Consider the following 126,106-nt stretch of genomic DNA (forward strand, 5'->3'; position numbering starts at 1 on the left):
CTTTCCATCTGCTTTATTTACATGTTATTCTCCAAACAGTAAGGTACCATATACGGTTTTAACTCTTTCCTTTTCTTTTTATCCCTGTAACAATCCTGAGAAGCAGGTCAGACTGAGGGTGTTGAAGGTCACCTAGTGACTCTCATGGCTGAGCAGGAACTGTGAATGGAGCTCTCCAGAATCCTAGTGTTCTATCCATTACTAGAGGTCCACTTGGTCCACTACATTAGAGTCAACTTGGTCTTTAAGACTACAACTCCCATAAACTCCCATAATTCCTCATCACTGGCTATACTGTACTTCAAAAACAATCTATTATCTCAGAATGTAACTGAGCATATAGTCGATGAGATTCTAGTCATCACACACTATCTCCTCTATGCTTTTTATCTTTGCAAATACATGTGTATAATGCATGTATGTAGCATTTGGGTTTGCCCATTTTACATATAAAACTGGTAGGTGAGGCTATTCTTTCCATAGGAAGAGAGGAAAATGCTTTAAGTTGTGAAACTTAGCAAGGGAAGTTTTTCTCCCTTTCCTCTTATGCTCCTTCTTGTTTAAAAATATAACATTCACAGTTGGTATATGAACAGGAGGGAACAAAATAGTATACAACATCCATATAATTGCCTCACATATCTAACTTGGCCCTGTATCTTTTTGAAGAATTTTTACATGTGAGAAGTGGGCTACTGGTCCTTCTCTCATTTTTAGAAATAAGCACGTTCAGGTAACCTTCTCATCATGTTTAGATGACTGTTTTTTCCCTAAAAGAAAAATAGGTGCAAAAGGCAGCAGTAATTCATATAAAAAGCAACTAAAGCAGTTTTGTGCAGGAGCAAATACTGCATGCAGGAACAAATATTTAAGTTGCTGGATTTATATCCCATGTTTTCTCCAGAAGCTCAAGGCAACTTACATGGTGTTCTTCTTTTGTTTTATCCTGATAACAACTCTCCTGTGAGACAGGTTGGGCAGACAGAGAGGAAGATGCTAAAAATTATCTTGTGAGTTTCCATGAGTGACTTGAACCTTGGTCTCCCTGACCCTGGCATAACACTTTAACCATCACATCACACTGGCTCTTTATAGTGCTACACCAGTGTTCAGAACTACCCCAACTGATAGGTCACAAGGATCAGAGAGAGGCGGCAAGAAGCTCTTTCATCCCACACCCCTCCCCTGGGGCTGTGCCTTGTCAGTCAAGTAACAGGTATGGTGCAGGGGTGTGGGATGAAGTGGAAGGGTGCAACTGATGAGTCCTGCAAGGGAATGGCGGGAATGGCAGTGGATGGCTATGGCCAGCAGCACCAGGAAGTAGCCCAAAATTTTGGGTATCCAAAATGACATCCCAAAACGTAATAAAAAGACTAAAAGATATGGCCATGTGAAACTCCTTGTTGGCGGAAGCCATTGAAAACCTGTAATGTGCTCATTTGGGACAGAATCAGCAACATACAGCTAGTAGGATCCATCTCCCTTATCTGGTTAAAATTGACTTTCTACGCACACAAGACTAATGCTCTGGTGCTCTTTCAAAAGGGCATGAAACTCATGTTTAAAAAGCATGAGTCCCAAGTTCCTTCAGAAGACTGTTAAACTTACATATATATGGAATTTGTGTAATGCTTGACCAGGGAGATTCTTCTGTGGATGCTAGGTATCTGGTCCTTTCTCTAGTCTAAGCCAAAGAGGTTGTGGAGGCCCATGCTCAGCAGTCAGATGGCAGAGGGCATGCCCACAGCAGCCTGAAATGGCCAATGGGAGCTAGGCAGATCCCAGCCCCCAATAGCATCATTAACTGCATCCCTGAGGAAGCCTCATAAATTGTGTCAGGAGGAGAAAATACTATCGGAGAACAAAAAAAGCTAAATAGAACTTTAAGTTGCCTTCCAAATGAGTTGGGGATGAGATGAAGGCCACATCATAAGGCTATGCCATATAAAGATGTTTTCCAGGATATCTTTCTGTCATAGTTAGAGACAGCAGGCACCTACGAAGGAAGGGGGCAAGGGGGGCAACTAACAAAACTGTGTGCATCATGTCATGACCCAAATCTGTGACTGACATACTTGTCTCCAACATGGGGATGCATGCACAAAAAGGAGTGGTTTGCATTGTGACACATGCACGTTTTCATTTTCTCATCACTGTGGCTAATGCTCAGGTTTGATGATAAGTCATTAGTGGGTTAAAGACCAAAAATTACACAACATTTTAAGAAATGTGGGTGGGGAGTTTTTATCCCTTTCTCACCACATTAGAACTCCAGACCATACACTGAAGTCAACTGATTCAAGAGCAGTAAAATGGCCTGAACAAATGTAAGGCAGCTTCCTTATTCTTATTCTGATGTAAAAGGAGAGTCTGAGATTGCACAAATTATGAACTGATGATCTGAGGCACAACCTGGGTCATTAGTATTTTAATTATTAATCCAGTCCAGTTTAGAATCCAAATAAATAAATCTTGGACTCCACCAGCATGTAATTTAGCAACCCCGAAATGGGGGAGGTGGCTAAAAGACAGGCCTAAACCCTAGCTCTGAAGGGCTCTCCATAACTGCAGTGCTAACAGAAACACCCCAGCAGTAATACAGTCATTTATTTCATGTAACTGAAGAATCTCCAGAATAAGTAAAATTACTTCACTACACATTCCCATTCTGGAGGTCAATCCCCTAAACCATTCACAAGGGAAAACCAGGAACTGCTTGGATCCATGCAGTTCCTACTTTGGAATAACGTTCAGTGACCAATTTATATGTGGAAATAGTCCATCTTTTAAGTAATCAAATCCCCAGGTTCAAGTGTCACAACACTGTGCAGCTTTTAAACACACAGCAGTCTTCTTGCTCCTGGAAACCGCATCTGCCCATTTGTAAGACATGATGAGTAGGTTTACACTGTAGTCCTAAGTGATGGTTTGCTCAGCCATAAACTTGAAGTAGGTGAGGCAGCAAGCAGTAGCCTCCACTTTGTTGAATACTCTCCCCACAAAAGTATATACATCCCCACTTTACTGATATTTCAGAAACATCTTAAAGCAGTTTTATCTCAACAAGCCTTTGGCCCCATGTGGCTGGTTGGGATCTTGAATTTACTTTTGGTTTCTAATGTTTTTATTATGATGTTGGGCTTTTTGCTTTTGTTTGGTTTATATATATATACTGCTGAACGCCATCCAGAGTCCTCTGGGATTGGGGCAAGTTATAAAAATAGTATTAAATATTTCTTTTAGAAACCAATCAAATCATATATTGGCTTAACATGTGATATGGATCAGGTGTATACAGCATAGGTCTTTGATGATGATTTCTCAGAAACCTCAACCAAAGGTTGAAATAGAAATCTTAGCATCTGCACTTAGTGGCTTCCTCTTACTTCCTATGCATAACTGAAGACTGTGACCTACAAAGTCCTAAAAATGTATCAAGTCACACGTACAAGAGTCACCATGTCCCCAACATTCCATCATTAATTTTAAGGACAACCTAACAATTCTTCCCATCGTCTACATTCAATTTATAGTCAGGAATAACTCTTGAACTGTATTCTTGTTAGCAGCTCCATTTAAGAATGGAACGAGGTTCTAAAGGGTGACTTTCTATAAACCACTTTTATGAGGCATGTTTTACCTTCTTCATTTCTTGGTTTTTAAACAGTCTGAAGGAGAGGCTAGGGACTTTGACCTGCAGATTTTATTTCAGTCATAAAAGTTTCACAGTATATTGTGTTTGCACACCAATTCCAGAACTTCTGACCTGCTTATATGCCATGGAGGTAAGCATAGAAGTTACCTTTATCTTATGCTAATCAATGACTTATTTTAACAATGATTTGTTGAACAAGTCATAATCACCTGGTTCATATATCATGCTAAACCATTCTCCAGGTTTGACTAAAACCAAACTATATTATGCCTTAGCACTCATGTGAACTCAGACATTATGGGGTAACAAAGAAGTCCCCAAACTTAGGGGCCAACAGGCACATTTGGAGTTTTGAGAGCCTGTTATGGATACAAACAAAATGGTTTCCAGAATGGCTTGTAATTTCTAAGCCACTGGCTGTCCAAATTTATGTATTATTCTAAGTCATAAAATTGTGTCTTTGTCTCTGGTTTGGCATGCTGGCCTAGCTATTTTGGTTTGTAAACTATGGTTTATAGTCTTATGGCAGGGTTAGGCAATATTTGGCTCACCGGAGGCCTCATTCATCCATTGTTTTGGAGTGGGAGGGCTGAAGTGGGGAAAGTAGGTGGTACCATATGATGTATGTGAGCAAAGCCAGGACTTCTATAGTCCTCTACAATTGGACCATTTTTCTGTGATGGTGTATCTTTTTAAATAAACTAAGTTAACCTCTAGAAGAGGCTTAAATTATACTGATTTTCTTGCCTCAAATTGGGGTCTATTTTCAGCCATTAAGATCATTAGGGAAGTTCTGGGGCCACTAGAAAGAGGTTTGGGGTGGTGCATCCAGGCTCGATATCTGAGGTTGCCCAATCCTGGCTGAGATATTGTCTGAACTAGACTATGGCTTGTTCAACAAATCAAGACCAGTACAAACCATGATTTCTAGCATTATGTGGAACTATTTCTGGATTAGTGTTAAGAAATACTGTACACAACCCTAGTTATTTACATCCCTGTGAGGTAGGTTGGATTGAGAGAGTAATTGGCCCAAAGTCATCCAGTGAGTTTCCACACCAAAGGAGGGACTATGACCCCGCTTTCCCCATGCTAGTACAACACCTGAACTATTACACATATTGACTTTAACCCTGCCTCCCTTCACAGAATCTCTTGCTATCCTACCTGAATATTAACTGAAAAGATCTTCATAGTTGTATTTCAGGAAAAATGTTTTCCTGTAAGTATCTAAAAAACATTATAGAAACTCTACAGGAAAGTATGTTCTTTTAAAATTATGCCTTCTAAACTTTCCTTTGGCATTACAAATCCAGAGCATGCAAAAAGTGGGATATAATCCTTTTTTTTCTCCGATTAAAAAATATTAGGCAAGGCACAGAGACAAGTCACCACATCCTCCCGAGGGCAAACCACGCCCGAGGTTGTTCGGTCAATGCAGGCGAACGGCCCGCCTCCAAAAGGCTTGAGGTACCGCCCCCTCAATTGTCCACCTCCGATTGGCCACGTCCGCTGCCGGGCAAGTGGGGTGACCCGCGGGATGTAGCTTGCTGAGAGGAAGCGAAGCTGTGAACTCTGCTGGGATCCGCCCTCGAATCGGGCGGAGATACGCCTCAGCACATAGGGTGATCTAGCGCCCCCGTTCTCCTCCAGAGGTGCAAAGGTTTGATGTGAAAGGGAGGGCAAGGGTTATTGCTCTCGCCTCCAGGAGCCCAGCAAGGCTACAGCAAACAAGGGGCGACAGTGAAGCAACCGGCTTCCTGGGGATGGGAGTCAGGTCACACATATGCGTGCGTCCCGCACATCCACGCCCTTGTACACATCTTGCTCCCAATACAATCCCGTCCTGTCTTCGATCCTCCCACATTTTTTTAGCGTCATGTCTCGGCAGGCGCTCGGTTTTCTCATACCAAGTAGGGTTTTGCAGCCGGATTTGTTTCCCGCGCTGGGCTTGCAAGACGCCTCTTTGCCAGCTCTGGCTGCGTTCACACAACACGCTTCACCTATTTGCTTATTCCTTCCTGGGTTTGCACAGTGTACTGATCCAGAAGTTAGGCAAATGGGCTGGATTGACACAATAAATACATTTTTAAAAATCCTAAAAAACCAAGGTTAACACTAAGTTGGCTTGGCACGTGATGCAAGCGTATCTATCAGATTCATATGCAGGACTCTGAACTGCTGGCGCTGATTCGCGCTTATCACTTTGCCCTCCGTGCGAATAGCCGACTTCGTTACGGCTGAAACCTTTAGACTGCGATCCCAACAGCCATCAACTTGCAGCCGTAGCGCTGAACTATGACACTTCAACGACCGCTACCGCCTAAGGATAGATAAGGGTACAATCTTTTAGATATCCCTAACTCTGCAGAAGACGACAGCTTTACTTATGAGTAAATCCTCTGATTTTTGTGAGCACCCCACCCCCCAGAACCAATGTAGTGCAGCGCTTGCGAACCAGGCTCAAGAGTTTTTCTTTGATCTTTTCTTCCTTCCCGGACTTCCCATTGTCTTTCAAGTACCCCCTTCTCCTCCTCGCGCCACATCGGCATGACGTCATAAGTCCCCCCTTGATCCCTTCCCATTTGCCTCCAGCCAGCCTTGCTACGTCACAGCCAGCCCACAATTTAGCCGGAGATCGCGCTCTCCTCTCCTTCCCCTTCTTTCCGTCCTCGAGCGGTGCTTGAGCCCGCAATTTGGACCCGCCCCTTCGTCCTTCCCCGCCTGCCTCTGCAGCGTGACTGAGCTGCCGCCGCTCTCTCTCCACCTTCTTTGCTGCCGGGATCCATCGCTCGCTCCCTTAAGTTGCCCACGGCTGCTGAGGACGCGAGGAAGGAGAAGCGTGGGTCCGGACAAGTCCTTTGCGCAGGATCCAGGCCAGGTGGGCCCCCCCTTGCCTCCGAGGTGGGGATAGCTGGGTGGGGTGGGCGCGCAGCTGTTGATTTCCAGGGCGGATGCTCCCGGCTTCGGGTCTTCCTCGTAGGGAAGGGAAAAGCCGGGCGGAGGGAGCCAGGGCGCGCGCTTCTTAATCGGGGCCGCCGCGCCGGCTAGTTTAGGGCACGACCCCTGGCGAGCAGAGCATCTGAAGGTAGGAAGTAGCGGCTCCTCGAGAGCGGCCGGCTTCCCCACATCCTGGCATCAGGAGCAGCGGCCGATGGTTGGCTGAAACCCGCTCACAGACATCGAGGGCTACTCCGAGAGGCGCCGGCCGGGGCGGGGATGGAAGAAGCGGATGGTTCTGGCAGCGTTTGTGCAAATGGGAGGGAGCCCCTTTTGTCTGTGGGCTCGGTTCTTCCTCCCCCAAAAGACCTTTCAGGACGCGCTGCACGTGCATCCGCCCTTCTCTCGCTTTACCGTTATTGCTCTGGGCGGTAAAAGGAAAAGGCGAAGAGAAGGTGAGGCGGCCTATCGCGAGTTTTAACGAAAGGCTGCAAACCAGTTGCTCCTTGTTTTCCTTGCAGGAGCGCAAAGAATTGCAACAAGTGCTGCAGCGCGGTGCTCCGCAAATCTTTGCCGCTTCTGGAGGAGATCATGCCGGCTGGCACTTTGCACCCGAGCTGGTTGTACTGTAGCAGGGAAAGGCGATCTAATGCTTTGGAACTACAGTTCCCAGAACCCTTTGCCGTTGGTCATGCTGGCTAGGGCTGATGGGAGTTGCAACCCAAAACATCTGGAGGGCACCAGGTTGCCTCTTTTGCATTAGAAAATGACGGACAGAACATAGGTGAATGCATTTCAGTCTAAGAGTCTTGCTCCTTTGAAGCAACTCCCTATGAAAACTGTATGCTTCTCTCATTGTTATGTGCGATGAATATGCACTTTGGTGTGGGTTTGAGCAGGTAAGTCTTGTATTGGCAGCGACTACCGTAATGGGACTCTTCTGTAATAAAGTCTTTCTCTAGTTAGAACTGAGTTGGGGTTTGCAATTAAAAGATGATTGAATATGGCTTTCTGCTCTAGATCCCAGTCCAACATTGATGATAGCCTATAGTATTCAGTATAAGAATGTAGTCCTGTAAGTCTGTATGATCTTTACAGTTGTCTGCAGCTATTCAGCCCCTCCACTCCTTATGCAATTCATTGAGCAAACTCTTCCAGGATTTATATACATGATGATTTTTCTTGACTCTGGCACATATCCCTTGTCAACTAACACATTTAGACTGCAATACTATCCACATTTTCTTGGGTGTATGCCCCAGTGATTGAAAAGAAATAGCATTTAAGTAAACATACATCTGGTTGCTTTTTAAACTCTAAAAATATATTTCATTACTTTACTACACAGTTACAGACTGGATAATGCCTCATGTTCAGTTTTTATTGAAGCGTCCAGGAAGCAATATTCTTTGAGCAACACACTTGTAAAACTTGTTAATTCTTCTTAGCTCAGATTGCACTCACCCATCAATCAGAAAATGTGAAAGGTACAGTGTATTCCATAAGATGTACTATGGAAATACAAATGCAAACTTAAGAAGGATCAGCCAATCAGTGTTGTGTGGCTCAGATGAAGGCAAATATCCTCCCTTTTCTTTTCAGCAAAGAATTCTTGATTGCATCAAGGAGGGTAATCTCATTAGACTGCATTGGAAAGCAAATGTTGTCTATCCCTTCCCCAAGGCTGAATTTCTGTGTTTTGTAGGACTACTATGGTTCTACTTAATTGCGTAATTATATTGATCAGGAAGCAGGGAAATGTTAGAAGTAACAGCGACATAATTATTTTCAAGTTGGCAGAATTGTTGTATAATACCTTGGTATCTTGGAGTAGGTGTGTGGTGCAGATACATCATCACATTAGTGACTGTGTCTTAAGGTTTTATGTTTAATTGAGGGATTATGATTTGATGTGGTCTATAAAATATCTTAATTCCCTTTCTTTGATATTACAAAAATAGACTGCACAAAAGGGTAGTATGGCTTATTAAATACTATGTTGCTCTTGTTAGATGAAAAGGTAGAAATCTCCATCTTCAGAGCTTAATTGCACCTGGACTCTTGCAGTACAAAAAGTTCTGCACTGCATGAGTTTTGTAGATTTGAAAGGTAACACCATTGCTTAGTCAGCAAGAAAGCTTGGTCTCATGATATAAGATCTGTCCTGACTCCTCTGAGTGAAATCTGCTGATTGTGGAATGTTTCTTGCAATGAAAGAAGAGACCAGTAAGATAATATATTATAGTCCTGAGAGCTAATCTTAGGGTCCTGTTACACCAGGATCACAGTATTGCCTGTAGTGGTTACTACAGCACTAAGGTAGGAAAAAGACAAGAACTGTTGTAACGATGACACAAAATGGTGATAACAGTAGACATTCTAGAGTCTTGTTCCTGGCAGTTCTAAAAACACCCATGAGTCATGATATGCATGGATGGCTCCCACATTTTGTGGCTGGAAAATGCCAGTAACATACTGTGATAGCACAAGGACTATGGCTGTCACCTTATCTCAAAAGTGTGCATCCTGTAACCTGGGGACCATGTGCACCCACCAGAGATTCAGATGCAGAACCCATCTTCCCAGATACTCTTGATCACCAGTAACACACCAACATCCTCTGCCTCATTCTATCACTCTTGGGTGTGTATTTGCTTTGTGCACTTGTTACTTACCTTGCTCACATTCATTTATTTTTAACCTGGTAATCAATTCATGTATACATGTCAAGTCTTCAAGGTTGTCCAGATCAAGAAACAGACTCCACAAGAAGACTAGAACTAAGCTTTATTGAGATAGGCTATTGCAACAGAATCTTGCAACTCTGATTTTGTCTTTCCTCCCCTCCCTCTTATACCCCCATTGAGTTAGGGAGGAGCCAGCCTGAGTCTCTTCCTAATATGACTTCCTTTCCCAGGGCTCAAGTAATGCTTGTGCCCTTTTTTGTTTTTGTAACGGCTTCTGAATATTTCCTCAAGGTCATCTCCATAGTCTCTACAACAAAGGGAGAGGGTTATTTTTGAGTTTATGGGTATGTGAAAAATAGAAGTTAATAATTGCAATAATATTAATATTTTATCAATTCCATCTTTGTCTCCATAACCCTTTAAAGCATTTTATGTGGCCACACCCTTTTTTATAATGCAGTTCCCAGCATGATGTGGCCCTCAGCTCAGGAAAATTTACATACTTCTGACCTACTTAGTGACTTCTTCAAGGATCCAGATGATTCTATAACATGCGGCATAGAAGAACCATGGGTGGTTTCTCTGTCAAAGGAATTTATTCCATTTCTGCCTGTCATTCTCCGAAGAAAAGGCATAGGGTTGCCTTGCAGCCACCTCTGCTTTTCTGTTTCCTATCTCAGTGCACTTGCTGGTTGGTAGCAAACTTTAAGATATGTATTTGGAGTATTTTAGCTATTGAGGATAAATGATATAATCCCAAGATAACTACTATTTACATAAAAAGTTCATAGAAGTTCAGAGGGAAATAGTGTTTTTACTCCAGTTAATTGCCAGCTTCTCTTGCTTTGCAGGTATATAATCCCTCGGTTAGAAATAGATCTGGCTGCATTTCTCTGAGTCTGTGTTTGGAACAAAAATGAGTAATAAAGTGCTATATGGCACAAAACACTTAGCTGGTGGTAGTTTTGTAGTGCCATTCTTCTTATTGGAAAGAATTACACTGTTAACATGTACTTATCAGATAGGCTAAATAAATCATAACATTGGATATGAAGCGAAAGGTCCCCTGTGCAAGCACCAAGTCATGCCTGACCCTTTGGGGGGATGCCACTTTCGCGACATTTTCTTGGCAGACTATAGCTGGGTTGTTTGCCATTGCCCTCCCCAGTCATAATTACCTTTCCCCCAGCAAGCTGGGTGCTCCTTTTACCGACCTTGGAAGGATGGAAGGCTGAGTCGACCTGAGCCAGCTACCCGAGACTCCAGCTTCCGCTGGGATCGAACTCGGGCTGTGGGGAGAGTTTTCGGTTGCAATACTGTCGCCTACCACTCTGCGCCATACAATGCTCTCAACATTGGATATAAGTACTATAATTTATTGGAAGAAATCTTTATGGCGTATAGATCATATAGATAATTTAATTTGTTGCATTCAATTTAAATTGGTGCAACTTTAGTTCTTTATTCTCCTTGGGCACTAAGGACCTACTTTAGGGTTCTGTGTGATGAGCTAATACTTACTTACTTACTTACTTACTAATCAATCAAATTTATCACCGCCCATCTCCCAAAAGGGACTCTGGGCAATTTACAATACTTACTTGTTACATGTTTTCTTTCTATATGAATGGCATCAGAACTTTTTAAAGAGGTCTGCTGTCTTCCTGTAGTTCACACAGAATAAAAAATCAAGATGAGGCATTTGAAATACAAATTAATATTCTGGCCTACCTGAATTTGATAGAAAGGATCTGGGTAGTTTTCTTCCACCTATGGAAGGAGTCAGAATGGGGAGACCGTTTTGTGATTCCCTTCACGCTTGCATTGACATCAAATAAAATCTAGAGCAGGATTGGTGGGATGTGAGGGCTGCAAGGAAGAGAAGTGCTAAAACTCAGCTGAGGGTTGAACTGTACTCTCTTTTTATACAAATCAAAGTTGCTTTAAGCCTTTGAATTTCTGCCAAGGAATAGTGAGTGTAGAATTTAAAATGTGATCCTTTCTAGTGCCTAAGCTTATCCGGAGCTGCCAATAGCATGGCCCAGATATCCTAAATTGCTTTGTAATGCATTGGGTATAAATAATAATATTGACTTGACCAGAATTGAGAGCCAGATGTCAATCATTTTGGAAATCTAGATTTGATTCAGATTTGTGCTTCATAGTTCGGAGATGAGAAGGATCCTATGGGGGAATGAAAACAGAAGTGAAAGGAGGAAATAGGAGGGGGAAGAAAAGTGAAAGACTTAACTGGCGTTAGAAACGGTAAGTGCTGTAAAGGCTTGCATGAAGTAATTTTGAAAAAGCAGGCTTCTCTTCACTACTTTTTCATGCCAGGATTTCCCAAGCAGTTTGATAGCAGAAGCAGAACATCCAGATGGTTCTTTTTGCGTAATAGTAAAAATGTGATTCACCATTTGCTGTCTTCTTAATGGAACCCCATTAATAGCTGTTTCTCCCTTTGCAATGGTAAGATGTATAATAGACAAAGAGACTTCATCCTTCAGGGCAGTAACTACGGATTCAGAATGGGCTTATGCTTTTAAGGGTCTTTAAGAGAGCTCTTGGTGGTGCAGGGGGTTCTTTCTTAGCTTATTGGTAGATGACAATTATGGTCTGTGCGGGCCTTCTATTGCCTCCTGACAATTACATTGAAACACACAAACTTGGGAAGCAGGGAAAGGTTTTAGGTCTGGGTGGAGGAGAGAAGAAGCTATACAATTCAAATAGAAAAGACATTGTCCAAGCAGATGACTTGTCACATTTTTTCAAACAGAGTTTGAACCAAGAGTGAAGTGTTCTTAAAGAACTATTGGATGTGCTACTATGGAACAGTCAGGTAGAAAGCCCTGAAATTCTGAGAAAGTAATGTTTGTTGCATAAGAATACAAGCAATACTTGCTGAGGAGACTTCTATTCTGAGGAATGTTATTCAGGCAATTATGAACTCTCACGCTGGTGTTATTGGAAGGAGAAAATCATCTTTACCATATCTCTTTCTTTACACAAAAGCTTTGCATATTGTGCTAAAATATATCTTCCATGTTTTTTTTTAGTGTAGCATGTTGTATGCTGTATGAACGCAGCCACTGTAATTTTAAGCCATGGTTTTGGGACTTGTGCAGTGTGTGGCTGGCTAAGTATTATGTGCTGAATTGTAGCATATTCAAGAAATCATGGTTAAACCAAACCATGTCATGCTGTGTTATGTGAACCAGGTCAAGGGTTCTATCAAAGTTTGAGAAAATGTATTCCTGTTATCTTGCCAGCAATACTAAATTCTTCACTTTTAACCTAAGCTGTAATGTCATTGGTTTGGTATTGTTTTAGTATGTTGTGTTTGTAAAGCATGGTTTATTACTGAACTAGCAAATTGTGATTTACTTAGATTATGATTAAACTAACCATAGTTCAATGTTGGATCCAGCAGGATAGGACCTGTGACATACATCCCTAGATGGCATTTACTGACCTCTGGGATTTTAAAATAAGAACTTTTAAAAAGGTGGAAACTTGAAATATTGGCTTCTTTCTGGAAAATGTCACTCAGTACCTGTTTAGTTGATATGTGAATAATGTGTAAATGCAAGACTTCTTTTTTAAACGTTGTCTGGTAACTGAGTATTCAGATCACACATTTTCCTGCTCTAAACAGTCCTTTAGCTGGAATTCCACCTCCTTGTGACAGCCTGTCTTACGGGTAGGAGTTTGTTTTCTGTTTTGAAGCTACCATGTACAATTTCCAATTTCCCACTTGTTTTAAAGCTGCAGGAAAGGGTAGGTCTCACCATCTCATGATAGCACGTCAAGGTTGCTCTTACGTCTTACGTAGCTAAGAAAGCTGACTTTCATGATCTTGTCTTCACATTTTCTTTTTGTTTTAACAATAAATTGTAAGTTTTTACTTCTTAATTGTGCCTCTGTGATGTGAATATTGTATTTGATATGTCTACCCTTCTCTTTTAAATAACAGCATGCACTGTCTTCACTATAGCTATAATAAACTGGCTACTCAGTAGGTGTCACAGGAATCCTTGATGTTTTGCTGCAATTCAGTAATATATCTGCACGTCTGAAAATTATAGCGCACACCAGTGTTGCAGTTGAGTAAATTAGTTGCAGAGAATTGAGTTATTCCTACACCAATCCTTAGCAGACTATGCAGCACTTCAGATTCAGTTCCAAAAAGGTGCTTCAGAGCACGTGGGGTCACAAATAGCAGCATCCATCTACTGCACAGCTCGTTAAAGCGGCTGTGTCTTTTCCCAGGATCATGCAGCTATTCACAGGACCATTTAGGGCAGGGGTTCCTAAACTGTCTGCCATCATACCTCCCTTTGTTGTAATGTTAATGTACACACTTCCCCTTAGAATCCAATTGCCAAAATAAATGCAAATGAACAATGAGAACAATACAATGAAACTTTGAGAAAGGTGGATTTATTGTAACAGTGTAAGTAAAAGGTTCTTCATGCCTTCCCTGGACTCTGTCCACACCTTCCCAAGGGAGGTATACCTCACAGTGTGGGAAAACCTGTTTTAGGGGTTTAAAGGTCAGTATGGACACCTTAACTTGCCCTGTAAGCAACAGTGAGTGCAGATCTTTTGATACAGACATTCCTGTGATCTCTATACCTTGCACTGGTTAATAGCTGGGCTGCCACATTTGCTTCTGGGCACTTTCAAGGACAGCATGGACAGCATGTTGCAGTTTCCAAGATAGGAAGAAACCAAGGTATCACCAAATCCAACTGGCTCAGGAAGTGTCAGAGTTCTCTTTCATAATTAATGCCACATCTATGGAAGGATGCTCCTCACCATAACTCCAGGGATAGCTGAGGACCAAGGAGCACTTCAGAGAGCATGCTTGTTCTTTCCAGGAGAAAAGATAAGTTATGCCTCAGTCTGTTGAAGTCTGAAACATTGAAAGGAAGCCAGTTGCCTCTCTCTTCTTTAAGTAAACGATGTCTACAACAGTGTATCTCAGCCTCACTGACTTTAAGACGTGTGGACTTCAACTCCCAGAATTCCCCAGCCAAGCCAGCATGAGGTTGGGAAACACTGGTCTGCTAGGTCATCCCTATTCACTTGCTTCTTGGCAGCCTGAAAGGTTAGGGAGACAGGCCTTGCTTATGAAGAAATGTTGCCCATCTTCAGGAGCTTTTTAAGAACCTGACTTTGGGTTAGATGGATGGATAGTCTCTGGGAGTTGTGAGGAATTTGGACAGGGGATTTTGCTCCCTGAATGGATGCTGTTTTTATTGCAGGAGTCATGTTTGCATTTATAGTTGCTTTAATTTTATAAAACTGCCCAGGGTCATCTGGAATTAGGTGGCCTACAAGTTCAATAAATCTAAAATAATAAATAAATAAATAAATAAGTAAGTAAGTAAGTAAGTAAGTAAGTCTTGGTTTTTCTTCAGAAAAACTTGTTCCTAGCTTATGCAAAGATTTTTTCAATCCCCCATTACCATAGATGAGGGCCAGAAAATACCCTCAGCGTGAGTCATCCTTTTTTGTCCACAGACTCAGACACTTAGAAACGAATGCTGGTTTAGTTATTAATTTAGTCATTCATTTTGTATGCTGCCTATTCCCAAAGGCTTTGGGCAGCTAACAGTGTCAACATATTAAAAATTTCCCAATCCCAAATACGTATAAAAATAAAAAGATAAAACAGATATAGTAAACCTGTAAAATACAAACACCATTTTCCCATGAACCCCACCTTCCATTACAGCATGCCCTGTGCAAGACAAAACAGGTAGGTCTTTACAGTGTTCCTAAAGCCTAAGAGTTGGCCAAATCCCTGCCATGAGGGAGTTCTAAAGAGTGGATCAGCAATTGGGGGGAGATGGGCGGTGGCAAAATTTGATCAATAAATAAATTGAAAGTGCCTGATCTGGAGGCTCCGTCAGATGACAATTCCATAGGGATGGGACTTGGAGGGACTTGACTCTATTTAATCTGGTGGACAGGCAGATGAATAAAGGAGAAAGTGATTCCTCAGATAACCAGGAGATATATAGGACCTTAAAGGTGACAGCCAACACCTTAAATTGCACCTGGAAGCTGAGTGGCAACCAGTGCAGCTCCTAAAGCAGTGGGGTCTTCTGAGTATACATAGCAGACGGAGTAACCTTGAAGTACAGGAGGAAGAGCTGCTACCAAGGCAGCTGTCAGATAAAAGGGGCTTGCCCAGGTCAAGAAAGTAACTTGAGAAAATATCTCAGATAAGCCCCTCCCTAGTTCAAAAGAAGATGGAGGGAGGGAGGGTGAAGCACATTCAGACCTGTGAGACTGTTACTATAGCTGTTACAATAAAAGTACTGCATGGCATTGGTTTCTTGAGTCTGGTCTACCTCGAAAGGCTGACAGCGTATCATGACACACCAATCATTGCTTGGGCAGCCATATTCTGTATCACCTGTAGTTTCCAAAGGTTCAAGAGTAGCCCCATGTAGAACACGTTACAGTAGTTCAAACAGAAAGTGACTAGGGCATGAGCACAGCTTCAGTGTAGTATCCAAGTTACCTCTTGTACACTACTTCAGTCAGTCAGAAGTAGTGTACAAGATGTAACTATGCAAAAACCCTCCTAGTCATACCTGCCACCTGCTTTTCAAGCAGGAGCTGTGAGTCTTGCTATAAATTGGGGACCACCTCTGAGCGGGGGATATAATTCATCCAGAATCAGAGATGGAATTTCCCAGGAATACTTAGGCCCACAAACTGATTGCCAGTACTTTTTGGAAGGATTTATTTGGTCTGTTCCTCCCCATTTAGTCCCTGGCAGCCTCCAGGCACTGGTCAGCACTACACTCCATCACCTTTTTAGTCCAGGGATGAGATATATGGAGTATCATCAACATATTGATGATACTGAACCCTTTGTCTGTGGATGACTTTTATGCAGATGTTCAAAGACAAAGGCACTTCACAGAGTAGACATCTTCAGGTAAATCTCTCTCACCATCACCAGCTGGAACCACCCCTTCAAGAAGGAGTAGTAACTACTACAGAACCATTTCCCCCATTCCAGTCACTCAGAGATAGTTCAGCAAGATACCCTGGTTGATGGTTTTAAAGCTGCTGAGAGATCAAGGAGAACCAGGCACTCTTTTGATCCAGTCTCTAAACATACACAAATGCAACCTATGCTGTTTCATGCTGTATCCTGGCCTGAACCCTGAGTGCCAACGGTTGAAATAATAGGCTTCCTTAGAGTCCTTTGTAGTTGTAGGGTCACCACTTTCTCAATGACCTTTCCTAGAAAAGAAAGGTTGGAGACAGGTCTGAAGTTGTCCAAGACTTCTTGAGCATAGGGCACATTACAGTTTCCTTCAGAACTTACTACTGCTCTGATCCAACCTCCTGAGGCCATGGGAGGCCTTAATCAGCCATGGGGGGCAGGAATCCAACTGAGAAGTAGTCAAACTAAGAGAACAGAGGGCCCTATTCAGTTCCTTTGGACTCACACACTCCAATTGATCCCAGATCACATCACAAGACAAGATCCCAGTCATTCTTATTGGCACTGCCCAGATGGAATCTAATTCCTCTTGAACCTGAGCAGTTTTGCTTGCCTAATGCTACAAGAAGTCTTCATTTTAGATGGTTTTGGTGATCATCCTCTGAAAAAGGAACAAGTTGCCTTGAAAAGGGCCATCAGGTGGTAATTGATTGATGCAATAAGGGCAGTGAAATCTTCCTTCCTTCCTTCCTTCCTTCCTTCCTTCCTTCCTTCCGCCACTGTGTAGGCGTGAAAATCAGATTGTACCAGGTTCTGGTCAGACTTCTCCCAACAGCACTCTAGGCATTTCTTCTACCACTTCATCTCTCTGAAATCCTCACTGAATTGATAGGCTGCAGAGGATCTGTGAGCAGAGAGAGCCACTCCAGTGAATTCTGGCCCAGAGCCCTGGATGACCCTTTATTCCAGTGGGCAACCAGAATATCAGCAGCCCACCAGTTCCTTGGGAAACTGCTCAAGAACCCTCTGCAGGATCCATCAGGAGCCTTGGGTAGATGGAGCTAATATATCCTTCCTCACTGTAGATGGGGATCACCGCACAAAACACTATAGCAATCAGTAAGTTTCTATGATGAGGCGACATTCAGTGCCCCACTTTCAAATCACATTGTGTTGACCCCAAGATAAAAACCAGATCTAGTGTGCGACCTCTTGTGTGTATTGGACCCTCAATATATTGCGGTAGGGTCTTAGTGGTCATGGACTCCTGGTCCACTCCAGTCTCCTTGCCAAGGGAAGGTAGGTAAATGCCCCAGCACTACTAGTCAGAAGAACTCAATCACTATCTCAGCAAACTGGTTGAACAGGGATGCGACTGCAGCAAGAGAAATGATACACAACCAGTAAATCCAACTGGTCCCTCTGCCCAGCCACATAAACAATTCTGGGTATCTGCAGAATAGCATCTCTTAATGAAAACAAAGTCTTGTGGATGGCAACAGCTCCACCACCACCACTCTGGTGCCAAATCTGAAACCCCTGCGAGCCAGTTTCCAAGAGAGGAACTCCCTCCTGCTTCATCCAGGTTTTGGTAATACAAGCCAGGTCTGCTTTCTCATCCATGATCAGATGATGGCCGAGGAAGGTCTTCAAATAGATGGGCTGGTATTTAATAGCAGCAGCCAGAGCCCCTGGGCTTCAAGGGTCTGGAATCCTGAGAGGCAGAAGGGGGGTCAAAGATATCAAGCCTGCCTTCTGTGAGTCTGGCCCACTCCCCCTCCCACCATATCTCCCGTTGCCTATCACAACTAAGATCTTGTTTCCCCATGACCCCCCCCCCCAAGCAATCCCTCTCCAGGAAGATGCACAATCATCTGACAAAAATACAGTGAGATTTACCATTTGTTCACTCACCTAGATGTACCCTCCCACTCAGTGTCCAGCTGGACAGACTAAGTGTGAGTCCCAGAAGAACCAAGTTAGGAAGCTAAGAGAAAGCTTGTTTTGCATGATAAATCCCAAGGACTACAGTTCCAATACATTTTTATCCTTTCCAACAAAGCTTGACCAGTCCATCAAAGCTTGGCCAGGCCTGCTTGACACTTTTCTCACACCTCTTGGTACTTCTTCACCAGAGTGCTACCGTTTCATCTAGATCACATAGCAACCATTTCTTGTTTTGGGAACCAGAACTTCTTGGGTTTTCTTTGAAATCTTCATTCTGATGCTTTTCTACATACTGTGGATTCAGTTACAGGCAGTCCTTGGTTAACGACCACTCATTCAGTGACTGAAGTTAACTTATGACCAGTCCTTGAAGTTCCAGCCACCCCAGCACCCCCATGGTCATGTGATCATGATCTGGGCACTTGACAACTGCCTCACACCTATGACGTCTGCAGTGTCCTGCGATCACGTGATCAACATTTGCGACTTTCCTTGCTGGCTTCTCACAAACAAAGTCAATGGGGAAGCTGGCAGGGAAGGTCACAAGTCGCTCTGATAAGTCTCCCATACCGGGCAGCAGCCACCCCTGGTCCAGCTGTGCTCATGCTGCACCTGCACACCCTCCCTGCCCCAGTAGCAGCCTCGCCTGGCCACACATGCCACACCTCGCTGGCCACCCCACACCTTCCCCCACCAGGCAGCAGCCACTTACCTGTCTGTCGGCCTGCTTGTGAGCCACTTGGGACTTGCAACTTCCTGCCAGCTTCCCCACTGACTTTGCTTGTTGGAAGCTGCCAGGAAGTTGCAAGGAGGTCCTCACTTGATGACCCATGATCCTCGCTTGACGACGGCAACAGGACAGCCAGGATTGCTATCGCTAAGCGATGCAGTCACCTGATATGACACGTTCCAATTTCATTGCTTAGCAACGGAAATTCTGATCCCAATTACCTTCATTAAATGAGGACTACCTGTATTAAATAATTTATTGGGAGTACACATTCAGCTGACCTTATTTTAAAAAAATAAAATGGGATTGCATTGGTTACATTCTAAACTATTAAGTGTAGAGAGCAAAAATGGTTTCTTCCCCTGTACGTAGTTGTTATATCTTCTGTTCTTAATAAAGTTTTGTTGGAATTAATGATGCCTCTTGTATAATGCTTGAGCGTAACATTCCTCTGTATTAGGGTTATGAAATTCCTGGGATTTTCTGCTAATCTGTGTAAACTTTTAAATGTCACGGAGTACAACAAAGCAACAAAGTACATAAATAGGAATGGTGCACAGATGTGCCACTGCAATAAGCCTTGTGTCGATCAGTTACAGTCTCTGTCAATTAACTGCTTTCTCTACCCCAAAATCAAACTGGACTCAAGTTTGAAGAACCAAGATTTCATTTTCATTAGTTTTGGTATAGGAAAGAAAGACCTCATAGCCAGGCTTCCTAAGCCACATACATGGGCCTTTTCTGTGTAGTATAGTTCTGTCCTAGAGATATTGTTGAGTGCCTAATAGAGCGTCTTGGCACTATTGCATCACTGGAGATGTACAAGTGGGATTTGCTCTGACTGCACAGTTTATGCAAAGGTCCTACACTGGAGCCTGTACTGTAAGGATAGAGGCATTTTGTTGCCTTGTGAGCTAGTAGCCTGTGAATAATTTTTTAGATTTCATGCCTTCCTTATATTGCTCGAGTCCCAAGAACCCCTTGAGACCAGAGGGGAGTGGGAAGGGATGGAGGTAGAGAGGAGGAGGTCAGGAAAAATGGAAAAACTTATGGGAATTTATCCAGTCTAAATGTAATCCATGAAATGCTACATGCATCGGTACAGGGATTGGAGTTGTGGTGCACCTCAGTAGTATGTATCACATATCTCTCTTGGTACTTGCCAGAGTCTATTCTCCCTGGCTTTGTTAAAATATTCTTTTAATTAAAATACATTTAAAAAAAATAGGAAACTGGCAGGCTGCAAAGGAAAATGCTAGCCTCTAATAGCACATTTATTGTAGAAATGCAGATGGTTGTTGAACTGGCTGGAGGTTTGTTCCAGTGGAAAAAAAGTTTACTGGGATGACAGAGTGCATCCCAGATGATTAAGTCCACTTTTTGATAAATGGGTATCTCAAAACTGATCATGCTTCTCTGGCAGACGTTAGTGCAAAAGAGGGCATTCTCTGTTCCAGGATCTCCTGCTAGGCACATCACCAAATTTCTGCAGTATAATTCCCCAGAATTGGTAGCGCTGCCTGCTTGCTTGCTTATATATCCATCCATCTTTCTGGGTGGTGAACAGAATGAAAACACAGTACACTAAAAACAAAAAGAGGATGTAGTCCTAAAGAAAAGGCTTAACACAATTTTTTAAAAGTCCAGCTCCCTCAACACCCTCCCCTCTCACAAAGCCTCTTAAAAGTCCTAGTCCTTCCCAAGTAGGCAATATCATCCCCTAAGAAACCTTTTAAGTGGACTTTCTGGCTATCAGAAGGTTGCCTACACTTTCATAAGAGTATAAAAGAATCACACTGGATAAAAGCCAGGCTCTGTTTAAACTAACACTTCGTTTAAAATGATCAAGCAAATGCCACTGGAAAATTGATGAGCAGAAGGCAAAGTTAATCCTCTTCTCTTGAGCTCTGTCCAGGAAGTATCCTGTATTCAAAAATGTGCCACCAGTTCAACTGAGCTGTAATATTAATTTAGGAGCTAATGTCACATGTACAAAACTGTCCAAAGAACTAATATTTAAAAGGGAGTGAGTTACAAGCCATCTACATTACTGAACTTTGCCCTGTCTTGTGGCTATAATATTTATACATTGAATAAAGTGGAGTTTTCAGCATTACTTCAGGTTTGTGTGGGGTGGGAGGCAAAGCACCAGTTCAAATAATTGTGTTGTAGCTATCCGGGCTTCCTGGGCAGTTGGCGACACATCTTTCTTAGCAATGCAAACATTTTCAGATCCTGAGCAGCAGAAGATTCAAGGGCAAGGTAAGTTGCTTTTATTGCAGAGATGAAGGATGTTCTTTTGATGATGAAGATCCGCTACTCCATGAATCTAACCATAGTTATATGTCAGTTCCAGAGTTTAAACCCTGCATCTCTTCTCCGTAGTTTGCATGGTAACAGACCTTTTGCTGTCCATTTCTCAGACATGGACGTTGAGAGCACTTTCACAGTGTGTATCTTTACTTCTGCCCTTGCCAGCTTCAGCCCTCACAGTAACAAATACAAAGGTAAAGAGGTGGCAGTTCCTGGAAAGGGAATTTTTTTGGATATTCATGGTGGTCAGTCCCTGATTGTATTAATGTGTAATTTTCTCTGTAATCTAGTAGTTTGTGGCTATAAAAACGCATTCTGACAGTCATAGCAATTTATTAACTTGAAAGTTAATGGACAGATTTCATTATTTTGTTCCAGGCACCTGATGTTCAGAGACAGTGTAATTCTGAACAGTGTATTTGATCCGTTTACAACCGTGGTTAATAAGAAGGACTTCGTTTGACTGATCTAAAGAGTTCTGGGTAGATGGAACTGGGAAGTAGTGTGACTGAAGTGGTTTGACTGAGTGGATAGGACTTAAGAGGTACAAACCATCCTAGCTGGCTTGCACCCCCTTGTCTTTCAGGTTTATGAAATTATTATGAAAGCAGATGTTAAAAGGCAAATTAAATGTAGATCTGATTGGCCTTACAAGCCAGCCCTGGCTTATTGACTAGCATTACAAGTCAACTCTGGCACAGCTGCTTACCCTTCTGATAGAAGTTCCTTTTCATTTGAAGTTTGTATTGCTATTGCGTGCCTGGCATCAAGCATTTCACTAAGCCATAATATAGTTTGTTGGAATTATGGCTTAACATGTATGAATCCAACCAATTTCAGTTGATTCAGCAAAGCACAGTTAAAGTAACCATGAGCTTCCACGATCTGTGCAGAAGAACTTTTTGTTTACTCTTGTGTTGCTGAATAAGCTGTAATTTACTGGGCTTACATCAAACTCTTAAGCAGTTGTTTGCAGCCCCAGTAGCTTTGGTTCACACAATATGCTAATCCTGGAATACAGTGTATCATTGGCAACCAGGAGTTAGGTTCCAACAAGTGAATGGAATCAGGAAACTAAATGGAATCTTTCCTTACATTTAGTTAGAATTACATACTGTTCTGTGATTAGTTTCTAGTCAGGTATTTAAGAAGTTTCCCCTTCTTCACACTGAACATTACAATTTTTATAACTTTTGGACGTATGGAGGGATGTTAATCAAGAACTTTTGGGGGTGGCATGGACCCTGACCCAGGGAGCTCAGATTATTTGTATATCAAAAATTTGACAATTCTCTTGAGTCAAGCTAGATTCCTTGTGACTACCTAGATAGCTCCATGCAGTTTTCTTTGGCAATATATGGAGCTAGTTTACCATTGCTACCGTCTTGGATTTTTTTTAACTTCCCAGTCTAGCCTACAGTATTGGGATTGATTGTCTCCATCTATGTACTAACCAGAGGAATTTCATCACTAGGATCCAAGAGTTGCCCTCTGCTGGTTTAGGTTAACGCTAAAAATTATATTTGCTGCAACACATTCTAGAAAGGAAATTTAATCAAAGAGAACCAAAAGAATTTCTACCTGGAGACCATATGTCTAGGATCTGCACTTGGGGCAATTGGAAATGGCCAGGTCCATTGGCTGGGAAACACCATCATTCACATTCCTAAATTGTAAATGAATTTTAAGAGAAGTACCAACACTTATAAAGGAGGCTTGAATATGGATTAGCAGTCAGTTAATGTTTTAGAAATTGGAAGAGGTTATAGAATCGCAGGGATGGGAATTCTTCAAATGTTGAGCTGTTATATTTAGAAGCCCGAAGATTCATATTCCCTGATTTGATTCAGGAAATCTACAACTACAGCATTTTTGATAAGTAGACATCAGACTCTTTGTAAAAACCTCAAAAGAGAATTGGAATCTCCTGAGGTAAGTTATTCTGCTATTGAACATCGTAAAGTTGTTTCTTATTTTAGTCAAACTCTTTTTTGAAATTTGGATGTTTTGATATCTGAGTCAGTCAAAAGTAGTTACTAGTTTATGAAGTATCTGTTTCTAAGACATCCTGAGAGAAGTTCTGAGAAATTACTGGCATACAATGGTAATGGCAGGTTTTTCTGATCCACAATTATACTTGAATGCCATTTGGGTACTTTGTGCAGTCAGATATAGACATGCATTGCTGAAGTTTCAGTAGTTGTTGTCTTGTGGTTTCTCACAATTGTTAAGTATTTTGTTACCATGATCCCCAAATTAAATGTGTCGACACTTTCATGATAGCAGTCTAGTTGCCATTTCTGACTTGAAATGGTAATATTGCATTGTATTGCAAAAGATCCACTGTTCTTCCTCAAGTAGCATGTTGAACGTTATCTGATCTCAAGGGACCATCATCCAACACTCTATCATCAGTCACTTTATTTTATCTATCCATGTGCTTTTCTTGGTGAAATACCAGAATGGTTTACCATTGCCTTTTGTATAGTATGAAATGATGTCTTTGCCATTGTCACTAAAGTGATCATCCACCTCCATCTGGGATTGTTGTTCTGTATTGTTGTTGCCTAATATAGGTGTGTGCTGCGTTAGCTGGGATGACCTTCACACTCACAGCATATACTCTCAGAGTTCTTCATTCATCCCTCCCAGGAAATCCCCACCACCATGAAGAGGCAGCACAGCATGACTTGAAGGGGAAACATAGATTTATTTCCTGTTAAATATTCATGAGAGACAGACCTGATTGATAGATTTTTGCTTCATTTCTGCTAACAGAATGATACAATAGCTATGCTTAAAAGTAGTGGCTTCTGTTGATGATGTCTATTTGAGGACAGTTCCTGCTGTGCTTCTCGTCAAAATATGTTTCTGTTTTTCTTAGGCATTAAGAAAATGTTATTGCTTATGACAGATTCCCCCTGATGATTTCACCCTTCACTACCTTCTGCTTTTTTAAAAATGCAGTTTAAAGTCTAGCAAGGTTGAAAAGTAGTACCCTTGGGATAGCAGGCTCAGTTTTCCATCTTTTTTTCCTGTACCTCAGACTCTTGAAGGCAGATCTACAGAAAGGTGAACTTTGACCTGTCCTCCAAGATCGATGAATATGAACCACATTGTTTGCTGACCTTGAGAAAAGGTAGCAACTTAATGGATAGCTTTAGTGCTGATCTGTTTTCAGGGCAAAGTATTATCCCAAGAAAACTAATTCTGCTCTTTTAATATATTTATAGTAATACCTCAGGTGATACCCAAAGTTGGGGAGATTTCAGCTTTATAAAGGTTGCTGCCCTGCCTATGCTGCCCTTGAAATTTCCACTGGTTTGCTGCCTTACTCCAGGACATGGTTGAGTCCTTGTGTTGTATGAAAAAACCAGGCTACTCCACTTTGCCTACTTTGTTGACACCTTTATAGCTTCCTCCAGCACTTAAAATACTCAGACAAGGTTTCTATGCATGTTCTTGTGTAGGTGCTTTTTGTCATCACTAAAAGCATTGGAGGTGTGCTATGTACTCCTCCAGAAATCTCTTCTAGCTTCTGCAAGTGATTGAGACTATGAGTGAATCAAAGTCATTTCACACAGATCTAATACAATGTTGTTTGTTTGGTTTTGGCTTAGAATGTTATGAGAACCAGCTAGTGGTGAGCCACAGTTTATGACTTACACAAGAAACCATAGGGGGAAAATCATGGATCATGTAAGCGGGTAATCATGCTTCAGGAATTGCCTATCTTTTTTAGGAGTTGAAGGAACCAGATTGCTAAAATGTTCATATTTTTATAGCAGTAATGGAACTGCTTTTCCTCTGGCAACATGTTAGATGCCAGTTAGCCATAGTCAAATCCAAGTCAAATATGTGTTTGTTCTTTTTTAAACTAAGGAGATGTTGCCTGTTACAATTTTCCCATTCAGTTAATCTGGGATGGAATAATTGTCTATTATAATTGTCTCATGAAGCTAATTGCTGGAATGCTAGAAGACTGAGCCATGGGGAACCAAGCAACCATAGCAGGGAAAATAATGTGATAAATTGGGATGCAGTATATCTTACTTGATTACTAGTGTGTGCAGAAGTTTCTATTTCTCATTTTCTCTGTAACGCATGGTAACATTTTGTATGCAAGTATTCTAGAGACTTGAGGCTTGGATTTAAGACTATCCTTTTCCTTATAATAAAACAAGTCTCAACGCTGATCTAGAATAAGGACTATTAAACTTAACAAAATTGAGTAAAAGTATATAGGGCTGCCTTATAAGACATTTTATACTTTGGATTCTGCATTCTCTGTGTTCTAACTCGGAAATAAGCTCACTAAATGGTAGGTTTTACCTCTAAACATGCATAGGGATTGCAGTGTAGATGTCCTAACAGTCAGAAACCACGCCGAGACGAGGAATAAGTCTCTAGTGTTTTATTACTGCTACATTAGACAGAAAATCCTAACAAACTGAAGAAGCGTGGGAAAACCCAGACAGATAAACCCCGAAGTTTAAGGCGGGTCTGATCTGTGTCTCTTTGAATGGCTGCTCAACTCCTCACTACTACGCATGCATTTTCCCCCCTGGATAGGGGCCCCCTCCTGCTCACTGTCAGTGCTCATGACAGTAGATCTCATAAATGGTCCAGTTTTACCATATTTATGCTCATTTTTATAAACAATTGTATGTAAAAGTAAAATCTTATTTATTTGTCAAATCCATTCTGTATTCATTTTTGTCACACTTCCATCAAAAAACCTAACACCCCTTACCTTAGTTTAGGAAAAGCACATCAGTTAATGTGCTTCCTTGTCCAGAATCTTTAGCCGGTAGTGATTTATAAAGGAGAAAAATTAGACATGGAGGGGTATTGCTTTCAGTAGATACCCTATATATGTTATACTGTTTATCAGTGGTACATTGCACTTACCTTTCAAACTGCAGCATAAATAGAGAGATCTACTAGCAGTTGGCTTGCATGGGGATTGCAGTTAATTGAACATGACCATGAAGTTAAAATTGATACAGAAGTTATTATACAAAGCTGGTAAAGTAATTGCAGCTGAGAGAGCACTTGATAGAGTTATATCCCTAAGCTGTCACAATTTGAGCATAAGCCAGAGAAACCCATTGGTCCTTGCCCGCCCTTGGGAGGGAGCCTTAGTGAAAAAAATCCAGACTCTTTCCTATGACAGACCTTCAAATATTTGATGACTAATACCATGTCTCTCCTTGGCCTTCTCTTCTTTAGGCTAAGCATACTTAATTCCTCTAACTGCTCTTCATAGGCTTTAGTCTCCTAGCCCCTCACCATCTTTGTTACTCTTCTTAGTCTTTGTAAGTTGATGGCTGCTTATCTTGAGCCCCTTCCCCTGTTTCCTTGTTATTGTCATGTGTGCCATTGCGCTGATGTCTTCAGCTCAACGGCACTCATGACATACTGCCCCCTGTCCGAATAGTGCCCCCCCCGGCTTTCCGGTTTTTTACCAGGAGAGCTGTCAAAATGGTTTTTTTTTTTGTTTTTTTTTAAATTTCCCGCCGGAGTGTTTTCGCCCCTCCCTTTGTTCCGCCCTCTACCACGTGTCCCTCTAGGGTGTGTTCTTAGTGCGCATGCCCCGGTCACACCCTGGGCGTGCGCATGCTCCGGCCACACCCTGTTTGTTTGGTTCAGTTCGACGAGGAGAGAGGCGTGGCTGGTCGGGTGCTTATCAGCTCCAGGTAGGGCCCTTATTTTTTATTCTAAGTGCGTCGCCTTTGTTATGTGTGCTCCTGGGCGTTGCCCCCAGGATGCACTGTTGACTTGATTGCCACTCCCCCGTGGGCCCGGGGCGGGGGGAGGGTGCTGGCGACCACTTGTCACTGCCTCGTGGGCCCGGGGCGGGGGGGGTGAGTCCCGGGGGGGGAGGTCCACCCAAGTTGCGGGCTTGGGGGGGCCCTTTCCCTTGGGGCACGGTAGGCGGGGGGGCCCCGCGGGGCAGGGGTTATGCAGGTGCCGGTTTGCTGGTTTTGCCTTAGGCTTGTCGGGGTACGCCTGGTGAAACGCCCGGGTCAGGTCAGGCGCGTTAACGTTGTGCGCCGCCACCCATTCTGGGTGGGGGAAGTGTTTCCACCTGACCAAATAGTGTAAAGTTCCCCGTTGCCTGCGGGAGTCGAGTATGTCCCTTACGTCAAAGTGATGTTGGCCGTCGATCATCACCGGTGAGGGCAGTGGCGTGCCTGGGTGCCATCGGGAGGTGGTTGCCGGTTTCAGGAGGCTGGTGTGGAATACCGGGTGGAGTCTCCGTAGGTTGTGTGGCAGGTCCAAGCGTATTGCCACCGGGTTCACTATCTGCGTGACTCGGAACGGCCCGATGTACTTAGGCCCCAGTTTTTTCGAGGGTTGGGGCGACTTTAGGAATTTGGTGGATAGGTAGACCATATCCCCCGCCTGGAACATCGGTTGTTGGCGCCGGTGCTTGTCGGCCTGCTCTTTGTAGGCCGCCTGTGCTTCCTTCAGCGCTGCCGTGATTATTGGCCACGATTCCGCAATCTTCCGTCCCCAGTCGCTAGCGTCCACCTGGGGTTCCGGGGGTTGTGGTAGCTCCGGTATGGGGACGAAGTCGCGCCCCGAGACTACCTCGAACGGAGTTTTCCCCGTGCTCGTGTGAACGGCGTTGTTGTATGCGACTTCGGCGAACGGGAGCAGTTCGGCCCAGTCGTCTTGATGGTAGTTGGTGTATGAGCGTATGAATTGTTCTAGGGTGGCATTGAGGACCTCTGTGGCTCCGTCCGTCTGGGGGTGCCAGGCGGTGGATAGGGCCTGTTGGGTCCCCGTCAGCTTTAGGAAGGCCCGCCAGAATTTAGAAGTGAATTGTGTGCCCCTGTCGGTCACCACACGTGCGGGACATCCGTGTAACCTGTACACGTGGATGAGGAAGAGTTTGGCTAGTTGTTGTGCGGACGGGACCGATGTGCAGGGGATGAAGTGGGCTTGTTTCGAAAAATAGTCTTTCACCACCCAAATGGCCGTTTTCTTCTGGCTGGGTGGGAGGTCCACTATAAAATCCATGGAGATTTCCTCCCATGGGCGGGAGGGTTCTGCCACCTGTTGTAGAAGCCCCGCGGGTTTGCCTGGTGCCCGTTTGGCTCTGGCGCACGTTGGGCAGGACGCTACGTAAGCTTTCACGTCCCGTCTTAGCGCGGGCCACCAGAATTGACGCCTTGTTAGGTGCAGGGTCTTAAGGAACCCAAAGTGTCCCGCTTGCTTGGTGTCGTGGGATCTATGTAAGATCGCTTGGCGTTGCGAGCCCGGGACATAGATTCTGCCTTCCCCCCATGCCAGGTCCTGTGCCATCGTTATCTTGTCAGGGTTCGCCAGGAACCAGGGGTCGGTTTTGAGGGCGGCGGCGAGGTCCGTGCGTATCCCCCCTGGTAGTTGCGGTTGGCGTCGTCTGGTCACAGGTTGTCCCGCCGTCGGTTGCGCCGTAGAGTCGAGCTGCCTCCGAGCGCCGCTCCGGGTGGTCACGGCCATCCCCAGTTGAGAAGCGGATAGGACCGTCCCAATGGTGTCTGGGGCGGGCTCTTCGTCTTGGGGCAGTCGGGAAAGGGCGTCAGCCAGGAAGTTCTTTTTACCCGGCATGAACTTCAGCTGGAAGTTGAAGCGGCTGAAGAATTGGGCCCATCGGACCTGTTTTGGGCTGAGGCGTCTGGGCGTTCGGAGGGCCTCGAGGTTCCGGTGGTCGGTCCAGACCTCGAATGGTTGGGCGGCTCCTTCGAGTAGGTGTCGCCATGTTTCCAGCGCCGATTTTACCGCGAAGGCTTCCTTCTCCCAGACGTGCCATCGCCTTTCTGTCTCGGAGAATTTCCTCGACAGGTAGGCGCATGGTTTCAGGAGTCCTGTGGGGTCCTTTTGGAGTAGGATGGCCCCCAGGGAGAAGTCTGAGGCGTCGGCTTGGACCACGAACGGCCGTTCTGGGTCCGGGTGCGCTAGGGTTGGCTCTGTGGTGAACAGCGCTTTCAACTTATTGAATGCGGTCTGGCACGCGGGAGTCCAATTCAATACTGTGCCCGGGTTCTTGGCGCGTCGGGTGTCCCCCACCCCTTTGGTTTTGAGGAGGTCCGTTAGGGGGAGGGCTATCTCTGCGAACCCCCGGGCGAATGATCTGTAAAAATTCGCGAAGCCGAGGAAGCTCTGGAGTTGGCGTCTGTTGCGGGGGCGTTCCCAGTTCAGCACCGCCTCGATTTTGCGGGGTCCATTTCTATGCCGTCTCCGGAGATTCGGTACCCCAGGTAGTCTAGGCGCGCTTTATGGAATTCGCACTTTGCGGGTTTGGCATAGAGCTGCGCCCTTCTGAGCTTATCGAGGACTTGTCTGACTAGGGTCACATGTTCCTCGTGCGTTTTAGTGTAGATAAGGACGTCGTCTATGTAGACGAGGACTCCTTTGAACAGGTGTTCATGCAGGACCTCATTGATGAGCTGCATAAACACCCCCGGGGCCCCCGCGAGTCCGAACGGCAGCACTTTGTACTGGAAGGCGCCTAGGGGGCAGTTGAACGCAGTCTTCCATTCGTCCCCCTCCCTGATTCGGATGCGGTAGTACGCCTCGCGAAGGTCCAGCTTGGAGAAGACCTTGCCCGTGGACAGGTGGGCGAGCATATCTTTCACCAGGGGTAAGGGGTATTTGTTGGACAGGGAAGCCGCGTTTAGGCCCCGGTAGTCGGTGCAGAGCCGTAGGGTGCCGTCTTTCTTCTCCCGGAATAAGACGGGGGCTCCGACCGGTGAGCATGCTGGCTCTATGAATCCCCTCTCCAGGTTTTTATCGATGAACTCCCGGAGGGTTGCCATCTCCTTCGGGGTCATCGAGTAGATCTTCGGTCTAGGTAAGGGGACGTCGGGCAGCAGGTCAATCCGGCAGTCCGTCTTGGACTGGCTTTTTCCATTATCCATCGGATATTGGCAATTTGGTCCCTAGTTCCTCTGCCTTTTCTAAACCCAGCTTGTACATGTGGCAATTCTCGCTCCATGAATTGCTTAAGTCTACCTTGCAGGATCTTGAGCATTACCTTACTGGCATGTGAAATGAGTGCCACTGTTCGATAGTCTGAACATTCTTTAGTATTTCCCTTTTTTGGTATGGGGATATAAGTTGATGTTTTTCCAGTCTGATGGCCATTCTTGTGTTTTCCAAATTTGCTGGCATATAGCATGCATTACCTTGACAGCATCATTTTGCAAGATTTTGAACAGTTCAGCTGGGATGCCGTCGTCTCCTGCTGCCTTGTTATTAGCAATGCTTCTTAAGGCCCACTCAACCTCACTCTTCAGGATGTCTGGACCTAGCTCACTGACCACACCGTCAAAGCTATCCCCGATATTGTTATCCTTCCTATACAGGTCTTCCGTATATTCTTGCCACCTTTTCTTGGTCTCTTCTTCTTCTGTTAGGTCCTTGCCATCTTTGTTTTTGATCATACCCATTTTTGCCTGGAATTTACCTCCAATGTTTCTAATTTTCTGGAAGAGGTCTCTTGTCCTTCCTATTCTATTGTCTTCTTCCACTTCCGCACATTGCTTGTTTAAAAATAATTCCTTATCTCTTCTGGCTAACCTCTGGAATTTTGCATTTAATTGGGCATATCACCCCCTATCACTGTTGCCTTTTGCTTTCCTTCTTTCTTGGGCTACTTCTAGTGTCTCAGCAGACAGCCGTTTTGCCTTCTTGGTTTTCTCTTTCTTTGGGATGTATTTTGTTGCCGCCTCTTGAACAATGGTTGTGGACTTCTGTCCATAGTTCTTCTGGGACCCTATCTACTAAGTCCAGTCCCTTAAATCTATTCTTCACCTCCACTGCATATTCCTTAGGAATATTGTTGTTGTTTATTCGTTTAGTCGCTTCCGACTCTTCGTGACTTCATGGACCAGCCCACACCAGAGTTTCCTGTCGGTCGTTAGGAATATTAGTGAACTCATATCTAGCTGATCTGTGGGTCTTCCCTAATCTCTTTAGTCTGATCCTAAATTGTGCAAGAAGAAGTTTGTGATCTGAACTACAGTCAGCTCCAGGTCTTGTTTTTACCGACTGTATAGATGTCCGCCACCTTTGGCTGCAAAGGATGTAGTCAATCTGGTTTCGGTGTTGTCCATCTGGTGAAGTCCATGTAGAAAGCCGTCTCTTAGGTTGCTGGAAGAGAGTGTTTGTTATGCACATTGAGTTGTCTTGGCAAAATTCTATCAGCCTATGTCCTGCTTCGTTTTGTTCACCCAGGCCATGCTTACCTGTAATTCCAGGTGTCATTTGACTGCCCACCTTAGCATTCCAGTCTCCTGTGACAAAAATAACATCTCTTTTAGGTGTGTCGTCCAGTAGGTGCTGCAGATCCTCATAGAACTGCTCTACTTCAGCTTCTTCAGCATCTGTGGTTGGGGCGTATATTTGGATCACTGTGATGTTAGATGGCTTGCCCTGAATTCGAATTGAGATCATTCTGTCGTTTTTTGGATTGTATCCAAGCACTGCTTTAGCCACTTTACTATTAATTATGAAGGCTACTCCATTTCTTCTGTGGTCCTCTTGTCCACAGTAGTAGATCTGGTGGTCATTTGATGTGAAGTGGCCCATTCCAGTCCATTTCAGTTCACTGACGCCCAAAATGTCTATCTTTAATCTTGACATCTCACCAATAACCACATCCAATTTGCCCTGGCTCATAGATCTTACATTCCAGGTTCCAATGGTGTGTTGATCCTTAGAACATCGGATTCACCGTTCACCACCAGCACCGTCGGCCGCTAGCCATCCTTTTGGCTTTGAGCTAGCTGCGTCATCACGTCTGGGGCTAGTTGAACTCATCCTCTGTTCCTCCCCAGTAGTATTTTGACCATCTTCCGACCTGGGGGCCTCATCTTCCGATGGTATACCGACATATCTCTGGTTGTACTGATCCATTTAGTTTTCACGGCAAGGATACTGGGGTGGGTTGCCATTACCTTCCCCAGGGATCGCATTTAGTCTGACCTCTCTGTCATGACCTTCCCGTCTTGGGTGGCCCTTCACGGTTTAGCTCATGGCATCATTGAGGTGCTCAAGCTCCAGCACCACGACAAGGTAATGATCCTTTGCTGTGGAGCCCAAGATTGCATTAGCTCTTTTGGCAGCTGCAGCACAGTACTCTTTTTTAAAAAAATTAATTAATTTTATTTGTTAAAATAGTGAAATACGAAAGAAAAGGATCTAGACTGAATAGTGATTATATAGTGAAAAAAAAAGACCCTACATGTGAGAGTGATTAAATCAAGTAAACATTACAAAAAAATAAAAGATCCACATACCTATATGGAATTAATTCAGTCATTAAGATTACCATTAAATCTACACCATATAGAATGTACTGTATCATCTTCCCATTTTTAGAACTCTTGACTTTTCAAAAATAGATAAACTCATATCCTGGATCAGTTCCAAGATATGATGACAAGATTGGCTTTCTTTCCAGTTATGCAGGATTAGCCAGATCTTTTCATGTGATTTAAAATATTTAGAAATAGTATTCAGCATCAAATGGAGATCCTTAAGGATAATATTTCTCCCAGAATTATATTAACATAAATATTGATTTGGACCTATAGCAAAGGTATAAGAAAATAAAACCAAGTAAGTTAAAGAACCTTCAAATTTCTTACATCTCCGAGCTAAAATATCTAATGTCCATCCTCCTTTAAACATTATTTGAGGAGCCCCATAGACAAGAAATAATATTTTCTGATGAATTAATTTCATTTGTAAACCATAAGAAATGTATTTTACATTTTTTAAAAATACCTGGACTCATTGATTTTCCATAATTGGATATTCTAATTCTTCTTTCCGTAGTTCCAATATATAATTGATACTAACTTTCATTTCTCCTTTTAATACCTTATAAATTTGATTAGTTGATTTACCCTGCATGGGAACCAAGAACATATATAACCATGCTTATATCCCCTGCTCAGCAATGAGCCTTCTCTAGATCCAGATGTGGTGTTTTTACCTATAGCAGTTCTCAGTGGTAGATTAGTCACTTGACCGTGCAATTCAGATTTGATAGAAACCACCCAACATACTTTCCTGAACTGCTTGTGTTATCAAGGTAGCCATTAATCTCTAATTTCTCCTGTGTTGGAACATATGCCAGGATGATCAGATAAGTTTTATCTTGTTTTTCTTTTACCAGACAATAAGCCTAACATAATAAAGCTAAATTTTGTGTCACAGCTATTAAAGCTCGCAAACAAATGACTATAGAATTAGATCTCCCATAATAGAGAATAAATATTATGCCTGGGGTAGGTTATGTTACATGTTATGTCACTAGAATTTTACATATGGTTTTCAATTAGTTTTTATTCTGCATTATTATTGTAATGTAACTTCGCTGTCCAACTATTTCATTTTTCTGATCATTGATCAAATAAATTGGTTCCTGTGTGTGATTTGTTGATTCTGTTCAAGCTTAGCATCTCCTAAAGAAGCTAGAGTCTGCTAAAGCATCTAGACCATACTGTTTATTTAAGTTGTATATATTATCAATTATATACTGAAGATAAATCAACTCAATATGCAATCTCTCAAAATCTACGACCATTAAAAATCAACTAATTTAAAGTATTAATCCCTTGGTTAGCTCAAACATTCCAATAGATCATCTTCCCTGCTATTTTGAAATTTGAGTATTACTGTAGCATCAACTTCTCATGTGATTAGGATCAAAATGTAACTGTTTACCTATTAATAACCAAGTATGCTAATGGCTTTCAGTGCAGATGTCTATCACACAGAAAGCATTGCCCTACAAAGAGATTGAAATATAAGATAAGGACTGGAGGGTATGATAAATACTGACTTGGTTTTGATAATTCCTCATTTTTGAGGAGTGGGGCTGCTGAGGGAAGTAGAGAAGCTGGTTTCCTAAAACACTACTGATTAATCATCCAGTGACATTAAATGATTTATTAGATGCTAAAATCACTCCTCCCTGATTTCTTCTATTTATAAACCTTCCTTCCTTCCTTCCTTCCTTCCTTCCTTCCTTCCTTCCTTCCTTCCTTCCTTCCTTCCTTCCTTCCTTCCTTCCTTCCTTCCTTCCTTCCTTCCTTCCTTCCTTCCTTCCTTATTAGTCAGTTTAAGAACTGAGCTAGAATATGCTTTTATTAAATCAAGAGATTCATGTAGTAAAGGACAACCTGAAACAGGGCAGCAGTTAATTAAAGACCTGGTGAAAACTCATTACAATTCTATTTCTAACTCCAGTGTCAAGTCAGAAGTAAGCATCCTGTTAACAGCCCTAGAGAAATTAATGTTACAGTAGGAAGATAATGCAAAAGATCTAGCCTCAAAGACCTATAGTTGTATAAACTAGGACTTTACTGCACTTAAAGAAGGTCTGGGAGAATAATACTGTATTGGAAAATCTATTGATAATAAAGCTTGGGATGGGTTATAGGCCCTCAAATCTATGCCTGCCTAAAGTAATTCCTACATGGCATTTATCCCCCATTAGAATGAAGTATATCTATAATAGGAGTAGTAATTTATGATGGAGTTAAAGTGATGGACAGATCAGTATGTTTGTGGTGGCAATATGCAACTATTAAGAAGTTTGGGATGGTAATTTTCCAGGTGTGCCATAGGATTATTCAGAAAAGGTAGTATCAAATCCCTTATTGGCCGTATTATCAGTTTCTGATGACTTACATATAGAGGGATCAGATAAAGAGTTACTGACTTTTCTCCTAACAGCTGTCTGCCAAGTTACAGCTCGTTCATGGAAGAATGAAGCAGGATAGGTAAGTTAATCAGTGGTATAGGAAGGCATAGAATCTGGTTTTGGCTGAACACTTAACTAATCAGATGAGGATAAGTAGAAATATTAATTTTAAGCATAGTGTTTCTTTACTATGATCAATATATTTGATGTTTATTAATAGTGAAGTTGAGAATATTGAACCCACAATGAGCTGTAGTGATTTATTGGCTGATTTGTTGGGGTAATTATGGATAAGAGGCATATTAGTGCTAATTGTGTAATTATTAGTTTTTTATAGTTTTATATAGTATGCTTAATTTTTTTCTTTTGTTATAATTATGGATGTTAAACTACTTTATTGAATTATTCAGCTTGTGTTCTTTCAGTGTTTGAGCATGAGTTACTGTACACATTATGATGTTGATTGTATTTGTTTATAATATTTTTAATGTTAAAAATAAGTGTCTAAAATAAGAAATAAAAATAATAAAATGATATATTAGATGAAAGAAAAATCAGGAAGCGCGTAAATGAAACAAGCAAGCCATAGGAAAAGGAACTGTAGAGTCTGTGTGTGTAACTGGTTGTTTGTTTTATTGGACTTTGTTAAGGCCACCCAATTCAAAGAAGCCTCCTGGCGTGTACAATTAGTCCAATATATAGTTAAAAATAACTGCATGTACCAATACAACACTCCCAACATTCAAGAAAAAAAATCAACAGACAGCCTAACCCCAAGCCTGGGAATAGAGCCAGGTCTTAAGAGACTTGGAAACTAAGGACAGTGGGAGCCATGCGTATCTCTGGAGGGATGCTGTTCCAGAGGACAGGGGCTGCGACAGAGAAAGCATGCTTCCTCAGTCCCATAAGATGACAATATTTAATGGATGGGATTTGGAGCATACCCACTCTGCCTGAACACGCTGGATGGGTCGAAACAACTGAAGACAGGCAGTCCCTCAAATAAGCAAGCCCTATGCCATGAAGGGCTTTATAGGTAATGACTGTCAGGGTCAGTCTTGCTTCGCAATAAGACACAGACTCACTTAATGGGTATTAAGGATTTCTGGTTTATTGGAATGATGGCTGACAGAACGAAAAACGGGAACGGGGGTGATGGTGTGGAGGTGCCCCTTTTATACCCTCTTGTAGTGCCCCGGGCTCCTCCACCCTGCATTGTCCCATTCCCTCTTGATGGGACCCTTGATGGCTGCCTGGGCGTTTTCCCGGTGTCTTCCTTTGTCCCCCGGATTCGGTTGTGTCCTCCAGGGCACCAGGTGCGGCTTATCTCCGTTCTTCCAATGTCCTTCTTTTCAGCCGTCTATGGGTCCATGGGTGTGGGTGCTTTTGGGTGCTTGTGTTAATCCCTGGTTTGATTATCTCCTTCCTTTATTTCTTAATGATCATGATCTACGTTGTGAGGCTCTTTGTGCCTTGCAACGAGGTCATGACATGCTGCCCCCCAAAGATGTTCTTATGGTGCTGGTTTCTCTGGGTATGCCTCGTGGAACTGTCTAGCTAGTTGTCTTGCCATGACATGTTGTGCCTGGACCCACTCTGGGTGTGGGAAATGTTTCCATTTAACAAGGTATTGCAGCTTACCTCTTTGCTTTCTTGAATCCAGTATCTCTTTTAGTTCAAAATGTTGTTGGTTGTCTATCATTATGGGTGGGGGCGGAGGTTCTTCCGTATGCCATTTGGATGTGCTTGTTGGTTTCAGTAGTGCACAGTGAAATACTGGGTGGACCCGTCTCAAGTTGTGGGGCAGTTCCAGTTTGAAAGTAACTGGGTTGATTACCTGTGTGATTTTGAAGGGTCCGATGAATTTTGGTGCCAGTTTCTTTGAGGGTTGTGAGGTCTTTATGAACTTAGTGGAGAGGTAGACCCTATCTCCCACTTTGTAGTTCGGTGCCTCCGCCCTGTGGTTGTCCGCATATTTTTTGTACGTGGTTTGTGCGTCTGCTAGGGCCGTTTGGATGATTGGCCAGGTTGTTGCCAGCTGTGCCGCCCAGTCGTCTGGTGAGCAGGGCGGGGTTTCAGGTTGCGGCAATTCTGGTATCGGTACAAAGTCCCTTCCGTAGACCACCTTAAATGGGGTGTGGCCAGTGCTCTGGTGTACCGCGTTATTATAGGCTACCTCTGCAAAAGGTAGTAGGTCTACCCAGTTGTCCTGTTGGTAATTTATGAATGCCCTCAGGAACTGTTCAAGTGTTGAGTTTAGGATCTCTGTAGATCCGTCCGTGTGTGGATGCCACGCAGTGGACAGTGCTTGCTTGGTTCCGATTAGTTTTAAAAATTCCCGCCAAAACTTTGACGTGAACTGTGTGCCTCTGTCGGTCACCAACCTGTAGGGGGCGCCGTGGATCCTGTATATGTGTGTTAGGAACAAGCATGCCAGTTGTTGTGCGGAGGGGATAGTTGCGCACAGGATGAAGTGTTCCTGTTTTGAAAAATAGTCTTTTACCACCCATATCACTGTTTTCCTTTGGCTGGGTGGGAGGTCCACAATGAAATCCATGGAAATTTCTTCCCATGGGCAGGAGGGGCTGGCTACTGGCTGTAGCAGTCCTTGGGGTTTCCCCCCTTTCCGTTTGGTGGTGGCACATGTGGGGCAGTTGGCCACGTAGTCTTTCACGTCTTTTCTGAGGTTAGGCCACCAAAATTGCCTCCTCGTTAGGTGCAGGGTTTTTACAAACCCAAAATGTCCCGCAGTTTTGTCATCGTGCGATCTGTGTAAGATTTCCCCCCGCAGTGATTCTGGCACGTACAAGGCTTTCTCTTTCCAGGCGATGCTGTCCTTGAAAGATACATGGTGTCAGTTGTTTTGCAACCATGTATCTGTTTGTAGTGCTTGTGTGAGTCTTTGTTGCCAGTTTGGTGAAATTGATCGGCGGCTCCGATCGTTCCCTGTCGTTCGTGCTGGCGTGCGTTGATTCCTTGTCTGGCTGCGCGTGACAGCTGGGCAGCCCAGCTGTTTCTCGGTCCATACTGTCCCCACGATGTCGGAGGCTTGCGTGTTGTCCTGTGGCCGTCGGGAGAGGGCATCCGCCAGGAAGTTCTTCTTGCCCGGTATGAATTTCAGCGTGAAATTGAACCGGCTGAAGAACTGAGCCCAGCGCACCTGCTTCGGGCTGAGCCGTTTTGGCGTGCTGAGTGCCTCCAGGTTCTTGTGGTCTGTCCAGACCTCGAAGGGGCAAGTGGCCCCTTCCAGCAGGTGCCTCCATGTTTCCAGAGCTGTCTTTACTGCAAACGCCTCCTTTTCCCATACATGCCATCTCCGCTCTGTTTCGGAGAATTTGCGGGAAAGGTAGGCGCAGGGTTTTAGGTGGTTGTCGGAGTCCCTTTAGAGCAGGATGGCTCCGATGGAAAAGTCGGAGGCATCTGCCTGCACCACAAAAGGCTTGGTGGGGTCGGGGTGTTGTAGCACTGGCTCAGCTGTGAAGAGGTTTTTTAGTCTCTCGAATGCCATTTGACAATCAGCTGTCCAGTTTAGTAGCGCCCCCGGGTTTCTTGATTTGCGCGTGTCCCCCAAGCCCTTAGTCTTAAGCAGGTTAGTTAGGGGCAAAATAGTCTCTGCCAGCCTTGGCGTGAACCCCCTGTAGAAATTAGTGAATCCAAGGAGGCTTTGAAGTTGCCTCCTCGTGCGTGGGCGCTCCCACGCCAGTATGGCTTGGACCTTGCTTGGGTCCATTTCTATTCCTTTAGCTGAAATCCTGTACCCTAGATAGTCAATTTGTTTCTTATGAAACTCGCACTTGGAGAGCTTTACAAACAGCTCTGCCTTGCAGAGTTTCTTGAGCACTTCTTTTACCAAGCGTTCGTGCTCACGTTCCGTTTCCGTGTAGATCAATACTTCGTCGAGGTAAACCAAAACCCCCTTAAAAAGGTGGTCACGCAGGACCTCATTAATTAACTGCATAAATACCCCCAGTGCTCCTGCCAGTCCGAATGGGAGCACCTTATATTGAAACACCTCCAGTGGGCAGTTGAAAGCAGTTTTCCACTCATCCCCCTCCCGTATCCATATGCGGTAATAGGCTCCCTTATGTCCAGTTTAGAGAATACCCTACCTTTTGCCAGGTGGGACAAGATGTCCTTTATTAAGGGTATTTATTTGAAATGCTTGCTGCGTTTAATCCGCGGTAATCTGTACAGAGCCGCAGTGACCCGTCCTTTTTCTCACGAAAGAGGACTGGCGCTCCTACTGGAGAGTTTGCGGGCTCGATAAAACCTCTCGCCAAGTTTTTGTCCACAAAGTCCCTTAATGCTGCCAGCTCCCGCTGGGTCATGGCATATATTTTGGGTTTGGGTAGGGGTACCCCCGGGACCAGTTCAATGGTACAGTCCGTTTTCCTGTGGGGGGGGGGAGTTTGTCCGCCTCTTTCTCGCCGAAAACGTCAGCGAAATCAGCGTATTTGGTTGGCAGTCCCTCTGGCAGTGCCGTCTCTCTGTGCTCCGCAGTCGTCGTTGCCCCCCCCATGGCCGCTCGGGGGACCCTGTTCCTTGAAGGTGCTTGGTAACGCCCGTCAGCAAACGTAATCTCTCTGGTTCTCCAATTAATGACTGGGTTTTGCTGCACGAGCCATGGGATCCTCAGTATGAGTAGGGGTTGCCCCACCGGTGCCACGATGAAAGCCAATTTTTCCTCGTGGCTGCCGAGCCTTAGCGCGGTTTCTCCGGTGTATTGGGTGACCGGGCCCCCTCCCGCTGCAGATCCATCGAGCTGCGTGAACACCAATTGGTGCTGAAGTGGATAGCAGCGGAGGTTGAGTGCGGCTGCCAGGTCTGGGTGCATTAGGCTTTTAGAGCAACCTGAGTCAATTAGTGCCCAGACCTTTTTGGTTTTATCCCCATGGGTGAGGGTGACACGGACGTAGAGGGTGGGGCATTCCTCATTCACCCCTTTGTCGTTGCGCCTGTCACTGTCTTCCACCTGTCCTTCGGCGCCCCTTAGGCCAGGTGGCTGTCGTTTCCCGTCGGCTCATCGGGGTTGCTTCCCTCTTCCTCTGAGCTGTAGGGGAAGTGCCTGCGTCGGTACTCCCCCTTCGCTGCTGGTCGCTTTCTAGGCGCTGGGGTTGGTGCGGTTTGTGCCCTCCTCGGGCTCTCTCTGGGTGTTGATTTGGGGCATGCTGCTGCTTTGTGGTCTTCCTTTCTGCACGTGAAGCACTGCCCTTTAGCGAAGCGCCGGTCCCGTTCCTCCTTCCATGGTTGGGGTCTCACCTTCCCCTGCCTTGCAGCTGTGCGTGGGGGTCTCGCTGCCTCCGCCTGCTGCGTTTCCCTCTTGGCATGGAGGAACGTGTCGTGGGCGTCCTCTGCTTCCCCCGCCAGCCGGATCCATTCCGTCAGGGAGTTGGGGTTGTCGCGGCAGAGTGCCCACCGGAGAACGTTTAAGTTGAGTCCGTGTTTGAATTTCTCAATCAGAGTCGATTGAGACCAGGTGTCCACTTTTCCGGCTAGGGCTTGAAACTCCATGGCATACTCTGCCACGGAGCGCTGGCTTTGTCTGAGTGTTTTCAGCGCCCTTTTCGCTTTTTCTTGCTCCAGGGGGTCCCTGAAGTGCCGCTCCAGCGCCTGCAGGAATTCCGTGCTGTCCTGCAGCGCCCGGGCCCCTGATTGGCACAACTGGACGTACCAATCGGCGGCCCGACCTTTCAGCTTTATGGCCAGGGCATTGACTTTGCCCCTTTCAGTTCTGAAACAGGGACCCCATTCCTCGAGGTAGTACCTCGCGTTTGTCAGGAAAAAGGAGAGTTTAGAGGGGTCCCCGTCAAACTTTATGCCAAAGTCCTTGGCAGCTGTTCTGGTTTGGCTCCCAGTGCCCTCTGTGCCATGCAGCGGGCTCTGCGGGGGCTGATGCGGGTCGGATTGTCTCCAGTCTTCTTGCGGTGTTTGTGTCTCTCTCTGGGTCTCCTCGCAAGTCCGTCGACCCGTCGTCCGGGGGGGGCGGGGCGTTCTCCCTCGGTCGGGCTCCTGGATCCAGGCTCCGCTGTCGCCGCCGCCGTACGCCGGGTCGTCCCTCCGCCTCTCATCCTGGTGCGTCTCCAGTCGTCGGGTGGGTTCCTGGGAGGTTGCCCCGCCGTCTCACGTCCGGGCGCGCCTCCAATCGGTGGGTGGGCTCCTGGGGTTGAGCTCCGCCGTAGTCGCCACCGTCCGCTGGGTATCCGCTCCGTCTCGTCCTGGTGCGCCTCCGGTTGTCGGGTGGGCTCCTTGGGCCGGGTTCCGCCGTCGCCGCCGCCACGCTCGCCCCACCGCCGCTTGTCCGGGGGTGCCTCTGCGCTGTTTCCGCCGCGGGGTCCCTGCGCTGCCGTCAGCTGTTGTAGCATCACCCGCATCACCTGCATCCCTTCCTCCAGCGCGTTGAGCCTCGCCGCCATCCGCGGACTCCCGCTGGGGGGCTCGCCATTCCGCTCGCCGTTGGCCGTTGTGGAGGATGGACCTTCCTTTGGTCCCTCCGCGGTGCCAGGCGCGCCCTCGCCTCCGTGCGCCCTGGGTGGCGGTTCGTCTCGCGCTTCCTCCGGGGTTGCCTGCGAGCCTGGAGAGGGCCCCCTCACCTCGCCCCCGGTGGCCCGCGGGCTCCGGGGCGCCAGGGTGGGTCCCTCCCCCACCGCTTCCCCCCAGCTGGGTCCCATACTTACCGGGGCGTTACATCGCCCGGACCTCAGCTGCATCCCGCCCGGAGGGAGCGGGGCTTCGTCGCCGGGTGCCGAAGGGTTGCGCTGCCTCGCTTCGTGGGTTTCCATACCTAGCTGGGTCCCTCACAAGCTTGTTGGATGGGTGCTAGGTAAAAAAATTTTTTGGGGTTCCCGTTTTTATGTCAGGGTCAGTCTCGCTTCGCAATAAGACACAGACTCACTTAATGGGTATTAAGGATTTCTGGTTTATTGGAATGATGGCTGACAGAACGAAAAACGAACGGGGGTGATGGTGTGGAGGTGCCCCTTTTATACCCTCTTGTAGTGCCCCGGGCTCCTCCACCCTGCATTGTCCCATTCCCTCTTGATGGGACCCTTGATGGCTGCCTGGGCGTTTTCCCGGTGTCTTCCTTTGTCCCCCGGATTCGGTTGTGTCCTCCAGGGCACCAGGTGCGGCTTATCTCCGTTCTTCCAATGTCCTTCTTTTCAGCCGTCTATGGGTCCATGGGTGTGGGTGCTTTTGGGTGCTTGTGTTAATCCCTGGTTTGATTATCTCCTTCCTTTATTTCTTAATGATCATGATCTACGTTGTGAGGCTCTTTGTGCCTTGCAACGAGGTCATGACAATCACCAACACTTTGAATTGCACCCGGAAACCAACTGGTAACCAATGCAGCTCACGTAGCAGTGATGACACATGGGCAGAACAAGAAGCCCCTGTTACTGCTTGTGCTGCTGCATTTCGAACCAGCTGTAGCTTATGGATGATTTACAAGGACAGCCCCATGTAGAGCGCATTGCAGTAGTCCAGTTGTGAAGTGACTAGCACATGAGTGACTGTCTAAAGGTACAGTAATCCAGTGCTTCCTAACCTATTGTCTGGGGGCCATTGGTGGTCCACAAAAGCACTGCAAGTGGTCCCTTGTCTATGCAGAAGGAAAGAAGCCGAATAGGCAAGGTCTTGTGAGATCACTAAAATTAGCAAGATTGACCTTCTTGCCCATAATCTTACAAGATTTCATGTAGGAACTGCTAAATTACATGAGAGGGGAGGCATTTTTCCCTCTGTTCTTAGTGACTGTGTTTTAAAACAACTGATTTTAAAACCTGGCTTCACCCAAGGGTTTCACACTCTCTAACATTTAGAGTGGCTGGGAGGCAAGAGGAGAATTGTAAGTGGATGTTGATTGAGCACTGAGCACAGCGCACATGGTAATTTGTGATTTTTAACAGCCTGGCAACAGGCTCAAGTGCTTCCTGACTGTGTGTGCAAGTAGAGTCCCAGAGCTATCTGAAGTAGAAGTTTTGTCTGGTGAACTGAGGAATCATGTCTTGATTGTAAAGCCTATTCTATCATCCATGGCAAATAAAAACTTCATGCAATGAATCTGGAACGTGAGGCTTAATCACAAGCAGTAGGAAGCACCCTATTTGAACCAGCTCCAATTGGTTGGCTCTCTTGCCTCTGTTAATGCTGTCCTGTTTGTGATTTTAAATTGAGTATAAAAAGGGATGGAGGTTCTGACTGCAGAGAAATGGCAATGCCTTCCTGTGGTGGAGTTAGAAATGCAACTGAAACTGAGGGAGGCAAAATTACATCTACCTGCAGCAAAGCATCAGCTAGCCTTTTCCCAATAGGAACAGAATTCTAGCTTTTACAGCAGAATAAAACAAGTTATGTGCCTCACCTTTTGAGGGGGTGGGGTCATCATTAGCAAGTAGCTTTGCGTGTAGGAAATTTTGCTTTCCCCTTTGTCATCCTCCTCATAAATTGTATTTAGGAGCAAATATGGTACTTCCTATAAACAGTTTTTATTGGTGGTTTTCTTTGGACTTGTGCTCAAACCTCCCATGTTTTTCAATGTGGATCTAGAAAGGAGTGAGTGACTTGTAGCTCCAACATGGAATGTAGCCCTGAACCCCTCCCTTGTGGCCTTCAGGTCTCCTTTGGCCCTTACTGTCCAAAATTAGCGGCATATTATCTTACCATCTTGAAGCTAGTAGTTTAAGTTCTAAAATGAAAAAAAGAAAACAAATCTTGTCCCCAACTGTTTTGTGTGCTTCCTCCATCCACAGCAGCCTACAGTTCACCCCAAAATAGTTCGTTTGGCCTAAAGTCACAGCGGGGTGCAGAATTGGGGGGCAAAGTTCAATGTATCCAGAATACCCTGACCCATCACAGCAGGTGTTTTTTCTACATTTGGGCTCAAATCCAGTAGCCAAGTCTGGCTGGAAGTATAGCAGTTGACGGCAGAGAAGGACATCATGTATCTACTGCCCCTTTAGCCCTCAGAATCAAGCTCCATACCATTTCTGATTAGAACAACCCTCAGTATGAATGTGTGGACTGGGCACTGAAAGTGCTTCAGAAAGTTTGATAGTGCACACAAAGCATCTCTCCTTGAAGTCTTAAAAGTTACCACATCCTCTGGAAGGCCTGTATGGCTGTTTCAAAGGCCATTCCATACAGTCTACACATAGGTGGGCATGAAGAGCAGCTTTAGATTACTAGTGGTTCCAGCTGAAATACGGTCTGCACATGCAGATGATGAGGGGCAGCCTTTGAAGCAGCCATGCATCCTTAATAACTTAGGCCTTATTGCTAATTTTTTTGTCTGTGTGTTCGCTGATTTTTTCCTTGTTTTGATTGTGTGACCACTCCTGAATAAGTTGCCCTGCATAAGATCAAGTCAAGCTATGAACAGAGAGTATGTGTTACCATCTACATCCAAGTATGTAGATGGAAGCTTTCATGATCTGAATAACAAATCATTAAACAAAAGAGGTCTAATTTTCTTGAGTGGCAGCAATCCCTTGGTTTCTTTCTGTTCCCCCTCCTCCTCAGCCTGCCTTTTTTTTTTTTTTTTTGAAGGTAGTTTGGGGTAATTTTAGCAGTTTTGGAGAAACAAAACTTTTGTTTTGTAATAGAGGAGGAAAATGATTCTTTTCTCCTTTCTTGTGATTTTGGAGAACAAAGGTTGATTAAAACAAGAAGAATTCAAATGTGTTGCAGTAAAAAACAGGAAAGGTTTCCTTGTGTCTCTTTAGAGTCTTCATATTCCCAGTGGACTTGTTCTTTTGTCATTTTTATTTTCTAGTCATATTGCATGCAACCGTTGCCACAAAGATTGTATTACATGAATAACTACCCTTGTCAGAAAAAGTTCACTCTTACGGAATGTATTTGTCTTAACATTTGTGAAAGATGTTGAATAGCAACTTTGTCTTTGGTTTTGTTTTCTTTTATATGCTTTGGTTGCTAAAAGCAGTGCAACAGAAGGGTTTTGAATACAAACTCGACATTGGATAAATATTGAAGTGCTCATAGAAATGTATGCCTAAGACTCCCCTGTTTGGTCAATGACAGTATTATGCAACAAAATCAATTGCTATTCTGATCCAGAATCACTCATCTGAATGACTGCATGAAGGTTTAGGTAGCAACCAGATGATTCACTTGGGAATATACCAAATCTCTAAGTATTCCATTTCAGCAGGAAACAGATATATCATCTATAGCTGTATCTTAATTTTCGATGCAGCCTTTATTATGGCTGTGTTAGTACAACATGCTTTGTTGTGTGTGTGTGTGTGCGCGCGCCTTGGAGTCAATGTTGTCTTCTGGTGATTGCCTGGACAAGTCTCTGCCATTTTCTTGGCAAGATTTTCAGAAGTGGTTTGCCTGCTTCCTAGGGCTGAGAGAGTGCAAGGTCACCCAGCTGGGTTTGAGCTCAAGGCGGGACTAGAATGCACAGTCCCCTTGTTTCCAATCTAGCACCTTTAACCACTACAGCAAACTGGGTTCCCCACTATCCTTACTATCCTGTGTAAACTTTATTAACCATAGTTTATACAGCTCAATTACACCCTGACCCAGCAGCTAACCAAATGAGCGAAGCCCACACAACTTGCTAGGCTAAAATGTGGTTGGCTAATCTGTGAGAAGTAAGAAAAGTTCGTTTCATCTGAATATTAATTTTTAAAACTCTGCAACACTATATGTATTTGTGTTCAGTATTTTTTCGCTTTTTCACAAGTCCACCATGCATGATAAAATGTCCCTTCACATTTTTCACATTTCTAACGGTAATTAGTACTTTTATACATCTTAGACAATTTCTGTGGTGTCATATACCAACAGTATATCATTTTATAAAATTTATTTTTTAAATTGTAAAACAATGTGAATTTCAAACGTTTTACCACATTCTTTCCTGTTGATCCATTTGAATATTATAACCAAGATTCTCAGCCTACTTTATCATACATTTTTAACTTGCTTTTCTTCCATCTCAAATCTTAGCAAAAGTGTATACATTTTAGCAATCACATAATGTTCATTGTTTGTACATAATTCAGTTTCAAATTCCATTTTATGATATTCTATTCCTGGTACTTTTTTCATCTATATTAAATCTTTATCTTAGTTGTACATATGAAAACCACTGAAAAACTAAATCCCTCTACAGTTAATTGTTCTCCTGATTTCATCTTCAGTTCTCCATTTTCCTGTACTAACAAACCTTGATATGTTAACCATTTTTCTTTGCCCGCTGTTTCTTTTCTATAAAATGTTTCTTGGGCTGAGGCCAACAAAAGTATTTTCAGGCATAGCCTAGGTTTATATCTATTCTATATTTGTAATATGGCATTCCAAATATAATGATTTATAAAATCTATATTTACCTCAACTTTGCCATACCATGCCATGCCACCCAAATGTCAGACCATGTCCTTCTAATTCTAAAAGTCTCTTGTTTCTTGACAACAACCATTCTTTCATCCAAACCAAACATCAGGCAGCAAAATACAGTTTAAAATCAGGTAATCCCAATCCCTCTCTTCCTTTTGCAACTTGGAAAATCTTATATTTAACTCTTGGTTTCTTCCCCTGCCAAATAAATTTAGATTAGTCTTTTTGCCATTGTTTAAATGCTGCATCATTTCTCAAAACAGGTAATGTCTGAAATAAAAACAACATTCTAGGTAACACATTCATTTTCACCACAGAAATTCTTTCCAACAATGATAGTTGTAACTTTTCCCATCTTAATAAATCCTTCTTAATTTCATTCCATACTTTAACATAATTATTTTGAAATAACATAGAATTCATGTTAGTTATATTAACACCCAAATATTTTACTTTTTTCTCAATCTGAAACCCAGTTTTTACAGACAATTCTTTTTGGTTTTCCATCTTCATATTCTTTGTTAACATCTTTGTTTTCTCCTTGTTGATTTTGATCTAGCCAATGCACCACGTTCTCTTAGTTTTTCCATTCCAGAATTAAAACCAAGTCATTGACGAATGCAAAGGAGAATATTTTTGATGGGGAAAAAGGGACCAGGAGCTGTATCATCCCTTCATCCAACTCCATACCAAGGAAAGAAAAAAATGCCACCATCAACATTCTTCCTCTATTTCTCCTGTTTGGGGCCTAGGAAAAATTACTTGCCCTTTGAATGGGTTTATGTTGCCCAGAAAAGGAAGAGCCATCCAAACCTCACCAGTAATATCCTTAAATATATTTGAATGATTGCTTTCCCAGAATTGTGTTGTACTATGTGGTCTCTAAGAGTTGGAAACCACTTTGATGGCACATAATCAATCACAGTAGTATATCAATGCTTCATCTTTTTTTTTGAAGACTACCATTAGACTTTATTACAGCTTAAGAATATAAATAATAGTTCTGTTAAAGATAAAGTGTGTTTTTTGTTTCTCTGTTTCTATGATTTTATAATTTTTAACACTGTTAGCTACCCAGAGTCATGAACTTGAGGTGGGCAGCCACGTAAATTGAAATAATAAAGAAATATTTATTTCTTTTTGAATTCTTTTTGGGAAGAATTCAGCTTTAGAATATTTTTAAAAAGAGCCCTTGATCATATTGCACTGGTTGAAGTGTACTTTATTTCTTTTGCTTCTTTAGGCTAGTGATAATCTGAAGGCTTATAATAAATATAAAAAGTTATCACTAGTGGAAAGTATTCTTAATCCAGTCCAGTTATTATTTATGTATGATCATATCTTTCCAAAGCAGAAATCTTCCTAGGTAAGTACTTGGAACTGGTCTCCCCTCACATTGGAAAGCTGATGTAAAAGCAGGCAACAAATCTTTCCCGTCATCGGATGCTTCAGAGTTGTATGTTTGACCACTGATTTTCCTCCCTTCCCTGTTTACATAGTCAAAAAGATGTAGCTTAGCCAAAGTTAATTTGACAAGGTCAGCTATGCTAGCCGAGGTGATGATAAAGCTTTATATAAAGTCACACATTGTTCTACTGTGTTATAGTTCCGGAAGATCAAGCTGCTCCTAAGATTTGTATGATGGCCCTCCATTAATTTAAATACTGTTCATTCACTAAAAAAAGAAAGACAAAGGTGATTCAGAATTATTTATAAATTGGATAAGGGCCGACAGTTGGAAAAACACCTTGCTGTAAATTATTATTTTCTACAAAACTGTAACTACTTAAAACATGCTACTACTACCTCTTTCATTTTAGGCTTTGACTTGTCAGTCGTGTGCCACAGTGTTCAAAAAGGGTTTGTTGTTTATTCGTTTAGTCGCTTCCGACTCTTCGTGACTTCATGGACCAGCCCACGCCAGAGCTTCCTGTCGGTCGTCAACATCCCCAGCTCCCCCAGGGACGAGTCCGTCACCTCTAGAATATCATCCATCCATCTTGCCCTTGGTCGGCCCCTCTTCCTTTTGCCTTCCACTCTCCCTAGCATCAGCATCTTCTCCAGGGTGTCCTGTCTTCTCATTATGTGGCCAAAGTATTTCAGTTTTGCCTTTAATATCATTCCCTCAAGTGAGCAGTCTGGCTTTATTTCCTGGAGGATGGACTGGTTTGATCTTCTTGCAGTCCAAGGCACTCTCAGAATTTTCCTCCAACACCACAGTTCAAAAGCATCGATCTTCCTTCGCTCAGCCTTCCTTATGGTCCAGCTCTCGCAGCCATATGTTACTACAGGGAACACCATTGCTTTAACTATGCGGGCCTTTGTTGTCAGTGTGATGTCTCTGCTCTTAACTATTTTATCGAGATTTGTCATTGCTCTTCTCCCAAGGATTAAGCGTCTTCTGATTTCCTGACTGCAGTCAGCATCTGCAGTAATCTTTGCACCTAGGAATACAAAGTCTTTCACTGCTTCTACATTTTCTCCCTCTATTTGCCAGTTATCAATCAAGCTGGTTGCCATAATCTTGGTTTTTTTTAGGTTTAGCTGCAAGCCAGCTTTTGCACTTTCTTCTTTCACCTTCATCATAAGGCTCCTCAGTTCCTCTTCACTTTCAGCCATCAAAGTGGTATCATCTGCATATCTGAGATTGTTAATGTTTCTTCCAGAGATTTTAACTCCAGCCTTGGATTCCTCAAGACCAGCTTGTCGCATGATGTGTTCTGCATACAAGTTGAATAGGTAGGGTGAGAGTATACAGCCCTGCCGTACTCCTTTCCCAATCTTAAACCAGTCCATTGTTCCGTGGTCTGTTCTTACTGTTGCTACTTGGTCGTTATACAGATTCTTCAGGAGGCATACAAGATGACTTGGTATCCCCATACCACTAAGAACTTGCCACAATTTGTTATGGTCCACACAGTCAAAGGCTTTAGAATAGTCAATAAAACAGAAATAGATGTTTTTCTGAAACTCCCTGGCTTTTTCCATTATCCAGCGGATATTGGCAATTTGGTCTCTAGTTCCTCTGCCTTTTCTAAACCCAGCCTGTACATCTGGCAATTCTCGCTCCATGAACTGCTGAAGTCTACCTTGCAGGATCTTGAGCATTACCTTACTGGCATGTGAAATGAGTGCCACTGTTCGATAGTTTGAACATTCTTTAGTGTTTCCCTTTTTTGGTATGGGGATATAAGTTGATTTTTTCCAATCTGATGGCCATTCTTGTGTTTTCCAAATTTGCTGGCATATAGCATGCATTACCTTGACAGCATCATCTTGCAAGATTTTGAACAGTTCAGCTGGGATGCCGTCTTCTCCTGCTGCCTTGTTATTAGCAATGCTTCTTAAGGCCCACTCAACCTCACTCTTCAGGATGTCTGGCTCTAGCTCACTGACCACACTGTCAAAGCTATCCCCGATATTGTTATCCTTCCTATACAGGTCTTCTGTATATTCTTGCCACCTTTTCTTGATCTCTTCTTCTTCTGTTAGGTCCTTGCCATCTTTGTTTTTGATCATACCCATTTTTGCCTGGAATTTACCTCCAATGTTTCTAATTTTCTGGAAGAGGTCTCTTGTCCTTCCTATTCTATTGTCTTCTTCCACTTCTGCGCATTGCTTGTTTAAAAATAATTCCTTATCTCTTCTGGCTAACCTCTGGAATTTTGCATTTAATTGGGCATATCTCCCCCTATCGCTGTTGCCTTTTGCTTTCCTTCTTTCTTGGGCTACTTCTAGTGTCTCAGCAGACAGCCATTTTGCCTTCTTGGTTTTCTCTTTCTTTGGGATGTATTTTGTTGCCGCCTCCTGAACAATGCTGCCAACTTCTGTCCAGAGTTCTTCCGGGACCCTATCTACTAAGTCCAGTCCCTTAAATCTATTCTTCACCTCCACTGCATATTCCTGAGGAATATTCGTGAGCTCATATCTAGCTGATCTGTGGGTCTTCCCTAATCTCTTTAGTCTGATCTTAAATTGTGCAAGAAGAAGTTCATGGTCTGAACTACAGTCAGCTCCAGGCCTAGTTTTTACCGACTGTACAGATGTCCGCCACCTTTGGCTGCAAAGGATGTAATCAATCTGATTTCGGTGTTGTCCATCTGGTGAAGTCCATGTGTAAAGCCGTCTCTTAGGTTGTTGGAAGAGAGTGTTTGTTATGCAGAGTGAATTGTCTTGGCAAAATTCTATCAGCCTATGTCCTGCTTCGTTTTGTTCTCCCAGGCCATACTTACCTGTAATTCGAGGTGTCATTTGACTGCCCACCTTAGCATTCCAGTCTCCTGTGATGAAAATAACATCTCTTTTAGGCGTGTTGTCCAGTAGGTGCTGCAGATCCTCATAGAACTGCTCTACTTCAGCTTCTTCAGCATTTGTGGTTGGGGCGTATATTTGGATCACTGTGATGTTAGATGGCTTGCCCTGAATTCGAATTGAGATCATTCTGTCGTTTTTGGGGTTGTATCCAAGCACTGCTTTAGCCACTTTACTATTAATTATGAAGGCTACTCCATTTCTTCTGTGGTCCTCTTGTCCACAGTAGTAGATCTGGTGGTCATTTGATGTGAAGTGGCCCATTCCAGTCCATTTCAGTTCACTGACGCCCAGAATGTCTATCTTTAATCTTGACATCTCACCAATAACTACATCCAATTTGCCCTGGCTCATCGATCTTACATTCCAGGTTCCAATGGTGTGTTGATCCTTAGAACATCGGATTCGCCGTTCACCACCAGCACCGTCGGCCGCTAACCGTCCTTTCGGCTTTGAGCTAGCTGCGTCATCACGACTGGGGCTAGTTGAGCTCATCCTCTGTTCCTCCCCAGTAGCATTTTGACCATCTTCCGACCTGGGGGTCTCATCTTCCGATGGTATACCGACATATCTCTGGTTGTACTGATCCATTTAGTTTTCACGGCAAGAATACTGGGGTGGGTTGCCATTACCTTCCCCAGGGATCGCATTTAGTCTGACCTCTCTGTCATGACCTTCCCGTCTTGGGTGGCCCTTCACGGTTTAGCTCATGGCATCATTGAGGTGCTCAAGCTCCAGCACCACGACAAGGTAACGATCCTTTGCGGAGTCAAAAAGGGTAGAGATTGTTTCTTTCTTATTTAGTTAGTGTGGCCGCCTATCTCATATACGTGACTCTGGGTGGCTAACAATTAAAACAAATAGGAACAAAGTAAAACAGGCAGTGATTAAAAACATAAATAACTTAAAACAGCATAGAATAGCAGCTGGGAATAATCATACTCCACACAGTCAGTATACCTAGACAATGGACTCATCCCAACTATTGTTGCTTTAGAGATTAATTGTGTTCATATAAGTTATGTTCAGAAGCAGTGTTTTTTTCTGCAGTTCCCCATTACCAGGCTTCAAAATATCTTTGCTGAGGTATGTCACACTGTTAGGTACTCGTTTAAAACTTTTTAAGAAGATTATTTTCTCTTTCTTTGCAAAGGTAGGCAACTTGGTGTTCTCCAGATTTTTTGGACTACGACTCCCATAAGCTTCAGACATAGTAAATGATCAGAGATTATTTGTTATTATTTAAAACATCAAGAGATCATCAGGCTGCCCATCCCTGAGCAAATATTGATGTAAGCTTAATTAAACCTTCTAAGGCAGTTGACTGGAAGAGAATCCTTTATAAATTTAGTGTACAACTTAGCTAGAGTAGGTCCTAACTTTGTGGTACTGTCATGGGAAATGCAGCAGGTACAATTGATCAGAAAGTACAGTTATCCAACACCCACTCTTCTCAAATGTTTTAGAAAGACAAGGAAAGGCAAAACAAAACAAAAATAGATCATGGCAGTTCCTACAAAACTCCATCAAATATTCAGAGCTGTAGTAAAATCTTAATTGTGTCTTGATCAGAAAACTTCTGTGGAAAAAGTAAAAGTATTTTTATCTTTCTTTCTAGGTGATACAATGGAATCATTGGATACAACACTCAATAGTTACCTGGATGTTTGGCTTGGGCCAAGAGGTATGTAGCTCATTTTCAAGGATCTGAGCTGCTAAGAAAGCCTGAAATACCTGCATGTTTTATCTGACCTCTAATAGAATACATGTGCATTTATTTATTTCTGTCAGACTTTTACTGGAATTCAATAAAGATGTTCTGATTGATTTTACCTTAGCTGGTCTTACAAGTTGGAAATCAGTAGATGGCTTGCTTTTGGCACTGAATCCTGCTGCAAATACACTACTGCTGCTTTATCTCCAAGGAAAATGTGGACAATAGCAGTGTCACAGCTTTAACTTTGGATGGTAACCTGCAAAGACAGACGGGTGACAGTTTATTGGCAGTTTACTTACATAATTCCCTTCCCAAGCTGTCTTCTGAGGAGTTTTGGCTTGCCCTGTTTATCTGTGGGGATCCCTGTAGTTACCTTTGAGCAAAAGTTCTGAAACTACCTGGCCAAAAAGTTCTAAGAACAACTCTGCCTCAGAATTCCTCCCACCAAGGCTTGCTGCCTCAATCCATCCTTTTCTAGGAAGCCACCACAGTTTAGCCCATTTATCAGTTGGCAGACACTCTACACCACTAGGTACTAGTGTGTGACCTAGGTAGTAGATCATCTTCCACTGAGATCTTCTTTTTGGTAGATCTCATCCCCTGGAGCTCATTTGGTTGGCCACATGCTTCTTACGTGGTCTGCTGTATGGCCTTTTCAGTGGCCTTGTCCAATGGATCACTTACGGTCTCCTACACTGTGCCCATTGATGAGCCTGCTTACCTTGGTCAGTCCTAGGCCTCATCTGCATCAACTCCACCTGGGCCTTCCTGCCCTGATGCAGTGTTATCTCTACCTGCTTCAGCTGCAACAGCTTTAAGCATGATTAGCTGGAGTGCTATTTTCCTCTGAATGTTTAGCCTTTCTCAGCTCGATAGCTTAGAGGAAAAAAACTTGACAGCTCCATTACAAAGAAATAGTCACTCCAGCCATCTCTAAACCACAGGAAAATAAACTCCCCATACATCTTTCTCGATTCTGGCATCTCTCAGTTGGACTGTAAACTCTGGGATAAAAAATAAAATAAAATAAAAATAAATAGAGGAAGGAGGACCAGCAAGGCATTCCTTTCCACAGTGATTCAGACTCTTTTCTTCTACAAGTAGGGTGAAATAATTTCCGGCTGGTGCCTGTTAAACATACTTCATAGAATTCCTCAAATGTTTATTAGTCTTTATTCTGTACCTTACAGCCAGCTCAAAGTTGGCTCAACATAAATGGCACAACATTTATTCCAGACATTCAGACCACTGTATAAGATTAAAATTCTGCAATGCCATTCCGTACTGACATTGGTATCCGAAGTATTTGTACGGGAAGCACATTCCATGTTAGTGAAAAAACAAAAAACATGAAACTGACTTGCTATAATGACAGTTTTGTAGTTGAATAATTTGAGTTACTATCCCACTGGAAAATTGCATTGAATTATCTTTAGTGAGAGAGATTTGAGATTGTCATAAGTCTGGCTCCTGGATGCTGCATTTCAAATGCTGCAAAGCACCATGATCAGAGAAGGCTTTTGCCTGTGACTTGCAGAATTCTTGCAATTAAGCTAATTCAGGAGTGAGAACTACACATGCCTCACCTGATCATGCTGTTTACAGCTGCTTGGAGCTGTAGCTCAAAAATATTTGGGGATCTGCATTCCCCACCTCCAAATTAACAGTGTCAAAATTCTGATGTCAGAAGTAATAATTTCATATGTCCATTTGATTAATTGTGCCATTAAATGAATGGGAATTAAAATGTTTTGGTCCTCAGTGGTTGAAGCCCCAGGATTCTCAAATATGAAGGGATAAAAGTTTTAAACTATAACCCCTGGATGACCATTTTGAACTGAGGAGCTCAAGCAGTTCTTCACAAAAGAATTCAAAGCTACTCGGAAAAAATAATCTTTAAGACTCATTATTTTGCTGCACAACGGACAGCTTTCAACTGTGAGAACTGCAATTAGGTGGCAAATTGGGCACTGTGTCTCATATAAAATCCCTCTTACTGAAAAAAAATGATGCTGTAATGGGGCATGGGAGAAAAAGTTAACTGAAAGTAGAGAATAAAAAATAACAGTGACTGCAAGTACTTTGAATCAGGATTTTAGAAACAAATATGAATAGTAGTATATCAAGTGCTGCTTTGGGGAACATAAAGGAAAGGGAACATAATTAATTGTACTTCCCTTAGCAACAGCACAGTTAAATCAAACCTCATTATATTGGGGTGGGATGTTGTTGCATAAATAAGAACAATAGACCTTTTTTAGTGTATTTAGCAGCTATTATTCCTTCAGTTTCTATGACTAAAGCTTTGCTAAAGAGGTAGGGGAGGAAGGGGTTGGGACCTAGAATGGGCAGCTAGTATTAAATCCTGGCAGCTACAAAATACAAATAGTAATAAAATTGGTGTTCTGTTTCAGATCCCAGGGTAAAAGGATGGTTTCTCTTGACGAACTACACACCTACCTTCATCTTCTCTGTCTTATATTTATTAATCATATGGAGAGGACCAAAGTATATGCAGAACCGACAGCCATTTTCATGCAGGGGCATTCTAGTGGTCTATAACCTTGGACTTACCCTCCTGTCCCTCTATATGTTTTATGAGGTAAGAAAGGCAGAGGTTTCACATTGGTTTGAGAGCCCAGGGCGACTTTCATTTAAGCCTGCAAGTCAGTACAATTATTTCCCTAGGACTTCTGTTTTCTCTTCTATTTCACTAAAGATAATTTCAAATATGTATAGCTTAATTGGTTAGGGTCATATTATACCTGGTATACAACATAAGTGAGCTGGTTATTGTCTGAAAAATAGGAAATTAGATCTTACCAGCTGTATGACTCTGTCACAATAGGGAAGAAAGGCAACGGAAATGAAGTTTGGGTAGACCTATTTTAAAAATTGCAACATGCAGTTGTAAGTTGCTTCTGTGAAAGAACTCTCAAGGATTAAGTATCTACAATTAAATTTGCATATCTTCTTAAATACAGTATTTTTCAGAGGAGTTAGTTCATATATTCAGTAATCAAAGAGCAAGTTATATCCATTGTATAATATGAAAGCTAGCATTAAAAAATAAGGTAATTAACACAAAAATATTGCTTGAAAATGCATAACTTTTAAAATTTCTACTCTTTAGAATTAACACAAATATGTTAAATTTTCTGTTTTTGTTTAATTTGTGCTGATTCTGTATAAAATTGATTATATGCTGTCAAGTTGGTGTTGACTCTTAGCGACCACATAGATAGATTTTCTCCATAAATATCTGTCCCTAACCTGGCCTTTCAGGTCTTCCAGTGGTGCACCCTCTGTAGAAGAGCTTTAAAGGTAGTCCTCAACTTAGGACAGTTTGAAGTTAAGACAGTGCTGAAGGGACGTGGTTATGACTGGTCCTTGGAGCTGCAGCTGTCTCAGCACCACCACCACCCGTTCACACTTATAACCGGTTGCCAAGCACCTTATGATCACGTGATTGCCATTTGCAGCCTTCCCTGCTAGCTTCCCCAGAACCCTCCCTGACCTGCACGGCATCCTTTGCGCACCCCTGCGTGCCCTCCCTGACCCGTTCACACACACCCCCACTGCCTCCCCCACCCAGCAGCAGCCACTTGCCTGCCTGCCAGCCTGGGACTTGCAACTTCCTGCCGGCTTCCCCACTGACTTTGGTTGTGGGAAGCCAGCAGGAAGTTGCCTCACCTAAGGACGAGGTGGGATTCGGTTAACAACAGCAACTGGGACTGTAGGATTGCTGTCGTTAAGCGATGTGATCGCATTTTATGACTGCGTCGCTTATCAACGGAAATTCTGGTCCCAATTGTTGTTATAAGTCAGGAACTACCTGTACTGAAATCAGTAAGACTATTCTAAGTGCTCAAAGTAGCTGATTATGGTGTAGAATCAAATCTACTCATACAACGTGATAACATCCATTCCTGTTCCATTATCAAAACATGCTAAAAATATGGAGTATAAGCATATTATTGGTAGAATTCTAAAGATAAAGTCAGTTAATTTTTTTATAAGAGCATAGCCAGATTCATTAATACTACTACTAATAATACTGCTAATAATAACGGTGTTACTGAGATTTATATCCCAGTCTTCCTCTAGTGATACATAATAGAGTCTCTCTAATTTTATTGTCACAGTAGCCTATGGGATAGATGAGATTGAGAAATAATTGACTGGCCCAAAGTCATTCTGTGAGCTCCATGATCTTTGTTGAAAGCTTGGTCTGCATTAATCATGCATCCCCATAATTTTGAACAATAGCTGAAAATGACACTAGTCTTCCTGTTATGTGTCTCTTGCTTATTTTATTTATGTCTCACATTTATATACTACTCGATTCCTGATGGTTTACCACAATAAGATAATAAAACAATAGAGATAAAAACTCAAGAAAAGTACTCTGAAAGAGACAGATACAACCATAACTTTAACATGAGATAGTGCTAACCCACAGTTTTCGCAGGGCTTTGGAGTAACTCTCTCCCGGCTACCTTCTAGAATGAAGCCAAGGTTGTCCCCAGTCTGAACTCTGGGAGGAGGCTGTTCTATAGGGCAGGGAATCAAAAATACCATCCCCAGGCCTCCACCAATCTGTCCTCAGATGGAGTGTGAACTTGTCAGACATTGCTTATATGTTTTGGACCATATGACTGTAAGCTTCATTCACAGACTATACCCCATCTATCAATATGAGATGCACCTGATCACAGAAGAGGCAAAAACACTTCCTCTGTCACTACATGTAGAGCGCACATAGTTTAATACGTAAGGAATTCAGAAGGCTTCTTAAAGTTAGGCAGATGCTGAATATAAATGTATTTTTTTCATGCACTTGCAATATTTCAGGTAAGCCACTCCTGGAGCATAGATGGCCACAAAATTGAGCAGGTCTCATGTTTCAAATACCTGGGAGTAGTCCTTCATTTTGCCAGCAGTAGGAAAGCCCATGAGGACCACTTAAATTACTTAAATTGCACAGAGGAGCTCATCTGCCATTCTTAAATTCCTCAGGTTAAGAGGTAGCCATTTTATACCTGCAGCACTCAAATTATTTGAAGCCAGGCCAATAGCACAACTCCTTTATGGTGCCCAGCTTGGCCCCTTCTCCAATTTTGCACCATTGGAACTTGCGCAATCCAATTTTCTAATGTCAGCCTTCAAGTCCCAAAATCTGTCTCTAATGCCGCCCTGAGACTAGAGACAGGCCTCATGAAAGTGGAGGCTAGGGTGTGGGTGGTCATACTCAACTATTTGGCTCAGATTATCCCTTTTTCCCCTTGGCCTTGTCCCATTAACTATGAGGGATGACTTTCAGTCCACATGGAAACAGGCGGTGGCAACTAAGATCCCATCCCTGGGCTTCTCTCCGGGTCTGCTACTCAGCATGGGATATGATAGGCCAAAGCACTCATTAAACAGCGTGTAGCAGACACAGAGCACCAGTTGGATTCAGCCAGGTCCCTAACCTTTATTGCCAGTGAATCCAGCAGGTATTTTGCCTCCCCTATGACATACTTAACTAAACTTGAGGTACTCAACCATCAGAGGGCCTTTTCTGGCACAATGTCATGCCCTCCCCTCAGCTGTCCTTGAGGGCCGATACAGGACGATTCCTTACCCAGAGAGACAAGGCCCCCGTGACTCTGGTCACATCGAAGCAACGAAGCATGTGCTCCTCCAGTGCCTGTATTATAGAGACATTCGTACTAGCCTCATCTTACCATTATTGTATAAATAGCCAGGGCTCTCAGAACGATTTTACACCTCCCTGCTATTGTCAGATACCAATGCTGCTACAACATAGAATGTTGCCAGGTTCTGCACAGCAGCCCGTAAAATTCGTCAGATGATGACCAGTGCCATAAACTAAATTTAATGAGCATCTAATTCATCACACTAGTACTGACAGATATACTAACATTTATGCTCCCTGACACCCATCTAATGCTCCTACCTCCCCTTTTAGATTTTTTTTCCTTTTCTTTCTTTTAGACTTCTGTGTTTGCATGTGTGTGTGTTTTATGTTAGATTTTAATGTATTTTCTATGCTTTTAACTGACTGTACCCCACCTTCCGTAATAAAGATTTGATTTGATATTTAATTTTGGCATGACACTATATCATAGCATATAGTCTTGTTTCTGTTATTTACTGTGTATGGTTAGGAACAAAGGCATGCAGAACAGCTGTTCTATTTCAGGAGGAAGTTGCTAGTTCTTATGCTATATGAGGTAAAGGAGGAAAGAGGTCAAATTAATCAAGATCATCCCATGTTACAAGTGATAGTAGAGATTCCCTGCATATAAAGTAGAGCTTTCTTGGTGCTGGCTTTACAGATGTGGAACTCTCTTCTGAATGAATTATATTTAGCTTCTTAGTATGACTCCCAGATGCACTCTGAAACATGTCTGTTCCCAGCTGCATTTCCTTTATGCTTCTTAGACTATGAGATTTATCTGTTTTTCTCTGTACTGAAGTCCTATGGCTTTGTTTATCCCTGTGATTTTCTTTTTATTTAGATGTTCCAGTCTTGAATGTTCATGTGTTCGTTCTCTTTATTTATATATAGACCACATAAACTTACCACTTTACGAGGGGATGACCCTGAAATGTCATTTATGAGCATTTAAAGAAAATTAGGTACGGAGTTTAAGCAGGTAACATGAAGTGGTGTCTTGCAGGACTGGTAGACTTGGCAGCTGCTTGCGCAGCCCAGGTTCAAAGATCTCCTGGTGTCTGGAAATAAGCAAATCAGGACTTTTATATTATTTTGAGCATAGCTGGTACTTTTACAGGGCAGACTTCAGTATCCTCCAGTTGTCTGAGGGTTTGTGGCACACTCTCGTTTGTATTGGAATTCCAAGCCTTTTTTTTCCCCAGCCAACACGCCTGAAAGTCCTTGATTTGACTTTCTCTATAGCTGTTTATTTTGGTCTAAAATAATATCTAAATAAGAAATCTATGTAAGATGCTTGGGTTCTCCCATATCTTTGGGAAAAGATAGCCGAAACGGTTAGATAAATAAATTCCATAGAAGAGAAGGAATGCTGGAATCCAGCTCAGTGAATTCAACGAAGGAAGTTTTTATCAGAGAAACGGACAGACGCAAATACAGCCATTCTTCTTACCTGCAGTCTCCAGTGCAGTCTCCCAGTGGCCCTCTGCTCCAAAGAGTTAGGGAAAACAGAAGAGCTGAAAATCTCACACTTCCCAAAAAAAGCTTTTAAATCTGTAGAACAAAAACTAGTAGGATTTTTCCTTGTGATATTGTTTTGTATGAAAAAAACCAGAACCTACAGCAAAGCAGGACTTATCAGAGAAGTGTAAAATTTCATACAGCTCAATTGTGCAAGTTATTTATTTAGGAGAGATTAGTGTATGTTTTTCCACTTGGACATATTTGCTGTGTTGAAGTTAATGTTGAAACGAGGTAACAGCATTGATGTTATGCGTTCTAGATCAAGTACCTTGGCACTGAAATTGTTGTTGATCATTGCCCTTTTAGCACCTTCATGCAATCTTTTAACTTGTTTCTTAAAGGCAAAGATGATGTCAGAATATGTGTATCTATGCTTATTTTGCCAAAGTATAGTATATATCCCACTGTTCTTTCAGAGACTGATGATAATTATCTAAGCAGCATTCCCCTTCATGTTATGTTTACATTAAGTCCATGAAATAGATTAGTCTAAGACTGAATGGGATCAGGTGATTCAAGGAGCATCATAGCTGATTGGGATTTGAGCTTGGATCTTCCCAGTCATAGACTTGCAGTCTGACCCCTGTACCACATAAGCAGGCTCCATGCAGCTCAAATCAAGTGCAACTAGCATGTGGAATGGGGTTTCGCAAACTGAGGTGTACCTCCTTTGGGGAGGTATGAATAGAGTCCAGGGGAGGTGTGGAGAACCTTTTAGTTGCTACAATAAATCCACCTTTCCCAAAGTTTCAGGGTAACATTTTCCTTGTTCATTTGTGTTCATTCCGGTGTGTGGATTCCTAGGGGAGGTGGGTACATTAAGATTACACTAAAGGGAGGTGTGATGGCAAAAAGTTTAGGAGCCCCTGAAATGGAAGAAACAATCTCACACATGTAGGCTAATGGACAGAAACAAGTTCAAACCAGTTACTTAACAAAAATTGCTGCAAATATCATGGTTAGTCACTTTGACTCCTTTTTGGGGGTTGTGGGTTGGCAGGGGAGAACCATGGAAGCTGTAATGAATGAAGCTACTTCTCAGGAGCCATTCTCAAAAAACTAGAAACATTGCTATTGACCTGCAAATTTTGTTTGTTTGTTTGTTTATGATTAACAGCAGCTGGAGAACATACAGGCTAGTCCAATTTAAAATTCTAATTGTTTGTTTCATGTGCAAATCAGCAAGGAGACTTAAAATAGAAGGTTGATGAAAAGCATAACAGAAGAATATCTTGGAATATAGACTTAACTCTCACCTTGTTTTATTGCTAGGAGAAACCTGTATGGCATTAACATAACAAATGGCATGTCTGAAAATTTGAGACTTGATTGTGATGTGTTCCTAATTCTTCTTTTCTTCAGGGTTCTGTAATCTGCCACATTTTGGAAACCATCAGACCCTGTTTGACCACAGGCTTCTATGGTATAAAAGACATGTATAGGAAATGGAACTCCATCCCTCTTTGATACTCAGATCCCTTTAGAAGCCTGTTTAATTCCAACCTTTGTTAAAATTACTTTGAGTGGGAATCATCTGTGGCCCTAAGGCCAAAGGCAAACCTCCCCCATGTAATATCAGAAGGCTTTTTCAGGCATTTAGTTCAGACTTTGCAAGGATGATTTGTCCTTCGACTGCTCTTCAGATGGAAAGAGAAAGAGGAGGTGTGGCAAAAAGATGGAGAAAGGGTGAATCTCCCTGCTTTATGGGGTAGGCCTGCCCACCAGTCATTCTTTCTCTGAGCTGTCATGGCTATGATTTGGATTCTTTCATGGAGAAGTGTAATCTTCAACCCTTAGGGTTATCACTTGTAAGCACCTGTACAGGTCCACTGCTCTCTATTGACTGAATGTTTGTTTTGCACTAGCTGGTGACAGGAGTATGGGAAGGAGGATACAATTTCTTCTGTCAGGATACGCACAGTGGAGGTGAAGCTGATATGAAGGTAACATTCTAAGCTGACTCTACTGCTTTGCTTTACCTCTTGCGTTGGGAATGAAGGTCAGTACAGTTATTGCATGTGTGAGCATGCTTGTTTGGGAAGGACACTTTTCTAGCTCTGCCTTCCCAGTCTGGTGTTTTCCAGATATGCTGAGAATCCATTCCCCTAATTCCCAGCTAGCATGACTGAAGTCTGCTTTATCTGGAAATCATCAGTCGGAAAAGGCTACTGAAAGAAAGAGCCTGCTTTAATCTGTGTTGCTTGATGGTGCTTTGAAAAAGGAAGCGATGGTTATGCAAGTATCTTTAAATAAAGACCTATCATAAGAGTTTGAAGAAGAAACTTTGCAGAAGGTCTCTATAGATATCTTTTTTCATCATTCAAGCTATCAAGGATTTATAAGTAACATAGCCCATAATATGCCTTGAATGATACCTTGATCTCTCTTAATTCAACCAGGATTGTGGGAAGCACATCGGTTTAGGATGTGTGTCATTCTTGCATAGGGAAGATTCACTAATATAAATTGGGTTGGTAATGTTGGAGAAGCAGGGAAACTTGTCTGCAATAAAACTCAGTGGGTTTGTTTTTACGCATTAACTGAAAGAAAATGTCAGAACTGGCTGCTTAAAATGCAATAGTGCACTCTAAATCTACTGATTTAGTCAGTTTATTAGCTGATCTATTCAAGAATATATTATACCAGTTGTTTTTTTAATAGTAATTTTATTAAAAATTACAATTACAGGAATATACAGTACACGTTTGGACCACTGTTGTGAGCATAATCTTTGCAGGAGCGCAACACATGGCTTTATGCACCCCAATTTCCTAACAACCAGTGAGGCAGATTCAGATGGAAGGGCATGATAGGTCACTCTGAGTGTTTTAAGATTGGGTAAGGAATGGAACCTGGGCCTTCCTGATAGAGCTCTATTAAATACTTCACATTACACATATTAGAGCCAAAAAGGCAATGGAACCTTTTATTTTGTCTTTCCTACAAAAAATGGAATGTGGAAAGTTTCTGGATTACCCAGAAAGATTTTTGCATAAGCCAAACCCTCTTAAAAAAGCAATTCCAAGTAAGTCTGTAGTTAAAAAATAATCCACTTTAAAATATGAAGTCATTTTTTAAACTTCCCTGTGCTCCAAATATAATGCCTGAACATAGCACCATCCGTGAAAACCTATAAGAACACAATAGATATTCAAGTGTTATTCCCTCATTTTCAGCTCTTTTGTTTCATAGCACACTTCTGATGAAACAGAAGTGTGCTAGGAAACAGTATGGCTTCAAATGGAAGAATACTCACAACTAGTGGCAGGGAATATCTCATACCCCTCTTAAGGAAATGGTGCGAGAAATCGCTCATTACCTAATCTGATAAAAATTAGGTCAAAGACAGGAGCAACATTCTAAATTCCCCCCAAAATTAGTGAGCCCATAACAGTTTGGCTGCATTGCAGAAACAGGGAATACATCCTAATTAAGACCTCCAAAGAATTGTTCACATGGTTTGCTTTGGTTTTATTAGGAAAGATGCTTTTAATGCTCTCCTTTGGAATATGCTTTTCTGATTCATACTGACTTGTCTGTTTTGTAGATTAATTGTTTGAAACAGGACAGTCTTTCATTTTGTAGTTTTTTTAAGGATGAAGATATATGTCAGAAATCTTGAGAAATCCTCTTTGAGTCTTTCTTGGGGACTGATGAGCTTCCATTGTGAGCTCATCCGTTCCATCCAGTCTTTATCCATGAATCCATTCCATTCCAAACTTCAAACCTTTTTCTGCTTCTTCATTTATTCTTGGCTTTTTAAAAATGGTAGTTTGGGGCTGCTGGCTTACTTGTAATTGTTGTTCTGTGTTATCATTTCTTCTTTGTGTCTCCTTGGAAGGGTTCTATTCTTAAAAGTCAGACTAAAAATAATTGCAATAAAATACGTTTTTAGACTTCCAATTTCAATAGTGATTCCAGGAATCAATAGACCAACCTCTTCTATTTTAAATCTTTAGCCTCTGTTTGTGGGATTTTAAAGTCTCCCTTAGTCTGATGATGACATTTAGAAGAATCATTGTTACACTCCTAATGGTTCCATGGAGCCTGTGGATAATCACTGATTTTTTAACCTCATTTTAAAATGAGCACATCAAAACAGGCTAAATTAGAACTTGGACATGAACCATTATCTGTGCAATATTCAAATATGCACTTTCCCAGTTGTAATCTGGATTGATAACAATCCTGACAAGTGTTTATCATGTGATCATTTCAGTGGATATTATTGTTCTGAAATTTCAGTACCATTATCTTTTTTTTTAATTTGCAAAAACCTTGCCTATGAGTTTTTAAATTGATTCATGCTCAGAATCTTGATCTGTCAAATTATTGCTCAGATCCAAAACAAGTTGTAATCCTACACTCTGTCTGTCCTCCCCACTTCTATTATGTGCCTGGCATCAGCAAAGGAACCAGGTCTCTTAATCTTGCCTTTTTCTTTCACACTAACAAGGAAGTACCGGTTCAGAACTTCTTCCCAAATTAGAATATCCACTCAGTATTATCTGACTAATATAATGACATTTGAATTAGATATCTATACCCTGCCTTCTTTCCAAACAGAGCAGAGTACTGTATCATACATGGGGAATATGTCAAACGTTATAACTATATTATCAACAGTTGTAATGGTCAAAAGAGAATTTTGTGACTGAATAGGGTTTGGAACCCATATGTAATCAGCCACAGTAATCTATCACTGACTCTTGGGGAATTGTCTGCAAAAGGAATAAACAGCTTTTCAGTACTCTGTAGGTGAGCCTGTCTCAACCTTTTGACCCTGGAGGAACCCTTGAAATATTTTTCAGGCCTTGGGGAATCCCTGCATGTTCAGGTCAAAATATAAGCCACAAGTTACAAAATCATTATATTTGTTTCATGGGTAGGCCTGTACATATGCATTAACAGTGTTCTTAAATTAAAAATGAAGAATGAAACTTACCTCTTTAATGTGAAGTAGCCTGAATTTGAAATATTTTTTTAAAATAAATCGTGATCTCCCAGGGAACCCCTAGTGACCTCTCGCGGAATCCTAGGGTTCCCCGGAACCCTGGTTGAGAAACCCTGCTGTAGGTGGTGTATGGCTGGCCTCTCAATCTGAGTCTCTCCAGTTGTTTGAGACTAAAAATTTCATCAGTCCCAACCATTTTTTTCTTTTCATAACCAGGTGTTGAAATGCTTCTCTTAAGTGGGGAAAAAGAGATTGTGCAATCTTGAGAGGGGGGGTGATCATGGGATTTTTAAAAAAAAAATCTGAAACATTAAAATGAAGTGAACTAAAGGTTAATTTTCCACTTTAGGGTATTCAAAGTGCCTCTTAGATAATGACAGATTTAATGACACAAAATATACTTATTTATCTTAATTTCATAACATAAGGAAGAAAATCCTTTTACAAATAAATGAACAATATATATCATATCTTACTAAAAGCCAATTATAATAATAAAACAGACATATCATACCTTAAAATGCTAGAATTGCAAAATTCCCTCGAACAATTGAGTCTAAAACATCCATAATCCTGGATAATGCCAAGGAAAAGGAATTAGTCTTGAGGCTTTTCCTAAAAGCTTGTACTGAATTCCTTATTGATGGGGTTTCTGTGGAAAAGACCTTCTTCCTTGTATCTGTTCTTCAATCCCAATCCATCATATTGTTGGGATTAATCTGCTTGCTTAATTCATACTTATATTTGCAAATTCTTAACCATGAGCCTAATCATTCTTTGTCCTGTGACTTAATTTTAATTGAGTCAGATTTCAGTGTGGGCTGCAGGAATAGGCTAGCTTGCTGTTTTATATATGGTTGCATATAGCTTGCTCAGAACTAGTTCTCTCCCTTCATATCAACCATCCTCTGTGTGTCAGTCTCTCCAACCTGGCAAAAGCTTAGGGAATATTGCCTTAACTGATGTTTGCTCAGATTGTTCAGGGATCTCTGCAGCAATGTAAGGATTAAACATTTCCCTTGTGAGTTTCGATGCACCTGAGCTACATTTTAATCGGCTTAAAATTACAGTGTCTTTTACTTTAGTCACAGCTTCTGTTTTATACCTATAATCAGACAGCTACTTCAGACATGCCCAAAGTGTTTGGACTACACAGTGGAACATCTCCCTTTCTTTGTAAGATTAACACTGGCTGTGAAACTGCTCTGAGTGTGGAAGCACAGAACACTACTGAATGAGGCCATGGTCTAGTAGACTCACTAGGATCTTGTCCAAGTACCATCGGCCTTTCAGGCAGGGACATGTGCCCCAAGTTTTTATTTTGCATGCCTTTGTGGAGCAAACATCTAAACTATTTCTCCTCTTATTAGATTATGCGGGTCCTCTGGTGGTACTACTTCTCAAAGCTCATTGAATTTATGGACACTTTCTTCTTTGTCTTACGAAAAAATAACCACCAAATCACAGTTCTTCATGTATACCACCACGCAACTATGTTGAATATTTGGTGGTTTGTTATGAACTGGGTGCCTTGTGGCCACTGTAAGTATTCTTGTAACTCAGGATGGGAGATGTTTGTGTGTGTGTGTGTGTGTTCAGGCATATGCATGCTTCTGGAAGAGTTTCATTTTAAAAGAGAAGTGATATACAGTCAGTTCTCAACATAACCTTCACCAGATTGAAAGGACTTTTATTCTGTTTTGTTTTTAATAGTTTATAAAGTTTATAATGATGATCATCCAAGCTGTTGTTAATTTGGGGTAACCTTTTTTACTCTCAGTCACCAAAGGTGGGGCCAATGGATAAAGGTTAACTCCTTCACAGTTACCTTTTGCCTTTGACTGCTATTTCTTTGTCTTACTTTGTTTAGCTTTATATTTTGTCAGATGTTTGTCCCCTGCCAACTTGCACTGTTGTAATTGTTCTGACTTACAATCAGAAATAGGTATCAGACTGTCAAAAACAGTGCCAGGCAGAAGCTGCCAAAAAGCTTTTCCATGTGGTAACAGCTATACATTGATGTCATACTTTCAAACTTGCTGTGTGGAGGCTTCCACGCTGTTAGCATCAGATACATGCAGCACTTGTACGAAATAACATCTCTGTCTGCACCAGGCCAGCAAATGAGAGAGATGAGGAATTCGTTGCTTTCACTGCATCAGGAACTGTGCATTCAAAATTCATCTTTGGTACATACTCAGTTGCAAAGTATGATGTCGATAGATGAGTTTTCTGTCTCCGTTGCTGTGCAGATTGACTATTGACTGTTTTAGGCTGAAATACCTGTTGATGTATACAGCTGGATTAGGGTCAGTGTTCTATTACGATTTGTAGCGTTCTCTAAGAACCACAATCTAAGCAGCTTTGGGAGAAAACATAATTAAATTATTTGAAATAATTAAAAATATTACAACCAGTTCAAATTCAGATGTGGCATTAAACTACCTTTCCTTAGTGTTTCCGGGTTTTAATTTTGTTTTAATCATGTATTAAGTGTTAAAAAGTTTGTACAGGATTAATTTTACAATTTTCTAAGAGCAGCTTTTAAAACAATATATTTTATCATTAACTTTAAGCTTTTCTCTCCCTCCTTACAACCTATAGCATATTTTGGTGCCACCCTTAACAGCTTCATTCATGTCCTTATGTATTCCTACTACGGACTATCCGCTATTCCATCTATGCGTCCGTATCTCTGGTGGAAGAAATACATCACTCAGGGACAGCTGGTGAGTTGTACTGACTGCAGTTGCTTCTTCGAACAGAAATGCGCAAGTGCTGTTTGGGAAGGAACAAAAGTTTGTGATTATGTTTGTATGACACTTTAACCGATACAGCTCCAGGTCTGGTATGCCAGCTAAAATCCCTGGTTTCCGATTGTAGTTAAAGCTGCTTCCTTAACCACAATCTTGGTTGTGGGCTGTATTTTCACATTATATTACACAAAGTGAAACTATGCTAGGACTCAGCATGCCATGTGAACACACCCAAGTTCATTGTATGACCTGATAGTAACCTCCATAGCCTATGGGAATCCTTATCCTAGTGGAAGGGATGTTCAATAGACTGCCCTGTCCTTTGATTTTCACAGCAATTTTTATCAGGTGTGGAAGCTCCAGTGTGTGCCCCACCCTTTAGTATGCATGCAAGGCACGTACAACTGAAGGGCTCCATTCTGCGTATTGCAATAAATACAGAGGCCTTGCTGAGGGCACTGTCTCCATCTATTAAAATGAGCTTTGTTACAGTGAGATTTTCTCCGGGTGCTTTACTTCTTCATACCTTCTTTTCTGTATCTAGAAAGGAGAATCAAATGCTTTTCTCAGAGGGCTGTTAGTTTGTTTGTTTTTTACAAGGCCCAGCCCAAGAACAACGAAGGGTCAGTCCATTCAGACTCCAGTTCTTTATTTGCTCACACCGTACAGACAGAATCTTGCCAGACTAAAGCTACTCTACCTACCCTCAGGGGAAATCACCTGGGGGGCTCTAGGGCGGGGCTACTCTGAGCCTCTTCGTTTTCCCACCATTGCCTCCCAGACTGTGCCTCCTCTTATCTCCTCCACCTCCTTGGAATGTGCCCCCTCCTTCAGAGACACATTCCATAACACCCCAGTCCCAAAGGTGCTCAGCAAAAACAGAATCTCAATAACAATAGAATTAAATCAATACAATGAGATAGTACATCATCAAAATCAACCATAGTTAATGACTTTCAACAGCTGGGCTTACATGAAAATTACTGTGTAAATGAAACCAGTATCTTATCATATTGTAATGGGGAAGGGGATTTTATTCCAAAAGAAGGGGAAATTTTTAGAGTAGGTGAGAGCCAAACTCAGAATGGACCGAACAAAACTTCCACCCTCCCATCTTTTTGCAATAGAGTTGTAGTGACAGAATGCTTGTGCCAATTGATTTTATCCTGCCATGCCTCTAGCCTAGCTCCAGCAGGTTTATCAGTTTGAAGCAGTTCCAGAGCCGGAGAAGCCTGAAGATTCATTTTGTTTGTTTTTTAACACCTCATTTCTCTTTCAAAGGAAGAATCACCATGTCTGGAGGGCTTTGACTAGGTGACCTGAGCTTCCTTCTGCAGAGAGAATTATGATGTAGGGGAAGGGAAGAGATAAAAAGGAACAAAGATTGACTGCAGTTGTTATCTCCATGTGATCCCAAGAGAGAGAGCAAGAAAAGCAACTTACAGCCTGCCAATATTTTGCAAGCTGCATGATTTTAAGAACAGTTTAAGAGAAGCTGATTTAAAACAATGCCTTTTTCTGTTTATCTTCTTGACTTTGGTGAATGGCAGTGGCTATCTTTAAAATGAAACCTATTATTTCAGGAATTATGCAAATGTAAGCAAGCTCATCTTTCCCATTAAAAATCAGTTTTAATTTTTATTGGCTTTTTTTGCTTATTTCCAATGAGATACTTCCATTTTTAAAAGTTGGAAGGTGTCATCATCATTCTGTTTTATATATAGATTCATATTTAATGATGAAAACTAAGTGGTGTATTTATTTCTTGCCCGACTCTGATCTCAAGTGAATCATTTGTTTCATTCATAGGGAGGGTAGAGTGGCAAAAATTCATTTTTCCATTTTTGAGGGTTACAGCATTGCAGAGTTTGAGAACCTTTGCCCTACTCTATAGAAGAAGGAAGGTGAATGCATACAGATAGAGAGTTTAACAGGAGCATAGGAAGTGATTTATCATGTGACTATCCATGCTCTGCTTGGCTACTACACCATTGCTGTTTCCTTAAATAACCATTTTCTCCTCTTACCCTGCAGATTCAATTTGTTCTGACAATCTTCCAGACAAGCTGTGGGGTCGTTTGGCCTTGTTCATTTCCTATGGGATGGTTATACTTCCAAATTGGTTATATGATCTCCTTGATTATCCTTTTCACAAATTTCTATGTTCAGGTAAGTTAAGTTAGCTATTTTCCAGGAGTATGGGAGTGGGATGGTAATCACCAATTTTAAAAAATGTTGCTAGAAGGTTCACGTATCAGAACATACTTCTTAAATTTGTGGATAGTTGGATTCTAGTATGGAAGAGTCTTTCTTTCTATCAGTACTGCATTTGTCTACAGTTCTTTAAGCCAAACATATCTTCTCCCAGTTTCAGGATCATTCAGCAACTGCTGTGTGATCTCAGGAAAGGAACAGCTGCTTTAAGGAATTACAGGCAGGGCTACTTTGGTGCCCCCATATGCTCAAGGCACCTTTTTGCCTTCAAATCTGAAACATTGCAAAGTCCTAGCAGGCATCTCCTATTGTAAAGGTAAAAGGTGAAAGGTTTCCTGTGCAAGCACCGTCATGTCTGACCCTTTGGGGGGATGCCGCTTTTGCGACGTTTCCTTGGCGGACTATAGAGCGGGGTGGTTTGCCATTGCCCTCCCCAGTCGTCGCCTTCCCCAGCAAGCTGGGTGCTCATTTTACCGACCTTGGAAGGATGGAAGGCTGAGCCAACCTGAGCCGGCTACCCAAGACTCCAGCTTCCGCTGGGATCGAACTCGGGTTGTGGGGAGAGTTTCGGTTGCAATACTGCCGCCTACCACACTGTGCCACTCCAGACTCTTCACTGTAAAGGTAGAAGATACTAAATATCATTCTAAAAGATTATACAGTGATCTGATGAAATGGGCCTTTTTATTGCATGATTTGTCTTTTTTTCCCCTCTAGTCATTAGTTTGATGAGGATCTAAAGTTGTTTCAACTCAATCTGATTCTCTCTGACAGGATATCCCAGACTTAGGAGAATTGATAACAACCAGATTTTAGTTGGGAGTCCTTTTGGATCTCCCTGAAATTAGGAGAATGGAATTAGCAGGAGCATCCCCTACGAATAGGATGTACAAAGAGAAGGTTCTGTTCACATTGTGCAGTAAACTATAGTTTCTTGTCCATTGTCGTAAGGGAGACTGTAGCTTGAGCAAACCTTACTTCTGATCACAAATCAGACCCTGCACCCTAAACAGTCTGAGTAGAGGAGGGGTACTTACGTAAGAAAAACAAACTGATTTTCCCCTTCCCTTCGGTACTGTGGCAAAAGCTATTACTGACCTCCATCTGTGTGTGTGTGTGTGTCTGTGTTGTTTTTTTAAAGACTTACAACAAAAAAGCAGCCTCCAGAAGGAAAGAATATCAGAATGGTTCTGCAGCTGCTGTGAACGGGTACACAAATAGCTTTTCTTCTTTTGAGAACAATGTGAAGCAAAGAAAACAAAGGAAGGATTGAAGAACAAACTGAGAAACTATTCTGATATCCCAGGCAACAACAACAAAATCTGATTGTAAGCACAATATGTGTTGTGCACTGATAACTCTTGACAGCTACTGTAACTATTCCTGCCTAGAATAGTGTCGATTTATGTAGGATCTAACCAGTGCAAAACATCCTAGAAACTACCCCTAAGCTAAAGTTGATGACGTTGATAATCCTGGATGGTCATAGACTGAAGCATAAACTGTGGAAGGAAGTATTATTGTAGTATGACAGACACTGCTGTTGCCTTACTAGTCAATATTAGAGGTGCTGAATTAGGATTCACAATTACAAAACTGTAATTCAGACTCATATTTTTAACTGTAGATAGTGCATGTTATTGTAATTTGTACAACAAGATTAAGTTCTTTTTTTTTTCAGTAGTTTAAAACACACATGCCTTAAATTAAAATTAAAGCAGGGCCCAAAATCTATTTTGATCCAGTTTGAAAATGTATGGAACTGTTTGATTCTAAGGGAGCAGCTTCTCCGGGGTAGTTTATGCTAGAGTACGGATACTAAACAGAGAAGCGCAGGGTCACTGATGAAAAGTTCACAGATATGCCTGTTGGTTTTCCCTTCCATTCAAGTGTATGGCCTTGTTCATTTCCTGCAGGGTGGTTATACTTCCACATTGACTATATGATCTCCTTAATGACCCTTTTCACAAAAGGCTGTCTTCAGGTCTAGAATATAGAAATGTCTATTCTATCTGCTAGAGAAGTGATAACCCAGAAAAGGCAGGGCACTCACCTGTAAACACTTCATGCCCACCAGGTATCATTGGCACAGTATGTGTGTAGCCTGTTTTGAGAGAGGCATTTCCTGCAGCCGAGATGTGACGATGTTTAGTTCCTTTCACAAATCAAAGAGACACCGTGTCTGTGATGTGCAGTAGTAGGCACGTTCAAAGGCTCACACTTCTATATATGTTCTTTTTGAAATGAAACCAATGCTGAAATAAATGGCCATTTAGTTTTGTCAGGACTCACTATTTTTCTCATTTTATTATAACAAGTCTGCAACAGTTCAGCTTTTAAAACATTTTTCCTCAATTAACTTTTAATAATAAGTAATGGGAACTTCACTTTTGCTTAGGCAGTGTCTAGGATGGGATGCTGACTCTAAGCATTACAGCATGCTTGGGGAGGCCAGCCTATCTTTCTCCCACAAAATGTTTCCAGTGTTGCATCCTGAAAATGTTGCTGTTTACTTTCTCAACTGCCAGTGACATCTGAGATGAAACCAGCTGTGGGTTTTTCTTAACCATTTTTCCTGTTGAGGAAGGCACAGCTATTCCTTTTTCCATTCCATGGCTAAGTCTTTCCTACACTTGAAAAATCTTAGAATGAGTCTTCTGGTTGGACCACAGCAAGCCAACTAAAGGTATCTTGAGTAAATTGTGAAGCAGATTTCTGAAAATTGCAGAAGTTGAGGGGGGTCCCTATTCTCATGACTGACTGCATTGTTTCAACCATACTTCAAAGCTATTCCTGGGTAAATCTAGTATTTGCCTTTTTTTCCTAGCTTTTGTTCCTTTGTTGCAGAGATTTTAAGAAAACTTTGGGATTAACCCTGGCTTCTCCCCTTCCCTCTGCAGTATTGAGGCTGGGGTCTCCTTGAGAATGAATAGCGTAGAGTATGGGCTAGGGCAGAGAAGGCGACATCTGGAAAGGGATTTTTTTCTGCAAAATTGGGGATCAGCCCCAGTGCAAATAGAAGTCCTTCCATGCACACAAGCAGCTCCTGGATCCAACTCATTGACTTTAGAAATGTGCCTATAGTAAATGTTTTCTGGTTTTTTCCTTTTCAGAGTGTTGCATTAGCTCATGTCAGACTATAGTTATATGAAAAACCCTTGGAACAAAGTGAGCTTTGTTTCCTTATTGTCCATTTCTTCTGCAGTTTCTTGTGTTGTTTGAAATTTATTTTAGAAATGCTTATTGAAATCCCTGTTTGTTGTAACCATTCCCTCCCACACACAAACCACACACAAACATTTACAGTGTTGGTTGATAAACAGGTCTCTGTAACAAATGTACTCTGTAATATGGTGGAGTTATAACCTGTTAACACACTAACCATACTTCGTATCAAGCCATTCCCTTAGTCCTTGCCTCCCCACATTTACATGATTAGAGTTTTATGATTTTTTATATTTATACAGATACAAGTTTACCATGTTGTTGCACAGCTGATGTTTGAGACGGATTATTAGTTGTCCTTATTAGCCTTGCAGATTTGATTTGTATCGTCTTTGGTCAATCCCTCCCCACCCCCACCCTTGTTTTTGAATGAGACAGCGCTGGTTTACTTTGTGTGTGTGTGTATAAGTGTGTGTGTGTGTTTGTGTGTGTGGTTAATGTTCTCAAAGCTTATGTGTACATGTCTTGGTTTCTAGGTATTGATTTGCAAAGTTTTCACATATTTCATACAGCAGCTTTACCATTCAAACAAAATATGCTGTCTAAATATGTGTGTGCTAAAAATAAAAAAAAACCTAGCTTGTCAGAAATACCTGCATTGTTACGTTTTGTGTTTAATCATTAAATCATTCTTGATCCCTGTGCTTGTGTTTTAATATAATGACACTTTAATAGACCTGATGGAGCTTTGTAACTGTTTGCACCTTCATCTGTTATTTAGTACCTGTATTTTTACATGGGACATTTCAATTTTTTTTTCCTTACACACAACCAGTTACTGATGAGCATTTTCCCTTTTTGTTAATTCCAGGAATAATTAAGCCACAAGTTGGATTTTTAAATTGTAATCATTTTATAGCTTTTGAAAGGAAAAATGGAACAACATTCAGCATTCAGCAAACTGACTTTGAATTTTTTTCCGCTTTAATTTCTCTCATGTGTTTTTCCCATATAGATTAACCCCTCCTCCCCTGTTGTTTGCATGGAGAAGAAAGTTCACATCGACACTCATAAAAACTTTCCTCTTGATGCAGATAAGCCTTGATTCCAATTAATGACAACTGGAGGAGGAGGGAAAAGATTGAGATGTCCTTTTGCCGCCTCATCATCCTGGTTTGAAGTAGTGGTCCTATGCTTGTTACTTCCATTTGCGCTATATAGTAGTTAACCATTGTGTGAATGGCCCTCGGTTATTAATCCTTTAAAAATTTCATACAGGAGAGCTTGGTTTCATTATATCTTTTATGTTTTTGCATTTTAATTCTAAGAGTTAGTAGGCTTTTTTCTAACACTCCAAATAGAAACCCTCTGACTTATTTTGGAGTTGTTCAATATCGATAAAGAATATTATTTGGATCAGAAAACTGGGTCAAGTATAAAGATTTGTAAACTTCATATCACAGGAGGTTCTTCATTGATGTCCACAGCTGAAGCAAAAGTGAAGATTTCTGTTTAGGCCTGTTTGCATTTTCTTTTTATTCTCTCTCTCTCTCTCTCCCTCCCCCTCCCCCCCTCTTTTTTTTTTGCCCTGGATTAATATTTATGACAAGGCATCTTATAATATTGAAAAGCTGACAAAACAGTTTCTAACAGTCAGTACAGTGACAGATAATTGCCTACTCTATGTTTAGTTGATGCTTTATTAAAGTATTTTAATAAAAAGGTAAAAACTCCTGTTGTTTTGTACGCTAAATGCCCTTCAAGCTGCAATTCCATATCTATTTAACTTGGAGAAAGTCCCACTGCACTTGGTAAGGTTTAGACACTGAGGCTGTGCTCCTGGGCATGGGAGGACCTTGTTCAGTGGAGATGTGTGTTTTAAAATAATTACTGTTTCCTTCTGTTTAATTTGTTTCTAAACTGCTCAGCTCGGCATTGAATAAAGTTCTATTCACAGCTATGGAAAGGCTCTTGAGTTACAGTCTTAAAGGAAATGAAGTCAGAAGCCATTCCCAAGCTGGCATTTATCCCCCAGGTGACATCTTGCCTAGAGGACAGGAACTCCCCCCCCCCCCCTTGGTTCAGCTAGTGAAGGCAGAAGAATTCCACTTCCCTTGAGAATGTTCCTTCCCCATTTAGGTATTCCTTGGCTTTGCCTAGTAGTTATTGATAGAAAATATCAGTGTTCCTGTTCACTTCCTTGCCAGATTGCAAATTCATCATTGCCAATATCTTTCAGTTTATTCAATAGCAACTAGATCGGTAGAGTGAAACAGCATTTAAAGCCTATTTCTGAAGACTTGCTGGGTCATTACTCATAGTCATGGATAAGCTATGTAACAATTACTGTTCGTGCACAATACCATATAAAGCAGCAGTGGGTTAATTTATGACAAGGCATCTTACAATATTGGGAAGGTCGCAGAACAGTTTCTAACAAAGCCAGTACAATATCAGACAACTGCCTACTCAATGTTCAGCTGATGTTTTACATTGTAATAAAAAATGTAAACGTTCCTGTTGAGGCAATGGAGGAGAAATTAGTAACACTGGGACTACCAGACCTGACCTAAAAAACCCAGGAAATTACTAGATGGCAGCAAAGATTTAGAGAGGCTTTTAGCTTCTTTGCTGTCATTTAGACATCTGGAATTTTGCAGCCCAGATCTCATAATCCCTTTTCCTTGTTAGCTTTATGCATTTGTAGATGAATAAGCAGACATCGTATATGTTTATACAAAGGGTGGCTACTTTGCATATCTTCTAAAGAGATTAAATTTTCACAAAGGGAAATAGCAATGTACATAAAATTTGCATATATTGTATATTTGATATACATGCTCATTCGTCCTTAAGTCATCTGGTGCCAGTTTTTTCCAATATGTTATGTGATCTGCTGCCTAGATGCTTACTGTTGAAGGACAACATCAAGGTCCCTGTTCTAGCTTAGGAATTTTAATCAAATTTTGACAGGATTTAAAGATGTGGCATCCTTTCAAGAACACACCTTCCAACAGAGGACTGTCCTCTCTAAAGTAGCAGGCACACAAGGGATCATATTTGCGTGTTTCCAATAGATATCAGGGAGCTTTCTTGGCTCTGCATTATGCTGGTGTTAAAATAATACTTGGAAGGTTGAATTAATTAAAGTTGATAATCCATGTTCTGGCAATGACAATATTTTCTGCTATTAGAAGGTCACTGTCACTATATGGAAAGGGTCATTTTTGAGGAGGAAATAAAGTTGGGAATATAGACCCTTAGTGATAAGCTGTTCAAGACCAAAAATTCTTGGTGGGGAAGCAACAACTAATAGCTTTTAAATCTGTGGCCATTTACCTGCTGTGTACATCTCTATTGGCGTACCCCAAATGCTCAGCTGTTATTTATTGATACAATACACATTAGATCATAGCTGTAGCTTTTACAATAGTCTCAGTGGAGTAGAGGAAGTCGCTGCGGGTATTGTATTCTATCAAATGGTGAATTCATGAGCAACTTTGATCACCTTTTTTTAAAAAAAGTATGCCGATTAGAAATGCCTCTGAACAGAAAGCAGTGAAAAGTTCATGAAACTGCCTGACATAGGGCTGTAATTCTATGGCCCTTGGTGAAACTAAGTGAAGGGCATTCTCTTGGTTTCTAAACTGACGAAATGCCACTTTGAGGTAGGCCCCAATTCCAAAAATAGCTCCTTATAGGAGCTTCTAGTACCTGCTGTTGCTTTCTTTTCTCTGATTGGTGCAGGGGAACAAGACAGGAGAGTCTTTTATGTCCTTCAGTCCCATAACTACATGTTTTATTTCGTATTGCCAGAGATACCCTAGTGTAATTTCTCATCACAGTTGGCTGAGTCTAAAACTAATGGAGTATCCACCTCAGTTGTGAAGGGACATGTTCTTTCATCTTGTGCTGAGAACAAGATACATCTTTCTCATCTTGGAAGCGCTGATGTTCTTGACATAATTGGAAATGGTCATTAAAAGGCTATTAGACTAAAAAAAAAACCTTTCTTCCCTGCCAATTTCATGTTGCCTTTAATCTACTGAAGTGGCCTTTGCTCTTGTAGAAAAACACATGCTTAAAATTTTTATTCCAACTGTCAGGTTTTGCTGATTGCCTGAAAAGAGAATCACTTTTGTGTGTTCTCTATGCTTCAATACCCTAAGTCTCTGTAATTTGTATCTCTGTAATGATAGCTTTTTAAGGTATCTAAAAAGTTTATAGTGAAGAGAATGAATTTTGTAACTCTAGTACTACCAGATCTGGACTGCAAAGTTTCTAGTTTCTGTAACTCAGGATTGGGAAGAGCCCCTGTGCCATCTGTTCACTACAAGGATTTGTGCAAACAAGGAAAAAGAGGTATCTATGTGTGCCCAATTCATTAGAGCTTATCAGATCTGAGATGTAAAACTCAGGATGACCACTAGATGGTGGTGACATACAGAAAAATGTACAGGTAGCCCTTGTTTAGTGACTGCCTTGCTTAGCAATGGTTAACAGTGATGAAAAAGTAACTTTACAACCAATCTTATTTATGACCATCACAGGTCTGTAAAGCAAAGGAAAGCTGAAGTAAGCGTAGTCTCAGTTTCACTTAGCAACTGCTTCGCTTAATGACCAAATTGCCAATCCCAATTGTGGTTGCTAAACAAGGACTACCTAATCCTTACTTCCATCCAGTGATCATCCAGATTTTTGCACTCCGGATTAGTAGCCCTACTCAACAATATACTCCAAAGATTAAATTCTTAGGCTATTCTATATTCCCTTTTTCCTTACTTTAGGGCTAGGGAGCCTGTGGCCTATCACTGAACTACGACTCTCAGCTTTCCATATGCCATGATAGTTAGGGCTCCTGAGAATTATATTAACATTACAAAAGCCACAGGTACCTGGCTTACACTGGTGCAGTAGTTTAGTTGTCCCTCCTCCCTCAATCCCTTAGCAATCTTAAATTGATTAATGCTTAGTGCACTTTGATCCTCAGATTTATAATTCAAAAGAGGTTAGACTTAATTTTCATTCAAATCAATGGGCGTAAAGCAATGTTGTCCCCCAAGATTCGGGTCTTGGGTGATGACATCAAAATCAACAAATGCCTACTAATACACTCCTAGTACAAAAGATATACAGTTGCATAGTAATCTGTATGGATATATGCAAATTTAAACATAAGTACTATAGCTTTACTAGACATTTTTATTGCAGTGGGAAATCTCTGCCCCTGTCCACTTTCCCATTAAGATTGATAAGTTGTTTGCTTTTTCTGCCACTCCAGTTTCTTTTTCTTAAAATCAGATCTAAACTGGAGAGCCCCTTGGGCAGAAGATGCTTTCAAGCAGAAGGCTGTCTCCTGTGATAGATTGCACAGTCCCCTAATTCCTATAAAACAATGTAATAGGAAGTGACTATTGCAATCCTTTTGTTTTGTTGCAGGGATATTAATTACTGCAGTTGGGCAATGGAATAAATTTAATTCCACTTCAGTTCATAACATGGCTGGCTCAAGAGAGAGAGGTGGCAGAGTGAGGAAAGACAAGGAAAAAAACCTAAACCAATATTTTTCTAATCTCATATTGACATATATGCAATAGGAAATGTTCTCTTGATGTTTTATGAAGAGCATACTAGCTGGGTAACGTTCTTCAGTTCTGAAAATTAATGCTACTTTGCAAGAATAATTCAATTAAACTTTTTTAAAAATGTACATATTTTTGAACGTGCAAGTTCGTTTTATTTTTTATTCTTTAAGAACAGAACAATGAGATAATTTTGTTACTGTACACAGAACTTCCAAACACGTTACATATGCTAATAAAAACAGAATAATACAATGTTCAGTGATTCTTTGTAAATGAATAAATATCTGACCATAGACTACTATAGGTACTGGTAAGAGAGTATGTGAACTGGTACCTTGGGGATGCTCAATAAAGTTACATCAAACTTAGAAAATCATCTTCAGCTACAACCAACCTTTCCCCTTTGTTTCCCATCAATTTCTCCATTAGGACTATTTGTCAACATTGATGAATCTAGACTGATAGGGAAAGATTATTCCCTATGTTCCAAATGTGGGTTATATATTGTCCAGCAGGCACTAACATATTATCAATCTTTTATGCAGCTAATTTTCATCTGTTTCTTCAAATGCTGATGATAAGGCTAACCTAGGGTCTAGCAGAGTATCTGGTTCAATTATTTGCACTGTTTCAATGAAAACTTTATTTCCCAAATCTTGGAATTTTCACACAAGACCACCAAATATGTAAATAGTTTCCAAATGCAGTTTTTAAAATAATGTATGTTGAATAATCATCTGTAATATTCCTATTGCATCAAACGTTAGAAGCATTTAGACATTTGACAAAAATGATGCTTGCCGTATTGTAGTGGCAATTTTAACAGTGTTTGTTGAAAAAGAATCATTTCAATATCTTGCTCACCTGTCCCAATATCAGTAACAGATGTGTAATAAGATGATTTGCTGTGACATTGGAGGTTAACCAGGAGAAGCCTAAATGCATTCCTAGAAACAATGCTGCCATTTTCTAAGAAAAAGAAGAGGCCTGGAGGATGTGGACATACATGATTTTCTGCCTGAATTTTATGGAATCTCACAGTCCTCCTGCAGTTATTTAAGACTAGAAAAATGTAGAGCTCTACTCTTATTAATGTAAATGTATTGTTGATGTTATATAGTAGACAGATACGTACATTTATTTGTTTTACTGTACTCAAGGCTGACGTTATGTAATCATTTTATTATCTCTGAACATTATCTGTTTTCTCATGAGGAGAAAAATTACACAGATTTCTGCAATTGATTGTACAAGTGACACATTGGTCAAGGGTTACACCAGAGTTGCACATGGAGAATGAAAGAAAAATAGCAAAATGAGAGCATTCCTTTCTCTTCTGTCCCATGCAAAATACCACATTGGGAGATACATATCGGATTGATGAGGCATTTATGAGGAAAGCACAGAAAAACATTGGCCTTAAGACAAAGTACATGATATTCTCATTACTTATATTTGCATTGGGCCCTCAAATCAGCATCTTAAAACACTTCATTTTTAGAAAGCTGCTAACCTAGAAGGCTATAAAGACAGCTTTAAATATGTGTGCAGTGCCAGAGGATATTTGAGCCTAAGTGCAAGAGCAGCATTAGACACTTGCATTTTCATGCTCTCCAGGAGTTTTTTTGGCTACTGCATATCCAGTGGGATCTTTTAAAAATGTCTTTTTAAAATTTATTTGGAAATCCCCCTTGCTTTCAGAAAGGATTTGTCATTTGGCCAAGGGTATAGAGACTTAGCTGTGCTGTCCTTTGGTAGCTGGCTGTAGATTTTCATGCTATTTCCATGAGTCTGTTCTGGATAATATTCAAAATAGTGAGTCTCCCTGGGGAAGCAGTTCCAACACTTGCTGCTTGACTGCCATCCACCTCACCTCCCATGATGCTGGCAAGAAGCAGTGTGTGATCTCAGGAGACAAGGCTGAGACCAAAACAAATTTTAGGGCACGTGTGCTTAGAACTAAATCCAACTGAGTTTAGACGTTTAAGCAATTGGAAAGGCTTTGACTGTGCCTGAAAAACTAGTGGAGACAATGCAAGTTGCACACCAGGGCAGATGACAACAGACTATCATGCACTTTCATGTTTCTACATAAGGAGCTCTCCCAAAGATGGGACTGTATACCCTCCCAGTTAATATCCCTATTCACTGAGATGCCTTGGATGCTGTGCAAATGTTGGCAACGTATTGCACACGTTCTCAGTCAAGTTATTACATCTCCAACAGGATTTAGGAAGATGGGACCTGTGCATACATGACATTTCTACAGCTTATCCCTAGAAAGCAACAGCAGTTACTCTGTCTGTCTGTCTGTCTGTCTGTCTGTCTGTCTGTCTGTCTGTCTGTCTGTCTGTCTGTCTGTCTGTTTGTTTGTTTGTTTGTTGCTCATATTTAGCCACTGCCCATCTCCCCCAGAAGAGGGACTCTGGGCGGTTACATCTTCTTAGCCAAGTTGGGTTCTCTCTCTCTCTCTCTCTCTCTCTCTCTCTCTCTCTCTCTCTCTCTCTCACACACACACACACACACACACACACACACATCATACAGACACATACAGTACACACATACTCATCTTGTTTAAGCCTATTAGCTTCTCATGACCTCTATCCTGTGGTCATCAGATACTGTTACTACTTTCTTTAGTGGTGGGGCAACCAAGGCAATTCGATTGGTGCCGTAAACGGCAGTCAAATACTTTGAACGTTTATAGGTTTCAGAGACCTTTCTCTGAATTTGCCAGAATCATAGGCTGAACAAACAGTGGCCGCTCTTAGTCCCACCTTCCCCTTTTTGCTATCAAAAAAATTTCAGCTCCCTTCCCAATTTGGCTGCATAAGTCCTGTGAGTGTGTCTATCTTACTATGTTCCATTTACATTACTGGACATAACAAATCCACAAAGATAAACCTTGCCAAGTGTCCTCAAGAAGTCTTCCCATCATGCTTACTGAGGATGATAGAATCTGAAGTGTAACTCAAGAGGATTATTTTGAGTATATTATAGGTATTCTACTTCTGTTTTGTAAACCTTTGGGCATTTGTTGCCTCACAATAAACCCTGAAGAATGTGGGGAAAATACAGGAAAATTACATTTTAAGAATGACATACAGAGGACCTATAAAAGTAAGTGAACAAGGAATATGAATTCGAGAATACACCTACCTTCCCTAAACCAAACCCTAGATCTTAATTTGGGCTCTTGCTCAAATATGGAACCAGTGAAAAGCTCTTTGGTGTCATGAGGAATGAGGTTAGTGTGAAAGGTCAAGAACAACCCAAATCACACTGTTCTGAACTAGGCTTAGGGGACCAAGAGAGGAGTCAGGAAGGCATGCCAGAAGACTGTTGCAATACTAAAGAAACAAAATTTACCAAGGATTACAGAGGAACAGAGACAGATTATGAACAGACCCATAACAATAAGGGGAGTTTCTGAAGCTTTAAAAGAGATTAAACCAGGAAAGGTGCCTGGACCAGATGGATTACCAGGTTCTTACTGTAAATGTTTTGAGGATGAACTTTTACAACCTCTACAAAACACGATCTCTATCCTACAGGGAGGAAAGATGCCAGATAGTTGGAAAACGGCCAATATAACACTAATACCTAAAGAGGGACAAGATTTGACTTTAATAAGAAACTAAAGGCCGATATCATTATTGAATAATGACTACAAGTTGTCCACAATGATTCCAGCTGATAGACTGAAAATAATTTTGCAAGAATTTATTCACGAGGATGGACAAACAATTGGAAAAAGTCATGGAACTTTGTTTTTGTACATGTTAACTGCAGCAAGATTATTGTACGCACAAAGGTGGAAAGATTCAGTACTATGCACAATGGAAGAATGGTTGGCAAAGATGATAGAACTTGCTGAGATGGCTAAATTGACTTCTTTGATCAGAGAAAAGACAATGTCTGACCCTTTTGTTCTTCTGCAAGGCCCTAAAGACCTGGCTCTTCCCTGAGCACTGAGCCAGACAATGGGTTGAGCATGTGTAGAATGTAAGACTCTTGAATGAGATATGTGTTGATTGGTCTTAGTTGCTTCTGTTATTGTTATTTATGTTGTTTCATTATCCTGCAGTTTCTATGTTCTGAAGGCTTATTTTTATTTTATTCTATATTCCTTGTTTTCATGTTACTTCAAATTATAAGTAGCCCAAAATCACTCTTGTGGATTGGGCAGCCATATGCATTTAATACATTAATTAATTATAATCTAAAGATTGTGAAACTGAGAAATTAAACGCATTAAAAGAAGACTGTTGCAGTACTCTTAACATGGAACAACCAAGCCATGCACCAATAAAGCTGCAGTCTCCTCTGTCAGAAACCCCAGGTTCTACAACTATTCATCAAATAAAAATTAGTGACTTTCACTGCAATCACAAGAAACAGAAACAGAATCTAATCAATCATTCAATTATCAATCTAATTTTTGCATACTATAAGAACAAGGCCAGGAAACATGGCAGTGGCCTGTCTCCAGCAGTCTGAGCAACACCCTCAATTCTAGTCTTCAGCTGGCTTTCCTGAAGAGACTATTGGGGGTATGGATGTGCCAAGATTCCTAACTATTTCTTAGAGTGGGATGCTGGCAAACCAAGCGAACACATTCCATAGACTTGGATTGCACATTTCTAAGCTGTTTTTTTTAAAGACATAGCATACTGAACAAGCTACAATTGATTAGGTTCACACATTGCCCTACAAACCACAAGGGCAGTGTTCACCCAACACACTAAGCCAAATCCAAAGCACTAACCACAAATCATGAGTGAAGAGGAAGCAGGCTCTGTAAGTAAAGGAAAAGTATGAGAATGGAGAGCCAGAGAAGTACTCAACTAGCATCATTGTTTAGAACTCATGTTAATATTCCAAGTTTGAATAATACATCTTCTCCTTCAGCTTTCCCCAACTTCATACCCTCAAGATATGTTGCGATTCCCAGAGGACATGAAGAATTCTAGGAATTGTGCTCTTAGTATAAAGAAGACACCCAAGTTGAGGAGGGATGTTCTACTTTCTTATTTGTCCCACCAAGTTTTGCTGAAGACATAAATACATTTATTTATTGGAGAGCTGGTGGGTATATTGCTCTGTTTCCAAGTGGATAAATTTCTCTGGAGGTCACAGGGTAGTATAAAGCCTAGTATTGACAGACTGTGCCCTAGAGAAGGAACCAGGCCAGGAGGAGGAGGAAGGGACAAGAAAGTAACCAGTGTAAGGATAGCCTTTAGAAACAGGCATTGAACAGAGATACCGACTGTAAAGCAGAAAGCAATAGGTAGTCTTTCTTTCATAATAATTTTTTTAAAATAATATTTTCCTAGTGGATTTGATGTATGTGCATCCTGGTCAAGATATGTACCATCCTGAACCCAGGATAACTGCCTTGTAATATGACTGGAATCTATGCACTTGGTCACTGAAATGTCATAGACCAGGGTTTCCCAAACTGTTCCTCAGAACCCTTGGATTCCATGAGAACTTGCTAGAGTACTATGAGAGTCTATGGGCAAAAGAAAAAAAAGTTCACTCAAACACAGCCAATTTTCTATCACTAGAGCTTTGCCTGTTCATCAGGGGGTCCAGGATCTTTTTTAACAGGTTCTGTGACATAAAAAATGTTGCAACCCCCTGCTGCAGACAAATGCACAAACATATGGCCTACTTTCCTAGACTTCCTAATTAACTGTAGAACTGTTTTGCTCGTGAAAAAGTTTCATTCTGTAACTACTCTCTTTTCTCTCTCTCTCTCTCTCTCTCTCCCCCAACCCCTTTTTATTTAAATACATTGTTCTGATTTTCACAAGTTTCTGCCTGTAAATATCTATGCAGTGTGCTCCTGTATGGAATCTTAAGTACATCCAGAATGAAGCAAGGAGTTATGCTGAAGGGGTTGGGAGGGAAGATTGATAAGTGAAGCTCCAAATTGGCTTTTCCTTATTCTTTTGGAAGATAGCAGAACTCATTTATAAAGGCAGAATCAGAATATTATGAGTTGTTTTTTTCAGACAAAGGAATCAAAGGAGAAACAAAAGACATTTGGCTGAGGAAAACAAAATGTTAGACCTCTCTTGATTCAGAAATACACTGAGATTTGTGGCTTGTTCTATTTGCTAATTCTTTATTTAGCTAGAAGAGAAGGAAAATGTTAGCCTCCATCTGTCCTTCAGAAACCTTGCAACAACAACAACAACAACAGCAGCATATTGAAGAAAGCCTCTAGATAAGAAGTATCCCGCTGGATCAGACCAAAGGCTTATCTGGTTCAGCATCCAGTTTCCCACAGAGGCCAGCTAATGGCTCTGGGAAATCCACCAGCAGGACACGAAGGCAGCAGTGTGTTCCTCCTGAAGTTCCCCATCAGCTGGTATTTGGTAGCATGCTGGGTCCTTATTATCAGAGACTGCCTTTGAATGCCTCAGAAGAAATATTCTTCATTCCCAAATAGTTGAGGACGCTTGAGAAATATTCCCTGGTACGAAAAGTAAGAATTGGCCATCCCAGACAAAACGAGGCTGCAGAGCCAGTTCTAAAGTACTATAGTCTCTTAAGATATTCCAGGTTTACATGTTGCTCTCAGCTGAGTGCAGTTTAAGTGTGCTGAATTTGTACCACCTTCTGAGATAAAAATGGCCTAATTCAATGTTCATATATCACATTAAGCTGTAAAGTTGAGTTCCTGCAGCAAGCATGGTTTGCAAATTACAATGTGTAAACCCAGCTGTTGTGGTTTGAAAACCATGATGTACAAATCTCATATCTGTGAATCATTAAGGGCTCTCAGAAGGTCTGCTCTGAGACTGGTGTGCAACTTGGGGATCAGCTTGGACTCACAACTCCTGCTCGAAGAATATGTGGCAGCTGAGGCCAAGAGGGCCTTTGCACAGCTACACCTAGTGTGCCAGTTGTGTCATTTCCTGGACCAGGAGGCCCTTCAGAGAGTCACTCACACCCTCTTCACCTCACAAATGGATTACTGTAATGCCTTTTACATAGGACTGCCTTTGAAGACCACTTGGAAGTGACACATGGTCCCTGAATGCAGCAGTGTGGGCAGTGTTGGCCATGTCTTGTTATGCCCATGTGATCCCACTGCTCCGTGAGCTGCACTAGTTACCAGTTGGCTTTGGGGTGCAATTCAAGTTCACCTATAAAGCCTTTCATGGCATAGGCCTGGTTATTTGAGGGACTGCCTGTCCCCAGTTGTTTCTGCCCATCCATTGCAATCAGGCAGATTGGGTGTGCTCCAGGTCCCATCAATTTTTGGGACCCAGTAATTGTGCCTTCTCTATCCCAGTGCCTGTCCTCTGGAATGATATCCCTTCAGAAATCCAGATCCAGATGGCTCCCACCCTGATGATGTTCAGGAAGCTACAGTACTAAAGACCTGGCTGTTTTCCAGGCTCTGGGGCAGTGTGAAGCTTGAGCCTGCTGGATGAGTTTTCTTTGGATATATGTTGTTAGAGCCATTCATGGTTCTTTTTTGTGTTCTGTATTTGATACTTTTAATTGTAAGCCACCCAGAATTGTTGGGAATCAGGCAGCCTATAAACTACGTAAAGGCAGGAAGCAAGGCGGTGAAGTTTAGGAACATGGAGGGATTTGTGGCCTCTCTTGAGCTGAAGAACGTGGGGCTTTTAACATGCACACATCTTTTGAAACAATTGCAGTGAGCTCATGTATTTTGTTTATTTATTAAATTTACACTCACCTTTATGTTCATTCTAACACTCAGGGAAGCTCACAACAATAAAAGTATAAAATGCACAGTGCTGGGCAATAGGAGTTCTGTTAAGTGGGCAGGAGTGAATTATGACAGGACAATGGCTTGTTCATGGCACTTATGTTAGTTAATTAGCAGAGGCAGGAGAAGCAGGCTGGCACCTTGAGATGCAAGGCCCCGGAGATATGGGTCAGAGGAAAAGAGGTTGGCACATAGGAAGTAGCATTCATAGCCCTAACCAACACAGAACTGTAACATGCCATTAACACAAGATAAAGATATCAGTCTCAGTCTCAGGGCAAAGCCAAATGGCTACATTAACCCTGAGTGGCAGAAAAGTTGGCATAAATTGGGCTGCTCTCTCAAGCTTTATTGTGCTTCAGGAATGAGGACTACATAAGCAGTTCTGATACTAGTTTTAGTGTAGAACTAGTGAAGGAAAGTGATTGATGAATTCTCTTGGCTACCTTGCTGCTATGCCCGCCCCCCCCCCCCCCCCCCCGCCATTGAACATGACTGGTCAGTGGGAAAAAAATACCCTTAATTACTCTTCTTAATGTGTGGTGGCTGCCTGGAATGGTGGGTTTAGCCATCTTTTAAGCATCCCTAGCAACATGTCACAGAAGCAGAGGTGCTCCACACCTTTGTCCTGTCAGTTGGTATATTTTTGAAAATACAGGTCTAGCACAGGTCTAGCACTTTTCAAAGAGTGCTAAAGCCATGTCCCAAAACAGATCACAGGCTCTTGGGAAAGGCATTGGATGAAGTAGGTGATAGTGATCATTCATGGTCTATTCTTGACTAGTGCCGCAAAAGAGCAGCAGTGCCGGTTACAAGTGGCCATGATTGGCAGCACCTTGAAGTAGCCTCTGGAGTAGGCAAAATGGTGCTACCACTCCCTTGCCAAAGGAAGCTGAAGGAAACCTATCATGCATTCATTGGTGAAAGAATCAGCAACATATTATGGATAGAACTCAGCTGTCTTTCCCAATTTAAATCAACCTTCTGGGCAGACTAATGGTCTCTTAAGAAAGCTTTCAAAAAAACAAGAAATCATGTTTTTAAAGACAAATCTAGCACTTTTTCAACATAGTTTTAAACCTGTATATATACAGAAACTTCTTAAAACCTGGTAAGCATTTTACAAAGTGCCCATCAGACATTTTGTGGGCAGAGGCCTCTGTAAAATTCAACTCTTTGGTCTCTCCTTTAGCCCTAGCCAAAATGGCCACAGAGTGACCAGAGAACAGGAGGGGCTTCCATGCTGCCTAAAGTGGCCATTAGGAGCCAAGCAAATCCCAGCTTCTGATTGGCATCAGTCAAAAGAACAATCAGTCATTGGCTTCATCATTGAGGAAGGTCCTGGATCATGACTATGGCAAAAATTGTGTTGAGAGATGAAGAAAAACATTATTTAAAATGCAAACAACCGAAGATTACTTTAAGCTGCCTCCACAGTGTGTTGGGGATGGGATGAAGGCAACATCACAAGGATATGCCATATAAAGATAGTTACTAACACAGATTTATGCTGTAGTTAGAGAGGTGTGGGGATAAGCCCTCAGAGCACCCCATGTTTCAGTCAAACCCTCCACATTCTCCACATATGGAAGTGAAGTCGCAGCATTGTCTATAGCAATCTCAAAAGCATCAGAAAAGCCACCAGATATGCAAAGCCCATCCCATTTGAACTCCACTTTGAGTTGCAAATTTGTTTCAATAGGATTTGATTGAATTCAGTTTGAAGCTTTGCAATAATATTCCCACATGAATATTATTGCTGGGAAAGCACTCAAACCCTACAAAACATGATTTAAAATACAATCAAAAACAGGTGTTTTTTCCAAAAGCTTGTCTATGCTACCTAGTAATATGGAAATGCTTTGAGAATAAGAGAAGAAAACAGTGTCTTTGCTGCCATCTATTGCCCCACTGAGGCAAAGTGCAGTTAAAAGAACACCAAAACTGTGTTTATCACCAGTAATAGCTTGCAATGGGGTGTTGTAATCACAAGAACTTTATGATCTCTTGGTCCTTTCCAGTGGGGCTGTGAAGGGGCTACTTATTTTTCAGTTCATTCATGATGATTCCCCTATTGTCACTTCACTTAGGCAATGAATATTAACAGAGAAGTAAAAATCAGAAAAGGTAAATCATTTCTAAGTATGAACAGACAGTGCACGGGCATAACAAGATCCAGAGGTACTCTGAACAAATGGGGCTATCTGGTAGCCTCTGCCCTTTGTGACTGTGGAGACATGCAGACAACAACACATATGTACACTTGTCCTCTGTGCCCTGATCAATGCACATTTGAGGACCTCATGACGGTGCTACAGAACGCAATTAATGATGCCAGTTTCTGGGCAAGATCTGCTTAACTTTTATATATTTTAACTTTTGTATTTTATATTTTAAATTCTGTGTTTTACAGTATGCCTTATTTTAATTGTGATGCTTCTGACACAAATCAATAAATAAATTTCTAAGTATCACAAGCAACTTCTAAATTCACCTAAAAAGTCCTCTGCTTGAATTACACATCTGGCCACATGTCTTGCACGACACGTATTCCTCCTTCTCATTTCATGTAACGAGTCCTGATGCAGCTAAAAAGATCATAATCAGATTCTACTGCAAGTCATTTTTAAATTATTTGTACTGCTTTAATATACTAGGGGAAAAAAGAGGAAAACATATGACAAAAGCAAGATTAATTATAATACATATTTTAACCAATCAGCTTAGTTTTAAAAAATACATTAAACTTTGATCACCAGAATATGGATTGGTCTTTCCATTACACTGATAGAGCACAGAGAACAAATTTCATCAATCCACATCTTTCCATTGTAAAATGTGGCACTTTTTTTTTTTGGGTTCCCTTCCAATACTTGGCAAATCCTTCAATATTCATACTGAAAAATTACAAATGTTTGGAAACATACAAAATTACATCCACATTTTTAAACCTTACTACTTTTCCCAAAAACACATTAACAAATTTATGAAGACAAATTAAAACAAAATAATACAGTAGTAGGGCAAGTCTATATTATATGGATAAGTGTCCCTTCCATCACTTTCAGTTCAATAATTTTGAGAACCAGCCTTTTAAAAACATTCTCTGACATGTCCAGTAAACATGAAAAAATGTTGAATTAATTTCATCTTAAGATCATAAGAAACACACTTAAAATTAAAAATAACGTGGTACTAAAAATCCATCACTCTTGATGGGGTATGCAAGTCTTTGTTGCAACATTTTGCAAATAACTAATATCCACTTTAACAATACTCTTTCATTTAATGTAAATAAAATTGTGGATGTTGAATTATCCAGTACATTTTGCATTTGAAAATTGCTTAAATTTGTAAATATGTTTGCTCTGAGGTCTTTTACATTCCACAAGACAATTGAAGACATTATAGCTTTTTAAACACTCTGTCAATTAAACACACACACACACACTTTCCATAGATGAAGGAAGGGAGCAGCAGTTTCCATCTCCCACTGCCACAACCCCAGACCAATTGAGGAGCACCCATGATTACCTTTAACTAAAAATAGAAATGGTGGAAAATCTTGAACACAAGTCCCCTGCTCAATCTTATATGTTTTACCATTAGCTAAGAAATGTGTGGGGTCCAAGGGAGGAAACAAGAGCTGCTATAACTCTTTCAACATTTTTTTCAACCTCACAAACAGAACAACTATGTCTTAAGGCACATTGTTTTAGTGAATTTAACTGATAGAAAATAAGTGAGAGTTCTGATTCCTTAACTTCTAGAACAATGAAAAGGACTTCTGTTATAGACCTCTGCTAATGCCATGTCCCAAAGGCCACACTCCTGTCTGGAAGCTATAGTTTTCATTGTCTTTGCTGCTTGCAAAACTTTTAATGGAACGGGTTTTTCTAGCAAAAGAATACTGATTTTATCTTTAATGAGCAACCTATGATTTAGCTTCAGGAAATTGCTTCCTGGTTCTAAACTGCTTGCTAGCTGGGACTGCCATACCCCTTCAAAAACTGACAGTGGAGACTGTTCTTGTTAAGTCCAGGGACAAATTCTAACATGCTGAAAGCTGCTGAAGATGGTAGCACGGAACAAGAAGACTTGGCTTCTAAAAATGAGGAAGTAGTCAGCTGGGATATTAATGACATCAAGCTTCCCAAGGTAGGTGGCTATACTGTAATGCTTATTTTATACAAACAGAATTATTTTCTCCATATTAACTTTTGCAGAAACATGTTCTATTTTTAGTCATTATTATTACTATTTATTAGTATCATTCCATATAATACTACATGCATCAGCAGGTGGCAGCACCAGGCTGATCTTACCTGTGCCTGGATGTTAAGTAGGGTTGGACGGGCTTGGTAGTTGGATGGGAGACTCCCAGGGCTATAGGTTAAAAATTGAAAACATCTTCAGAGAAGGCAACAGCAAACCACTTCCATTCTGTTGTCAAGAAAATTGCATGGATATGTCTAGAAATCAGTAGCTTGACTCAAAGCAGACTTGACTTTATTGGGGAACATGGTTTTCTGCCCTGAGACTAACATTGTGGCTGGACTCACATTAAACAAGGCTAAGGAAACCATGATTTAGTCTTAAGTGTGACCCAGTCAAAGGACTGATTCATGAACTAAGTGTAATTAATTTCTGTGTAGATATGTATAGGATTGTACTATTTTATTTAAATCTGCATTGGTCTACTGAGTCTACACCCAATCCATTGGCAACATTATCATTCAAAACATAGCACTAAAACATAAGTCAAAATTCCATTTGAAACTTCTGAAACTTACTGGGAGTTTTGACACTGATTTTACTGAGAGGTGCACAGAATTCACAGAATACTGGTGAGACCATATTAAATTGGTCAAAATGGGCTTGGTAGCTTGCATTCTCATCGCATCAATTGTTGCTGTATTATTGCAACATATTTTTTCTCTTCTTTGATCACATTCCACAAGGCACTTTCCTGAAACGCTAAGATGGTAACAGTTCTTTTACACTTTATTATTAAAACCAAACTAATAGCCACAAACTAATGGGTGATTTTTCTGAGGAAAAATGCCGCATGAACTGGCATTTACCACTATACACACATGGATTAAAACCATATCTTGCAAGAAAACAGTCAAATATATTTGGTAAGCCTTGAATATGGAATGCAATTAACATATTCCTATTGGAGAATATAATTAACATAGTTCTGTCATTCATAGAATCATAGACTCATAGGGTTGGAAGGGACCTTGGAGGTCTTCTAGTCCAACCCCCAATTCTTAGGCATCTTAATATTTAATGGGCCTGAGGTCAGCAAGTAATAACGTATGAATTAAATACAGAAGTCAGTAACATATAAAAACAAAAATAAGACAGCTTAAAACTTACTTTTGTTCTTGTACCTCCATCTCACAACATTAAAATAAAACAGATATTGTGGCTTGAATCCTAATTAATCATCCTTGAAATTCAGCCACTTAGCTGAAATTCAGCTAAGGAGATATTATCTCATCAGGCCTAACTAAATTTCCATTAATTTCAATGGGCCTGTTCTAAACATCCAATCCTATTGTATATTACTAAAGGTTAAGGGCCTGTGGATGGCATGTTAATGGCTAAATATCTTCCAACCTTTTTTCTCTGCTTATGTGTGTCTTCCAGCAAGTCCTCTTCCTGGGTTTGTAGCCTAAACCTCTCAAAATCATCTAAGTCTGCATCAGAAACTCTGAAATCTGCAGGATGAGGGAAGCAGCTGTCTTACTTTTTTTTCTTCATCTCAAGTGTAACATTCTTTGGGTTCCTAACAGGATTTGAAACAGACAGATTGGTTTCAGGAATGGCCAGATTCCTACGTAAAATACATCTATAGCGCAGATGATAAAAATGCTCAGAGGCACCTGAGTAGCTGGGCAATGAGGAACACCAACAATCACAACTCGCGCATATTAAAAAAATCCTGCCTTGGCGTTGTGGTCTGTGATAGTGATTGCTCAGTCTCGGATGGAGGGAAGTTGTATCTGAGACCAGCCATATGTGACAAGGCCAGGCAGAAACAGCAAAGTAAGTATACCAAAGGGACAAGATTGTTCACTTGTACTCCTTGACTTGGCTTGTTTTGCATAGAGAATATACTCAGGAAGCACCCATTATAAGATCCTTTCTACTTGCGATCCAACTAACTTTAGTCACAAGAGCCAATCCGACATCCCCCCCTTTTTTATTTCTGCAATCTAATGTTAAACTCATGCAGAAGTCCAGTGGAGATTCCATGGAAATCAGTTACAGATAACACAAAGTCTTCAGTTCAAGATGATGCACTGAATAGCAGTAGATCACTGTGCTGTGGGGTCTTCGTTGATTTTAATTCCTGGTTGCTAAATGCCCAAATTTCAATGCTTTTGCTATTTCTCTTTATTTGTATTTGGGTTGGGTTTAGCAAGTTAGGGATATAGTTTGATTTTTCCTAAGCACTATTATTTCAGGGCTCTGGTTTACCCAGTGCTGCACTTAGACAAGCAGCAAGGAAATCTGTTGTGAGAGATCAAGAGCTCATGGGAGTCTCAGGCTTCAAATCTTGGAAAGTCACCTGACAATGCTCACTCAGCTCACTCAGTCTCAGCAGGCATAGATTTTGTTTAATCAGCTGTTTCAGCCCAGCAATGTTCTGTGGCTCAAAATCAGCCAATTTTGGCAGGGGAAACAGAAGTATCCAAAATGTAAGTATGGCCTGCCACATCAAGAGATAACAAAGATTTTTTAAGGTGACAATGAAGGACTTTCCACAGTGGTTGCCGACCGGTGAATTTGGGGATCAAAGTCTAGTGAGGATATCCTGAAAGGAGCTTTGTCTTTCCCCTCAGGGGAGATCAGGGGGACACAGACAAGAGGGCAAGTCTTTTGTTGACCCATGTGGTAAAAGTCATTAACCTCAGAAGTTCATGCAGCCTCTTCCTCTAGTGTTCACAAGGCAGTTTTAAAAATTCTCTTTTGCTATGCTTTTCAATCAACTGATGGTTTTAGGGCATACATCTTGGGATAATTTTTTTCTTCTTTAATATGGGTTTAGTTGGTTTTTTTTTCTTAGAAAAATCTTAGTATTATTATTACTCTGTTGTTTGCTTCCCAAAGGCTACAGATTGGAGCAGATTACCAAAATAGTAAATAAATAAAATTAAAGATAAATAAATATCAGAAGAGCAGGAGAAACCCCGTTCTTTCACTATGTGCAGATTAGCTTTAGAAATCAGAAGAAGTCAGTGCTCCTCTCTGTTTCTTCTGAGTTGTAAGATGCCCATTGCTATACTTGGTGAAGTTCTAAAATAGCCTCATGAAGAAGATCTAAATGCACCAGAGAAAATTAAGAAATGTGATCCCATAATTTAAACAATTACACGTTTGCCCTATTACTTCAAGGAAAACCCTTAAGGGTGAGAAGATGGTAAGAACCCTAACAAGGAATTTCATAAAGTTTCCTGACACATATTGGAGATATGGCCACTTGAAGATATTCAAAGACATGTTAATGGTGGAAGATTTTTCCCTTATTAACACATTTTTCCCCTATTAACACATTCTACTAAAAGGGAATGGGGCTAAGAGAATTCATGAGTCATTGTTTTCTTCAAAACACTTTTTGGGGGCTATTGTTATTCTTTTGATATTTGCTTTGGTCCGCCTCATGAAAGAGTGGGAATGAGAAAGATGTCCAAACTATTCTGCTGATGATTCCATGAGATATCAACTCTCCAAGTCCTATTATCCAATGGACTGGAAACATCCTTCTATTTAAACAATTAGCCCAAGGGTAGGCAACTCTTTTGGATAAGTGTACTCATTTGAAATGTAAGAGCATGTTGGGGTTGTTTTCACAGACCAGCTGTCATGAGAGAGGCTGGCACATTCACAGAGTGACTGCATGCACTGTGTACCCTGACCAAAGGGTATACTGGCAAGATTCCTCTCTCCCTCCCTCCCTCTCTTTCATTTTTAGACCAGATGGACATCCTTTCAAACAAAGCTGTGTTGTGCAGTCACCATCTCCCATTTTTATTTTTTAAGGATGTTTGTGGGATTCATGTAGGTTCTAAATAACAAGAGCTGCCATGTGTATTCCATATATCTATACTCCATATACTTGTTTTAAATATAAGAATCCACATATTGGTGAAACTTAGAAAATTAAATGGAATAGATGGTGTCAGCAACATTTGAACTGAAGGACCTCTAGGCAGAACATAAGATCCAGGTGAACACATTCACCATTCTTAGCTTATGGGAAAGAGAACCTGAACAGCTATGAGAAAGAAAAAGATACTATGAAAAACAATGCAGAAAAGTATTTCAAGGAAGAAATGAGTAAAGTAATTGTCAAGACAAGTTATCATGACAGACAAAGAAAGATGGAGGATGAAAGCCTTGGGCAGCAAGACAGATGCACCATGGCTGAATGCAGACTCTCAATGTCAAACCAAAAAGGTCAAGAAAAGATCTCTCAATGAAGAAAATCAACAAATAGAAGATGTAACAGGGAAAAGATAACGAGAGCAATTTTTAAGATGACCAAAAAGTCATTTACAGCTAAGGTAGGACTCAAGAATAATCACAGCAGAGATCTAATCAAAGAAAATGAGGTTCCAGGGAGTTGGAAAGATTATACTGAAAGCCTTCACAAACAGGACTATAGAATGAATAAATATATAAATAAATTCATACATAAATTGCTATATACATTCATATATAAAATTATATATACATTTTAAATATAATGTATTTAGAAGACTTATATGGTTGCCCATCTTATGTACTATAACCCTGAGTGGCTCACACGAAGACACAATCATGCAAGGGGAGAAAAATGCCACATGAACAGGCAGGTTTCAGAAAAAGAAGTGGGACATGAAATCATATAGCTAACAAGGATGTGCGTTACAAGGGGATGAATCACAGGAAGGAAGGCAATAACACATTTAGGGCATATCTACACTCCGCTCCTCTCCTGCACTGACAGTAGCTTAACAATAAGCCAGTTTAATGATATTCTACCTGATGGAGGCCCTGTGGCAATATCTTGCAATGTATTCAGTCTGGACAGCAAGTTATGATTTCCCATTGGACAATTCGCTTGCTGCTGTGCCTTCCCACCTTTCTGTTACAGAAAAACTGTGGCCAATCATTTTCCTTCCCTGGGTGGGTACTGTGGGTATTCCTAGATAAATATACTTTTATATGAGTATGTGTATTGTGTGTGCGTGTGGGTGGGTGTGTGTATGCATGCATGTGTGTGTACATATCCATGAATACATATGTATACATATACACTAACACACAGTTAAACTGAAAATATACGCACAGTTAAAGCATCAAGGCATACCAACTCGTTTGAAAATAAAAATCCCTTTCTTACTGCCCTGCTGGTCTCTCGTATCTTCTACTACCTTTATTATGAATGCTAGAGTATCACAATGGTTATAACACTTCCTTTGTAAGTAGAAGATTCCTGGATTAAAACCTGGGAGAATTAATTCTTATTTTTCATTCCTTGAATTTCCTACTTTTCCACGGACTTTTTAAAAATAAATCCAGTGATGCACCATTTCATGGTTTTGCAATGACTTAAATAGAAGTGATTGTTTCACCTACACAGAAAGAAAAAGTGATTAAGAAAAAAAATCTGCTGCTATCTTCAATTTACAAGGCAAATGTTATTACTCAAGTGATATTATAGCACACATGATAAAAGCAGTTCTAGAAGGCATTAGACGCTATGGTAGCCACTGACTTACTTTAGGTGTTGTTTCTGCCTCTGGAAGTCGTCAATGAACTGCTCCGGTTAGCCTGTAATAACGTAAAGTAGATCGGTCAAAATGGACAGGAGTATGCAAGGCAACATAAAGGGGGGAAAAACACTTCAAAATTGCAGCAAGAAAATGTGCCCAGAATTCACAGTTGTGATGGGAGGGGGATGTGTACAGAGTGATGTCATCCATTCCTGCCCTCCAAAAATGGTTGCTGGCCCATTCTGGTGAGAGGACAACTAGTCAGTGCAGATAACACCTGGGACAAGATCATGAATGATATTTCTATGACAACAAAGATGAGAATAGCTGTGGCAATGGTCTTTCCAGAGGTAACATGGCTATGAAAGCTGGACATTAAAAAAGAATGAGAGAAAGAAGACAGATACCTTTGAACTATGGGTGTGGAGATGGTTACTAAGAGTGCTATGGACTGCAAGAAGAACTCATTGGTCCTGGACACGATAAAACTGACTGACTGCTTGCTTGAGACAATGATCAGCAAACAGAAAATCACATATTTTGGGTATCTGGTGCTAACAGATGATGGCCCATACTTGGCAAGGTTGGAGAATGTAGAAGGCAGGAAAGTCAAGAGATGAAGTGGATGGATGGGATAGAAAAAAATACTAGAATCTTCTTGGAAGTACCACAGATTGTTGCTGGGTCTACCTTTGTTCCTCTAGTCTCCAGGATTTGAGTCTGACTCAATGGCACCTAATTAACTAATCTCCTTCCCTCTCCCCATTTCTCTTTATAGATGTGGTATATGCTTTGCTATTATATTTGAAAACTATTTAAAAAATGTTAAGTAATGTAAAGCATACCTATACAAGCTGATGTTTATCGTTAATAGTGTTGTAAAAATATTGCAGCAGTAGAGAAAGTCAGATAAAATACGTATAGTTTTCAGCTACTATGTTCTTTTACAAAACAACTTGAGGCAATTTTGGAACGCTATAAATGGATGCTTTGTTAAAGATATTTACTTGAAAAAAAATCTGAACAGTAATATTAAGTTAATTGAGGCTGCAATTGTATGCCCATTTATTTCAAAGAGGTTTCTTTCTGTGTAAACATAATTAGGATTGTGTTAAGAAATCATGGATAGGTCCTTAACTTAATGAATGTATACCTATTATGATTAGGAAGGAATGCATTCCTCTAATAGTAGAATAGCAAAAGTTACAGTTTTATAAACAAACACACAATCCTATCCTATGCATGCTTTTTCAAAAGAAAAGTCCTCCTGAGCTCAATAGGACATTCCCTGCTAAATGGGCATAAGGCTGAATTCTGGAACACAAAATCTATAGTTTGTATGGCTGGAACACCCTTTTTTTCAGGGAAAAATATTTAGGATTTATAAACAAAAGTGAACAACTTTGGGTTTAATGTGTACTCCTGCAATTCTCCTTATAACCAATAAGTTATAACCAGTTCTGCTTATAACTTATTCACCTTCTACAAACTGTTAGTTTCTGTTTTAATTCCATTTTGAACTTGAAAACAATATTTAGTGAACAGAACAATGGACGTTAATAGAAGTAATTCCATTTGTCTCAGTGGGGTTACTTCTACACATTTGTTAAAATTCAAGGGCCACCTGTGGACTTCTTTTAATCCAATCCCTTGCATACATGAAAAACTGCTCCTGAAGTTTAGGAGATGTTCTGAAATGTATTCTATGGTATATGAAAATCAGAAAGGCCTCTGTACATGTGAAAACACTCTATGTATGTACAAGTCAATGACATACCCTTGAAAAAGAATGTCATTGAAATGAATGGCACACGCTACCAAATAAATATGCTTCCAGTCTGGATCAGAAAAGGTTAATCTTTTGCGATGGATAATGACCATTTCTAATTACACTTAGTTTTCTTCTTATAAAAGCCTCCTCCAGATATGCAAGTTTCAACTACCAGATTCCCTCACTGCTGGGTGTAGCCACTGCTGAAAATTCTGGGACTGTAGTCCACACATCTGGAGGGGATCCAGGTTTGGGAAGTCTGTACTAAATTATGATTCCTAGATTATCATCATGATGATTACAACTATATGACCTGAAGACAGAATTAATCTTACACTATGTTTTGAATGCCAATATTTAGTGGTACATTTACTACAGGGAAACCATGTCCTAATTGTAATGGACCTTTGAAACTTATTCCATGTCGAGGCCATGGTGGATATCCTGTAACAAACTTCTGGAGACATGAAGGACGGTTCATATTTTTTCAGGTTAGTAAAAACAAAACAAATATTTAATTTATTAAGAGCAAGATAGTTCTCATAGATTGATTATATTTTGATGATAAGCAATGCATAATATTGAAAGGGGACCCCAAAACCCTGGTAGGAACAAGAGTGGAAGAGCACTATACCCTTTGGGTTCTGCTTGAAAGCTTCCAATATTCATCTGGTTGGCCACCGTGGAACACAGGATGTGGACTAATCAGGTTTTTGCCCATCAGGATGTTCTTAAGGCAGCGGATTTTTGGCCTTATGTTCTCACACTGGGGATCCAAGAAGGCTTTCTAATTTGAGGCCAATCTTATGCAGGTTGGGTCATACCAGCAACTGCCAAAAGGTTGTTGAAAGAAATGATGCAAGGCTAGGCACAATACCCTCAGTTAAATCCAGAAATGCTTCTAAACTTCTACCTTTGTTCCCTGATCTGAATAGACATGACCAGAGTGTGCCCCAATTAAATTAATTAGAGCCCAATCATTCCTTAATTATTAAAGTAAAATCCCATTGGGTTAAATGGTAGGCACAGAAAATTCTTTGGGTCCCCATTTCCATCTATAAATCATCAAGGAAAACAAAGATTTGCTCATTTCTCCTGGGATGAAATATCAGAAACTTACATTAAAATTCAACCACATAAAAACCACATACCACTTTGCACCCTTTATTGAGCTTACTATATTGATTTGCAGTGAGTTCATGAAACCAGATTTCTTCCATAACAATTTTCCCCAACTTTGAGACTGCAAGCCCCAGAATTCCAAGCCAGCTGGGTGGAGCATAATGATTGGGATTTCTAGGAGTTGTAGTTCTAGAAGGTAGAAGATGCTAAATTGGCATAGGCTGCTCGTGTTTTAAACATGATTTGATGCTTAGGCATATCTGATAGGACAGGAGACTTCTTTCCAACATGAGCCCGGAATCTAAAATTGTATATATTCTTGGAAGAAATACAGCTAGATATATTGTTGAATGAAATAGTACCCAAGTATATTGTCCTATCTAATTTCTGATTGTATTAATTAATTACAAAGAAACAGTAGGCTGGTCTAGATCAAGTCCACCAAGAATAGAGAGGGGGAAGTCTAATCCTTTATTTAAAAATAACTCACGGTCTCTGTGTAATTTTAAAAACTCCATGGATTTTAATAGTTTTTTTAACCCATGTAAACAAACAGGCTGGTAGAAGGATGTGATTTCTTCCTCCCCACATATGGTGAAGTTGATCTATATCAGGAAAGTGTGCTTTCAATTAAGTAAATAAAATCAAGAACTGGAGCGGTTTGACAAACAATTTGTGGATCATTTAGTTTAGTGCACTCAGGCCATTTTGGCATTTACATCCCTTTCACTAGTATGCATTGTGCTGTAAATGGTTTTTTTTTCTTTATGTTACTATGCCTCTCTTCATTTATTTGTTAAGTCAAAGGGAGCTCATGATCACCCAAGACCAGAAACAAAACTGGAAGCAGAAGCAAGAAGGTCAATGCAAAAAGCATATATTTCAACTTCTCCAAGACTGAAGAGGAGCAGAGAGATGGAGGTAATTTTTCATCGAATCCAATACCCAAATGCCTACTATTATCACAGACGGAGTTCCTGAAGCTGAGCATACTGCACGGACTCAGCAGTACGGAGTATTGGTTGAGGGTTCAGTATTAGTATAGCCTGAGCACAATTTTCCCTCCCTAGAGTTGTATCCCCAATTGGGATGGTTCACTTGGTGGCAATCAACTGACAAGAAGTGGCAACCATTTCTTTATATTGTAATAACTCACAGATAAGTCAAGCTAAGAGGCAGCACTTAGTCAACTTTGGCTGATCTAAAAAAAACCCCAAAGTCACACCTAGTTAGTACTTGCATTGGAGACCACTAGAAAATACCAGAACTATCAACTGGAAAGTCAAAAAGCCATTCTGGAAGGAGGCAATGGCCAACCACTTCCATATTATTTCCAAGAAACCCAAAAGGACATTTACATGGAATCATCAGGAGTCAAGCTCAGCTCAAAGGAGACTTTCCTGTAATATAAAGTTATTATTGAGTTAGTTATGACTGAGTCATTGTGTGCTTACTCTAGAGTAGAAAAGTTCAAAAGCACAGCAATACATAAGAGAATTAGTGGATTGGGCCAAAGGCTTCATGAAAGTGGTTGGTAATTTCTGACTTACAAAGGCTTTTTTGAGTCATGTTGCAACAGACCTGGAGTGAAAGAAAAGCAAGAGGATGGGTGCCAGTTATGTGATCAGACACCAAGTGAGGACACTGACTTCAGACAAAAAAAAAAGGGAAGAAAAACACAGCACCCCAATGTTATGGCTCAGGAGAGTGGTGGATAGAATATATTTGGGAGATAAAAATAGAACTGGTAATACATTACAACATTTTCCTTGGGATGTCACGTTGCTTTTCAGCTTTGGAAAGGAAGGGCTGTGCAGAATGTGCTATCCATAAAATGGCTTCACAAGGGAAGTCTCGAGGAGAGTGATCTGGTGTGTCTTATTTCTACTAAGAGGACTAATTGTAAAGATGTGCACAACAGTGAGAGATAATTAAAATGATATACACATTTTCTAAAACTGCAGAATTGCAAAATCAGTAACTGAGATTTTTAAAGAAAAACCACTACTCTAACCCAAACAAAGGTATTTAGTAAATAATACAGTTAACAGTGCACTATTTGCATGGTTAGAGTGACTAACATTCCCACAGATACAAGGCTATGTGCATTATTTTCAGGGTGAATTAGGATATCGAGGAAGAGAGTTATGCTACTGGTCTATAGCCTGACGGAAACTTTGCCACCCATGGCTTCTGCTCTTACTGCAGCATTGATCGATCAATTGACTTACTGATTGATTCACACACATTTATATGCCACCTATTCTAACAACTCTTTTGTAACTGTCCTGCTTCATCTGGAGGCTGGGTTGAAACCACTTAGATAAGCTCATAAGGAAATCCAAGAACCAAGGCAAATATTTTATTGCAGAATGTTGAAAGCCCATACCAAAAGCATTTCAGCAACTGCAGTTATTCACAAACTGCTCTTATTTAAATATGACAAAGTTCAGTCTTCCACATTGAGTTTTATGTCTTGCCCTTCCTAATGGAGTACCTGACTCCCTCTTTGAGGCAGGTCGGCTTGGTTCCATGTGGCCTCTCTTTTCACAACTGTCAGACTTGCTCTTATCTGAGTTTTCACTGACTATGTGAAAACTAATTCTCACAGTAACTTAGATCATTAAAGAGGCAGAGAAGTCCAAGGAGCAGGGAGACTTCACATGATAATCTAAGCAAACATCCAGCTTTTGGAGTTCAACTATAGATTTGCTTTGAGAATTAATGGATCTTTATGATAGCTGAATTATATTATGATGGATCTTTTTAAGTCCCTGACAGGAGAGATGCAAAGTGATGATACTTTACTATTAATTGTTCCCAAACATGAAGACCAAATATCACAGAGTAACTTCAGTGGATATTTCAGAGAGAACCCGTCTCAAGAACTAAATAAGTGTTTGACCTTTGCCAAAGGCTTCAGTTCTGCAAAAGCACCCTATCTAATAGAGCACACGCAAGACCTAGGCTGCAGCAAATACTTGGACAAGTACAAGCCAATTGGAAGCAGTGAATATGATTATGGAGACCCAGTGGAATTGTTAGCATCTGACTATTCTGAATACGGGGAACCAGAAAGCTGGAATAGAAACTTTGGCCTAGGAAGACATCTTCCATCAGTGAAATACGGCAGTGGCTCTACTACATTTCTTGCAGGTCTACCCTGTGAGACACTGTCTTCCTTTAATACAATTGATCTGAGTCCCCAGCATGTTCCTAGTAGGTGGGAATCCTCAGTGAAGGTTGGTTACCACTCATTCAGATCTACTGGAAATATACTTGGGGAAGATATGTATGAAATCAAAACACCCCTGTTCTGTAACAGCAGCCATGTCCCTTCCTCCTGTTGCCAACTGCCTCCAGAAGATCCTTGCATCATTGGAGACCCTGCCCATCACTATTACCAGAATTCCTTGCCTGTAAAAGAGAATGAGTGGCCCCCTGAGGAAGACAGAAAGTATACAAATCTTGACCACTGCAATTATGAGAAGTTTTTTCACTTCTTTCCTTTACGGTGAAGCCATTTTATCATGTCCCCCAAGTAGTGAGATAGATTCTCCACTATTGCGAACATTGTATTGCTACTTGCTTCTGGGTATAGGTTAAGATACATCCAAATATGGGTCTTCTTTTGCATTTTGTTGCTGCATTTCTGGCTTTGTTTTGTAATTTGTGAAGCAATTTGTGTCAAGTATTTCATGGCAAATAAATTGGCTATATTCTGCCTGCACTAGTAGGTAAATTGTGAAAGTATGGATTGAGAGTACCACTGATTTGACCCACTCCTCTGCATACTGTGAGCCCAGGTGCTTCACCCATTTGTGTATCCACCGCTTTTTAAAGCTGTTTTTTCCTCTGATTTTTCTCAGAATGAGAAATAATTTTTAATAAAAATATAGAACTAATTTTATACAGAATGATCATTTGCAAGTAGACTGTCCTCAGTATACACCATTCACTAACTTGCCATGTTTTCACTTTTTGCTTTCAGAGGCAAGACACAACCTAATTTCAAAATGGCATTTTAAATATTCTGGAATTCCAAATGCTGATGTTCATTGTCATCTAAAAAACAAAAAATACAAATTAGAGATAAAACATGGCATTATGACTTAAAGGATATTTTTACACTATAATTTGTGGATTGTCTATGAAATTGCCATAATGACTTCTGAATATCACACATGAAGAACTGTCTTGATACAGACCAAATGATTTTAAAAATGCTCATTTGGAAGTGGGTCATTCTTTGTACACAGTAGGAGATTGTTCCTTTGCTTGGAAAGTGGAAACTAAAAAGTTGGCAGAGACAAAACATGGTCAAATCAGCCTGTATATTTGTAAGATACATTGGCAGGCTTTCAACATTTTACACCCTGGAGGAGGCTACAGTCCTTGAATCACCACACTTATCCTTTTGTCTTGTGCAACAGCTTTCCTTCTTCCATTATTTGGGGTCAACTGCTCAACAGGTAGCAACTCATAAAGCCTTGTAAGCCAATGCAGTTATTATCCAACATTTACTTAATGGGATGGGTAGACATTTTACTAAAGTACTATCAAATCTACTACTAAAATAAGGAGTGGTGAGAAATTACAGTGTTAGTACTTATGGTGACCTTAAGTCAGATGTTGGAAGAAGCCAAAGATTTTAAGAAACCAAAGATCTTGGTGTGATGGAAATGTATCCCATCACTGGCAATTCCTTTTTAATGGCTGAAATTATTTTAGGTATCCACATTTACCACATTCCCACCTCTTGTAATGGCTGCAGGGAAGGGCGTGGGGGAGGGCAATATACATCATGTTTCAGTTGTCTTGTTTGCTCTTCATTTTGTAGTGCAGGTGGTTTGAGTGAGCATTAATGATCTGCTTAGGGTCTAGGGCCCCAGAGTCTTTGGGGCCCCAAATAGCAAATGGCTGTGGATGTTATCCTGAGGCACACTGGGTTGGAGGCTGCTTACCATTGCATAGCCTCACTTTTTGCATCTTAAAACATGTCATAGCTAGGAAGAAGCTGGGCAAGCATGTACATGGCTACAAACATTCAATTTATCATTCTTGAATGATATATTCCCCTTCTCTACAGTAAAATGTGGCTCGCTGCCAAGTAAATAGGTAGCAGAACTTCTGGTATGATTTCTAAGGTTAAAATAGAAAACTGTACATACTCAAGATTTTAAAAAGAGCAACAACAAGATGGTTCCTGTTGAATGCTCATTTGCTCAGGGTTAATCCACGGAGGTTGGGTGCTAGATGCAGATGAAGCAAGCCCTCTTTTTTCTTTTTTTTGACATTTCTCATTTTACACCTTTATTCTCTCTTTTTCTCTCTTCTTTCCCCCAGCATAGTTTTTCCCTTCCTATCAGGGTGCAAGGGACAGATATTTCTTCTAAGAAGCCTTAAATAACCTTGCAGAAAGTTTTTGAAATTAAGCCAAAAGCTTCATGTGTACCTAGAGCCGTAGCTGCTCCACACTGCTTTAAACTGGCTATTTAGGCCACTGGAACAAGCCATGACAAGAAATGGAATATTGGGCTCAAAAAGCAACAGTCTGTGTAATAATAAATCCAAATTCAGTTCTGTGAGTCCACAGCAAGAGTGTATGAGCTGGCCTCAGTTCACCTCAGCTAGGCATTTCTGGCTATAGAAGGCACATGATTTTCTCCATCAAGGTTCTTTGCTTCACCATGAGTCCATAGTTGGCAGTCCCATCAGCCAGAAAAACTTTTATGCATGCATTGCACATGCTCCTGGAATTGCTGGATGAGACCTCAACCAGAAAGAAAGCATTTTCTGTTTAGACAGGAGGGCACAGCACGTTGTGAAACAGCTTCAGAAAGATGCTGCACAAAACCCTTTGTGATGTGATGAAACCTCAACATTTTCAGAGTTTGTAAATGTTTATCTTGCGGTATAGGTATATTAAAATTATTATTGTTGTTATTTATTAAGTTCATAGGCCGCTTCAGTCACTATTGACTCTGAGTGGTATACATGCCCAACTCTATAAACCAGGTTAAATCATAGCAGAAATTACAGTCATGATGTAAGAATAGCAGCATAAATACAAAACAGTATAGCTGTATTTATCCACCAGGGGACATAACAGTAGAATGGACAAAGAAGCAAACATCATACTGTGAGAAGGAACATTACAATATCTCTGCCCCACAGCTTGCTGGAACAGCCGGAGTTTAGATTCTTGTCTTAGAGGTTTGGTCCCATGGACCTACATGCATATTAATTAAGTTTTCAGATCGTTATATAGTAGCCAAGATCTGGTAGATATCCTTTTCTGAAAGTTGGAAAAGAAAAAGTGACAGGAAGTGGCATCAGAAGGAGGCCTCACCATTTATCCGTTCATTCCATTTAAAGTACTTGTAGCCTACTTTTCTATTAAATGATACTCAAAGTGGAGACTTGGAAAACGGTGAAAGCAGAAATATAACCATCAACAATATGCCTACCCTTTTGGGCAGCCCATCGTGCAAGCTGGCCCAAAAAGAAGAGAGCTGGGTGCTCTGGTGTAACACAAGGCTGAGGTTCTTCAGTGTGGAAGAGGATCAGAAATAGTGCTTGGGAGCAAGCAGTTACACTAGCTTTCTTCTGCCAAGTGATAAAAATCTAGGATTTTCTACACTGAGTTTATACTTCTCCGATGTCATTATTTTATATTTTCTATATCAGCCCTTTCTGTTTAAAAGGAGCCCAATAGAATGCTTGTGGAGCTTCTTCATGCAAACTGGTTAACCCCCCCCCCCACACACACACAACACAATAATTTGCAAAAGTGATCCTGTGGTAGAACTGCAATGGCTTCTTGCAGGAAGTCATCTTCTTGTGGCTTACTAACATATGAGTGCCTGGACTCACACATTGCTCTGCCATAATGTGGTTTGACATTGGCTTCTTGCAGTGTGTAAGCACAACCATCTGTAGCACAGTCAATAAACTAAAGTTGAAACACGGTAGAGCACACTGTGTAAACCTAATCCATGCCAAAAGTTAACCTGCTCACTGTTTTAGAGATAAGAATAGCCCATTAAGGTACAACCAGTGTTAACATATGCACACACACATACACATATACCCCAGATGTGTTGAATTGTACCTTCCTTAATCAATCATCAGCATGCTGTTTTGTCCAGAATTATTGTATCTGGAAGGTACAATAAGCTGAAAAGATTGCCTCATCATGAGGGGAGAAGAAAAACAGTTTCTCCTAAGCACTGTTAGAGGATCAACCAGTAATTCTGAAGCCAATCAGGTCATCTGCATTCTTTCATTCTGCAAAGGTGGGAGAAATAGGGCATGATGACCATGGGTGAAGATACAATCAGCAGGGCTCTTGTGAGGTTTGAGCCTGCTTCTGACTCTGAAAACAAAACATATCCGCAGTCAGAAGGGGAAAACGAACCTTATCAGGAAGGACTTGGAGAAATAAAACCCAGAAGTGACTCAGCAGAGTGGGAGAAATCAGAGACAAACTTTGGAGGGAGAATTAAATCCTCCAATCAGCGCTTGAGAAAGACGAGCACAGAAGCGCCCAAATAAAAAGGCAGCCCGATTGGCTGCAGGTGAGAAAAGGCATGGAAAGGATTGTTTTAAAAGGCACGCATGCCAAAAGCAAGCTGCCAGAGGCAACCAATCCTTTGAGCTCACAGCACCTGTGGAAGAGTCCTTGCACTAGTAGGAAGCCTTGCCTGTAGCCAGTGTGGAACCACAGCCAGCACCTTCTGCCATTGTGGACCAGCTTCCTGCACCAGCTGCTCCAGTCAAGCCTCTCCTTGACATTCCTGCTGAGCACAGCCTCGCCTGCAGTTCCAAGCCTTGCCTTGTCACTCCAGCATGATTCAGTCTTGCCTCCAGTCCCAAACCTTGTCAACATGCTCCAGTGCAGTCCAGCATTGTTTCCAGATCCGAGCCTTGCCTACACACTCCAGTCCAGTCCAGCCTTGTCTCCAGATCCAAGCCTTGCCTCGACATTCCAGTCCAGTCCAGCCTTGTCTACAGATCCGAGCCTTGCAAAGACGTTCCAGCCCAGCCCAGCCTTGTCTCCAGATCCAAGCCTTGCCTCAACATTCCAGTCCAGTCCAGCCTTGTCTCCAGATCCAAATCTCGCCTAGATGCTCCAGTTCAGTCCAGCCTTGTCTACAGATCCGAGCCTTGCAAAGACATTCCAGCCCAGCCCAGTCCAGCCTTGTTTCCAGATCCAAGCCTTACCTTGACGCTTTAGCCAAGTCCAGTCTTGCCTCCAGATCCAAGCCTTGCCTAGATGGTCCAGTCCAGCCTTGTCTAGCCTCTGTATTTCAGCCTGGTCCAACCTGCGTGCCTGTTCACAGACCTGTGTGTCAAGCCTCCCCTTTGCCATGTGCTGTAGCTCCTTCAAGTCTTGCAGCTTCAATCAGAGAACTAGCTGAGTTCTGCCTCACTGTCTTGCCACAGTCTGAACCTGCAGCATTGCCTGAGCGTCCTTTGCAGCCTGGGTGGACTTGATTGAATTGCATTGCCTAATCTATTACAAGGACTTTTGCTTGTAAATAGTTATTTCAATAAAGAATTTTAATAGTAATTCTGCCTGGCTGTCTCATAGTCTGAACAGGACAGCTCTTTCAGTGGGAGGAGGACCTTGCCCTGCCACCTTCCTGATGAGCTTTGTGAATTGGGGCAGCTGTTTCTACAAGATACTCAAATGAAATCAGTGGTGGCCCCATTGCCATCTGAACTCCAACTCACAGGCATTTTCCTGGTTAGGAGGGAAGATTATAGAATCTTGTAAGAAAGGCCATGTAAAGAAAGAAATATTTCAGGCTGAAAATCTAGATTCCCCACTCCAAAAGTGGAAGGGGAAGGGGAAGGGAAGGAACCTGGTACAGAATTTTCACCTCTTAAATATTGGCAAGGCTGGAGCCCTTTGTTTGTATGTTTGTTTTGTTAGCTTTAGATGCCACCTGACTCCAAGGTGGCTCTGATCACGTGCTTCCTGAGATTCAGGAAAAGACTATTTAGAATTGTAAAGGGAAAAAAACTTCACATGGAATCTGGCTTTGAAACAAACCACAAGCAAACAAAACTGTTTGGAAATAAGCAAAACATGACTGTGCCAGTTCATATTTATCAAAAGCTGAGTGGCCAGATTCTCAACCAATTAAGATGTTTAGCTTGTTGTTAGCTTGTTTTCAAGCACAGCCCCATATAGAGTCCATGACTGTAATCAGAACTGGCCCAGATATGAGGGGTAATAGCTAGGGGTTACATATTTCATGATCATTTTGGCCAATAAATGTGCTGCATCATTTTCAGAAGGTAAAGATTTCCTCAGGTTAAACTCAGCTTTTGGAGATCACCAGGACATGCCAACATAAATTAATTGGCAAGCGGTTTGTCTGTGTCTTCTTCTGGGATGTTTGGTCAACTTCCAAGTTTGGCTAGAGTCCTAGTACTTGAGTGGTCTCCCATTCAAGTACTCATCAAGGCCTGCTCTGCTTAGCTTTCCTGAGATCAGCCAAAGTCAGATAGATCAAAGCCAATGGTAATATTCAGGTCATACAGGGCCATCAGCTATAGATCATTATCTCTTTATGTGAATAGAGAAACAAATATACAGTAAACTACAGGTTTTAAGTGCACTGTCCAGTCAGGCTGGTCAAGGTGATGGGGAAATAGTGACAGGTTGGTTGGTTGGTTTTTAGTGCAGCAGTTCTATTAGATTGTCATACTACGGTGGCTAAGAATATGACCTGAGGACAAAAGGGCCTGGTTCAAATGTCCTTACAGTATTGCCATGCCTGCAGACTGGCCTTAAGCAAGAACTTCACCTGCTCTAGGCTTTCTTTGGCAAAATGGAGATAATCCTATTGACCCAATTTATAGCACTTGGAAGAATACTTTGAAAAATACTAGGTAGATTAGAGATTCACTTCCTGAGGCACCAGGGCCTCATGCAAATCCCGACCAGCCTTGGGTGCCTCCTGAAGGCTATCCAGAAGTTGCCACTAGTTATGTACAGTATTCCTTTTTTACATGACAGAAAGAGATTATGAAGTACACAGTAATGATCATGCCAACTGAATTTGATGACATTTAATTTAAATTTAAATATACATTAAACTAAATAATTGTATTTCTCTTGTCAACGTCACTTCTTCGAGGTGTGGCCCCTGGTTAAGTATGATCCTTACCCCACAAAAGATACACACAACTAATAAAGATGTGTTGTTGTTATGGGTTAACCATATTTTTGAATCATAATAGATAGGAATACCCTTGCAGAGTTCTTCTGTGGAGAAGAAACTCTTTTCCTAATGGACAGACACCTGTTTGTCTGATGAATTAAATTTACATAGCTAATATTACATTCCAAAGTCCAAAAGAAAGGCTAATAATGAAGACAGGCTGAAGGAACTTGGAATGTTCAGTCTGAAGACAAGAAGACTACGTAGGGGAGACATGATAACCATGTTTAGGTACATAAGGGAAGCTACAGGGATGATGGTCATGAACTATTTTCCATGGCCATTGAAAGTAGGACCAGCAACGATGGGTATAAGTGGCAGCTACCTAGTTTTCATTTAAATATAAGGAAAACTTCCTGATGGTAAGATCTGTACAATAGTGGAACAGTCTACCTATGGAAACTGGAGTTTTTTTAAGAAGAGGCTGGATGGTAACCTCTCAAAGATGGTTCAATGGTTTTCCAGCACATTGCAGAGGGATGGACTAAACATTCTTGTGGTCCCTTCCAATTCTACAATTCTATGATTCTAATAATTTAAATTTTCTCTGTGCAGAACACATCTTAGGCTTATGAATCTCAGTTCTTTCCCTGAGGACAACTGGTCATAAACAGAAATTAGGGAGGACATAAAATCATTTGTATTAACAGTCTGTAACTTTCTGTTCTTACTGGCTTAGCACAATTCAAGTTTAGGGATCATCTTTAATTGCTGTATTTGTGTTTACATGCTAGTGAGACTCAGGCATTGTTTCCTCAAGTTCTATGAAGCAGCACATAAGCTGGCAGAGTGATGTAGTGAAAATTAAAGTAGGCTGGTCCCTCTGCCCTCTAACATTCCTGGCATGGCTATCCCCTGCTTCATGGCTAAGTGGAGATTTGGAGTTTCCCCTTTTCTTGGCCAGTGCAAAGCTTTGCATCAACCTTGCTCTGAAGTGTTAAGAACCTTTAGAGTTCAGCAGTATTCAGGGCTTAACAGGGAAGAGGGAAAAGAAGCTTTGGACATGATCCTGCTGAAAGTAAGCATCCTTAAGGGCAGTTAGAGGGCAATGTTATTTAACACTGAACTCTTCTACATTAGAATCAGGAGAATGTTTTTTGAATGCCAGTTTTTAGCCTGAAGTGTTAAAATGACAATTTTTCATAACTTGGAGATCCTAATGGAGTTAACATTAAAAAAAATTCTGCCTCTAGGAAAAACTTTTACCCTCAAAAAGTATGATAATCATACACACTTACATTTACTATCCCATATATATATTATCTCATAAAAAGCCTTTTGATTAGAACTTCCAAACAAAGAAGAAAAACCAGATTGAAATCACCCCTGTTTTGTCACATAACCAGACAAACATTCACCTCTTGTCTTCATATTTTCTTTAGTTTTTCAGGTTTAACTAGATTTTTTCCAACAATTGTCTTTAAGAAGCAATCTTACAGAGAAGAAGAAAGTAGTTAAAGTACTGTGTGTTGTTTGTGTGTATATATAAGTGTAGACATGCACACATACACAAGTGTGTCTATAGTTAGGGTCACAAAATTAACAGTATTTTCCATAACTTTTCCATTTTGACTCCTGCTATCTATGGTTGATGAAATCAAAGTATGTAGTGAATTTTTAGCCTACTATTCATCAATCTTCTGCCTGCCTAGAGACATGATATATTGCAAGGGAGTTGCAAACAATTTCCTGATCTTTTTTAAATCAGAGACAAAATAGAGGTCCTTTGCCAGGGAAGCAGCACCTTGCATAGATAAGATGGAGAAAAGACATGTCTGAAAAGAAAATCATTACATGCTTCCTTTTACCTCACCCATTCCCCACTTTCAGTTGCAGTCTCTGAAGCTTCTGTATATATGTATATGTGTATATATGTATATACTGTATGCATATATGTATATATAAATAAAATCAGGTATTCAAGTGTCTCCAGGATGATGCCTACTTTGTCTTTGCATGTTCACATGCTTTCCAGAATTTACTTTGAAAGAAAATGAAAATCTGAATTTGATTGAATTGATCACTTATTTCAATCATATTAAATTATTTATTTATTAAGCAGATTTATTAGGCCACCCAACTCACACATGGTTACTCCGGGCAGCTTACAGAATTAAAAACCATAAAAACACAATAGACATACCCTGGCAGCAGCAAACACATTCATACCAGCCACTCGATTGGCTCTGATTAATTTGACTTTTCCTATGATTAGAGGTTATGGGAACAGAGAAACTAGGTAAGCTTTCAATACTATCCTTAATCTGTGTATAAAAAGGGAATGGTAGAGATAACTTCCTTGGGACTTCAGAAGTGTACAAAAAGAACTGCTTTAAGGTTAAAATTCTCAGGAGACCATGGCTTGCACAATTACGACTAATTAATCTCTTTGTAATGGTTTTCCCAGAGCCTAGCAAAGAGGATAGTAGTTTGCAAAATATTGCGAGCACAGAACATCTGCACATTCCTTCTTTGGAGTCCTTGGTGCTCTCTGAGCTTGGTTGTTTGCTTGCAGATGTTTTCTTACCTGACTAGGTAACATCAGCAGTGCAAATGAGTGTGGGATTTGCTCCCTGTTTATATATAATAGCTTGCCCTGCCAGTGTTGGGGTGTGTGTGGTTTTCTCCTTGGTAGTTCCTTGATTACTGTATTGTTTTCTGCTTGATTTTTGGTCTGGTGTTAATCCCTGCTTAATCCCTTGTTAAGGAGAAAACTACACCTCCATCAACAGACAAGACAAGCTACTGTATATAAACAGGGAGCAAGCCCCATACTCAATCGCACTGATGATGTTACCCAGTCAGGTAATGAAACATCTGCAAGCAAATAACCAAGTTCAGAGAGCACCAAGGACTCCATAGTTCAGCCCTGAGCTTCATATATCCCATTCCTTCTTTTTCAGGTAATTGGGTAGCCACTTCCCCAGTGCATCAGTGGATGGCTAGCAAGAGGATGGACAAAGTTACAGATAAATTGGGTGCTAAAGTAGAAATATCCGTTGCCAAGGACAATGTCAAATTCTTAGCAGCTATTTACAACCACAAAGCAAGATACTTAGAATTTTCTTTAACCAGAATTATTGAAAAGGAAAAGTGAGTTAGGTTAGAGAAATCTCATCATCTGGATAGGTTTACTTTAGCACCCAATTTATTTTTAAGTTCATTAGAGCAGAGTTGTCTTGATCCCCTTGCGAGCCAGCAATTTTTTCAGCTGAAATATAGGCTGATAAACTTTATGCTGTATTTTAAACATTGTGAGTTTTTTAAATGTTATAATTAAATGTTATAAAGAAAAATGAATGCATCTTTAAAATTAATAGTAAAGGTTATTTACTTGTTTATTAGATTTATATTTTGTTTTTCATTTATTTACTTCAATAATTTATGTCTGCCCAACTCAAACAATGCAAATCAAGGCAGCTTACAAGAAACAACTAAACTAAAACAACAATCAACAGTAACAGTAATAATCACTAATATGTGACCTAGCACTCGTTCCTACAATCTTCTGATGGGAATTTACCCATCTTGACCCCAGTGCTTGGGAAATAACCACATTTTTAAAGCCTTTCTAAAAGTCAGCCAGGTTGGCAGGTAGATCATTCCGAAAGGCAGACACCCCTACTGAAAAGGAACGTGGTCCAGGTCTTATGAAACTGCATGTTTCTCTGTGAGACTGTTCTTTACATTTTGAACAGTTGAATTGCCAGGATTATACTGAGATTTTGTTCTTTGCTATATAGATAGATAGATGATGGATGGATGGATGGATGGATGGATGGATGGATGGATGGATGGATGGATAGATAGTGTGTGTATGTATCCATGTACAGCATATACATGGCTTCTGATTATACCAATGTCCAAAAGTTACATTGTATATAAGTTGTAACTTACATTGTAAGTTACATTGGAAATTCTGTTTTTGTATGGCTGTTTTGTATGGCTTTTATTATATATTGTACTACATTGTTTTAAAAAAGGCATTTTTGTGCATCTCTGTGTTTGTCTGTGTATACCCACAAACACAGATTCACAAAAATGCCTTTGTTTAACAATACAAGCCATATAAACAGAATTTCCAATGTCACGTATAGAAGTTTTCAGACACTGATATAATCAGAAGCCAGTATCTGAAAACTAGTATAAGTAAACATTTAAGGAGAAGTTGATTTAAATTCAACTAAAGTGATTTATTCTTCTAAAGAAAATGTGATAATGCTATACTGATTATAGATGTGGACATCAGTGAATTTTTCTTTCATTTTTTAAAACCTTGTTTGGCAATTTTATAATCAGCAGTTCTTACTTTTTCGTGGACACTATTATTATGAATTTGCATTTTTAAACACTTGCATTAGCCTCAAATATTGTTCTTGAGCTGGACAGTCAACAACTGGGATGCAGACTGACTTTATATAAGTTCTCAAGAATATTTTTACTTACACAGAGATGAGGACACAATAAAGATGTAACTTCCCTCGTGCACATTTCGACTAAAGGCGAAGGCCAGGTATTACGAATTTATAGCAGACCCAGGCATGGTCTGATTTTTGATAGCTGTTGCCTCAGTGTCCAAACCCTTCCTTTGGCTTGTCTTGTGTCAACTCATCTTGAAACATCTTTCCAACTCTCTCTCTATACAAGAACTTCTTTGTTTTTAGGGTGTGTGTGGCTTTAATTGAAATGCAGCTAATAATCAGACTGCAAAAAATACCTTTCAAAGATCAATCATCATTTAAATATGGTGTTTCTTTCAACTGACATTTTCCTATTGCTTTACGTTCATTTATGAAGAGCAAGGTACAGATTTACCCCAAAATTACCTTCTTGTCAGAGCAGTGGCAATGTGATCTGAGGGGAGAGATAGATCTGTCCCCATTATCATGGTCAGACCATACCCTGGTGGCCCTGAGATTCTCTTATGCCACCCCCCTCCGCAGGGAGGTAGGACCCATTTGATTGGTCTGCCCCCGGCGACTAATGGACCCAGTAGGGTTTCAGAGGGAGCTGAGGGTTATACCTGGTGATCTGCTGCACGGTCCAGTGGAGGCCCTAGCTGCAGCCTGGAATAGGGAAGCGGCTGGGGCCTTGGACAGGATTGCGCCTGTGCGGCCTCTCTTGTCTCATCGAACCTGGCACTCCCCATGGTTTACAGAGGAGCTGAGGGTGCTGAAGAGGGTTAAGAGACGCCTAGAGCACCACTGGAGGAAGACAAAGACTGAATTCGACCGAACATAGGTAAAAGCTGCAATTAAGGCCTACATTGTGGTGATAAAAGCGGCAAAATGCCAATATTTCTCCGCTCTTATTGTGTCTGCAGAATGCTGCCCAACGGCCCTGTTTAAGATCACTCAATCCCTTTTGGGGAAGCTGGGTTCAGTGACCCACCTACAGGGCTGTGCAGAGGAATTTGCTGGGCATCTGCAGGACAAAATCGCTCGGATCTGCTCCAAGTTGGACTCCAGGCATGAGCGTGGTCTGGAGAGATACCAGGGGAACAGGCTTACCCAGTTATCTGGGAGCAGTTTGATCCTATTGGACCTGAGGAAGTGGACAGGATCCTACGGACAGTAAATGCCACCACATGCCATCTAGACCCGTGTCCCTCCTGGCTAGTAAAAGCAGGCCGGGAGGTCACATGTGGTTGGGTCCATGCGATGGTTAATACATCCTTGGGAGAGGGGGTGTTTCCGGCAGCCTTTAAAGAGGCGTCGGTACACCCCCTCCTCAAGAAGCCATCGCTGGACCCTACTGTCCTGGACAATTTTCGTCCAGACTCCCACCTCCCCTTTCTGGGGAAGGTGGTTGAGAAAGTGGTGGCTTTGCAGCTCCAGAGGGTCCTGGAGGAAATGGATTATCTAGACCCCTTTCAGTCAGGTTTCAGGCCCGGTTATGGGGCGGAAATGGCATTGGTCGCACTTATGGATGATCTCTGGCAGGAACAGGATGGAGGCAGTGCATCCATCCTCACTCTCCTTGATCTCTCAGCGGCTTTCAATACCATCAACCATGGAATCCTTTTGGGGCGGCTCAGGGAGTTGGGGGTGGGCGGCGTAGTCTTACGCTGGTTCACCTCCTTCTTCCAGGGCTGATCCCAGTTGGTGTTGATAGGGGAGGAGAGATCAGCCCCGCGGCCCCTTCTTTGTGGGGTGCCGCAGGGATCAGTACTCTCCCCTCTCCTTTTTAACATCTACATGAAACCGCTGGGTGAGATCATCTGTCACCATGGGATGGGGTATCATCAGTATGCTGATGATACTCAATTGTATATCTCCATCCCGGGTGAAGTAAGTGATGCCGTGAGCACCCTCTCCGAGTGTCAGGGGCTGCGGGGGCCTGGATGGGGAACAACAGGCTTCAATTGAACCCTGGTAAGACCGAGTGGCTGTTGGTTAATGGTTCTTCTGTATCCGGGACATTAACATCTCTGGTTCTGGATGGGGTTGCACTGCCCCAGACAGACCCAGTGCATAACTTGGGGGTCCTCCTGGACTCACAGCTCCTGCTCGAAGAGCAGGTGGCAGCCATGGCCCAGAGAGCCTTTGTGCAGCTACGTGCTGTGCACCAGTTACTCCCCTTCCTGGACCAGGAGGCCCTTCGAACAGTCACTCATGCCCTTGTTATCTCTCATATAGACTATTGCAATGCGCTCTACATGGGGCTACCCTTGAAAAGTATCCGGAAGATTCAGCTGGTCCAGAATGCAGCTGCGCAAGCTGTTTTTGGTGCCCCCAGAAGGGCACATGTAACACCATTGCTGCGTGAGCTACATTGGGTACCAGTTTGCTTCCAGGTCCAATTCAAGGTGTTGGTTATCACCTTTAAAGCCCTACATGGCATAGGACCAGGTTACCCGAGGGACCGCCTCTTCCCCATTACATCAACCCATCCCACCCCATCATGCAGACAGGGCATGCTACGGACCCCGTCTGTAAAATAATTTCATCTGGCAGGGTCCAGGAGGTGGGCCTTCTCTGCAGTAGCTCCTGCCCTGTGGAACATGCTGCCCCCGGAGGTGAGATTGGCCCCATCACTCCTGGCCTTTAAGCGGAGTCTGAAGACCTGGTTCTGCCACCTCGCTTGGGGTGGAGAGGGGAATAGAGTTACACGGGGATGGTTGTTATAGACCACTCCTCCCACACTTGGACTGTTTTAGATGTTTCATCACTTGGATTTTTTATTCTTTATTTTTAATTTCTATTTATAGTATTTTTACTGTATTTTATTTTTTGTATTATTCTGATGGTTTTAATCACTTGTTGTAAACCGCCCAGAGGCCTCCGACGGGAGGAGATGGGCAGGGATAAATTAGATAGATAGATAGATAGATAGATAGATAGATAGATAGATAGATAGATAGATAGATAGATAGATAGATAAAATGATACTTCTACTGGAGACCAAGGAAAGGTATGAGGAAAGGTTCGGTAAATCCTTCAAAGGACACAAAGAAAAGTTAACCCTGGGAATTAGACTTCTATGGGGCTGAAGGTCTGTGTGAATTAAGTATCAAAATCTCATGACTGATTGCTTTAAAATTGCTGTGTAAGTCATTCTGATTTAATCTTGACTGAAGTATATCACTTTAGATAGGTTTGGGAGATACCTAAGGTGAACCAAGTTTCCTTCAGATCTCTCTGAACCTCTTCCTGAACTTTTACCAGCAATGTGGGGGTCTGGAGGCACAGAAAAAAGGAGAGACAGGCCATGGGCTGGTTTCAATATGCTGTTATAACTGGGGTAGACATCCTGTGATCCCCAAGATCTATTTTTGCAGATCCTGGAATCCCCTCTGTTTGTCATTGCTCATAAATGATGGTACAATTTTCTGGCATTACCCTGTAGTATAAGCCCTGAATAGTGGCCTCACAGTTAAAAAAAAAGTTTAAAAAACCTGCACAATTTAAAATTCTGACCTCCCCACATGTGGTGTGGTTGCATCCATTCTGCATCATCATTCCACAGAATGCAACCCTCAACCAACTCATAAAAGTTAGATGAGCCCTCAGTCACTGGAAAGTTGATACTCCTACATCGAGCCATAATGTGGGATTGGAGATTTTTGGCTTGGTATGATATATGAACCCACAAAATGCTTTGGGGATATATATGGGTTGTACACTAATGGCATGCAAAACAAACTCAACTTCAAACATTCGGAGTATGGAACTAGCATTTTTAATTGCCCAAGCTTGGCACAAAACACATTCTTCTTTGATGCAGGGAAGTTAATATTCATGGATTGTTTAAATCTGTTGTCCCTGTATCTCTGTGTTGTGCTTTCTTTTTCTGGCAAAATGAAAAAGTGTACACTGCACAATGCACATAAGAAATCGCTGTCTTAATGAATTTCTAGATTACTAAATGCAAAACTGGTGTTTTGTTTGTTTGTTTGTTGAGCTTGCAAGCAGGAAAGTATGTTTTTGTCATTACGTTCACTGGCTGTGTTGAGAATCCTATACAGTACTGTTCATTTTTGGGGACTCCAGAAGGCAGGAATATGTTTCTTTTTTTTAGTAGTAATTTTATTAAGATTATAATTACAACAGTAAAAACTAATACAAACTGGAAAAAATAGAAGAGTAAAAAGAAAGAAGGTGCAGAAAAGAAAGAAAAAAAAGGAAAAAGTAGAGAAATAGAAAAGAAAGCAAAAATAAGAATATAGTAAAGAAAAAGAAAAGAAATATATAAAGAAGTGACTTCTCAACTTCATCACAAGTATAAACAATTTTAGTAATTTATCACCTTCTCTTAAAATACAACAAACGATCTCTTCAAAGCAAATATTTGTAGCTCAGGGTTGAGCTGTGGAGTCCTTGGTGCCCTCTGAGCCTTGTTGTTTACTTGCAGACATTTCATTGCCAGACTAGGCAACATCTTCAGTGCAAAAACACCTTTTTTTGCACTGAAGATGTTGCCTAGTCTGGCAATGAAATGTCTGCAAGAAAACAACAAGGTTCAGAGGGCACCAAGGACTCCACAAATGATCTCTTCTTCCCACATCCCATCTTTTATCAATAAACAAAGCCATAAATCATTGTCATTTCAGTCTTGATGTCAGCAAAAGTCCATTAAGGGTTACCAGAGATAACATATGTATTTTAACCTTGATCAAATAAACCACAAGTATAAACAATTTTAGTAATTTATCACCTTCTGCATTCTGCTCATGGTAGACTCCCAGTCCAACTTTTTAATGAGCGTGGAACCCAAAAATGAGAGAGCAAGGGGTTTGGTTTGAGTTCCCATTGTTTATTAAACAGAACAACAAACATTTTGAGTTGTATTCTGTCAAAATATGGAACACTTAAGTATGTCAAGTTCCATTCTGCTGAATCAGAACACTCAAAACATTCCAATGGACTTAGCTCAAGAGATTTTTTTTGTATCTGGGGTATGTCCCTATTGTTGTATAATCTTAAAATGTATTTTAGGTATCATTTTTAAGTCCTAGCTTTTCTTTGCAAGTGCAGAGATGACCTTCTCCAATTTTATCTTCACAACCACAACCATGTGACATATTTTGGGTTAAGAGGGAATGGTTGTATTTTGGGTTAAGAGGGAACGACTGGCCCCAAATATTCAATCTCTATAGCTAAATGAGAACTAAATGAGAGCTGAACCTGGGTCTCTCCTCTTTATCATTATACTGTACTCCAAGATAGCTTTCTGGCTACCAAAAAGCCCTACCACACCTCAACTTTTTGGGTTCACAAGGCAGCCTTTGCAGAGATCAAGCCAAGCCAACTGACTCCTCTGTGCACACTCATTGCAAAACAATGGTCAGCATAATGTCTCACAAACCTTGTATGTGGTGTTCGGTGAGCTCCTCCTCCTCCTCCTCCTCCTCCCTTTTGATTACAGGCAATATGTGAGAACATCACATATGTCTGTCTTCAGGGGCAGACACTGAATTTTCCTCATGTGTGATAAGTCTCAAAAGGAATACTTGCTATCTTATTACTATACCTCTAGAGACTGAATCTACATTTAGCATTTTTGGGTTTGTATATATGTGTTCATATAGAATGAATAAAGTTATTGTTTCCCTCTCCAGTTCCATCCTTCCCCACATGGAAAGGAGGATAGAAAAAACAGATACCTCCATGTTGGTTTGATTTTGAATAATCTGAATCCTACTGTCAAAAATTAAATTGGCATTTCTAATATATAGTGCTCTCAAAAGTATTTGGTTCTGAAGTTTGGCTCACACAATGCACCAGGATGAAATGGCCAATTAGTGACTCAGTTTGTTGCACCAACCTCACCCATGTAGTTATTTTATGGTTTAATATCTTGTGCAAGCCCAAGCCACTGTGATCATTCTGTGAATGATGGCTTATTATGAATACAACCTGAATCATTGTACCCTGTTTGCTGCAATTCCTTCTCTTCTCTCTCTATACAATCTATATACAACCTGTCTTCACATACACCACATCTCTCACCTGCTTCAAAACTAATTGTGACTCTGGCCCAGGACACAGTACTAACTAAAAGCTATGAGGTTTATTATCTCTGTTGAAGGACTGGAGTTTTCTCAGGCCTTCCCAACTTGATGTTCTTATGAAGCCCAACTCATACAGTCCTTAGACTTCATAGGGGTTGAAGTCCAATACTTCTAAAAGGCATCAGGTTGGAGAAGGAAGGCTGCTGAGGACTGCAAGCAAAGTAACTGTCCATGAGTAGTTATGCCAGGTGTCTCTAAATCACTGGCTGCCATCTACTGGCAATGAAGTCATATTTATTACAAATCAGCTCTGTAGTTTATTTTATTGTGACACCCAGCCACATCCTCATTTTTATTAGGCTAGGTCTCTGATTTTTAGATAGCTCTCAGTAAACCCATTTACCTCTCTTCTCAACTCTACAATTTGATCATTTATTCTGTACATTTTGCATATATTATAGTCTTGCCACTTAAATTTCCTGTTTTTTAAAAAAATTGATCTCCTAATTCTTTGCATATTATTAACATGTTAACATCGCCAAATATTATCATTTCTAAACATTGTTTAGAATTGTTATGGGACGCGGTGGCGCTGCGGGTTAAACCGCTGAGCTGCCGATCGGAAGGTTGGCGGTTCGAAACCGCGCGGCGGGGTGAGCTCCCGTTGCTCGTCCCAGCTCCTGCACACCAAGCAGTTCGAAAACATGCAAATGTGAGTAGATTAATTGGTACCGCTTCGGCGGGAAGGTAACGGCGTTCCGTGTTGTCATGCTGGCCACATGACCCGGAAGTGTCTACGGACAACGCCGGCTCTAAGGCTTAGAAACGGAGATGAGCACCGTCCCCTAGAGTCGGACACGACTGGACTTTACGTCAAGGGAAACCTTTACCTTTACCTTAAACATTGTTTCTTACTATACACATTCTCTAGTCATTGAGCTGGTTTCAGAATAAACACCCTGGAATTACTGGGATTTGGGTAAGTCCCTACATTAGCTCTAGGAAGTGGTTCCATCAAGAAGTCATCTGCCCAGCTGATGAACATTGGGACAAACAGGGCTGGCTCCTGTCTGCTCCAAGAACCTGAGACCTACATCTGAGGTTTGTTGTTGTTTATTCATTTAGTTGCTTCCGACTCTTTGTGACTTCATGAACCAGCCCACGCCAGAGCTTCCTGTCAGTCATCAACACCCCCAGCTCCCCCAGGGACAAGTCCATCACCTCTAGAATATCATCCATCCATCTTGCCCTTGGTCAGCCCCTCTTCCTTTTGCCTTCCACTCTCCCTAGCATCAGCAACTTCTCCAGGGTGTCCTGTCTTCTCATTATGTGGCCAAAGTATTTCAGTTTTGCCTTTCATATCATTCCCTCAAGTGAGCAGTCTGGCTTTATTTCCTGGAGGATGGACTGGTTTGACCTTCTTGCAGTCCAAGGCACTCTCAGCATTTTCCTCCAACACCACAGTTCAAAAGCATTGATCTTCCTTCTCTCAGCCTTCCTTATGGTCCAGCTCTTGCAGCCATATGTTACTACGGGGAACACCTTTGCTTTAACTATGTGGACCTTTGTTGTCAGTGTGATGTCTCTGCTCTTAACTATTTTATCGAGATTTGTCATTGCTCTTCTCCCAAGGATTAAGCGTCTTCTGATTTCCTGACTGCAGTCAGCATCTGCAGTAATCTTTGCACCTAGAAATACAAAGTCTTTCACTGCCTCTACATTTTTTTCCCTCTATTTGCCAGTTATCAATCAAGCTGGTTGCCATAATCTTGGTTTTTTTGAGGTTTAGCTGCAAGCCAGCTTTTGCACTTTCTTCTTTTACCTTCACCATAAGGCTCCTCAGTTCCTCCTCACTTTGAGCCATCAAAGTGGTATCATCTGCATATCTGAGATTGTTAATGTTTCTTCCAGCAATTTTAACTCCAGCCTTGGATTCCTCAAGCCCAGCATGTCGCATGATGTGTTCTGCATACAAGTTGAATAGGTAGGGTGAGAGTATACAACCCTGCCGTACTCCTTTCCCAATCTTAAACCAGTCTGTTGTTCTGTGGTCTGTTCTTACTGTTGCTACTTGGTCATTATACAGACTCCTCAGGAGGTAGACAAGATGACTTGGTATCCCCATATCACTAAGAACTTGCCACAGTTTGTTATGGTCCACGCAGTCAAAGGCTTTAGAATAGTCAATAAAACAGAAATAGGTGTTTTTCTGAAACTCCCTGGCTTTTTCCATTATCCATCAGATATTGGCAATTTGGTCCCTAGTTCCTCTGCCTTTTCTAAACCCAGCTTGTACGTGTGGCAATTCTTGCTCCATGAATTGCTGAAGTCTACCTTGCAGGATCTTAAGCATTACCTTACTGGCATGTGAGATGAGTGCCACTGTTCGATAGTTTGAACATTCTTTAGTGTTTCCCTTTTTTGGTATGGGGATATAAGTTGATTTTTTCCAGTCTGATGGCCATTCTTGTGTTTTCCAAATTTGCTGGCATATAGCATGCATTACTTTGACAGCATCATCTTGCAAGATTTTGAACAGTTCAGCTGGGATGCCGTTGTTTCCTGCTGCCTTGTTATTAGCAATGCTTCTTAAGGCCCACTCAACCTCACTCTTCAGGATGTCTGGCTCTAGCTCACCAACCACACCGTCAAAGCTATCCCTGATATTGTTATCCTTCCTATACAGGTCTTCCATATATTCTTGCCACCTTTTCTTGATCTCTTCTTCTTCTGTTAGGTCCTTGCCATCTTTGTTTTTGATCATACCCATTTTTGCCTGGAATTTACCTCCGATGTTTCTAATTTTCTGGAAGAGGTCTCTTGTCCTTCCTTTTCTATTGTCTTCTTCCACTTCCACACATTGCTTGTTTAAAAATAATTCCTTATCTCTTCTGGCTAACCTCTGGAATTTTGCATTTAATTGGGCATATCTCCCCCTATCACTGTTGCCTTTTGCTTTCCTTCTTTCTTGGGCTACTTCTAGTGTCTCAGCAGACAGCCATTTTGCCTTCTTGGTTTTCTCTTTCTTTGGGATGTATTTTGTTGCCGCCTCCTGAACAATGTTGCGAACTTCTGTCCATAGTTCTTCCGGAACCCTATCTACTAAGTCCAGTCTCTTAAATCTATTCTTCACCTCCACTGCATATTCTGAGGTTACAAGTGCCTTATAAAAGGCTATTGTAAATAACATTATTTAGTAAATTGTAGAACTTCTTCAGATAAGAGGAAGGAAATAATAAGGAAATACCCTCTGTATTGAAATTGGCTGGATTCAAATCTTCATCTGAAGGAGAAGTTGAAAGAGAGAGGCCTTGTCCACTTGAGGGGCATTTTTGGCTATCCCTTTCCCAGAACTGCTTCCATTCCTTTCTTCCAGTTTAGCAGTCAACCATCCTCTTCTTTGGCAGGCTGAGATCAACAGCGTTCTGGCCCTTCCTCTTTCCTGAACTGACTGCCTTTATATGGACCATTTTAACTGATCAAGGTAGTTTGTTTCAGCCAAGCTATGGCTAACCTGAACATGCTGCTTTCCCTCCTGTCTCCCTCTTCTTTTCTCATTTTGTAACATGCCCTTTCTTTAATAATGAGGTTCAGGAAAGCTTTCACTGAGGAAATGGTGAACTGACATCTTGCAGAGCAGCAGGAGACATTAAGGCCAAAAACAGCAGCTGTATGCTGGATCCAGACAGGAGAAAGGAGAGATCTTTGAGATCACCATACATACTCTGTATAGCTGTTTTCTGTGAGTAAATGGCAGGAATGGAGGTTTTTGCAGCTGCTTGCAATCAGCTGGGAGTCACAGGATTCCACCAAGCTCATAGCTGTTAATGTAGCCTTCTATGGACTCAAGGTTCAACCAAACCTCACTTCTTAATCACTTTGGATTTTACTTTTTATTGCTTTTTTTAAAATTGCTTTTTAAAGATTGAGAACCTTCAGAACTGCAAGTTCTTTTGTGTTCACTGGGTGAGTTTTTTTTCCTTCAATCCTTTAAGAAAGAAAATTACAAGCTTAATATGTTGTAAAAACATTCTTTTTTGGAATATACAGCAAAAGGGGGATTAGAGTGGTGATTTTAGAAAGTTTTAAATGGATTAAGAGTTTAGACAGACTTGAATTAAGACTTTTAAGTTAATTAAAAGGATCTTTCCTGTGAGAAACTTTCTGCTTACATTTGAAAAAAAAAAACTGATAAGAAAACTTGGAAGGTTGGTCACTAGAGGGCACCAGAAGGAAATGAATGTATCAATGGATTTAACTGAGAAAGCGATGACTTTTGGGTGCCAAAAATAATCCTCCTGTGATCTGGGCTCCTTTTGTGCAAGGTTTAACACTCTTTCAGAAGAGCCCACTAGATCCATGTTTATAAATAGCCCAGCTAACAAGTAACAGGAACCAAGCAACTGTGAGGCAGCAACCTGCTATTCTGGCAATTCGACAAGGCACTAAACAGCTGTTGTTGGCCCTTCACCTACTTTACCCATCCCTGCCCTACCAGACACTATAGAGAGCAGTTAAGGGTGTTTTCCCACCAGCAGGTGATGCTCAAGTCCTTTCTTTAAGGTGTCCCACCTTCAAATTGTCAGGGAGGCACTACTCCTCAGCCTCAATACTGTCCTGTTCAGACTATGAGACGGCCAGGCAGAATTACTAATAAAATTCTTTATCAAATTAACTATTTACAATAGCAAAAGTTCTTGCAGTAGATTAGACTGTATAAACAATCAAGTCCACACAGGTGACAAGGGGCACTCAGGCCACACTGCAGGGTCAGACTGTGGCAAGACAGCGAGGCAGAACTCGGCCAATCCTCTGATTGAAGCTGCAAGACTGGAAGGAGCTAGAGTGCATGGCAAAGGAGAGGCTGAACACTCAGATTTGTGCCCTGGCACGCAGGTTGGACCAGGCTGGTACACGGAGGCTAGACAAGGCTGGGCTGAGGTATCTAGGCAAGGCTTGGTTCTGGAGGCAAGACTGGACTTGGCTGGAGCATCTAGGCAAGACTTGGATCTGTCCAATCAGCGTCTGCGATTTCTCCCGCTCTGCTGAGTCACTTCTCGGTTTTGATTCTTCAAGTCCTTCCTGTAAAGTTTCGTTTTCTCCTTCTGACTCCAAATAAGTTTCATTTTTGGAGTCAGAAGCAGGCTCAAACCTCACAATTACCCAGATCCATAGTGAAGTAGTGTAAGTATGCCAGTGTTCTGTCCTTCCCTCTGGTGGCCTAGAGGAAAGTATTTTTGAGTGGCGGTGCTCTTTTGCTCCATTGTAGACAATTGGCCTTTGCAGCTCAGATAGGGAATCCCTAATGACTGAACTAATCTGGTTTCTTTTTCTTTGGAAAAAGATATGCCTAAAAAATTACACTTAGTCTCCTTAAGTTTATTCAACAGTTTATTCCCCTTCTCAAGTGTTTTCAGATCTGTGAGTATAGGCTTTAAGGCAACACATTTATAAAAGGGGTGTAGCAGATGAGTGGGTGTCCACAGCTGTGACCAGACCATGAAAGCCCTGCCCCAATTTAGCATGTGTCGTTAAGTATTGCACAAACATGGAAAAGATGGGGTTCTGATTGATCAGTCACACTTGAATCCAGGTTCCTGCAGGCAACTGTCATCCCCCAGACCTGGCCAGTGCTAAGTCATGTTAGTAGGTTCTAAGATCAAATGAGAAGCAAAAGAAGGTAGATAGGAAATACCTCTAACGATTGAAACTTAGCAGAAAGCCCACTTGAGGGACAGGATCATGGAGCCTGAGCCCCCTTCCTCATTATAGTTAAATAAAGTCCCATATTTTGTGCCGCAAGCAAGACCTGTTTTAATTAGACTTAAAAGAGCTGAAGCTATATCAATTTAAAAAAAACTGACCTGTAATTTTCCAGAACAAGCCATTTTACCTGATAGCAGCTTAATCAGAGTGCTGCTAAGAGCCCTATGACTACTACATTCTCAAGAACACATTCCATTCTATAATAGGGCATTAACTGGCTTTTTTCCAGATACTTTATCACACAACATATTTTATCATCAGAGAGTGAGACACACACATATGATTTTAAGGAGAAATACTTCGTATCAATAAATATTTCTGGCAACAAGACATTTGTAGTGATGAAACATGAAGAAAAAGTTACTTTCATTTGTACAAATGTCATTCTACTAGAGTGACAGTTATTTTTGTTGATAAATTTTTCATTCTGTATTTTCATTTTTTACTTTGTAATAAAAAGGTACAAAATTGGCCCTGACCCTGATGGCTTTATGCAAGGCCTTAAAGATATGGTTTTGTCACCAGGTTTGGGGTTCTGGATGTGTCAGAACCCATGCAATGGTTGTGATTTGTTGTTGTTGTTGACCTCTGCTGCTTATTGTATTTGTGATGTTTTTATATTGTTCTATGTTTTTCTATAGTTTTTGTTCTTAGCCACACAGTCATGAATTTAAAATGGCAGCCATATAAATTGAGAGATAGTAGGGATGCACAAAATGAGGGGAAAATATTCCAAGCTGATAGTAGCCATTTCAAGTATTCCAAGACAAAATAGGGTACTTTATTCCACATTGTTGTGTGTGTGCTGATGTCCTAAAACAGACTTTTACACAGGAGGTAAAATTTTGCTATTGGGAATATAAATGTTCATGGGCTGTTGTTTCTGGTGCTTTCTTTTTCAAGCAAATTGCCAAATGCAAATGTATAACTGGGCATATTAATTACAGATAGTAATATTATGTATTGTACTTCCAAGTTCCCCATGCCAAAATGTTGCT

General features: G+C 41.3%; 2 protein-coding genes across 2 annotated transcripts; both read left to right on the plus strand.

Annotated features, from left to right (window-relative positions):
- Positions 1-6,347: 6,347 nt before the first annotated feature.
- On the plus strand, positions 6,348-73,343 carry ELOVL5 (ELOVL fatty acid elongase 5). The gene is made up of 8 exons (XM_063313820.1): positions 6,348-6,536; positions 52,247-52,312; positions 54,760-54,947; positions 61,418-61,495; positions 65,877-66,048; positions 67,111-67,235; positions 69,297-69,431; positions 70,618-73,343. Exons 2-8 carry the CDS (start codon positions 52,255-52,257, stop codon positions 70,747-70,749), a joined length of 888 nt encoding a protein of 295 aa, XP_063169890.1. The 5' UTR covers positions 6,348-6,536; positions 52,247-52,254; the 3' UTR covers positions 70,750-73,343.
- A 16,698-nt stretch (positions 73,344-90,041) lies between these two features.
- On the plus strand, positions 90,042-102,169 carry GCM1 (glial cells missing transcription factor 1). Its single transcript, XM_063298320.1, has 5 exons — positions 90,042-90,143; positions 91,790-92,042; positions 97,908-98,020; positions 99,453-99,572; positions 101,423-102,169. Exons 1-5 carry the CDS (start codon positions 90,042-90,044, stop codon positions 102,167-102,169), a joined length of 1,335 nt encoding a protein of 444 aa, XP_063154390.1.
- Positions 102,170-126,106: the final 23,937 nt, after the last annotated feature.

The sequence above is a fragment of the Candoia aspera genome, chromosome 1 (assembly GCF_035149785.1).
Source record: "Candoia aspera isolate rCanAsp1 chromosome 1, rCanAsp1.hap2, whole genome shotgun sequence".
NCBI lineage: Eukaryota > Metazoa > Chordata > Lepidosauria > Squamata > Boidae > Candoia > Candoia aspera.

Bases quoted from the DNA above. Each gene is read 5' to 3' on its own strand.
- ELOVL5 (XM_063313820.1), top strand. From the start codon at position 52,255: ATGGAATCATTGGATACAACACTCAATAGTTACCTGGATGTTTGGCTT. The intron at 67,236-69,296 runs GTGAGTTGTACT...CTTACCCTGCAG, and splicing joins ACATCACTCAGGGACAGCTG to ATTCAATTTGTTCTGACAAT. The intron at 69,432-70,617 runs GTAAGTTAAGTT...GTTTTTTTAAAG, and splicing joins TCACAAATTTCTATGTTCAG to ACTTACAACAAAAAAGCAGC.
- GCM1 (XM_063298320.1), top strand. From the start codon at position 90,042: ATGCTGAAAGCTGCTGAAGATGGTAGCACGGAACAAGAAGACTTGGCT. The intron at 92,043-97,907 runs GTAAGTATACCA...CATTTACTACAG, and splicing joins GGCCAGGCAGAAACAGCAAA to GGAAACCATGTCCTAATTGT. The intron at 99,573-101,422 runs GTAATTTTTCAT...GATCTTTTTAAG, and splicing joins AGAGGAGCAGAGAGATGGAG to TCCCTGACAGGAGAGATGCA.